This window comes from Aedes albopictus, chromosome 3 (genome assembly GCF_035046485.1).
Source record: "Aedes albopictus strain Foshan chromosome 3, AalbF5, whole genome shotgun sequence".
NCBI classification, from domain to species: Eukaryota; Metazoa; Arthropoda; class Insecta; order Diptera; family Culicidae; genus Aedes; species Aedes albopictus.
In genome coordinates, this window is record NC_085138.1 from 42,342,364 (window position 1) to 42,486,542 (window position 144,179).

At 40.6% G+C, this 144,179-nt stretch overlaps 4 protein-coding genes and 1 long non-coding RNA gene across 5 annotated transcripts; 1 reads left to right on the top strand and 4 right to left on the bottom strand.

Annotated features, from left to right (window-relative positions):
• Positions 1 to 12,405: 12,405 nt before the first annotated feature.
• LOC134284176 (uncharacterized) lies at positions 12,406 to 22,456 on the bottom strand. The gene is made up of 2 exons (XR_009995672.1): positions 21,667 to 22,456; positions 12,406 to 21,575 (listed from the first exon to the last, which is right to left on the bottom strand). It is a non-coding gene; the product is annotated as an uncharacterized LOC134284176 (long non-coding RNA).
• A 5,920-nt stretch (positions 22,457 to 28,376) lies between these two features.
• Positions 28,377 to 39,908, bottom strand: LOC109403006 (zinc finger protein 628). The gene is made up of 4 exons (XM_029868924.2): positions 38,572 to 39,908; positions 30,298 to 30,547; positions 30,033 to 30,230; positions 28,377 to 29,161 (listed from the first exon to the last, which is right to left on the bottom strand). The coding sequence occupies exons 1-4, from the start codon at positions 39,571 to 39,573 to the stop codon at positions 28,479 to 28,481; spliced, it is 2,133 nt and encodes a 710-aa protein (XP_029724784.1). The 5' UTR covers positions 39,574 to 39,908; the 3' UTR covers positions 28,377 to 28,478.
• A 12,722-nt stretch (positions 39,909 to 52,630) lies between these two features.
• LOC134292119 (uncharacterized) lies at positions 52,631 to 54,530 on the bottom strand. The gene is made up of 3 exons (XM_062860882.1): positions 53,004 to 54,530; positions 52,763 to 52,907; positions 52,631 to 52,706 (listed from the first exon to the last, which is right to left on the bottom strand). Exon 1 carries the CDS (start codon positions 54,138 to 54,140, stop codon positions 53,190 to 53,192), a length of 951 nt encoding a protein of 316 aa, XP_062716866.1. The 5' UTR covers positions 54,141 to 54,530; the 3' UTR covers positions 52,631 to 52,706; positions 52,763 to 52,907; positions 53,004 to 53,189.
• Positions 54,531 to 57,221: 2,691 nt separating this feature from the next.
• LOC109402996 (coiled-coil domain-containing protein 39) lies at positions 57,222 to 61,436 on the top strand. Its single transcript, XM_029868931.2, has 3 exons — positions 57,222 to 57,699; positions 58,245 to 60,590; positions 61,134 to 61,436. The coding sequence occupies exons 1-3, from the start codon at positions 57,327 to 57,329 to the stop codon at positions 61,307 to 61,309; spliced, it is 2,895 nt and encodes a 964-aa protein (XP_029724791.2). The 5' UTR covers positions 57,222 to 57,326; the 3' UTR covers positions 61,310 to 61,436.
• A 7,991-nt stretch (positions 61,437 to 69,427) lies between these two features.
• LOC109402985 (nucleolar and coiled-body phosphoprotein 1) lies at positions 69,428 to 87,227 on the bottom strand. The gene is made up of 4 exons (XM_019675708.3): positions 86,267 to 87,227; positions 75,924 to 76,374; positions 75,498 to 75,854; positions 69,428 to 71,240 (listed from the first exon to the last, which is right to left on the bottom strand). The coding sequence occupies exons 1-4, from the start codon at positions 86,709 to 86,711 to the stop codon at positions 70,217 to 70,219; spliced, it is 2,277 nt and encodes a 758-aa protein (XP_019531253.2). The 5' UTR covers positions 86,712 to 87,227; the 3' UTR covers positions 69,428 to 70,216.
• Positions 87,228 to 144,179: the final 56,952 nt, after the last annotated feature.

Here is a 144,179-nt window from a genome sequence, read left to right on the forward strand (position 1 = left end):
TCCGAAAGCCGAGTTATTCTTATTTAAGAAGTATTGTAAAACATATTCCAGGTATTCTAAAAGGATTAAACCACTGTTATTCAGGATTGCATTTGTCAAACATTCCTCAAAGAATGTTATCAGACTCATGCTGCCAGAATTTCTTCCATGAACTTCCAGAATATCATACGGAAGATCTTGCAAGAAATTCAGAAATAAGTACATATATTTATATTGCAGCAACACCAAAAACCTTGTGTCCTGCTGACTGAAAAATTTAATACGAACTCCGCCAAGAATTTCAGCAAGATTTCTAAAAATGCTTAAGAAATTTTACCAGCAGTTAAAAAACCTATTAATTTTTGTTATTGCCGAGAATGCCATCGCACATTTCTGTTTAAAGTGAAGTCACATGAATTAGACAACACTAATAGAATTTTGCATCGAAATTTAACTTCAATTTTCGCTCCGAGAGAGAAAAGAACGGCAACGAATGGGACTCAAAACAAACCACCGGAAAATGTCAAAATTCGCGTGAGAGGGAAAAGGAAGGGACGGACGAACGAGAATGAACCGAACGTTCATTCATGACGTCACCTTGCAGAATTCTATAATCAAAGTCAATCTTTGTACAAAGGTGATTGATGAATTTGTCAACAGACCTACTACATACTAGACATTTTATTGTCTCCAGCTTGATTTTTAACTATTTTCAATATCAACTCTTGTTTTACTTACTAGCTAGATTACAGGACATTGAAAATAGTTGAAAATAGTGACTTTTTAACAGAAAAAGTGACTTTAGTTGAAAAGTCCTGAAAATAGTGACTTTATAGTGACTTACACGAAAATAGTGACCAAGTCACTAAATAGTGACTCGCTACCAGGCCTGAGTATGTATGTAGGTGTATTGTGTCAAAATTTCATTCAATTTGATTTGACCTTTAAAAAGTTATAGCCATATATTGGGTTTTTCATCAATGTTTAGACTACTGTGATAATTTGAGAATCCATTGAATCATTATTTCCTAGCGACATTTCATACTAATCAAACTTATTTTGATGATGATTAACTTGGGCTTGTTAGGGGAATATTATCGTCGCACCACTAAATCGAAATCGTCGCTAGAAGCACATGCGAAGCTGCAGCTGCGAAGTAAATTTGAATCTATTTTTTCTGTTGCGCATCATTAAGCTAATTAAGAGCAACAATTTGCACTAATCCAAATTGAGTTGCGACATTTCTAAGTAGGTTAAAAATCAATTTTCGCATGTTCGGTCACTTTGTATTTCGACCAAAAGCATAATATCTGTAAGCAGGCTTGTCCGCACTGAGCGCGTGAAAATTCTGCTCTTTCGATTGACACCACCAAAACCATCATATTTATGCAATCTTCCTATCTTACCTGATAGAAGGATGTTTGAATATCCTAAATGTCATTTCAAACTGTCAAAAAATCGCACCACAGTGCCGCACTGAGCGCGCAAAGAGAAATTCACTGGGGTGAATTCACCCGGGTGAAATTCTCTTTGCACGCACAGTGTGGCACTGCGGTGCGATTTTTTGACAGTTTGAAATGACATTTAGGATATTCAAACATCCTTCTATCAGGTAAGATAGGAAGATTGCATAAATATGATGGTATTGGTGTAAATCAGAAGAGTAAAATTTTCATGCGCTCACTGCGGACAAGCCTGTCTGTAAGTAAACAGAAAATCGCGTTAAGTACTGTTCCTTTGAATTCCACTAAGAATTTGCATCCTTTGACAGATACGTATTTCGACCTCAACTGTAAGGTCGTCTTCAGTGTCTTGTACTTGACTCGACTCAGTCAAGTACAAGACACTGAAGACGACCTTACAGTTGAGGTCGAAATACGTATCTGTCAAAGGATGCAAATTCTTAGTGGAATTCAAAGGAACAGTACTTAACGCGATTTTCTTTTTACTTAAACTTATTTTGTTTACCTGTTGTGCCTCCGACGCCTCTGTTAGGGTAAAAGCACTAGATTTCGCCCCCTAAAGCATTGAACTATCCAAATTATATTTCCGATAATATCTATGTTTTTTTGGTGATTCTTGCTAGTTATCCTTCAATCAGTGATAATCCAGCTCAAAAGTATTATTAAATAAGGATTTTATTCATTAAAACAACAATTTTCAATACTGATTTGTGATTTATTTTTCGCCCCCCAAAATTCAATCTTCGCCCCACCTACGCTCTAATTTTCGCCCCCTGCAGTTGCCCATAAATTTTCCTCAATTCGATCATGGCTATCCTTAAAATTGTATTGAATACGAAGTATCCCGGCAAGCTTAGTACTGTCTTCTGCGTTTTGAGTTATCCAAAGCAAGCTCCCGTCTGGAAAATCAAGAAAAAAATATTTTCCTGTGTGCATATTATTCGCTTCCTTGAGTTTAAAAGAATGAAACAATACATACATAGATCAATAGATAGATTGTAAAGTAGAAAACATGGGCATCTAAAAATTACGAATTAATGGGGTACGTACACAAATTACGTCACGCTTTGTGGGGTGAAGTGGGTGGTCTGTTGACATCCCATACAAAAAATTAGAATGGAAGGAATGATTTTGAAATGGATTTTTTTGCATTACGTAACTTAAGGGCAACATCCATAAATTACGTCATGAAAAAAAAAAATATCTATTAGGGGCCCTTAGGGCTACTTATTTTGAAATCATACACTAGATATAACAATATTTGCGAATTCGGCTGTTCTCACACAGCTGCTAACTGTACAGCAAACTCACTGAGATAATAGTAAAAAGTAACGCTTGTCAGCTGATTCTCAGAAAATAACAATAGTCTATTTTACGAAACGACAACAGTGTTGATATTGATATTAACACTCGTGGGCTTGGGCGCAACCTCCTGTCAAATTTTCATTCATGAAATGAGCGATCAGCTGATCCGAAACGTTTCGTAAAATGGCTCATTGGTGAATTTGAGTAACAAACTGTCAAAGTTGCTGAGGGATCGGAATTATTGTTTTTTACTTAGTGCTTGGTTGCGTGGATCTTGGCGAAAGTTAAAAAATGCAGGGATTTTGTGAATCTAAAATTAGTGTGCCTAACAAATCTGGCGTTCTATTTGAATAAGTCCAATCTGTATAAGAATCTCAGCAAACTTACGAACGCCAGAAATATTCTTATAAATAAAATGCGACAAAAAGATTTTCTAATTTGAAGCACATGGAATTCAAGCTCAATTCCATAGCTGTTGCGAATAGTTGAATGAGAGTTGAATGGAAGTTCATTACTAGCCAAAGCGAAAAATGCCAGCGGACGTTTCGCCCCGTAAAGCTTTTCAACACCTAAAATTTAACACTTTTTTTTAATTCTGAGAGTTTGAACAATAGTGTTAGTGATAAACCCTCGTGAGTAAAAGAGGCGCGAAATTTATCACCAATTGGGTTGTTTAGTGAATAAAATATTGATATTTTCTATAGCCTAATCGAAAGAGCTCATTTTTCTGAGTATAACGTAAATTTATTGGATTCCAATACCTTTGTTTTAATGGTTAAATAAACAAAACAGTTTTAATTTTCGTTGATAGAATGACAGTTCAATCGATAAAGTGACAGTTCGACCCGAACAAAAAATTTTCCCCATGCAAACTTTAAATGCATTTTAAAAATAGTTTCCGAACTCCAAAAATTATGAAATTTTGGATTTAGAATAATTTTTGGGCGGAGAATCCGATTATGAAATAATCCGGATACCCCTAAAGAACCTAATTGTTCATCCCATGCAAAGTCTTTTAAATCAATTCTATTTTTTCTCTCATTTTTTGTATTTCTTCTCATCAACATGAACATAGTTTTAAACAGGTTAAGAAAAGTTTGACTTTTGGATTTTTTATATACGACAAAAAGGTCACTTACATCTAGACTCCTCAATTATATATTTGATTCGGTAAATTTGCGTCACGCGAACCAAAAATTAACGTCTTTTATACAGAACAGTAAACTATCCTCCAAAATAGATTGTGCGGGCATTTCCTTATAGAACCCAACGGTTTGGAACGTTCGTCCCACGAACAGTCCCAAAAGACGCCCGTTTTTGACAGTCAAATGTGTTAAAAGTGACAGATTGGTACGTGCTTTTCTGGTTGGCTCGCTCGCATTTCATTTTCGCTGTCTTCCATTTTTGCAACGATGGGCATAATAACGACTTTTTTGCAACGATGGCATGCAACGTCGCATAAAAAATGAAGTAGTTTGTGTGATAGCTAGGAGACTCAATTTGACGAGGATCGTTGAAAATTGCGTTTAAATTTGGGTGTCGAATCGACCTTCGAATTCAGTGGCCAAAAATCACAAAAGACACTCATGAAATATATTAGAAAGATCACGTTTGCATAAATGGTACATTTTGCCCCACTTTCCCCAACCTCACAAAGATCAACTTCACCTCATTCGATATCTCCACACCCGAGTTCAATACGAGAAAGAGAGGGGCGAAAACTGAAACACGCAATACGAATAGAACGGGACAAGGGATTTCGCCAGGGGCGAAAATTGGAAACTTAAAATTTTGTGCTCTAATTTTCGCCACCTATAAAAATAGCTAAAAATTGATAAGTTTTATCAATTTAGATGAATAATTAACCTGCTGTGTATTCCATAGACTTGAATGATTATCGATGTTTATTATTTTGGGTAGGAAGAGATGACTTTGTATGTCTTCCCTGGTTCTGATTATCGCTACTGTTTGCTTTGTGTTGAAAAAAACATACACCATTGCCATGACTATTTCACAATCGCTAATTCGATAGATTAAGTTATTGGTTTTGTGGAATATCATTAGTGTACAAGATTGATTTTTATTTGCTCTCTCAGATACGTTGAAAAGCAAACAACAATCTACCTAATTAATCACAAAAACTACGAATGTTTTATCAGGGGGGCGAAAATTAGGGAGGGGGCGAAGACTAGTGCATTTACCCTACGTACTCAACCGAACTTGTATACGCTAGCCGCTGCGAAGTCGTGTGCGAAGTTCGACTGTGATAATAATGAATTCGGGCCGAGTCTTAATGTGTGCAAATGTCGCAATATGTAGCACTATGTCACAATAAGCAACGATTTTACACTGTCAAAGTTTCAAAAAAAAATCGGGACAGTGTTGCCAATACTACAGTCAAACTAATGCACACTGATTTTAAAATGTTAAAAAGTGCCCAAAATTTGAAAAACCCCGTTTTTTGTTTGAATTGTTAAAAAAAGTACTGAACCGATTAAAATGAAGTTTTCACCACTCAAGGATGTTTTCGATCACTTGGCAATCGTTTGACTTATTTGTCCATAACTCAGTTCAGAAGCCCTATATTGGAATGTTGTATTCGGCAAAGTTGTACATTAGTGTTTTTCCTACAATTATTACCAAGGACGCCATATTCTAACTCTAATATTTACGTCGTAAAAGTGTTAGCTACTCATACTAAACGATCGAATTTTTCAATCGTTTAGTATAAGTAGGAGGTACTAGCGCTCTGGCGCCGTATACATAAAAGTTAGGATATGGCGTCCTTGGTGATAATTGTAGGAAAAACACTACTCTACAACTTTGCCGAACATCACATTTCAATATTAGGTTTCTGAACTGAGTTATGGACAAATGAGTCAAACGATTGCCAGGTGATCGAAAACATCCCTGTCACCACTTATTATGATTTACTTGAAGAACTTACAGTCAAATTTTCAGACGTTTTGATGAGCTAACAACTAACTTACAGTCAAATTTTCAGACGTTTTGATGAGCTAACAACCAAGTTATAGCCTAAACAATTTTTAAAATGGAAGCCCAAAATTTCGAAAATCACATTTTATTGTATCGACAATATTTGCGCCAATACTGAACCGATTTTGATGAAATTTTTAGGGCATTAACTACACATAACATACTATTCCTGGTTATAAAATCAGCTATTTTTGTGAACGCAATTAAAAATTATACATTCTTTCGAGTGTCTCATTTTTTTCGAATCCAGTCTTTAATTGATGAATTATGATGAATTATAAAACAGATGAATTATGGAAAGTGAGTAGAGCGAAGTCTATCTAAACCTGGGTTGGTAACCATCTGTTTCGTCACCGACCAACGAGCAAATTAAAAAAAAATCGTCCGCAAAGAAACCACGACGAGGATGATCCGAAAATAAAACAGCGAGCTATAGTTTTCGTCATTCTATTCTGTCTCCTTTTCCAACGACGAAAAACGAACAGGTTTTGTCACATGGCATCCGATTGCAGACGAAAGGCGAACCAGCCAAGCTTTTATTCAAAGTATCTAAATACCAAGATAAGAGATTCCCGCTAATATACATGGATTAGTGAGAAAAGGAAAAAAAGTAAAAAATAGTTATGAAGTTTGCGCTGATTTGTATGGGCACATCACTATTTAGCAAACTTTCTTAAGAAAAGCACTCTCATCTTATAAGCAATTATTTACTTGCATCTCACTGGATTAAAAGTGACCTCCATGCAATAAAACAGGAAATATAGCCATTTGAAAATCGGTGAGATTTTTTTTTAATTGGTTCTAAACATATTTTTTCAGCATTTAGAAACATCCAGACTAATAAAACTTCAAAAACTTTGCTGAAATAATGACATTTTAGAGTAAAAACATCAACTTTTCATAACTAACGCAGATGTGTTGGTGAGTTATTGATATTTGCGAGAATCTCTTACCTTGATATTTACATACGTTGGCTTTCATTGACGATTTAGCTTTGGTCTATCGGAGTTGTTGAAATAGCTCTGATGGTATGCTTGTTGTGCTGCCAATCTGAAGGTTTTTGGTTCGATTCCGAATGAAGGCGTGTTTCATTTTACATTTGAGGCTGATTATTCGTTCGCCTGCCCTGTTCGGTGCAAGCCACTCAACGAAAATGCCACTAAAGAGAACCGGCAAAACTTTTTCGTCGCGACCAGCAAACTGACTGGCGGTGTTTGAAGAAAAATATTCAAGAGCTGCTGACTCAGTGACGCAAACTTTTTATTACCCGTTGTCGTCAGTGATTATGCTTCAGCTACGATGACTATAATACTCATTCCACGCGTTACGTTTTGCGCGAGAATCAAACTTTTGCTTCTAAAAATCGTTATTTTGTTAAATGCAGAGGATAGGCAATGGGACAGGCAAAATTTTCACTTTTCAAAAAACGTTCAAGTAGCTGTAACTTTTCGAAAAATGTATCAAATATCTCAAATTTTCACTGTAAATTGATCAACTTGTTGTGTATCAGTGATCAAAATTTGGAAAAGATCGGGATATTCTGCACAAAGTTATAGAGTCTAGAAAAAGGTATACATAAGGGACCCGATTTTGTCAGCCCCTTTTCGGAACACATTTTTTGCTCTCCTCGAAAACCTAAACAACTTTTCAAACTTTTTATCTGTCCATGTTCTGCTCTTTAGCTGTAGCTTGATGATAAATATTAATGAATTGGTTAAAATTTGACCGTAAGGTAACGAGAGCAAAAAGTTTGTCGCAAAATGGGGCTGACAAAATCGGGTCCTTACTGTAATTATTCGCTAGCCAACTTTGAGCTGTTATATCTCCGGATTCAATGAACCGAATACAATGAAATTTTGACCATTTACGACTTATACAATGAGCTATGAAAGTGTTTTGACGTATCTTAAAATTTTTAACACGGAAGAAAATTATAATGATTAGACTCCTCCTCTCCTCTTCTTGGCGTAACGTCCTCCTGGGACAAAGCCTGCTTCTCAGCTTAGTGTTCTATGAGCACTTCCACAGTTATTAACTAAGAGCTTCCTCTGCCAATGACCATTTTGCATGTGTATATCGTGTGGCAGGCACGAAGATACTCTATGCCCAAGGAAGTCAAGGAAATTTCCTTTACGAAAAGATCCAGGACCGACCGGGAATCGAACCCGTCACCCTCAGCATGATCATGCTGAATACCCGTGCGTTTACCGCCTCGGCTATATGGGCCCATGATTAGACTATTTTTCTAATAAAACACCAAATTACTAATCATAGTGCAATAAAATTCCCTCCAATTGAATTACATATTAATGTTTTGATGGAAAGTAACAACATAACCAGCAATAAATTGAAAATGTAATGGGATGCTTATTAAAAATAGAACAATTTATAAAAAATGTAAAATAAATGAAAGCGCTATAACTTTTTTCACTTGGTCAAAATTTCATTGCATTGGGTTCATTGAGTTGAGTTTGTATGCAAAATTGCAATGGGATTTCTTGATGTTTCATACATTGATTTGGAAAATTGCTTTAACAATGAAGAAACATTCTAGTTCGTTTTTCAAACAGCATAGAGTTTGGGTAATAGCTGTGGACAGAGAGTAAAAAATTCGAAGATTGAAAGTGAAGATTGACGACATTCTCATTTTTTCATTCGTGTTTGACCACATTCATTGTCAACTGAATGCCTCTCTTTTTTCATTCAATTCTCTGTCACGAATATTTTTTTCGCACGTCGTAAAATGTCCGATTTCTGTTAGCAGACGCACAATCCGACTTAATGGACAAATAGAGAACATAATTAATATCTAGAGCTCGATTTGAATAGGTCGTATGTGCTTTCGTCGATATAAAAATCGATCAGTTTATTCTAGTTACTGTAGCAATATCAATTATTTTTCGAGGACTTTTAGTGATTGAACGGAAAGCCTGTTTTGTAAGGAATCGGCTGTATGTATAAGTTTTGTTTAATTTCAATAGCTTTCGCTTCAATAAGCGAATCCAACTGATCGAAATTTATATCGACGAAAGCACATACGACCTATTCTAATCGAGCTCCAGATATTCTTATTAACTACTATACACAAGTTTTGAGATGATTGGAAGTATAATCGGGAGTTACGGTTCAGTTATATTTTTCAGTGAAAATTGTCAGTGACAGAAAAATTAATGTATAGGTGAAGAAATTCATTCACCAAAATGAATTTTATTTTGATCCCTCAGTTGAGAATTATCAAAATTCACGTTGAATTTCACTCATTGAAAATGAAAATGTTAAACTCTGGTTGTGGACCCCCTAAGCCATCGAAATTTGCTTCTGCGGCTTTTTGGCAATGTTACCTCAATGGATGGTCCCAAAGTGAAATTTAATAACAAGTTTCATGTCCTCTCTTTGTGTTAAGACCGTCAAACATACAACATTAGGGTTCATTCAAATATTACGTAACGCCAAGGGGGGAGGGAGGGGATCTAGCGCTGTGTTACGCTTCTAATCTAATCTAATCTAATACAAACGCAGCCAGTACGAGAAAGCATCCTGGAAAGTAATTAGGTAAGATTACGCCTAATTACTTTTCTTGTCTATATTGAGGCTTGCAGCATATCAAAGATATGACACAAGCATCAAAACGGCCAGGCCTACTGCGTTGTATTTGCCGCAAAGATGATTATACGAAGTGCCTCGAGTTTGAAACATTTGTTCCTTCGTCGAAGCAATTCTCGAATCTACAGGGGAGGAAGGATGCGTGGACATACCGTACCAAACGCTCCAGATGTAATATGTATGTAATATAATAAGGTTGAAATATATTGAAAAGTGCTTTGGATGTTATACAATGTACACATAATGGAGAGGTCTCACCCATTTGCTCTGCAGTTCGAAGTGGAGCTTCCGTTGATTTCTGTTAAGTAATAGATGTGCTTCGTTTGATGTTGTTTTTCATTAACGATTCAACCACGCCAACAGATCTTGCAAGATTGAACACTAACAAACTGCATTCGAAAACACTCGATCAAACTTATCTTGTTTTTTTTTTCAGGAAAAATAAGCAAATCAAAACTCCTTTCTCCTATTTTGCAATGCACACGACACACGCGTGAAACAGCACTTCTGCAGCGGCTGATCTCAGCCCGAAAATTGAAATAAAAAGTTAATGCCATTTTTTCAACTGTATCTTTACGGGTCAGAAAATACGAACAAACGTTTCGCCACTGGATTCCACGACGGATGCCAAAAATTTTGGAGTTGGTCAGAACGGATTTCATGAAAAATTTTGACATTTTTCGCACTGCGCGCGACCGAACTTTATCAGACTGTGTAAAAAAACTTCTGTTAAACCTGTGGTTATGGTTACACCTTTTGTAGCACCAAACAAATTCACTAAATCACTACGAATTTCTTCTAATGTTAGCTTGAAAAGGATCGGAAAACCCCAAAATGGAAGGGTGCAATAAATGACAGCCGAAAATTTGCTTGCGTCCGCGCGCGCTCACAGACTGCTGCGATCCGGATCTAGCGCTGTGTTACGCTTCATACAAAATTTCGAAACCTCTCATACAAAATTAATTACGTGGGGGAGGGAGGGGGTCTAAAATTGCCAAATTTTGCGTTACGTAATATTTGAATGAACCTTTAATAAATTATTCCAGTGAAACACGCATTTGAAACTATGCATCAACGTTGCCTATAATGTGATATAATGGACACTGCCGGAGTCCACTATACACGCAGAAAAATGGCGCTTGTTTAAAACAATAAAACGCATGGTTGATTTTCAAACTGAGAATTTATTTATTCCAAAGTTATATTTAATTGTTTTCATTCAGAGTTTATTGATAAAAACAACCGATTACCGACATTTCATATAATGTCAAAAATTTCATTTGTTTCAACAAAATAAAAACCATAAACATGGTCCGAAAGCACTCACACATCTATAAAATGCTTACCCTAACATCGCCACAGCGAAGAAGGTGCAGCAAATCCATCACGCAAACTTCCAAGTGCAGCTTTGGCCGTGATGGATAACGCGCAGGTACTCACGACAGCATCCACAAAAAGTTAATCGGTTTCGCCTTTTTTGTCTTTTTCTAGTCGTTCTCCTCGCCATCCGCTTACCTACGATCTAAAAATAGATTTCCGAGCTGCCGCAGTTGCTGCCGTCACCAAAACAATCACATTCCGGGTTTGTTAGTGGCAAAAGTACAGTCGTTTGAATCAATCAATTATTTCATGTTGAAAAAACCATATCTCTGTTTGTTTTAACAAACTGTCAAAAATTTCGACAAATGAAAATATTTGTATTATCAAACAAATGGAACAGTTCAGTTTAAACTAGAAATCAGTTTGTCGCTATAGTAAACTGAAAAATTGGTTGATTTGAACTAGAATTTAATTGTGTTTACAATTTATTTTTCTGCGTGTAGGATTATTTACAAATATCTTGGTGCCTATAGTGGACCTTCCTGAATATGCGTATAGTGGACCCTTCTGAGTGTTTACATTCATAAAATTGTTAAAATACCCTATTTTTGTGGCCACTGGGCAATTCGTTTGCCAAGAACTCCTAGGTGGCAATGTAATTAATGTTCCCTTGGTGGAAGTTGCCTGACAACAGTTGATTTGGGCTTTAATTTTAGAGTTTTTCTGTAGAGGGTCCACTTCTAGCACACAACCCTAATCTAAAACCTTGTGACAAAATTTTTCGTTGAACGACCCCTTAGACTTAATCGTTTTCTCCCAAATCAAGGCTTGTGGGAGTCCAAAACGTTAGCCTATACTGGATTTTTAATTCAAGAATTCTCTCGCGGAGTACTACATCAATTGACATAGTAATACTTCCAGGAATCCTGTGGGGATTTGACTAGCAATTTCAAAAGGTAAAAAGAAAACAAGAAGTATTAGCACAAGTTTCCTTAATCTTTGTATTTATGTATTAACTATAAATTCTTAGAGAAAATTCTCTCTGCAAACTGCAGTTACCACATATTGATTGAACAGGCTCTAATGACATCTTAACAAGCTTAATACATTAGATTAGACAAATAAACAAACTAATGTTATCATCACTCGTTTATTACATACCTATTAAATAAAAACACAAACGCTATATTTACTTAAAACTTCTCTCCCGCACGTAGTGATTCTCCCATCCAATCAATATTCTGGAACCATATTTTCATGAAACCAGCGAGAATAATTCCAACACGACAGACAGCGAAAACTTTTTTTTTCGGAACCTTCTTTGGAACACCAGCGACAACAACAACCGAGAAAACCTACGGACGGCTCCCATCGAATCAAATCGAGCTGAGCTCAGAAAATAAAAAAAATATCGCTCCTCATATTGCGAGTACGTGTAGCACTAGCGCTCCGCCGTCCGTCTGTTCGCTGGCTGGCTGTGGCTGATGACGATAGTCTCACGGCCTGCTGTACAAAATGGCCATACTTTTTCGCACTCTTGGCAGCTTTTTCATTGGCTCGAAAAACACTTCCCCGTCCGAGGGTAATCCACTATCGATACCGAATCAACCCGATCAAACCCTAAACAATCGAAATACGCACCAAATTCGACGGAATTGATTGAAAAATATTAATTCCGTCGCAATTTTTCCCATCGCCTTCCACTACATTGGGAGGTTGGGGTTTTTTCCTCTCGACATCGGCCATTATGTGCTCTTTTCCGTCCGTGGCACTTTTTTCATCGTCGAAATTATATAATTCCGCACCGTTTCCCCACCGGATAGTATAGGAAATTGAACCGAATGGCTACTTACGGTTGTCCTTCCGGGCAGGGATAAATCCGCAGACGGCGAAAAAGTTGGAAAATTTTATCGATTTCGGGCCAGTCCACTTACTTTTCCATACACTGTGGTCTGAACAAAGGAACGAAAATGTCACTATGCGCGAGTACGGAGCGAACACTCACTCTTCGGCTGCCTTGCTACGACTGTGACTGGCCGTGGCTCGGGCTCGGGCTCGACTTGGACCGACGGTCGATGAGTGGCTCGCTGACTCACTCACACGCAGGCACACCGGAGTGACGTTTGCACATGAGCGCACAGTGGGCATGATGGGATAAATAGGTGACCAAAATTCAAAAATTCAAATAGAGTGTGAAGGGCTGTTTGCAGTTCAGAAGGAATTTCTCTTCTCAGCCTATATTGATACATGGGAAATAAATAAATCGCTCGAGAAACAGTTTTTTTCTTCGATCACACGAAAGTTTCAGTTGCGAAGAAATGACTTTTCAAATGGCAGTAACCGAAGAAAGTTTCTGCTAGGAATCGCTTAAGAAGTTTCTTGAGCGATCCCTTTCGAACTCAAAACTGTGCTTAATCGGTGGCCCCGTGGCCCTTTTGCACTTTAATCCAGCACTTGTCCAAACAAACTTACACCACAGACAAACAGACGTAACACTTCGAACATTTTTCGATTCAAATCATTGTCACGGAAACATATTCGCCCAATGCTAAAAGGACTAAGTTTGGCCGACCATCAACTAGGTGGCGGTAGTGAGCAAACGTCAAACTCGAACAAAAACGATGCGAGCGCCACGGGTGGGCAGTTGGCCAACTATCATATTTTGATAAATCTGTGTAAGATGGGAATTATCAGAGTGTTACGTCTGTCGCTAACCTGAAACTAGCCATCGATTGGGTCGATTCTACCCGGATTTGTGTGTTATTAGCAGCTGTCAAAATCTGGGTAACCAATCTCACACCAGAAGAGTAATACTTATGACACACATGTGATACAAGAATCACTGTACGATTGCGCTTGAAATGAGTGCCATACTGAAAATTCTCTCAGTTCAAGTCAGTCTTGTTAGCATTTTCTTGACACTGCGTACCGTTGTACAGGAATCATACTCGTATCACATGTCTGTCTGGGGTATAAGGTTTACTCTGATTGTGGGTAAAGGGGTCTTCGCGGAAATCTCGATACCCATTATTTCTTGTTGTTAGTAGATGTCAAAATCTGGGTAAATGGAACTTGGGACAAAATTTTTCGCATTGCCCGCGGCAACTGCAGTTTTGCTCGATCTGGGTCGCTTTGACATCAATCTGGGTAGCTGGGGGTTAGCGTGTAAGAAATTCATAAATATCTTTTGATTTCTTGCCATAATATTATCAATAATATCTTATGAAGATGAGTATTCATATGTTTGTTATTATTATGGCAAATTACAACCTAGATTACAACTATGGCAAAATATCATAAGATATTTATGAATTTCTTAAGTTTTATTGGTTGCATAAGCTTTAATGTACACAGGCTTGGGCAGCGTGGCTACTTGGAGGCCATTCATAAACCACGTAGACTTTGTGAGGGGAAGAGGGGGGAGGGGATGTGTGTTTTTTGTATGGATAGAAGTCTACGACGGGGGAGAGGGGTCTGAGATGGCCAAAATTTGGTCTACGTGGTTTATGAACAGCCACATGAATAAATGGGTAATAAGGTGTTTAAGAATTCCGTTAAATTTTTTGGTTGTAAATAAAAAGGCAGTGACTTCGAGAAAACTTAAAATGGGTTCTTCGGGTGGAATGGAATACTGCATCGAAAACACTAATAACCGTTAACGTACGAGCGGAGGTAAATGAGCGTTTGCGCTTTTAAATTTTCCGTGCGACGCAGAATAATATATCAGGCACAAAACTTCGAAAAATCGTAAATCGTGTAAAAGGAATTACTCTTAATAGTGGAGCGGACCTGGTGTGGTGGGTAGAACACAAGACTATCACGCCGAGGACCTGGGATCGAATCCCGCTCCCGACATACCCACAAAATGTGGGTTCTTCCTTCGGAAGGGAAGTAAAGCGTGGGTCTCGAGATGAACTTAGGGTTAAAAATCTCGTTAATACAGACAACAAAAAATACTCTTAATAATAATTTGAATAATTCAGAACAAGGGTAATAATAGATAAGGGTGAAAGTAACATGATTGATTTCTCTTCATCGACTTTCTCTTCTTCAAATTAAACAGACGTGATGCAAGTTTGATTTAACTATTAAAATATTATTGAAAAACGCGATTTTGCCCATCGAAAAACTTCAAATTCACACTGTGTGGCATCTGGCTTGTGTGAGTTCCACACACCGCGGGCCGCTCTCACGGCGACCACGAGTTTGCGTTCGTGTCGCAACCAGTGCCGAACGTGAACGAACTAGCAAAACAACAAAACACCACCAAGGCTGTGTTGGTGCGCCCCAAGCTGCGAAGGTTCGGATTTTTTGTTTTTTTTTATCGTTTGTCTTCGTGTGCGTGAGTCTTGTTTTCGATGTTGGTTCTTTCGATGCCCGCAAGCGAACGGTGAGATGGCACTGCGGTTGCCTCGGAGAAGAACGATTGGAGCACGTTCGCAGAATATTCGTCTTGTACGGCGCACTATGGGCATTCTTTACAGTTAATAAGTCATAACCCGTAATATTTAAAATAAATCAAAATGTTTTACAAAAGTTGAGAGTTTCTCAAATAAATACACAATTTAGGATTAATGTCTGATAGAATTGAAATAAATTGATTCACTCAAGAATTCTTTAAGATCTACTTCTTCCTGGCGTAACGTCCCACTGGGACAAAGCTCGCTTCTCAGCTTGATGATCGATGAGCAAATCCACAGTAAATGGATTACTTGCATTGAGTTGTCCAAAAAATATCTCACGAAACCTAATGCAAGCCTATTCATATACGTGAGAACAAAAGATGTTTACAAAGTTCTTACAGATAGATTAACACGGGAAATCTGAACACAAACCACTACCACACAGGAATTTGGATTGGTCAATGGGGCGCGTTCAAAGTTGTAATGGGTAGTACGCAGATCGCAAGAAATTTCTTGGCCTATCTTGATGCGTGGAAAATTCAGGCAAGGAATCGCTCAAGAAATAAGAAAGCGTCGCTTTATTCCGGATCCTAGTACGGAGCTGAAACGAAACGTCAAATCAAATCGGGCTTGCTGTGTTAAATTTCTTGACCATTCCGGTCACGGAAAAATAATGCACTGAACGAAAATTACTTGAGCGATTCCGTTTGAAGTGCATACCTCGCATTTCAAACGGATTTGACGTTTCGTTTCAGGTCCGTACTAAGATCTGGAATAAAGCGACACTTTATTATAGCGCATTTAGTTCACCACTGGACTATCGCACTAGTTTTCACGAGTGCGAAAACGCTAATAAAAGTGCGCGATTGCATCAAATCAACTCGGTGCCTTCAGAGCACTTGTTCTCCATAGATTGAAGAAATAGTGCGCCGAAGACATCAACCTGATTTGATGCAATCGCGCACTTTTATTTACGTTTTCGCACTTATAAAGTCGCAGTTCGCAGTCCAGTAGTGAACTAAATGCGGTATATTTATTTCTTGAGCGATTCCTCTCTCCTCTTCTTGGCGTAACGTCCTCATTGGGACAAAGCCTGCTTCTCAGCTTAGTGTTCTATGAGCACTTCCACAGTTATTAACTGAGAGCTTCCTCTGCCAATGACCATTTTGCATGCGTATATCGTGTGGCAGGCACGAAGATACTCTATGCCCAAGGAAGTCAAGGAAATTTTCTTTACGAAAAGATCCTGGACCGACCGGGAATCGAACCCGTCACCCTCAGCATGGTCATGCTGAATACCCGTGCGTTTACCGCCTCGGCTATATGGGCTTGAGCGATTCCTTGCCTGAATTTTCCACGCATCGAGATAGGCCAAGAAATTTCGTGCGATCAGCGTACTACCCATAAGGCAGCAAGCGAAGATAGACGTCTGTTCTCTGTGGTTCAATGTATTGCACAATTATTTTTTATTGTGGATAAAATTTTTATTTCGAGAAAATCGAGTTTAGATGCATTTCGACATACCAAATAAAATGATTTTACTCCTGCCAACAGGACCTGTCAAATTTGACATTTGTTGTTTTCAAATTTCCCGTAGGAGAGAAATAGAGCGATTTCATGATGACATCACCGTGCATTGGAGTATTGCATCATTCAGCAACATGTACACTGGCAAACGTCAAAGCGATCGAACACTACTGCCTCTGGTGGAAGGATCGCTAAATCTGATTGAATTTGAATTGATCGTCAAATGCATGTGCCAAGCCATTTTGAATAATGTTACGTCTGTTTGTCTGTGGAATAATCATTCAAAACTTGTGGTAATTGGGATGTTTAGTGAATAAAATACTGTTATTTTCTATAGCTTAATCGAAAGAGCTCATTTTTCTGAGTATAACGTGATTTTGTTGCGTTTCAATTCCTTTGTTGTGATGGTTAAATACCAAAAATCATTCTATCCACGGAAATTAAAACTGTTTTATTTAATTTTCGTGGATAGAATGACTTTTCAATCGATAAAATGACAATGCGCCCTAACAAAATTTCCCCAAGCAATCTTCTAAAGGGTTTTAAAAATAGTTCCCGGGCACCAAAAATGATTTTGGATTTCGACTAATTTTTGGACGGGAATTCCGATTATGAAATAATTTGCATACCCCTAAAGAACCTAATAGGCTCCTAAAGTCCTATCGGGATTCTTGTTTTAAACCACAATATATGGTTCAAGAGTTAAATATGTACTCTTGAACCAATTTTTGACGTTTTTATTAACCGTAGTTGAAAATATATTATTTTTATTTTTTTAGCCTTTTGTCTCGTCCCTAGCTTATAACACATACTTTGAGTGATTTTTTTTCACCGTGTCTATCAGATAGGAACATTTTTGAAATCCCAGTGCGAAAAATGTTGAGCTCAGTCACACAAGGTTGACCTCAAATGTCAAAGCAGAACTATTTACCATTTTACCTATTTCGAATTTTCTCATTATTCCTTTGTTTTTCAAGTTCGAGTAAAGTACAATTCCGATTAGAATACCATGCTTGATCGTAATATTCAATATAAGCGAGATTTCGTCTTTAATTTTAGGACCCTATTCTAAGAACCATCTTTGCGACAATTAATGCAGTAGGCCTGGCCACTTTGACGCTTGAGTCATATCTTGGAATGTTGTAATTCTCAATCGCATTTCGCCTTATGTAAAACTTTGTAACGGTCACATCAGAGTATTTTGTTATGCTCCCGTTGCTTGGCGCTAGCATCTCATCATTTCACGTCAAACGCAAAGAAAAAGGATGCCACAACTATGAAGACTTAAAATGATCGTTTAAGCGTGGTCGATGGACATTTCACATATCTCACATTTCAAGAGATCGGTCCACATGCAAGGCCTCCTATAGGGATTTATCTGTGAAACTATTCAGCAAATTCTCTCGACAATTCTCCAAAGTTTCTCCTAGGATTCCTACCAGAATTTTATTTTGTAGGTAGGTGTTCTGCTCGGAATTCTTCCTGAAATCCTTTCGAGTATTCTTCTAAGGATTGCTCCATGAATTCCTACTGGGATTCATTCAGGGGCTCTTCTCGGTATTCCCAAAGGGATGTCTCCCGAGATTCTTTAAGAAAATTCCTCCAGAATGCTTTCGAGGGTTCCTTGAGGAATTTCCCACGGTATTCCTTCAGGGACTAGTCCCGCGGGATTTCTTCCGGATTCTTTCATGAATAATTTCCGAGTTTCCATAAGGGTTTCTCCAGGATTCTTACAGGATTTTCTCTAGGAATTCCTCTCGCTTTTCCTTCAGATATTCCTTCCAGAATTTTTTCATTGATACCTTCCGAAATATCTTCATTGATTTTCCCGGGTTTTGTTTAAGTCATCATTCCGATTCATTTAGGATTTCTCTAAAGAATTCTTGCCAGGGTTCCTTTGAAGACTTCTTCCGAGATTTTTTTATTGATTTCTCCCGGCATTTGTTTAAAATTGAAAAAAAAAATCTGCATGGCTTCCGACAAGGGTTGTTTCAGAGATTTGTTCTGAGATATCTTCATTGATTTCTTAACGAAGCATTCAGTTAAGGATTTCTCTAGAAATACTTTCAAAATTTCCGTTAAGAATTCCTCGCAGGACTCCTTCTTTGATTTCACCCAGGACTCCTTTCGAGATTCCTTTCAAATCCATGGATTTTTGCCAATAAAAATGTGTGGAATTTTTGCAGTGTTCACGATTGCAGTGTACGGGATTCTGGCACGAGAAAGCCAGAATTCATTAAAAATTTAACCTAATGCAATGTCATTGATGGATTTGAGGTTTGTTAAGCCGTTAGTACACAGGGTCAAATATTTGTCCAAAAAGAAACAATGCTCAAACATCTTGTTTGACTCGATAGAATTCTCTTTAGTGTCAAACGTACTGATGTTGTTTCTTGAGTTTTTTCCCAGTCAAATATTTGACCCTGTGTACTTCAGGCCTTAGTTTATACATTCCCCGGCGCTCCAGTTCCAACCCAGGTTCAAAAAGAAAAACGGCATAAGTTTCCTCAAGTGTCATAATTGTTACATAAAAAAATCAGCGAGTGCCATATCAGGACAAACATTTCAATAGATCCTATCTGCACTTGAGAGGCTCTCTTTGTTCACATTCTCTTTCAATTATTGCAATGTAATGGTACTACTCTTTTCAACTATTTTTGCAGTACAAATCAAAAGACGATTGTTTTGATCATCGTTCTATGCAAGAAGACAATCATAATTCAAATAAACAGCTGAAATATTAACGTAAGAGAGGGAAACCTCGAGAAGGACCTACAAGCACTCGGAGTTTTCGAGCGACGCGTGCTAAGAACGATCTTCGGCGATGTGCAGGAGAACGGTGTGTGGCGGAGAAGGATGAACCACGAGCTCGCTGCACTTTACGGCGAACCCAGCATCCAGAAGGTGGCCAAAGCCGGAAGGATACGGTGGGCAGGGCATGTTGCAAGAATGTCGGACAACAACACTGCAAAGCTGGTGTTTGCAACTGATCCGGTTGGTACAAGATGGCGTGGAGCGCATAGAGCACGATGGGCGGACCAGGTGGAACGTGACCTGGCGAGCATTGGGCGCGACCGAGGATGGAGAGCGGCAGTCACAAACCGAGTATTGTGGCGTACTATTGTTGATTATGTCTTGTCTTAATGATGTTGAACAAATAAATGTATGTATGTAGGGAAACCAAAGAGAGCCTCTCTTCTGCAGATAGGACCTTTAGATATGTTTGGCCTGATATGTGTTAAGACTGGGATTCAAAATTTGTCCTAAGGGTCTGTGTCAATTGACGAATTAAAATTAATTTTTACTTAAATTTGACAGTTCAACACTTAAACTTGACAGTTCTCCTAAGGAAATAATTATCGAACTGTCAAGTTTAAGTGAAAATTAATTTTAATTCGCCAATAGGCTCCTAAAGTCCTATCTGGATTCTTGTTTTAAACCACAATATGTGGTACAAGAGTATATATTTACTCATTTTTTGACGTTTTTATTAACCGTAGTTGTAAATACATAATTTTCATTTTTTTAGTCTTTTGTCTCGTCCCTAGCTCATAACACATACATTGAGTGATTTTTTTCACCGTGTATGTCAGATAGGAACATTTTTGAATCCCCAGAGCGAAAAATGTCGAGCTCCGTCACACAAGGTTGACCTCAAGTGTCAAAGTAGAACTATTTACCATTTTACTTATTTCGAATTTTCTCATTATTTCTTTGTTTTTCAAGTTCGAGTAAAGTACAAATCCAATTAGAATACCATGCTTGATCGCATTATTCAATATTAGCGAGATTTCGTCTTTAATTTTAGGACCCTATTGACACAGGCCCCAAGATTGTTCCTATCTGAAGTACACGATAAAAAATATTATGGTGAAATCCGAAGTGACCGACGATGCGAAAATTGATTTTTAAACTACTTAGAAATGTCGCAACTCAATTTGAATTAGTGCATATTGTAGCTCTTATATAACTTTATGATGCGCAACAGAAAAAATAGATTCAAATTTACTTCGCAGCTGCAACTTCGCATGTGCTTCAAGCGACGACTTCGATTTGGTGCTGCGACGATAATAACGATTTGAAAGCTAGGGGCGAGACACAAGATCATAAAAATTCAAAACGTATATATTTTCAAGCACGGTCGATAAATACATAGAAACATGAGTAAATATGTACTTTTCAACAATGATTGTGGCTAGAACTGTAAACCGAAAAAGAAGTTTAATACATGTACGTTATTATCAAGCAGAAAGAATTAGAAAATGTAAGTGGCAATATGGTTGCCACTGTGTTGTGAAGGAATAATACACTCCACTTATACGTCGAATTTATTTTTTATGTGACATGATGGCTCTTCTGTGCCAAAAGAGAAAAGTATAAATGGTTCAACTGTACCTATTTGAGTTCTCTCATCGCTATCTTGCCACAGAGCGTTTCCTGTAAAATTATCGATAACTTTATGACGTGAAGCCTCAGTGAAGAGCAATATAAAGATAGTATCTCTTCCTAAGCAAAGATGACTTACCTCTTCTGTATATGTTGTTTATCACGATGACCGAGAAGCAATCTTTACTTTCTGCATACACAGCTGTTTTTGATTCATCACTGCCTGTTCGATTCACTCTTCGTTGATTCAAACTCACAATAACATAGTCTGGAGCAGCCTCACAACTACAGTAAATTGTTCGCCACTAATGTGTTTTCTTCTTCTTATTCCCCCCGAGCAACAGAATGGTTTATAATGCTGAGAGTTTCAATGAAAATCCGAACCACAAGGGAAAACACATCCATTTGGGTTGCACCGACACGGAGAGAACCCGCAGGAGGTACCACTTTCGGTAACCGAGATAACAGGGAAGAATGACACACTCGTCTTATCACCAATTAACTGTGCTTTCACTGTGCGATTTGCTTCGCTATTGCGTTGTTCGAGGTTTGAACAATTTCGAGTTTATATTTCATCACCATACGCATTATCCTAAGAAAAATGAATAAAATTAATATGAATTGAGCTCACCACTTCATCGCCATATGTCAAAGAAATTTCAAGTCTTGCACATAAATTATACCATCGAGAGAAAATGGAAAATCAATACTGGGCTTGGATCCAAAGTCCAGCTGAAGTTAATTACACTGTTCAAAACCACCACTTTCTTTGTCACTTTAACATACTTTTCACTGTTTTTTTATCTAACACACCATACTGGTTCGATAAAAGTCACAAAACACTTCAAATTCTTCCCAGAAAAGTAGAAAATGAAAATTTTCACGCCTCTAGCTTTTCAAAATGTCTGTTCATCCGCACATCCAATACATGAGAGAGAGTTGTACAGAAGGTAAAAAGGTAAGATTTCCTCGCAGCGCAGATAGCCGAGGAAGCGCGACGTATGCTTGCCTGGCTTGCCTGGTACACACGCCTATCGCCACTGAACTCTATTCACCGATTGACTGACTGACTACACTGCGTGAAACATCAGAGCTCTCGCTCGGACGGCGAAACTGTTCATCGAACCCATACACCCTATCAAAACAGCAAGTATACGACGACCAAGCGCACCCACAACTTTTCCGCACGGCCATGAATGACGAAACAAATAGAAAATAGGTTTTGTCGTAAAATTAGTTGAAATGACATGAACATTTAATTCTAAACTGAAATATCTAGTTGTGCCCACATTCCCCCTTTGTGACGGTGGTTATGGAAGCCACATGCACACGCTCACGGTTTAATAAATATCAGCTGATGAACCAAGAGCCCGTTCACGAGTTTATCGCGATGGCTGCGTACCACAGTGTTATTTAAAAATGTAAAACTATTAGGAATTCCCAATGTTTAACATTGTGATGAAATATTTGAACAAAACTTTAAATACCTAACTATTTCCAAAAATAATAGTTAACAAACACCAAAACTACCCAAAATTATTATAGCTCTTCTAGCACATTTGAATATGAATTGCATTTCCAATCATAGTATTATGTTTCCAGTTCAAAACCGAATTAGCGACATTTTTTCTTTTACTTCCGCTGCTTTTGCCTTGCGTTAAACACAATGTCGGAAGAGGGGCGCTGTATTGTATACCTGGTGCTCTATACAGCGCCCCACTTCCGACATAGTGTTTAACGCAAGGCAAAAGCAGCGGAAGTAAAAGAAAAAATGTCGCTAATTCGGTTTTGAACTAGAAACATAATAACCATGTGATTCAGTGGAATCCCAAACAAAGCGTAATCGTGAAACACGTGTTTCACACTGCCCGGGTACGACTTCAGCGTCGAGTTCGTATCGATCAACAAACAATTTTGGCTACGCAGATACTACAGATGTGCGGATATACTATCGCAGCTCATCAGTAATCACTTGAGTGCCCAGAGGAAGAACTCGTGGTAGCAAGCCTCAACGTTGAACCCGAACTTCAATGCGTACTGGATGGTAAACGCGAGGGTAAACGTGCTTGAGGTTCCTTGTTGGACCACGGTTGGACGATACATGATATTGTGCAAGATCAAGTTAGCCTTGGATTATGTTGTTTGACAAGTAGAGAGATAAATACATTTATTCCGTTTTGAATCTCCGAACAAGATAGTTTGATTTCCTGTGTTATCACGTATCTGCTCAACAGGTTATGGTACCCAGAGTAGCAGGGAATCGAAAATAGTGCTAGAGTGTTGAATCTGGTTGGTTAAAGGTTTTGAGTAGTAGTGTGATTTGATACAGCATTCAGAAGCATGTACTTCTTGAAAATGGGTTTCCAGAGCCTCGGCTACGATAACTACGAAACGTGAAAAATGCGTGCACGGCAAGTTTTGACGCGTGAAGGGCTATGGCAGTACGTGGAGGACTTTAGGTCATCGGAATTAAAAACGAAGAATGAACTGGCTCTGCAGACCATTGGTTTTCTGGTTGAAGACGCCCAGTTGCGGTAGATTCAGGACGTGGTAACTGCCAAGGATGCTTGGAGTAGGCTGCGGATCTATTACATCAAGAACTCATCGGTGGGCAAAGTTGTTCTGATCAAGAAATTATCGAAAACAGAACTTTCCTAAGCAGGTGATTTGCGTCAATATCTAATGAATTTGGAACAGCTTTTCGAGAAGATAGAGAACGCGGGGTATCGCATGGATGAGGATATGAAGGCTCCTTTTATACTTGCTAGTCTTCCGGAATCATACGAAAACACGGTTGCTGCGATACAGGGAAGAATGAAAGTTTTCACGATGAATTTTGTCAAGACGAAGATACTGGAAGAATATGATCGGCGTATTCGAAGATTCCAATGCGATGGTGGTGAAAGCAGTCTGGAAAATCGAGAACACACGATTGTGCTACGCATGTGGAAGCCCGGAGCATTTGATTCGTGACTGTGACAAACTGGAAAGTATGCGCGAGAAGACTTCGAGAAGCACGCTATCGGCCAGGATGGACAAGAGGATGGAGGAGATCTTTCAATTCGGCCCTCTGTACAACCACAGACAAACAGACGTAACTCTTAAAGGAAATTCATCAAAAGCTTTTGCCCGGTGTCATTTTCATGAGCACACTGCCAACTGTTGGTAGAACAGCGCGCGACACTGTCGGCCATGATGGATTTCGATTTGACGTTTTGCTGACACGCACACTACTACACAAATTGCCTGTAATTTTCGTTTGCATCATTCAGCAACGTGTACACTAGCAAACGTCAAAGCGATCAAACACTAGCGCATCTGGTGGAACGATCGCGCAAATCAAATGAAATTTGAATTGATCGTTAAATGCATGTGCCAGGCCGTTTTGAAGAGTGTTACGTCTGTTTGTCTGTGGTACAACTATGGGTGCTCAGGTAGTAGAAGCTAGGATAGGATGTGCCACCTGCAACTTCTCTGACTAATTTCACAGCTTGCTGTCTTGTTTTTCCGCGTTGCTAAGATTATTGGTCCCCAAATTGGTCTCTTTTGGGCTGACTAGTTGTCGTATCCTATCCTAGAGTAGAAGTAGCCGTATGGCATAATAAGCCACGATCTGAAGGAGAACTAAACATAGGAGTTTACTGAATGATGAGAAACGTCGCTGGGGAAATGTTCTGCCCTGTGGAACTGGAAACTCATGCGGCGGACATTGCGAAAGTCTGACAGTGACAGGGGTAGAAGCTGAACTACTCCATAGCCACCGGCAAGGATAACACCGTTCAACACTAAATGTTGTTATGGGATGAGAAAAAAAAGAACAGGGGTTTGGGACCCTAGAAGTGTCATAGCGATATAATGTTTGAAAAATATTGGACCGGTCCTTCACAGTTTATCCCAGGGATGCGTACCAGAAATTCCCTTCGGGGGTTTCTACCAAGAATTGCCTCTAAGTATTTCGTATTTCCTCAGGAGTTGCTTCTGAGAATTCCTCTTGTAGGTCTTCTTGTAACTAAATCCCTATGACGTAGAATCGATAACAGAAAATCCAAGATAAATCGCGCGAATGAACTTCAGGAGGAATGTAAATGTAAACAAAAACTAGGAATAATCCCTAGCAGGTATTTCTGGAGGAATCCCTAGACCGAACTTCTAAAGTGAGTCCTGGAAGAATCCCTAAAATGCAGTCCAATAGAAATCTCTGAAAAGAACTCCTGAGGCAATACCCATACGAAACTTTTGAAGAAATCTCCCGAGGGAACTCCCAAAAAGGAAAACCTGGGAAACCAAATGGGGAACTGTTGCAGAAATCTCGAGAAAAAGATGCTTCAGAAGGAATCCGCAAGTTACAACCCTGGGGGAATCCTCAAAACAAACTTTTGAAATAATCTAAACATGAATCTGAAGGAATTTCAAAAAGAAGATTCACTAGATGGAACACCTGGAGAATCCTCTGAACAAACTGCTGCAAAATTCCCGGTAGGGATTTTCTAGAAGAATTCTCAGAAAGATCTGCTGCCAGAGGGAACTTCAGAAGGAATTCCCGGAGGAATCCGGAAAGAAAACTCCCAGATAAATTCCCTGCATACATTTCCATTGACATCTTTAGACGTAACTCCTGGTGAAATTTCCAAAGGGATCACCTATGGATATCTACATAGGGAAATCCTAGAGGAACCTCAGGAGAAACACCTGGAGGAATCTCCAGAGAAAAATCCACTAGCGTGCGCAGCCTTTTCTTTGTTCTCGCTTATCCTCTTTGATAAACATAAGAAAGATCGAGATAAAAGAGGGGGCAAGTGCCCCAGATTTTTTCAAGAGTTCCCCCTGGGGATTCTTTCAGGAGTTCCTTCGGGGGATTCCTTCAAGAGTTCCCTCAGAAGTTTTCTCCAAGGCTTCTTGAGAATCCTTCAAAATTTTGCTGTGGAGATTGCTCCAAGAATTTTCTCTGGGAATCGCACCAAGAGTTCCTTCTATGGATTCCTTCAGGAGTGCTCCCAGGGATTTCCTGCAGGAGTTCCTTCTTGGGATTGTTCCAAAAGTTCCCTCTGGGAATTTCTCCAGGAGTTCCCTTTTGGAAATTCCTCCAGAAGTTTCCTCTGGGGATTCATCCAGTAGGTTTGTCTGAGGATTGCTTTAGGAGTTCCCTCTGAGGATTTCTCCCGGCATTCCCATTGGGGATTTCCCCAGGTGTTCCTTCCGGGGATTCCTCCGGAAGATTCCTCTGTAGGGTTTTTCAAGAGTTTGTTCGGAGGATTCCTTCAGGAGTTTCATCTGGGGATTTCTTCTGTAGTTCTTTTTAAGGGTTTCCTTCAGGAGTTCCCTCAGGGGATACCTGCAGGAGTTCCATCTATCAGGAATTCCCAATTTATTCTTGGGATTCCTCCAAAAATGCCCTCTGAAGATTTCTCCAGAAGTTCCATCTATCAGGAATTTATATTCTTACGAAGTTCCCTGTAAGGATTTCCTTCAGGAGTTCCCTCTGTGGATTTCTCGAAGAGTTCTTTCTGGGGATTTCTAATGAAGTTCCCTGTGGTGATATCTCCAAGAGTTCCACCTGAAGATTCTTTCATGAGTTCTCTCTGAGGATTTCTCCAGGAGTTCCATCTAAAGGGATTCCTCCTGGAGTCCCCTCTGGTGGTTCCTTCAGGCGTTTGATCTGGGGATTTATCCAGGAATTTCCTCTAGAGATTCTTCTAGGAACTCCTTTTGGAGATTCCTCCAAGGTTTCTCCTTAGCATTCCGTCAGCAGATCCTTCTAGGGATTGCTCCAGGAGTTCCCTTTGGAGATTCCTCCAGGGGTTCCCTCTAGAGATTGCACCAGGAGTTACCTGCGTGAATTCCAAAAGGAGCTCTCTGAAGATTACCCCAGGTACTTCCTTTGGGCATTCCTCCAGGAGTTCCATCTAGAGATTCCTCCGGTAGTTCCTTCTGAGAATTCGTCAAAGAGTTGCCTCTGAGTATTCCTCTGGAAGTTCCCTCAAGGAATTCTTCCAGAAGTTACCTCAAAAGATTTGTTTAAGAGTCCGCTCTGGGGATTCCTCTTAGGATTCGTCCAGTAGTGCGCTCAGGGTATTTCTTTGAAAGTTCCCTCTGGGATTCTTCTAGGAGTTCTCCCTGGGAATTTTTCTAAGAGTTCCCTCGGAGTATTCCTGCAGGAATATGTACCTTCGGGGAATTCCTTCAGCAGTTCCCTCGGGGGATTCCTCCAGAAGTTTCCTATGGAGATTTCTCTTGGAGTTGTCTCTGGACCAGGAGTTCACTCTAGGGGTTTTTACAGGAATTTTCCTACAGGATTCCAACAGTTCCCTCCAGAAGTTCTCTCTGGGGATTCTTCCAGTGGTTCCCTCAGGAGCTTCCTTTAAAGGTTTCCTCTGGGGGTTTTAACAAGAGTTTGATCTGGAGATTCTCCAGAAGTTCCCTCTGCCGATTTCTCCTGCAGTTCTCTCTAAGGATTTCTCCAAGAGCTCCACCTAGGTATTCCTCCAACGTTCTTTCTAGGAATTATTCTGGGAGATCCCTCCGTTGATTCTTCCAGATGTTCCCTGTAGAGATTTCTTCAAGAGTTTGCTCTGGGGATTCCTCCAGGAGTTTCAACTAGGGACTCCTCCAGGATTTCACTCATGGGATTTTTCGAAGAATTCTCTCGCGGGTTCCAACAGAAATTTTCTCTGGAAAGATATCCTAGAGTTCCATCGAGGGATTCCCCCTCGTTTGATTTCTCCAGGAGTTTCCACTGGGGATTCCTCTAGGAGTTCTCTGGGAATCCCTACGGGGTAGAATCGATTCTGCCAGCGATTCTTTCTGAGAATACCTCTGGAAAATCTCCACCGGAGATTTTTCAGACGTTTGTTCATAGGTATCCTCCAGTTGTTCTATCCAATGAATTTTCTCAGAATTTTCTTTTGAGGATTCCCCAGGATTGTCTCTTGCGGATTCCTTCTGGAGTTTTTTGTGTAACAGGCCTCTATCCTCCCTTCGGTGGATTCCTTCAGGAGTTCCCTCGTGGGATTTTCTTCTGGAGTTCTCACTGGGCATTCCCCTAGAATTTTTTATCGAGGAATTCTGCCAGCAGTTCTTTCTGAGAATTTCTCTAGAAACTCCCGAAGGAATCCTCCGAGGAAACTCCAGGAAACATTCCACTGAGTACTCCCGGAGGAATACTCAGAGAGAACTTTTGGAGAAATCCCGAACCTTTTCCGAGTGTCTTCTTTTCTTCAAATCATTTACTGTATTTTGACTGTAAAAGGATCTCCAAAATTTACCTAGAGTTGAGGATATCAGAAATAAAAGATTAGGCTGTGATATCTAGAGAGTTTTCGTGAACAATGCTGCTCATAGTTACAAAGGATTGTTGTTCTTTCACTACAAAAAAGGGTTGCCAGATATAGAACTGATTTGCATAAAAACCTATTTTACTTTGACATACCACAATAGCCACATTCACTCGCACTCATTGTACCTAATAAATAATAGCCTTAAGTTGTCCAATCTTACCTCAATTGTACAGCAAGTCCAGCTTGATCGAATCGATAACATCCATCGCTTCGCCGTCGAAGCCCATCATATCCCTCGGACTGGGAGACATCAGACACAAGTTCTCGATCCGCGGCTCGATCATACCAGTGTCGCCAGAACTGCTGGCACCGGCTTCCATGCTGTTATACTGATGCTGTTCCTGATGCTGGTGGTGAGCGATCGATGCGAACGGATTGTCTAGCGACTGTTGATGATCATGCTGATCATCCTGATAGCTCGTATGCTGTTCCCCAATGCCCATCTTGTCGTAGGACTCGTTCAACAGCTCGTCCAAGGTCCGGTTGATGTCGTCCTCGGATTTGATGTCATGCAGGTCTTCGTGATCTGGATGATCCAGCTGCTGCTGTTGCTGTTGATGATCGGGAGTTTCCAACGAAGGCGGTGGAGCCGGTGGTGGAGTTAGAACGGGCATGGGCGATCCTTCCGCCAGTGTCGGAAGGATCGCCGAAGATTGAAGGAGTTTTTGAAGAAGATCACCCGGCTGACGAATCACCATTCCGGGCGGCTGGGCTGGGCATTTGTGCGTCCGTTGCGATACCTTGTAGCGGAAGCTTTTGTTGCAGGCGGTGCACTTGTACGGCTGGGTGTTGGTGTGGATTCTTCGGTGAACCAGGTACGATACCCGTTGGCGGAAGCATTTGCCTGAGAGTTGGAGAATGAATTACTATGTTTAGATTTCACGAGATCCTGTCAATTTGTTTGCTACGTAGATGATTGCGGACACTGCCGGCAAAACTTGAATTTCAGGTAGGGTAAATCGGGGTAATTTGGCCACCTTAAGCAAAAGTCGATTGAAGATGCAGAAAACAACGTTTAATCTGTAGTACATCGTATGGTCAGAATGTTTCTGATATTACTATACTAGTTGCTTAAAAATATCATAGTCTAATCGTGTTTAAATGCCAAAAAATGATTTTTGAAAAAAGTGTTGTTTTTGGGTCGATTTTGAACCGTCGGGGTAATATGAGCACCCTATTTTCAATAAAGAATTTATATCGCCTAATGCAATACAAACTTAATATGCTTCGCTTGATGTTGAATCATATAGTATCAACTTAATGTGTACAGAAAACAAACTAATTTGAAAGTTATTTAAGGTATTTAAACAAGAGAAGTCTTATGAGATGTTTTTGTTCAGCCCTCGTCGGGGTAATTTGGCCAACAATTTTAAATTTTATTTTTCTAATTTACTATGAGACTAAATTACTTCGTTCTAATGTTTCAATCGTTTCAATATTAGGCCAGTATTGGAGCTCCTAGGTAGATTGTCAAAAAATACTAGATTTTAGGTGATTTTCCAGTGGTGCTCAAAGTGCCCCATTGGCCAAATTACCCCGACTACCCCTAGATCTGCAAAACATCAACTACCAAATCAAGTTTTCGAACTCTGTCGCCAGCAAGCATAAAGAAAACAAGATCCAGTCAATTTGTTTGCGTCGCGTACGAAATAATAGTAATCGTTATGGTTATGGTTCGCATTAATAAATCTCATGAGATTTCCTCATATACTTACCGCACGTTTCGCAGGAGAACGGCTTCTCTCCGCTGTGGATCCGCTCGTGGTTGTGCAACGTCGACAGCTCCTTGAAGGCCCGTCCACAAACCGTGCACGCGTGCGGCTTTTCGTCGCTATGGTAGAGCAAGTGCTTGTGGTACGACTGCTGGAACGTAAATGCTTTGCCACAAATTTGACACGAATAGGGCATTTCACCTGAAGGAAGAGATGGAACAATGCTTAAGAAAGCTGGGGTACTCTACCAGTTGACCATACACAGTACCTGTATGAAGCCGTTTATGCTTCTTGAGGAAGTACTTCGTGGTGAAGCTTTTCAGACAAACGTCGCACTCCCATTGTTTACCGTTGCAGTCTCGAGGGAAGGAATTTATGTTACTCAGCGATTTCGGTGTGGACGGTTGAGACGGTTGCGAAGGGGATGAGGCAGAGCTACCACCACTTCCTTCTCCGTATAAACCAACAGAGGCGCTATTGCTAGGACTAGGGGGAGTTGGTAATGGTACGGAACTTGGCTAGAAAAAAAATCACAAACAAATATAGTAGTAATGACTGCCCAAGTAACAAGAAAGGCTGAACAGTCAGAGTATTGGTTAATAATTGGTTGGCAAACGGTGTTAGTAGGTGAACATTCCTGGCATACAACAACTCCTTCAGCATGAACTTATGCAGACGCAGATGATTCAATCGATTCAACGGTCTGCCATTGAATGCATTGTTCTGCAACCTGACGTAGCAGACGCCATTCTCAACTAAAAATTGAAGGTCGCCAACACCCACACACTGAAGATGTCTGTTAGTCCCAAGCAGCTGTCTCATCGGTTCCTTGTTTAAATGTAGCTCATTTGGCGATAATGGAGAAACATCTACGAGTGGTCCATCAAACTCAAGCTCAACAAGGTCGGTATTTTGGTAAGAATTTTGGAAGACAAGAAAAGACAGGACAAGAAGTCTTGGAGTGCAGATAGCACAATGGGCGGACCAGGTGGAGCGTGACTTGGCGAGTGTGTCCGAGAATGGAGAGCGGCAGCCACAAACCGAGTATTGTGGCGTACTGTTCAATGTGATGTTGAGCAAATAAATGTATGTAGAATGTAAATAAAACATTTGTATCGGATGCCTGAAACCCTACTGTTGAAAACGCATGTTTAAGCTGGCTCATTCTAATGTAACAAATTTATCAGATTTTATTTTCATATTTCATGGGAGTATTAGAAGGGACTTGGAGGAGTTTTTGGGTTCCCGAGGGCTCCTGATGGCCTTCAAGACGGTTTCAGAGATGTTTCAGAGGAGTTTCAAGGATTTTCAGGAGAGTTCCGGAGGTTTAATGGAGAAATTACAGGGCTTTCGAGGAAGTTGCACGGATTTTCAGAGGGGTTTCAATGCACTTCAGGGTTTTTGACGATATCAGGGATAAACTCCGGGAATGCCCTTGAAACCATGTGAAAATCACCGGAACGCCATAAGACCACCGAAACGCTCCTGATACCCCTTGAAACAAGGGGACTGTTATAGTCTTCTTGTTTTCTTACCCAGCATTAAAACTATGCTGCTGTGTTAAAAGATAAGGTTGTCAGCATGAGCTTCACGCTTGAGCCACAGTTATGTTGGCTACGAAAACATTGTATTGGTAGGATAGGGATGGCAATTCCTTGCTTGAAACCCGCTAGGACACCCTGAAACGTCCCTGAGAACCCCTGAAATCCGCTGGAACACCCTGAAACCCCATGAAATCCCCCTGGAGCTCCCGTGACACTCCCCAAAAGGCTCTGAAACATTACTGAAATGCATGAGTCGTACTAATGGAAAGAATTTGTTTTCCCCATTGCAAAAACCTTGTACCGGACACATAGAAGGAATGCAGTTTTTTATCAGTGTACTTAACGCTCATAAAGCGCTATGGAACGCCCACGAAACTCCCTGAAACGCCCATGAAACCCCTTGAAGACCCTTGGAATGCTCATGAAACTCTCTAGAATGCCCCTGGAACCCTTCGAAAATCCCTGGAGAAATTCGTGGAGAAATCCCTTAAGCCAATCCTGAAGAAATTCCTTGAGGTATTCTTGTGGGAATTACTAAAGGGACTCCTGGAGGAATATCTAGAGGGATTCTTGAAACAATTGATCAATGAATTTCTGGAGGAATCTCTAGAGGAGCTCTGGGAAAAATATCTGAAAAAAAAAATCCTTGAGAAATTCTTGGAAGAATTTCTAGAGGTATTCCTGGGAAAATCCTTGAAGCAATTTCTGAAGCAATCCCTGAGAGAATCCTTGGAGAAATTCGTGAAGAAATCCCTGGAAAAATCAAAGAAAAAGTTCCTGGAGGAATTCTAAGCGATATTTATGGTGGAATTCCTGGAGGAATCCCTGGAAAAATTCCAGAGGATATTCCTAGAGAAAAGCCTGGAGGAATTTCTGAAGGAATCCCTGAAGGATTTCCTAGAGAAACTTTAGGATAAATTGCAGACATAATTATTGAAGAAATTCCTACATTAATTCCTGAACAAATTCCTGAGATAATTTTTGGAGGAATTCCTCGAGGAGACCTTGTTGAAATTCCTTGGAGGAATACCTGCATGAATTTCTGGAGGAATCCCAGGAAGAGTTCTTGAAGCAATCTCGGAAGAAACTCCTGGAAAAACTGCTGGGGCATTGCTTGAGGAATTCCTGAACGAGTCCCTGAAGCAATTCTTGGAGGAATATCTAGAAGAAATCCTGGAGGATTCGCTGAATGAATTCCTGGAGAAATCTCTGCAAGAATCCAAGGAGGTGTCGCTGGAAGAATGCTTAGATAAATTCCTGGAAGAATGCCTAGGAGAATGCATGATGGAATTCTTGGAGGAATCGCTGAAGTAATTCCTGGAGAAATCTTTGGAGGAATTCCTGGAGGAGTACTGGAGTCTCTAGGAAAGTTAATGGAGGAATCCCTTGAATAATTCCTGGATAAATTCCTAAAGGAATATCCCGGGAAATTCCTGGTAGAATTCTTGGAGAAATCCCTGAAGTAATTTCTGGAGGAATCTCTGGAGGAATGCCTGAAGGAAGTCCTGAAAGAATGCATGGAGGAAACCCAGGAGGAATTCTTCGAGGAATCCCTGAAAAAGATCCTGTGGGAATTCTTGGAGGAATCCATGGAGGATATCCTAGAGCAGGGGTTTTCAGACCTTTTGGTTCGCGGTGCACCTTTTGAAGATAAATTGTTTCGAGGTGCACCGATCAAAGCTAAAGCGAACAGCCACCCAGGATTGAAATCTTTTTCAGTGGCCATATGCACCCTCAGAGGTGCTCAGAATACATGACTGGCTGATCCGGAATGTTGAGGAAGATGTTGATCAAATTCATAGTAAAATACCAGCCAATGCAGAAGTAGTTTTTTAGAATATTTCTAATGAGAACTTTGACGAAGTCGAGAGATAAATCGTCGTGCATGGTTACATCGGCCATGGCTCTGGCTCTACCGAACTAAAATGGGATACCGGTAACGAAATCTGCCGAAAGTGTGCTTCGCAACCGCACGTCCGGGATGTGTTTCACAGTGATTCAACCATCCGTGACAAAATGAAGAGTGCTTCTGGACCAATTCTGGACATCCACTGCTCTTGGTCTACCTGTGTGCCTGAACGTTGCCCAACCGCATCCTTTGGAGTACCCTTCCACTAACTACACCTAGAACAACACCCATATCCTCTTGACACCTAGGCCTGAGAGGTCGTAGAACTTTCTACATCTTTCTTAGGTGTCTAACTAACCATCCTTCCATATTCCTCAGCAGTCGCAAGGACGAGGCCAGGACAACTCTCGACAGTTGGAGAATTGTGTCAGTCTTGTCGAGAAGTCAAATATAAGTCTCCAATCTTTGTTTTTTGGTATCCGACGGGAAGGAGGCAATCCTCATAACTATGGTCTAGGGCTGTACTGCCTACGAAACTTGTGCGACTTGCTTAATGCTAATGTTTACTTTTTCAGTGGTAACCAGGTAAATGATTAAACCATAACAATTTATTATACGCTTTTTCGCCAAGGAAAGCACCCCATTAAACCCTATCCAATTTCCAACTCCGGATATCTATGAAGTGGGCCCAGTTCTTGGACACATTCTGAGTAGATATCTAACCAACATTTCCTCCCCATCCCCGCTGATCGTAAGGACCTAGCCAGGTGTCGAGAGTTCGTTAAATGAAAGGTTTGTCAAGTCCCAGGCAACTTTTCTGGCGCATTAAACGTCTCTATCGACAGCCACTCCAGGATGTGTGCGGTCGGCTATGCTATGCTATGCTATGCTATTTCTAATGAGAACTTTGACGAAGTCCGGCGTTTACTGTTCGATGATTTATAGTATGATTTTTATAGTATTTATCCCAAGACTATTACTGAATTTCTGGACAGCAATCTATTCAAAATACTTGGAAGCATTATTTTAAAACATTGGCATATTGCTGACAAGTTTTTGGTAAACATGCTTCCTGATTTTCTAGCCAACTTATTACGAGGTCGCAGGTCGGTCAACTTTTCATCAGAGTTCCTTATAAGCTGATGTCGAAATCATGAATAGATCCCCCCTCAGGTCTTAAGTACAACCGTAGAAATACTAGATGGATTGCTTCTGAAATTTTGAGCAATGAACTTGAAGTACATTGCAGTTTCCTTGTACGATGGTTGGTACTTTGCATATCCATGACGAATACTTGAAGGAAATTCTCATTACTTGGAAAGCAGAGGCTGAATTTCTGAAGTGCCACGGTGCACTTCTAAAGTCTATGTGGTGCACCAAGTGCACCGCGGTGCACGATCTGAAAACCCCTGTCCTAGAGGAATGCCAGAGGAACTCTTGGAGAAATTTTTAGAAGAATTTCTGTCGAAATTTTTGGAGGAATCTCTAGATGAATTCCTGGGAAATTAAAAAAAAAAAACCTGCAGACATCCCCACAGGAATCCTTGGAGAACTTCCTGGAGGAATTCCTGAAGAAATTTCTGAAGGAATCTATTGCTGTGTGCGTTCAAGATGCAAATTGTGCCCAAATGCGCTTCAAATGCGGTAAGACAATGTTTCCAAGGGTAACTTAGCAACCATTGTCAATATCACCGCCAACCTGGGATCGAAAAACCTCCGTTGACATCGGGTTACTTGTTAGAAAATCTTACCGCATTTGGTATTCCCGCATTTGATATTTCCATTTCCAATACAGTAATATAAAGGCATTTGTACAGGAATGCCAGTAATAATACCTGAAGAGACCGCAGATGGTATTCTTGGAGAAATTCTGTAGGAAACCTAAGAATTCGTGGAGGAATCACTGTAGCAGTTCCTGAAGAAATTCCCAGAGGATTTTCTGAAGAAACTCCAGAAGGAATCTCGGAAGCAATTTCAAGAGAAATACCTGCAGCAATTCCCAGAGTAATCCCTAAAAGAATTCCTGGAGAAATTCGTGGAAGAATTGCTTGTGAAATTCCTGGTAGAATCCCAGGATGAATTCAAGAAGAAATCGCAGATAGAATTCTTGAAGAAATCCTGAAGGAATCCTAGAATCATTTCCAAGAGATATTTTTAAAGGAATCCCTAAACAGTCCCTGGAGGAAGTACTGGATTAGTTCCTGGAGGAGTTCTTGAAATAATTCCAAGAGGAACACCTTAATTCTAAACAGAGTTCCTGGGGACATCCTTGGAGGTTTTTAAAATGATCCCTGGAGTTGTTTCTGAAAGAATCAAAGAAGAAATTCCCTGGTGAAAATCTGGAGGAATTCATGGAGGAATCATAGGATGAATTCCTGAAGAAATCTCAGAAGGAATTTTGGAGAAATCCTTAAGGAATACTTAAGGAAGATCTCCTCTTTTATTTGGTGCTAAGAAAACATGTTCTATCGGGGGTCCAACACAATTTTTATTTAGTTCGTGATTTCTGGCACAAATTTTCAAGGAATACCCACAGACAAACAGACGTAACACCTTGAACGATTTTCATGGAAATCCATCGCCCATTTCACACTACCATCACCTGGTGGAAAAGTTACACGCATCACTGTGTTGTGCAATATCGTCAACAGAAGGCGCTAGTGTGAAACGTCAAACGCATAGAAAAACGATGCGCGCGCCTCCGGTTGTGAAAGCCACAACTATGAAAATTTAAAATGATCGTTAAAAGCGTGGTCGATGGAAATTTCGCAAGTGTTACGTCTGGTTGTCTGTGGAATACCCATTCAACATTTTACTTTTAGCACACAATGAAAGAATAGACGCTTAGCTTTTATTTGGGGGTGACTCACCGATACTGATTTCTATTCTAATTATTTTTTATGCAATTCAGTATCTTAACTTCTATTTTATACTACTCATTTCTGTATCATAATGATAAATTTTTCTGTACCGGTTTATTATGCAACTGGAATGAGTTGTGGTAATGAAAAAATCATTGCATAAAATTTTCTATGAAACTCGTTGCAAAACTCGATTTTATCAGCACTCTTCGTATTTATCCAACTCGGCAAGGCTCGTTGGCTAAATATACGAATCGTGCTGAAAAGATGCACTTTTTGCAATTCGTTACATAAATAACTAATTTACCATGTATGTATCTATATCTTGGGCTATAATGAAATTCCATTTTGGTAATGTAATGTGCGTAACTCAATAGAATTTACCTAATTGAAGGTCACAGTGAAAAAAGGTGATTAATTAATTTGAGTTGGTGATAGAATTCCAGGACTCATTCATGAAAAATTTTGAAGATGAATTTCTGGATTGAAGGACTTGGAGAACCTAACCTGGAAATCCGGACAAATGTCTAAAAAAATCTGAAAAAAATGTTCATGAGCTTGGCTAAAAAAAACTGCAGTAAGAATCCGAAAAAAGTTCAATTAAAAAATCAAACAGAGCTGCAACAACAACGTTTTTGATAGATTCTCGCAATTTGAGAACTTTGTCTATAAGAATATTGTAACAATTTGTGCATGATAAAGGGTGATACGGTCAAAACTTGGACACACAATTTTTTTCATAACTTTAGACTGCGTACACCAAAACAGCTGATTTTTGGACCGGTTGATGTATAGATAAAACCATCGACCTACCTTTTTAAAATTTTGTACAAAGGCGCTCCATAGTAAATTTTCGGAAATTAAAGGTTAGTAAAGCACAATTTTGATTAAAGACCGGTCCAGAAAGTATGGACGCAGTTAGAAAAAAACTGGGATTTCAAAACTAATTATGACTAGTTCTTTTTGAAAGCTACATCCTGTTGGTCAACCTATTCTCTCAATATTTGTATAGCGGTTTTTTCGATTCCAAAAGTTTGTTTCAAAATACATGAACTTTCAGCGGAACATCATCGAAAAAATGTGCACAAACGATGTACAAAGTTTGAAAGGTCACTTAGGAAATGAGCAAAATATGGTGAGAGTAAGTGAGAAAATCGTGCAAGCTGCAATCAACAACCACGGTGGGGATAACATGCTTAAGCATAGGCAGAAATTGGGTAAAAAATAAAGACCCTACTAACCCTCATTTGGATAAACAAATAATGAAAGTGTTTGAGCACAAGAAAAAACCTTCTAACTTACACAAAGCGTGGTATGGCCAAAAAAGTTACCATTTCGAATTCCAATGTTTATCGTGGCAAAGAACGTTTGAATTTTCGATCCTAAAGTATGCAGAAACAGCCAAAACGAAGCCCGAAGCAAGAACCATCGATTAGGCCCAGACAACTGAAGACTAGGTACAGACATTTTTTTTGATTGAAATTGGTTCAGTATTTCTGGCTCTGTAAATAAAAGAGTAAAAATGTGTTCTTATTTTTTAATCCTCTTTGTACAAAATTTTAAAATTACAGTTTTCAGGATTCACAATATCTCCGCAAATACTAAACCGATTTTGATGAAAATTTTATGGTATAAGCTACATATAATGTACCATTACTGGTTCAAAAATCAGCTGTTTTGGTGTACGCAGTCTCAAGTTATGAAACAAATTGTGTGACCAAATTTTGACCGTATCACCCTTTACAAATTTAAGAATTATTACAGTCTTATGATAAATAAAAAGTCATAGAAGGTGGAGCGGACTTGGTGTGATGGTTCGAACACTTGACTATCACGCCGAGGACCTGGGATCGAATCCCACTCCCGACAAACTCACAAAATATTTAGTGAGTTCTTCCTTCCGAAGGGAAGTAAAGCGTGGGTCCCGAGATGAACTAGCCAAGGGCTAAAAATCTCGTTAATACAGATAAAAAAAAGTCATGGAAGAATTTGCATAAGATTTATATAACAAATTCATAGTAAGGTGTTGATGCTATTTAATGTAATTTCTTAATTAATGCTTGTACAACGTACTTTTTGTTTGATCTTAGAAGATCTGGTAGATCAAATCATCTTAATTCCTTGAATTTTTGGTGAAAATTTAATGATTTTCACTTTAGGTTTAGATTAGATCAATTATAATAAGCTTTCATCATACAATCTGTTATTTGTTGGGTTAAGTTGACTAACATGATCAAAAGACTCAATATATATATACCAAAGACCAAACAATAGACATCTCATCTCACCTCTATCCGACACGCCACGCTTGGTGGAGTATTGTTAGCTGCGATCCGCTCGACAACAACTTGTTGCTGTGTCAACGAGGACAACGGCGGTGTTTGCTGAGGTGCTTGAAGTTGTTGATGTTGCAGTTGCTGCTGCTGCGGTTGTTGGCTCGTCACGTAGACGTATTCGGTTAACTGGCGCGGATCTAGGATCTTGATGATCTGGGGTTCACTGCTGTTCGGAGTGGTGATCGTGAGCGATGTCGCCGACTGCAGCGGTGAATGAGCTGTTGGAGATCGCTGCTGAATCATCGGCGGATGATGAAGCTGAATCGGCTGTAGCGGCGGAGGAGCATTGCTACGAAGTGCTTGATTGCACTGTATTACGTTACTGCTATGGTGAACAGGTATCGCAGTTGTGGTAGTGATCGTCGACGCACTACTACTACTACTACTGCTCGTACAGCTCGCATTGGACGGACTCTTTTTTGGACAACCTAGATGAACGACCCTCATATGAATTTTGAGCGATCCTTTCATCTTGAAAGTTTTTGAACACATGTTACACGGGAACCGAAGCTCCTCGGGACTTCCGGCGGTTCCGTTTGGAAACCCGTGTGACATACAGGAATGCATTCTGAGTAAACTCTCGTCCCGAAACGTATCTCCGCAAACCTCGCACCTGACTTTCATTTGCGTTGTCTGCTTCTGCTGGTTTCGTGAGACATTCTGCTGCTGCCCACTACTTTTTGGAGTAATCTCCTGATTGGGTTTACGTACATTCTTCAACGCACCCGTTTCGCCCTTTTTCCCAGCCACGTTCGACGTGCACTCCTCGTCCTTCCCCAGAATCGAATGCCCAAATAGGTGAATCGTCAGCTTATCCAATCCGAGCAGCTGGTCAGCGCAAATCGGACATTTTATTGGCCGCGAGGTAACTTTCAGCAGACTCAACCGCAGGGCATCGATATTCGGAAAGACGGAATGGCAGCACAGCGGACACGACAAATTCTTGGTGCACATTCTATTATATGACGTAATGGGTTCGATCGACACTGCAATTCGCGAACTCAAATCCCCAAAATTGGTCAAATTTCCACGATCACTTTTCACGACGACACATCACGACGATGATCGACCGTAGGTATTTTCACGTCTTCACCGTCGGACGAATGTGTTACGAATAGGCCTGTAGAAAGATTTTCTCTGCCGTCGTCGTTCCGTCATTTAGTTGTCGGACGAGGGCTGCGCCGAAAGGAACCGATTTTCCTAGATTTTTCCGAGGCGGTTGGCGCAACTCTCTCTTCCTCGAGCACGCGTCTGTCATCAAAACATGTGAGACGCGACTCCTAAAAATAGAACCACATAGGTATACGTGTTGATGTTGTTTCCTTTGGTTCTGATCTGCAGATTTGCACGATCGTGGCCATTGGGGTTTTTGGAAGCATAACGATCTAGAGATCGCTCCAGTTCTCCACGCGCAGCATCAACACGTGGTTGGGTGTGTTCGCTTGCGCGCACATACGCGCTGTTTGTTGTGCGTATGTGAAGCGCGTCAGAGGTGCGAGAGGTGCCTCTCGTGAGACTTTAGGTACTTTAGGATAACAGAAAGCTTTTCCAAGAAATTCGCAATTTTCTGTATATTATAGCGCAGAACTTTCTTGTAAATAGCAGAATTGGGTGACAAATATATTTTGTAGGGGTAGTCGGGGTAATTTGGCCAATGGGGCAATTGAGCACCACTGGGAAATCACCTAAAATCCAGTAATTTTAGCAAATTCACCTTACAGCTCTAATACTGATCTGATATTGGAGCGATTGAAACATTAAAACGATGTAAATTAATCCCATAGTAAATTAGAAAAATAAAATTTAAAATTGTTGGCCAAATTACCCCGATGAGGGCTGAACAAAAACACCACATAATACTTTTATTGTTTAAATACCTTAGATGACTTTCAAATTAGTTTGTTTTCCATATACTTCAAGTTGATACTATATGATTCAATATCATGTAAAACAAATTAAGTTTGTATTACGTTAGGCGATATAATTTTTTCATTGAAAATAGGGTGCTCATATTACCCCGACGGTTTAAAATTGACGCAAAAACAACACTTTTTTTCAAAAATCATTTTTTGGCATACAAACACGATTGGACTATGATATTTTTATGTAACTGGTGTAGTATTATTAGAATCATTCTGACCATACGGTGTGCCAGAGATTCAACGTTGTTTTCTGCATCTTCATTCGACTTTTGCTTAAGGTGGCCAAATTACCCCGATTTACCCTACATGTACACTCCCGATCAGAAGTTTGGGGTCACCCCCCTCAAAAACATGTCATATTATTAGGCCCATATCTCTGCCAATTTGCAACCGATTTAAAAACCCTAGCTCTTATTCAAACAATAATAAGTCAAAGTAACTTTAAACATGATTTGGGTGAAACTTACATAAATATTTGTATGTAAACTAATCCCAAAGTTGCCAAATTTTCTAAAAAATGAATTTAAACTTACGGAAGTGTCGCTGGAAATTGGGTCGACTAAATTTTAAGATGAGTGCGGCAATATAACCTATATTCTATTAGCTTTCAACTGCTTTCTATCGAACTTGGCTAAAAAATCTAGAAAAAAGTTACTATTCTCTCGGGGCGCGCGCCATCAAGAAATCGAAACTGCGCCGCGCTCGCACTGTATACGACGAGCGAGGTTTTTTGGTAGTGTTGAACTTTTTACAACAGCACGCGTCCTGAAGGGTTAACGTGAAACGTTAACGGGTTAGACGAGCTTAGTGGTCTAGTGGCTACCGCTTCTGATTCATATGCAGAAGGTCCTGGGTTCAATCCCTGGCTCGTCCCTTTCCTCCGACTTTGTATACATACATTTACTTGTTCAACATCATTAAGACAAGACATAATCTCAGTCGACAGTTCGCTCTCGTAGCAATCAGAAGTCTATTGTTTCGCTCCGCGTGCGTCTGTTTACCTTTTTTTCCAAGTGAATCCCACGGGATACTTTCTGGTATTGCACCAACCCCAGCACCAGTTTGGACCTAAAAGCTATAAGAAAGTGTGACTACAGTTCTCCACCGACCGCGGTCAATCGTTATTAGTGGCCTCAATCGACGCGAGTGCAAAAATCCTCGGTTAAATCGATCGCAAGCAGCGGCTATTGAAGCTGTGCAGTGTACACTGTGGTTTAGAAAGGCGTTAACGTGCGGCTGAAGTGAATGGTATAACCAAATACATCTATTTTGTCCAGTGCATTTCTTTACTCATTCGTGTGTGTGCAAAGCTTCAAGTGTCTGAAGTAGTTCCAACAGATCTACCCGGTGTGCCCACTATGGAGTGGGAACCGGATCCCTTCCCTCCCATCGGAGACCAAGGAGGCGGACATTCATCGAATTTTTTTGATGGCGAATTTGCTGGAGCGCTGGCAACATCTCGACAAAGATGGCACGAAGGGCCCTATTCAGGTGCTCCGTATGAAGGCAGTCCGGGGAGTGTTACCGCAAAACCCTTTCGTACTGCGTAAATCAGTGGAAAAATGCGTGGGTATGAAAATTGATGGCGCTTTTCCTGAAGGCAAGGAGGGAATCTCGTATGTGCTGAAGATCAGAAGTGCGAATCAAATCAGCAAACTAAAAAACCTGACAACGCTCACCGATGGAACCGGAGTCGAGGTTACCGAACACCCTACCCTTAACACCTGTCGATGCGTCGTGAACTGCAGAGCCGTAATTGATATGCCCGATGACGTTTTGGAGAATGAGCTGATGGACCAGGGTGTGAAAGGTATTCGTCGCATCACCAAACGCATAGGAAAGGACAACGTCAACACGCCTACTATCATTTTGACAATCGCAGGTACCATCAAGGATCGGTGAGTAATGCGGGGCAAAAGTTCGCACGGGGCAAAAGTTCGCAGTGGGTCTTTTTCTGAGCACAAGTTAAGAACCCAAACAAATCTGTATGGGTTCGACACATAATCAGGTCAGCTACTCGTCAATAAAATTTGGAACGATTTCGTTATGGTTTGGCAGAGTTATGCGAAAAAATGTGTTTCAAGGGGTTTTGATAGAATTTTTGGACCTTTTGGAATAAGAATTTGTAGTAACAGGAAGAAGAAGAATCTCATAACCTCTTTATGTCGGAGAATCGTTATTCCATAGTAGTTCGCAAGGTGCATTCGAATAAACAATAAACTACTAGTGCTTCTTGCAGAAAGGGACATTGTTAAAACCTCGACAGTGGGGCAAAAGTTCGCAGTAGCTGTGGGGCAAAAGTTCGCACTAGATTTCTGAGTCTAGTACATCAATATAATTACAGAATCTTTGAAGCAATGATAATTTCGTATAGAAACTACTATATATGCATAATATGAGTAGTATGCACCCCTTGATGCACCCTGAAATCGTTGCGGCAGAGGGTCTGAACTTAGTTTTGTAAGAAGATTGATTGTAACTCAAACATTATGTTCACGCATTTAAATCAATAAATGGAAAATGGCTAAAAAACATTCTAAAACATTTTCTTCGTCATCCTCGTAGTGTCTTTTCGTATGTTTCTGAAGGTCTTATGTTCATCTACTTTACCGGGGTCTTTCATAGCTTAGTTTGTAAATTCCCAGTTATAATTCATCACCATACTGACGGGGATAAGATTCGATAACGGTCCCGTTCAGCAGTTTTGCTGCATATTTGATTTTTTTCCATGTATTTTGTGCAACACGTATATCTATGATTACCCCACAATGTGTTTTGACAACTTCAGTAACGCTGTAAAGGACAGCTCTTAGTTAATAGTTGTGTAAATCTTCATAAAAGACACTCTATACAAAAGCTGAACACCAGGTCGTATTCCAGTTGGGCCGTAATGCTAAGAACAGAAAGAAACAGATTTCATTGCTAGAGTGAAAAGATGAACATGAATTAACATAAAATAAATGAACATCACACCAATAAACTACCCTGTACAAGGTGCGAACTTTTGCCCCGCATAATGCGAACTTTTGCCCCCACTATGGGGCAAAAGTTCGCATTGGAGTACTTGTTTTAAAAATTGTATTACTAAAACTACAAAAGGAATGCGAAAAAATCTAGTACTACGTTTTGAAGGCAACATGATAGGGACCCGTTTAACGAAGAAAAACTATATTGTTTTCTTTTCGTTCAATAGTTATTTTGTGAAGTCTGTTAGGTGCGAACTTTTGCCCCGCATTACTCTATATTCGCCTCATTCCATTCATGTTCACTCCTCTTTGCTGAAGCGAATCGAGAAAGATGCAGCAAACGGATCGTCGTGATCAAACACGCAACCTTATCACCAGTGGGAAGCGATGAGCCAGCTGCTTGACATGAATATTCGTTGCCATTCGTCGCAGTTTGGATCGCAAGCGAATGAATGAATGGTGAATGGTGAAGAATGCTGGTGAGCGATCGAAGCGGCTATTATCATAAGTAGAAGAGAATTTCCGCATGTAATGCATACATTTTTACTGTATTGTTGTTGAAATGCTAGATTAGCAAAGAAAATAATTCAAAAACATCAAAAATTCGTATGCACAATATCAATCGCATCACTCACGAATCGCATTCGCTTGCGATGCGAATGTGGACGAATGAGTAATTTCCAAGTTTGGCTTCCCACCGTTCGCCGGAGTTTACTGTCGTCGCTGACAAGCATTCACACGAACTAAAGCGACAACCTTTCGCTGCTGACTGCCTTCGAATGTGGAAGAAGATGAAAAGTGGAAATCAGGAACCCTGGGTACCATTATTCCTTCCCACGTTGACTTCGGTTATATTCGATGCAAAACACGCCTGTACTATCCAGCCCCTATGCAATGTTACAGTTGTTGGTGCTTTGGACATACCAGTAGGAGATGCCAACAAACACATCCAACCTGTGGTACATGTTCCAAAGATCACGCGATTGATAAAGAGAACCCCTGCCAAGCAGAAACATACTGCAAGCGTTGCGACAGACACTCTCACTCATTGTCTAGCCGAAAATGTCCGGTTTTTGTCAAAGAAAACGAGATTCAAAGGATTCGTGTCAATCGTGGCATTTCGTATCCAGCCGCAAGACGTGAATATGAGCAAGCCAATCACCAGAACACCTACTCTAGCATCGCAGTAGCAGGCAAAGATCAAGAAATCGCTAACCTTTCCTCTAAGGTGGACCAACTCCAACAGGAGATGGAGAGAAAAAACAAGCGAATTGAAATTCTTGAATCCAATCTTGAAAGCGGCACTCACTCCGAAAATAATCGCGGTATTGCCGAACTCCTACAGAAAGTGGATCTTCTCACCAAAGAAATGCACAAAAAGGATGAACGAATCCAAGCACTAGAGGCGACCCTGAAAAACAGCTCCCGCATGGAAATGGTACGAAAGCACGGCACAATTGAAGACCTCGTAGCGAAAGTCACCAACCTCGAAGATCAGCTCAAACAGAAGGAAAAGGAAGTTAACGCTTTCAAAGCCCTCCTCCAAAATCCCTCACAATCGACCCTGAAAACCACTCAGAAGCCGTCTACAAGCGCTCAGACCAAAACCCAGAAGGAAACACGTTCGACAAAATCTAAAAATAAGAAAGATAATCAAGCAGTAAAGGAATGGCAGCCGACACCTATGTATGAAAGTGACACAAGCCCTATCTCAGTATCCCCCGCCGAAAGAACTCCTAAGAGAGACCACTCCGTGACAGACTCCGACGACTCATCCGGACAACCTAAAACCAAGATAACAAACGCCAACGCCTCTACAGCTAGTGGAGACGACGGTATTTCGGAGTAAATCAAAAGCGCCATCCAGTACTCCCCTACATATCAGGTTCCAACTGATACTATCCAATCCACTACAAATCAATGGCCACGAAATCCACTAACAGCAGCTCTATCGTAGAAGAAAATACTGGACGCCTCACCTTTGCTACCGACCACACCACAGATCAAGACAACTACCGACCTGGAAACGCACGACAACCCAACACCAACACCTTACCAAAGGCACCCCCGGATCCTCCGTGGGACAGTCAAGGCCCCGTCGGTGCGGAAGTTACACCACCACCGGAACTGGCGGACAACCCTTGGCATCCCACGGACCCGGGAAGAGGGACGCACAAGGGCAGAAATGCTCGTTCCCCTGAGGACAACGTGGGAATCAAGGCACCTGCCACCATGGAGATCAAGATGTTCGAACCGAGACGCTCACCAAAGACAGCTAAAAGCTCCATACAGACTAACAATCAAAATGTAGATACTTTCCGTCGACAACCGAACTTCTCAAACGCCACCGACTACGACAGAATGTTGCTTCTTCAATACGGTCCCACAGCAGTCCCTGTGGCAAGCAGCTCCACTATTTCTCGTTCGAAAAAGACCTTGAAATCAGTCGTCTGCAACCAATCTACTGTAGAAGACGAGGCTTCTGGACTCTTCACCCTCTCCATCGATCACAACATTAATCAAGCCCACTCTCAACCTGAAAACGCAAGACAAACGAACATCTTACCAATGGCTCCCCCGGACCCTCCGTGGGACAGTCACAGCCCCGTCGGTTCTACATCACCACCGAAACTGGCAGACAACTCTTGGCATCCCACGGTCCCGGGAAGAGGGACGCACAAGGGCAGAAATGCTCGTACCCCTAAGGACAACGTGGGATTCAAGCAAGGATTCAAGAAACCTGACACAGATGAGATCAAGACGTTCGAACCGAGACGCTCGGCACGGATACAACATGGTCCCACAGCGGTTCCTGTAGCAAGCAGCTCAGATACTCCTCGTTCTAGTACTTCGACGATCCCAGCAGTTGGCATCGACTTTGGGGAACGCTCCATCTTCGCTCTACAGTGGAACATGAACGGGTTCCACAATAACCTCAACGACCTTGAATATCTAATCAAAGACAACACACCAGTCGTCCTTGCCATTCAAGAGGTGCATCGCAGCAACGTGAACAGCATGAACCGAACCCTAGGTGGACGATACTCTTGGGTCTACAAAAGCAACGCGAACATCTATCACTCTGTAGCTATCGGAATTCTGGAACCAATCGCCTTTTCAGTGATACAACTGGACACTGATCTACCCATCATTGCCGTCAGGATCGAATATCCGTTTCCAGTCTCAATTATAAGCATCTACCTCCCATGTCAAAAGATTCCAGACCTTAAAAACCGCCTGCTTTTAGCATTGGAGCCCATACAGGGTGCCAAACTGATCCTTGGGGACATCAACGGTCATCACACTTCATGGGGAAACTCCAAAGTAGATTCCCGTGGAGCCACTATTATGGAAGTTGCAGAGATGATTGACCTTGTCCTGCTTAATGACGGATCCATTACATTTACCAAAGGAGAACGTAGGTCATCAGTTGATATCTCTTTGGCAAGCTCCTGCATCGTCAACAGGCTGCTCTGGAACATAAGCGAGGATCCACTAGGAAGCGACCATCATCCAATATCGATATGTCTTCACGAACAACCACCAGAAACATCACGGCGTCCCCGATGGATTTACAATGAAGCTGATTGGACAGCTTTTCAAACAACGATAAACGAATCTCTAACAACTTCCGAACAAGAAAACCTCTCTGAGTTTTTAAGCATAGTTCATCAAGCAGCCACAACGTCGATTCCAAAGACTAGCTCAAAGCCAGGTCGAAAAGCTCTACCCTGGTGGTCACCGGAGACAAAAAGAGCAACTAAGGCTAGAAGGAAAGCCCTAAGGGCGATGTTACGTCTCCCCGATGGGCATCCAGAGAAGCTAACCGCCAAGGATCTTTACAAATCGAAGCGAAACGAATGCCGTCAAATCATACGTGATGCCAAACGACTAAGCTTTGAAAACTTTCTGGACGGCATAAATTCCAACCAATCCTCGAGCGAGCTTTGGGGAAGAGTGAATGCTCTCAGTGGGAAGCGAAAAGCCAGGGGCATGGCAATCCATCACAACGGTGCCCTTACCAGAGATCCGCAGGTCATAGCTGATGTACTTGGCGAATATTTTGCCTCTCTTTCTGCCTTTGACAAATATGATGAAGCCTTCAAACGACGAAATGATGCATCCACACTTGGCAAAATGGTCATCTCGGAGGTCACACCACCGCATCCCATCAACGTACCTTTCCGTCCCATTGAATTGGAACATGCCTTATCCAGCTGCAAAGGTAACTCCGCAGGAAACGATGAGATAGGTTATCCGATGTTGAAACATCTAACTCCCGCCGGCAAGGCATCCCTACTACGATTGCTGAACAAAGAATGGTCGAGAAATACGCTTCCTCAGGGGTGGAATCACAGTTTGGTCATCCCTATACCGAAACATGGTTCTGCGGTCTCCAAGCCTTCAGACTTTCGTCCAATATCGTTGACATGTTGTGTCAGCAAAGTGTTGGAGAAAATGGTTAACCGTCGTCTAATTCACTTTCTTGAGTCGAGCGGCCATCTCGACCACCGGCAACACGCTTTTCGTCCCGGACACGGAACAGGCACATATTTTGCTACGCTAGGGCAAGTATTACACGACGCAAAAACACAGGAGCAGCACGTGGAAGTTGCCACGTTAGACTTGGCAAAAGCGTACAACAGAGCCTGGACACCAGGCGTCATCTACCAACTGTGTAAATGGGGTCTATCAGGACACGTTCTGCACTTCATCCGGAATTTCCTTCACAACCGGACATTCCAAGTTTGTATTGGAAACCACCGTTCTAGAAGCTTCAAAGAAGAAACAGGCATACCGCAAGGTTCGGTTATTGCCGTTACTATTTTCTTAATCGCCATGAACGGAGTTTTCATCAGCCTTCCGAAGGAGATTTACATATTTGTATATGCAGACGATATAGTACTAGTGGTAGTCGGAACCACGGAAAAAGCTCTTAGACGGAAACTCCAAGCATCAGTGAACGCCGTCTCTAAATGGGCAAAGGAAGCCGGATTTGAGATATCAGCCGAAAAAAGTTCTATAACACATATATGTCCCCTCCGCCATCGTCCCATCCGTACTACAATAGTAGCTAACGGACAACCTATACCATTGAAACAACGTACTCGAATACTCGGTGTCCATCTGGATCGCCGCCTATCCTTCCAAGAGCATTTCAAAGAGGTCAAACGGAACTGCCAAACTCGTCTAAACCTTCTGCGCACCCTTTCCAAGAGACACCAGGGTAGTAATCGCGATGTTCGTCTACGTGTAGCGAGTGCAATAATTGATAGTAGATTACTCTATGGCATTGAACTAACCTGTACATCAACCGATGCAATGACCGCTTCACTCGCTCCTGTGTACCATCAGTCGATCCGAATAAGCTCCGGTCTACTACCCTCTACACCCTCCTACTCCGCTTGTGCTGAAAGTGGTAAACTACCTTTTGGGCATCTCGTTACAGAGGCTGTCTGCAAAAGAGCAATCAGTTTCTTGGAAATGACAACAGCTAGCAACGACAGAGTCCTTCTTCTCGATGAGGCGAATCGACTCCTACAGAGACACACCAACGAAGTGCTCCCCCCGGTGGCCGAGGTTCATTGGAACGGAGCCAGAAGTTGGGATTCACAGCGTATCAATCTCGAGACATCTATAAAAAGCAGATTTCGGGCGGGTGATAACTCTCCTACTCTTACCAGAACCGTAACAGAATTACTTCGCACCAAATACCACAACTATACGCATCGATACACAGATGGTTCCAAGGACCAGAATCGCGTCGGCATCGGCGTTACTGGTCCTGACATCAACCGCTCTCACCGCCTTCAAGATCCCTGCTCAGTTTTCTCTGCAGAGGCTGCAGCGGTCCTCATCGCTTCTACTACTCCGTCTCCAAAGCCAATTCTCGTCCTGACGGACTCAGCCAGCGTTATTGCAGCCTTATCGTCCGACGTAGCACGACACCCATGGATTCAAGCTATCCAGTTGCAAGCTCAGCCCGATACAGTATTCACATGGATCCCTGGACACTGCGGAATCCGCGGCAATGAAAAGGCTGACGAATTGGCAGCTAATGGAAGAACTGGAACTTTCTTTACAAACGATGTACCTGGGCGGGATTTGAAACATTGGGTCACCACGATGCTGAGAAATTCCTGGTCAATCGAATGGCTCAACTCGAGAGATCTCTTCTTACGAAAAATAAAAAATAGTACGACTCGCTGGGACGATCCTGAAACTCATCGGGAGCAGAAAATTCTTTCGAGGTTACGTACAGGCCACACAAAAGTATCCCATAATATGGCCAGTACAGGGGCTTTCCGCAAAATTTGTCCCGTTTGCAATGTACCCTACTCTGTGGAACATTTTATCATCAACTGTCCCCAACATGAACCAGCACGCGTTGCGCACTGTATCCCGGATAGCATACTATGTGCTCTAAATAATGACGCAAACAACATTGCACGATTGGTGAACTATCTGAAAGATATTGACCTATACCGAAACATTTGAACGACAACTCGCTGAAGACTAGACCACGCATTGTACCCGGACAACGAAAAGGATCAACGGAATAACACACAACCAAAATTGAAGGTAAAGACTCTGGCAAACGCATCCGGACTATCCAATGGAAACATCCCCGTTTATAATACGTCTACTCGATTTTCTGCCCAGGAGGGCTAGTGTAATGCCCTCTCTCGATACAGAGATGAACCAGCCGCCGGCTGAAAATCTCTTTAATAAAGATAAATAAATAAATAAATAAGACATAATCAACCATTGTACGCCACAATACTCGGTTTGTGGCTGCCGCTCTCCATCCTCGGTAGCGACCAATACTCGCCAGGTCACGCTCCACCTGGTCCGCCCATCGTGCTCTCTGCGCTCCACGCCTTCTTGTGCCAACCGGATCAGTTGCAGGGTTGTTGTCCGGCATTCTTGCAACATGCCCTGCCCACCGTATCCTTCCGGCTTTGGCCACCTTCTGGATGCTGGGTTCGCCGTAAAGTGCAGCGAGCTCGTGGTTCATCCTTCTCCGCCACACACCGTTCTCCTGCACACCGCCGAAGATCGTCCTTAGCACGCGTCGCTCGAAAACTCCGAATGCTTGCAGGTCCTCCTCGAGCATGGTCCATGTCTCATGTCCGTAGAGGACAACCGGTCTTATTAGCGTTTTGTACATGGTGCATTAGGGTGGGGCTAATTTTAAAAAATCTCTCCGAAATATGATTTCCTAAGTGGAAAGTGATCTACTAGTCGAAATAAGTGAGCTGTACAAAAATGAGCGATGTCGGTTGATATTTAGGGGTGGCGCAAAGGGTTTAAGTGAAATTTTTGCTAGAACAAACTTTCAAAAAACATTTCAAATTTAATTTTCAAACATAACATTTCTAGACTAAATTGGTGATTCTAGAACCCAATTGGGCCAAATTTGTGCTCAAAATTGCGATATCTCCACTGGTTTCCGAGATATTTGTATAAAATATATCACATTTTGGTATCCAATCCAAAAAATACCGAAATACGACTTTTTTTTCAAATATCTCAAAAACCAGTGGAGATATCGCAATTTTGAGCACAAATTTGGCCCAGTTGGGTTCTAGAATTACTGATTTAGTCTAGAAATGTTATGTTTGAAAATTAAATTTGAAATGTTTTTTGAAAGTTTGTTCTAGCAAAAATTTCACTTAAACCCTTTGCGCCACCCCTAAATATCAACCGAAATCGCTCATTTTTGTACAGCTCACTTATTTCGAATAGTAGATCACTTTCCACTTGGGAAATCATATTTCGGAGAGATTTTTTAAAATTAGCCCCACCCTAATGGTGCATTTGGTGCGTGGGTGAAACTTTTTCGACCGCAGTTTCTTCTGGAACCCGTAGTAGGCCTGACTTCCGCTGATGATGCGCCTCCGTATTTCACGGCTCACGTTGTTGTCAGCCGTCAGTAAGGATCCGAGGTAGAGGAATTCCTCCACCACCTCGAAAGTATTCCCGTCTATCGTAACATTACTACCCAGACGGATCCGGTCGTTTTCGGTTCCGCCTACCAGCATGTACTTTGTTTTTGAGTTTTGGTGGTGAATACCAGTCCAACCTTTGCTGCTTCGCGTTTCAGGCGGGTGTACAGCTCTGCCACCGTTCCAAATGTTCTGGCAATAATGTCCATGTCGTCCGCAAAGCACACAAATTGTCCGGATTTTGTGAAAATCGTTCCCCGGCTGTTGAGCCCGGCTCGTCGCATCACACCTTCCAGAGCGATGTTGAAGAGTAGGCATGAGAGTCCATCACCTTGTCGCAGTCCCCGGCGAGATTCAAATGAACTGGATAGTTCACCCGAAACCCTTACGCAGTTTTGCACACCGTCCATCGTTGCTTTAATCAGTCTAGTCAGCTTCCCAGGAAAGCCGTTTTCGTCCATGATTCTCCATAGCTCTGCGCGGTCGATACTGTCGTATGCCGCTTTGAAGTCGATGAACAGGTGATGCGTTGGGACCTGGTATTCACGGCATTTCTGGAGGATTTGCCGTACGGTAAAGATCTGGTCCGTTGTCGACCGGCCGTCGATGAAGCCGGCTTGATAACTTCCCACGAACTCATTTGTTTTAGGTGACAGACGACGGAAGATGAACTGGGATAGCACTTTGTAGGCAGCATTCAAAATAGTGATCGCCCTGAAGTTCTCACATTCCAAATGGTCGCCTTTCTTGTGAATGGGGCAGATTACCCCTTCCTTCCACTCCTCCGGTAGCTGTTCGGTTTCCCAGATCCTGACTATCAGCCGATGCAGACAGGTGACCAACTTTTCTGGGCCCATCTTGATGAGTTCAGCTGCGATACCATCCTTACCAGCTGCTTTGTTGGTTTTGTGCTGGTGAATGGCATCCTTAACTTCCCTCAGCGTGAGAGTTGGTTCATTTCCGTCCTCCGCTGCACTGGCGTCGTCGTTTCCTCCGTTGCCGCGGGCTCCCGTGCCTACGTTCTCCACGCCGTTCAGATGCTGATCAAAGTGCTGCTTCCACCTTTCGATCACCTCACGTCCATCTGTCAAGAGGCCTCCGTCTTTATCCCTGCATATTTCGGCTCGCGGCACGAAGCCGTTGCGGGATGCGTTGAGCTTCTGATAGAACTTCCGTTGTTGAAGGAGGTAGGACGAGAATAAAAGGCGAAACCGTTTCGATAGCAACTATATTGCGAAATAGGCTTCAAACTGAAAAAAGGCATTGGTTAACAAAAAATCCTTAAGAAAAACTTATAACGTCTTACAATTCGGTGTGCCTGGTATCTCTGTCACGTCCTACTAAACTGCGATTTCAACGTTTAACCGCTTTCAAATTTCTGCAGACGGATTTATAGGATTTGGCAGTCAAGACGGAATCTGTTCTGTGCGCCGCGGATATCGGTTTCCTAGCTGGAGGTACAAATGTAGACACTAGTTGAATTAACTGCACTTCTCGATTGTGGTTCTACGATCAGCTTAACTAACAAGAATCACTTCAGTACAAACCTTCCTATGAACTTAGAAACCTGCGGTCGAAAACACATCCGTATTTGGAAACGAAAGGTGATAAATTATTAGAAAATCACACTGAATATTTCTTCTACGAACGCTGCACTGCACTGTGTCTCGGAAAATGTGGAATGATCACCGGAAACGAATCGTTGACAGCTGGCTCACTGTTTGTGACGGCTGTCACTTGTTTTGCCGCGACGCTTCGCCTATTGGACGCGACGCTTCACTAACGCTGGATGACAGGGCTGCCAGCTGGACTACTTCTGCGGCAACAGTCTCCCCCGGGTGTAGTCCGGAGTTCTCCGGAACTTCACTCACTCCTTGTAGGTCCAGCAGTGTTAACCATGACATCGGAGAGACCTTTTCTCTTTGTATAGCGTCATTCTGCTGACGTTGATTGTCCGGATTGGAAATCTTGCGGTTGCGGTTGCTTCGTCCCGGATTCCTTCCGTCATGGCTCGTTGACTTTCTGTTTTCGCCTGACTGGCGCTGAAAAAGCTTCCAAGATCTTCCAAGGTTTGCTCGTCCAACCAATTTTCTAAACTGCAACTGAACTGCGGCAACGCTTTCTTCGTCATGGTTCAGTTCAAGCACCTTTGCCTGCTCCGCTATTAACGGTAAACACGTCAGAGGCCTTGAGTGTACTCCCATTTGCACCTCCACGACCAATCTCTGCCACCCCTCGCTGCGAAGCATTCCCTTGAAGTAGACATCTGTCCACCGTTTCCACATAGCATCTTTCGTCTGAGAATCGCCAGACGGTTTGCTTCTCAATTCAACTGTCTTTGCCGCTTGATCTTCTCCTGATGTTGAAGGCATTGCCACCGGTATTGTATAAACTGCTTCAATTTCGTTGAACTTCTTCGTTGGTCTGTAGATGGTTTCGTCGGCAACGCATTCACGGATATGGAAATTGTAAGATTCTTGTTTGTTGCTTTCTCCGGGACCGTAGACGCACCAACCTAATCTTGTTTTAACAGCTACCAGTGCTGTCGCAATGCCCTCACGAACTTCGAGCGGTAATGCCAGTCGCAAGTTATCCACTCCAATAAGGATCTTCGGGACTGCATTTCGGTAGCTGGTGATCGGAATGCCCTGAAGGTGCTTGTGTTTCTTAACTGCTTCTTCCATGACGAAGCTTTGACGGGGAAGACCGAGGCTACTGACTGTTCTAGCATTCAGCAACTTATACGATTTGCTTTGATCAATCCCAGCAATATCGACAGTAATTTGATGGCGAGTCCTCCTCAACGCGTGTCGTGTTTCCAGTCCAGCGTAGCCGTAGCGGTTGAGGAATTCCCTGTACGCCCAGCGAAGTTGCCAAATCGCTTTCTATCAAAGTCTGATCGGAACCTTCGTCAAGGAAAGCGAAAGTATCGATGGAACCATTTCTTCCGTGCAGAGTTACTGGAATAATTCGAAACAATGTCGATGAGGTCAACAGACGGTGAGTATGGTTTTCAGCCTCTTGAATCCCTGGGGCATACTGCTTAGGTTTCTCACGTATCGACTCTTCAGTGTAGGTATTAGGGGTCGCAGTACCGAGCACTTTTGGTGAGTACCGGTATTTCGGTACTGGGACTTACAGTACCGGTAGTACCGGTAAAATACCGGTACTGGAATTTTTTCACTAAAATGCAAAGTAATCTATTTTGCACATACAATCTACAATTTACCAGGCATTTTTAAATTTCAGTTTTTAGGAATGTTATAAAATCTAACCAGAACATACTGAATTGAATGAAAAAAAAATATGGATACATAAAAATATAAAAAAAAATATATATAGGGTAATTGTTCCTATCGTTGCGGTAGTACCTATTGTTGCGGTAATGGCAATTGAGCATTTTTTCGACTGAAATGTTACCAAAAGGTATTTTTAATAGATGTATGGTGCTTAAATTATGAGATTGCACCATTTGTTTGCTTAAGATTTGCCCAAAAACCTATTTTAAAAAAATATTTTCATAAATGTGTTTGCTGCTGTGTTCCTATTGTTGCGGTAGTGTTCCTAATGTTGCGGTATCCCATATGATTTCAATGGGATACCGCAACAATAGGAACAAAATACCGCAACATTAGGAACACATACCGCAACATTAGGAACACAATGATCTTTCAAATAAAGACGAATAAAATGCTCATAACAACATCAAAGTGGCAATATTTCGTTATTTTCCCGTAGATTAAGGATGGATTTCATTATTTTCAATTCAATCCATGTAAAAAGTTTGCTTGGGGCGATACAATTGTGGTTTAAACATGAACCCAGCGCTTAACTCCTCCATGATCGGATCAATTACCCTATTTGTGTGAAACTGTTTTTGGAACTATTGTTAAGCTTCTACGCAGTTTCATAGGCAGTATATTGATGAGTCTAAAATGAAACATGTACAAAAATCAGATAGATAGCTGCTAGACAACAGAAGAAGATTTAACTGATTTTTTTCCCTTCAATTTGAAGAGTAGGGTATTCTGCTTAGAGGGTTAGAAAAGTCGGTACAAGAAACACCGCAATCTAACAAGTTTTATTCGAAGCTTACAAATCCATTTCCAAATTTAACGTTCATTAAACCTATCATTGCTATGATATCCAGGATTTGCAGAAAGGTTTTATATATGAAATGTTTGTTTTAAATGTAGTATTTGGTTTTAAAGATTTTGGTTTATTTCTATTGCATATTGACTATACTAAAGATAGGATTTCATCACATCAGGAGAGATTTCACGGTACCGAAAGTACCGGTACCAAGGGTCAGTCAGTACCGGTATTTCGGTACCAAAAATTGGTCGGTAATACCGGTATTTTCGGTACCGGTACTACCGGTACTACATCCCTAGTAGCCGGCCCACATCATCCGTTGATCGGCGGGAAGTTTCGCTACGAGCTCCTGAAGCAGGGATGGGTTCGAAAGATGAGCGCGTTCATTCACCCAAGGAAGGTTTATGAGGCAAAAAACATGGAAAAATTGAGAGTTTTTGAAAATCGATCTTCCATACATATTGTGACCGGGGACTTGATCTTGGATAGAAATATGAAACGTCAAAAAACGCAGTAGGCAAGACAAAGTTTGCCGGGTACAGCTAGTAATTTATATAAAAATGCAGTGGCATACGTGGGACCGCCCGCTCATACCTCGCGAACGGAACGTCCGATTTGGATCGTCTTGGTTTTGTTTTGTTAGTTTTCACCAAAGGAAGGTTCATAAGGCAAAAAACATGGATAAATCGCGATTTTTTTGAAAATCGATTTTTCATACATTTTGAGCGGGGGCTCAACGGGGACCTGAACTTGAGGCGTCAAAAAACACAGTAGGCAAGACAAAGTTTGCCGGGGACAGCTAGTTATAATTTATACTTGCCGCTTCGATAAGGTAACGAACGGCGTACTTTTGCACACGATACCAAACAATTGCATTATGGTTCATAATGCAACTCATTTCGGTTACATTATGAATCATAATGCAATTATTAAATTGACAACATAATGCAATTGTCAAATTTCCACAGCTAGAGCTTGAAAAACTGTGACGGTAAATAATAGCACAGCTTGCTTGATCCAAACTTTGTGTCTAGCACGATGTTCGTTCCCATCGAGGTTCCCATTCAACCACTGCGAAGCACGATGGTATTGAAGGGAATGATCCAAGGAACGATCACATTCTTGTGAAAATTTCTCTTTCATTGCAAAAAAATTGTATGCAACTCGTTGCAAAACTCGATTTCTACAGCACTCGTCGTATGTATAACTCGTGCCGTAAAAATCATCATTTTGCAACTCGTTGCATAAACAACTATTATGTCTAAATTATTAGTTTTAGCTAAATCAAAATGTGACAGTGCTCTAGAGCACTAATCTGAGAAGCAGGCTTTGCTCCAGTGCGAACGTTTCGCCAAGAAAAAGAACATTGATCGAAATTTTGAAAAAATACTGGCAAATAAATAAACACTGGCAAGTAAATATTGTGTGGCGCCAATTTGAATGCTTACTAAGGGCACCGGGGAACGAACCGCCCAACGATTTTAGTCACAGTTCACGCATTCCGTACCCATTCATTTATTGCATCAGAGAATCAAAATCAACACGTGGCCGCGTGCATCGCCTGCGCGCGCCCTTTTCGAAATGTAAGGAGCTGGTTCCACGGCTGCTACACTCCACTGTGCATGCATTACATCGTAGCAACCGTCACCCAGGGCTTCTTCAAGATGCTATCGAACTTGTTTATGAGGTGAAATCGATTTTAGGCGTTGTTCCATCAGTGCGAATTTCAAGTGCAATATTTAATTACCTAGCTGGTCATAACTGGACTCGCAAAAATGTCCCAACCGTACGTGATCCGCGTGATGGAGGAGATGGGCTGGGGCTCGGACGGCGGTTTCATCCCGATAGCCAACGAGGAGAACAAGAAACTGCTGGACTATGTGAACCGGTTGGGCGATCGGAAAACGGACGGATCGTCCAAGGTGCAGGTCAGCGATCAGCGGTTGAACAATCTGCAGGCCCATCTGAAGAACGCCCAGGTGGAGTTTGATCAAAACCTGAAGCTGCTGGCGGAGGACAAGGGTCAGATCGATACGGAGCACGGGCTGCTGAAGCTGTCGGAGAACGATGGCGGCAAGATGCGAAAGATGGCCAAGGAGGTGCAGTACGAGCGGGAGGAACTGGAGCGGCACGACCAGCGGGCGCAAAGTGAGTGATTCGGATTTCCTTTTCTGTCGTTGAAGTTGATGGTATAATAACTGTGTCTCATATGATGGATCAATTACAAAAGGGTGAAATACGTAAGGCTGAAAATGTTAAACCATCTTGACTGATCTTGACCATCAAATTGAGGGGCCCAGAATCAAAAGGGTGTAAGTGACCATTTTGCGGAGCATTTTAAAAAAACTCGACAGATTTCCCAGATTTAAAGCTTTTAGGTACTTTTTTAAGATTATTTTTACGATGATTAGAAAAATAATAATAAATCGTAGAAATTTGGGTCGATTTTGAAACTCCATAAATTTTGTTTGGGATGAAAAATTGGTGAAAAACTTTATACCTCATTTACTCGAAAGTGGGTTTTTGTCACTTACACCCCTTTGCTTCTAACCTCCTCAATTAATTTCATGCATTTTTTTTTTATTTCAAGCCTTGTAAAATTCAGCTTTTTGTCATTTCATGCTATCATTCTCATAATGTTGTATTTGATAAATTAGCAAAAGTTGTTTAATCATTATTACACATCTTCACAGAGGATATGAAAAAGCTCACCTCCAACATGGAACGTTTCACGGAGCGCATCAAGTGGGCCAAAGCAGCACTAACCGAGTGGAAACAGGTGATGGGCAACGGCGAAGAAACGAACAAACTGATCGAAAAATACTGTAAGCTGGATGCGGGTCGAGCGGAAACCCTGGAAGCCAAACGGAAAATCCTCGAAGACAAGGTGTCCAAGCGGCGGACGACGCTGGTAACGCTGGCCGAAGAGTACCGCTCGTTGGAACAGGTACTGGAGAGAACATCTCAGCTGTACCGGCAGGCTCACTCCGAGCGTCGCCAGTTGGTACTGAAGTGGAAGGAGGCCGTCAAGCACATGAACCAACGCGAAGACGACATCAAGGAGGTCGAGGCAGAAATCGAGAAGGCGCGGGAGATCAGTGCAATGCTGAGCGACGACCTGCAAGCTCAGGTGGAGTTCTTGGAGGAACAGGAGCGCAACAACAAGGAAATAGAGCTGGGTATCGCCGAGTTGAACGTGGAGGTTTCGAAGTTGAGAAACCGCCTGAACGCGTTAACGGATAGTGTTCAGCTGAAAACGAACGAGTACCAGATAACACGCAAAGCGGTACAAAACGTGTCCAACAAGTTGACCGGAATGCGTAACAAGAATCGCCAGGCTTTGATGGAGGAGGCAGAGAAGGAAAGGCAGATCAACACCAACTTGAGCCAGCTGGAAGAACTGAGAGAAAAGTTTGAAAACTTCAGGAGTAAGACGTTGTGTGCTCAGGAGAGGTTGAGGCAGCTGAACGAAATCGTTGAGCAGGAAGAGAAGCAGATCAAGGTGCTCAGCGACGAAACGGCTCGACTGTCGACCGCACTGTATCGTGCGCAAACGCAACTCGTGTCCATGCGGGACGAGGATAAGCTCTTGAAGATAGAGATTCACTCGATGGATTCGGGAATAGTGAAGATCAAGGCAGCGATGAAGGTACAAGAGAAGGAAATTATCCGCCAAACTGAGATTTCGTACAGCGTTGATTACAATATGGAGAAAATCGAGAAGAGAATAGCAAACATGAAGGGCGAGAACAAGCAGGAGGGGACGAGTAGAGCGCACGCGAAATTAGTGCAGGCGGAAGCGATTTACTACGCGCGTATGCAGAATCACTCGTTGCTTCAGGCTCAGATTGCGAAAATTCAAATCGATTTCCGGAATTTGAACGCAATTTATCAGCAGGATTGTGTGGAGATTGAGAGAATGATCGGAAAGTTGAAGGAAAAGTCGTTGATGGTCGAAGGTGGTGAGAAGAAGATGAGGCAGTGTACGACGGAAAATCAGGAACGGTTGGTGGAGAAAAGTTTGCTGAAGATGCGTATCAACCAGATGGAGATGCTGGTAAATAAACAGAATGATAAGATGTACACGCTGGAGCGCCATCGAATGGAACTGGAAACGGCAATCAACGAGAGGTTGATCGATATCAAGTCACAGAAGGATATGCTGATGTTGAAGAAGAAGTATTTGCATGACGAACGGGCACAGTTGAAGGCGGATATTAGCGAGAGGACGTTGAAGATCGACCAGCTGAAGAACCGGTATGAGTTATCGTTGGATTTGTTAGGGAAGAACGATGACGGAAGCATTGTTACGGCAACACAGATTAAGATTCAAAACGCACAGGAAAAGTACATGCTGTTGAGAGAAGGTAGCGAGCTGAATGTGAAGATCTTAAAAGCGGAAGAGGATTTGAAAGCTCTAGAGAACACCTTGAAATTGATGAACTTTTCAAATGAGACGTACAAGCGTGGTTTTCAGAAAGTGGATGAAGACAATCCTGAAATTCAACAAATGAATAACGTTCAGAACGATTACTGTAAGGCATTGTCGGCGTTGAAAAGCGTGAGAACCGACTTGGCGTTTAACACGGAGAACTTGCACAACTTGAACGAGGAGAGGGAGGAAAGCGATAAAGCGTTGGAGGTTACAACGAAGGTTCGACTGGATAACAACGACATACTAATCAAGATTCAGAAGGAGTTGCTCGATCAGAAGACGAAGATTCAACGCGCGGAACGGGAACTTCGGTTGGCCATCAAGGCGGCCCGCGCAAAGACCCACGACGAAGACCTGCTGCATACCTTTCAGAAGGATCTGAACCTGAAGGAACTGGAAGAGCGCAACAACATGGCACTGCATCAGATGGCCGATTTGATTGAGATATTCCAGGAGCTGAATCCGACGGTGAACAAGTACTTCTACGACAAGGGTTTGCGGCTGCCGGTGGTACGGCGGGCCAAGAGCCAGATATCGTGGCGTAGCGAGAACTCTCCCGGATCGGACTACAGCGGACGGGACGAATCGGGATCATCGAAACAAGGTGAGTATGGGTAAAGGGGGAGCGGTGAATGTCTTAGTATCTCAAAAGCTATTCGGACACATTTTCAAGACTATTCAGGTCAACCAAACTAACCTGGAATTCATAAGTCCTGGTCTACGCTTGGAACAGTCGCCTTCAGACCTTCAAATTTCTGCTCCTTCAGTTTGGAAATGTCTACAGCAGGTGTTTTCGTTGCAAACTATGGCATTGCGTGATCCAATATGTTCCAAGTTTCCCTTAAAATCTTATCAGCTTTTCCAACATACTTTCGGGATATTCTAGATCAGCCAAACTACCATTGAGCTCAGAACTTCAGATATTCATAGTCTACCATATTTTCTGAATACTCTGGAAGGACAACCTATGACATCCAAACTGTCCTGCAATTCAGTCCAAGACATCTCTATAGCTATTACTGCAGCTGTTTGTTGATAAGTAACGTTGCAAAATCAAATAATATCTATGGCCGCTGTAGATCTCACGCTCAATACTCCTAGGATCCCACCCGATCTTTCTTTCTTTCTGAAATTTTCTTTCTTTTAGCATCCAAAATGTCCATGTGTTCGGCATCGACGCGTTCGTCCGACTCGTCCGAGAACATTGCCAAATCGTTCGACAACCGGATGAGCGCCGGGCTCTCGGTGATCCTGATCGACTTTCCCGGAGCCAGTGGTAGCAAAAAGTGCGGCCCCGGTGGAGGAAATCACAATAAGAAGTAACCCCCTATTTATCTGGATGTGTATGAATTGATGGCGACAATGACAACGGCAATGTTCTTTCACCTTCTATCCGTCATGTAAACCAAATATTTTTGTACATTTCAGTTGACCATCATTGTCAAATTTATTTTCATTGGCATTTTATATCATATGTACGGTTTTTGTGTGTGTGTTCGTAACTTCCATGCAATGTCGGAGTAATTTCGATAAAAAAAACTACTACAAGTACCTATTCCGTTAGCAATAGTTCGTTCGATATAAGTCTTGTCCGCGCAAGTCCCAACAGAAATCCAAAATCTAAGGAGGCTGAGTTTTTTAAGATGTTTTTTTGTGTGTGAATTTTACTGTAAGGAATATGACGGTTCTAAGCCGAACGTCATTCGGTGACGGTTTAATATCCTCTCAATGCCCACGTAGTAATAGTAGTACGTGTAAGGATGCAGTCCACGTTTTCAAAGTTTTTGAAAATTATTAGTTTTAATTTTTTTCTTAACATGGAAAAAAGAAATCTGTGAGTTTGAGGCTTTAAAATGTGAAATTCCTACCTACCTTTAAACCCAATGAACGTTTTATAAACAAAGGAAATGTGTTAAAAATATGAAAAAAAAAAAATCAGTTCAGAAAAAAAGTCTTATTTTAAAAATGTAAACAAAACAAAACATTGAAAAATTTCAAACTTTAACATCAAACTCCAAAGTTTTTGATTTGATTCCATGAAAAAAAAAAACACAAACTAAACTTTAGGACTTTTTTGAAAAGTAAGCCGCCCACTTGTGTACAGTCTGGAAACTCTAATGAATTCCAATTTGTTGGAATAATTTCATACAAATCCTAAAGAACAAAACCAAAATTCGAAACACATCCAGCGACGATTGCCAGATTTTCCCACCCTATATCATAACACTATCACTAACTTTGCTTGCATTGAATCACACCACGATTTACTGATTCGATGCCACCCCGATAGTTTGGCGCGGCATTTTACAACCCTAGGTTTATATGTACAGATACAATGACTACTTTTGATATCCTATTAAATGCAACATGCGTAAAAACGGTAGATACATATGTAGTTGGGTTTGATTGAATCCGAAAAGCATCTACTTTTACATTACATAGGTACAAGGTTTTTGAAATTGGTATTTTTTTTAGTGAAGAGTATACGGCTTTGCGATACACTGAAACGGGTTCTTTTTTTTTTCTCGGTTTGCCTCTCTGTCAACATCAAACTTTACCGTAGTAATCAGTATTCGTTTGTATCGTATTTTGCTTTGTTTTTGTTTATTGTTGGTAAGAAAGAATGCATTCCACTACTGATGCTGAGTGAGAGAATTTTTATTCGGGAAATATTCTACATAATTTTGTTCAATTATTGGCCATTGAGGTTGTGATAGAACATTTGTAATTTGGCTCTGTAATGCTTATAGAGCCTCTTGAGCTTCTTGAAAAAAAAATCTGAAAAAATGTGGAAGCAATCTGTGAGTATCAGGGGCTGTCCATAAACCACGTGGTCATTTTTTGGGACATTCTGAATCCCCCCTTCAACCCCCGCGTGTGGTCTTCCGTTCATGCATTTCTTTGTTTAACCACCAACATGATCACGTGGTTTAGGGATGGCCCTAACGGTAATGCTATTAAATTAACTGATTTTCAAATCATACGAACAATACGTACAAATTTATATGTAATAGAATTATGATTAGGTTAAGCAACATCACAACCTCAAGGGACAACGAAGGTAGGTAACACTGGGCTCGATTGCATTCGTTTTTGTTGTAATACTTTAGTTCTGGTTGAGTGCTCTCATACGGTCTGTAGGAGTTTTGGAAGATCTTTGTTGGATGATACCCAGACTCGTGTGTACTTGAATGAGTTAAGTTCTAATGTCTCCAATTGCTTAGCAGCTGTCAATAGGCTCCTAAAGCCCTTTCTAGATTTTAGGTTTAAATCACAAAATATAATCCAAGAGTGCATATTTACTCATTTTTTGACGTTTTTATTGGCCGTGGATGAAAATACATAATTTTATTTTTTAAATCTTCTGTTCCGCCTCTAGCTTATAACACATACTTTGAGTGATTTTTTTATCGTGTATGCCAGACAGGAACATTTTACGAAAAATGTCAAGTTCCAGCACGTCAAGGTCAACCTCAAATATCAAACTGGAGCTAGGGTAGCGAACCACTTGGCCAGCGGCCGATATTTTGGGCACTCTTCCTCATAACTCAGTCAATTCCAAACCAATTGACTTGAAATTTTGCACACGGCTAGATACTATACGTATCTCATCGCGTTCCAAAAACTGTGTCAATTGGTTCCAAATTGGCTGAATTATGGCAGAAAAGTGCCCAAAATAGGACCCCTGCCGAGATGGTTCCACTTCCCTGTTTACCATTAAATGGCAAAAAAACATTTATGCAATTCAGTATCATAATTTCTGTTTTATATAGCTCATTTCGGTATCATAAAGGTCAATTTTTCCGAACTGGTTCATTATGCAACTGTAATGAGTTGCATAATGAAAAATAGTTGCATAATGTCCATTATGCAACTCATTTGAGTTGCATTATGAACATTATGCAACTCAAATGAGTTGTATAATGAAAAAATCATTGCATAAAATGTTGTATGTTACTCGTTGCAAAATTCGATTTTCTCAGCACTCTTCGTATTTATCCAACTCGGCAAGCCTCGTTGGATAAATGTACGACTCGTGCTGAAAAAATCAACTTTTTGCAACTCGTCACATAAATAACTATTTTTTCTTTTTTTTTCATTATTCCTACGTTTTTCGAGTTTGAGTAAAGTACAATTCCGATTAGAATAACGTGCTTGATCGTATTATTCAATGAAAGCGTGATTTCGTCTTTAACTTTAGGACCCTTTTATTTGCTTTTCAAAGTTATAAAATATTGAAGGGCATATGCTTTTAAAACAAACGAAAACGATCATATTTTCGTAAATTTTCAACTGAATGAGCGTCTTTGTGATAGTTATGTATCAAAACATATTTCCAAATCGTTAAAAAAAAAAAGACACGGACACGTTCAATGCTTCCAGTGAGCTATTTGCTCTTTGAAGGAAGCACGACACTAGACAACGGACTAGCATGCAACGCCCAGTGGCACAGCCGAATACATTTCCTGACAGCTGCGGCGAGAATCGAACCCGCGCTCCTTAGCACGATGCGACTAAAGGTTTGGTGACCTTAGCTGCACGACCACGAAGCCACACTGGGTCTTGGGTCCCATTTGGTTATGCATCCCGTAATCCACTGGTTCTTCTTTTACGACAATGTTTTATCGAGTTTAGAAAGGCAATAATTTAGGTTTTTCATTATCAATGATTTTCATTGAGGCTTACGTCATTAAAAATATAAATTATTGCTAATGGAGTTGCCCATGGAGCTTCAAAAAGAATTTCCACCAAAATTTTCTGAAAGAACTTGCAAAGGTATTACCGGAGAAATTCCTAAAGATAGTGTCCAAAAATTATCTAAAGAAATTGTCGAAGGAATTTCCAAAGGAATTTCAAAAGCATTCCCAAATAATTTTTATGCAATTCAGTATCATAATTTCTATTTTATATAACTCATTTTGGTATCATAATGGTCAATTTTTCCGAACTGGTTCATTATGCAACTGAAATGAGTTGCATAATGAAAAATAGTTGCATAATGTTCATAATGCAACTCATTTGGGTTGCATTATGAATATTATGCAACTCAAATGAGTTGCATAATGAAAAAATCATTGCATAAAATGTTGTATGGAACTCGTTGCAAAACTCGATATTTTCAGCACTCTTCGTATTTATCCAACTCGGCAAGCCTCGTTGGATAAATGTACGACTCGTGCTGAAAAAATCAACTTTTTGCAACTCGTTACATAAATAACTATTATTGGAAACTTTCACTGAAGATGCTGAAGGAATTTCTAAAGGAATGCTGAAAGAAGTGTCAATGGAACAGCCGAAGGAATACTCGAAGAATAATATGCTCCAATGATATGCTGCGAAGCAATTTCCGAAAGAATCTCCAGAAGTTTTTCCGAAACAATCTATCAAGAAAATACTGAAAGAACATAACAACAAAAATAGTTTCTAAAATAATTTCCAAAGAAATTGCAGAACAAAAAACTTTAAAAGGAGATCTGGAATTCTCATAAAAATTGCCAATGGAATTTCCAAAGGAACTACTTGAATAATCTCCCAAGAAACTGTCGAAAAAATAAAAAAAAAATGCCGAAGGAACTCGTAAAATAATTAAATAAGGAATTCCCAAAGAAATTATCGAAATTGCCGAAAGGCATTCCGAAATAATTTGTCACAATTCTTATTGAAGTTCCTGACGCAGTTTTGATTGTATTTAGTGGCACAAATTTAGTGGCGTTGTGTATTTAAATTGACCCTCAAAATAGTAATTTCTACCGCAAGCCGTCTTTCAGTGTAGCTGGTCCCGACAACGGGCGTACTGCCGCCTGACTACTGTGATTCAGTACTTTTCGAATCCATAAAGGTCGGACCGGTCGGACAGACATACACACGGACGGATAGTCAGTTGTTGAATCGCGTGCCCGACAGATGAATATTGTACGTGCAGTTGGAAATCGGAATTCTTGGCACGCGAAAATCGATTTTCTCCCAAACCGAGCGTCGGGCGTACGTCGGGAAAAGTGCGCTGGATAGAGGGCCAGATCCGCTGCCCAGGGAACTACGTCCGACGTAAGGTTAAACGTATGGAGTTGGAGAAAACTCGATTGCCGCGTGTGGGGAAACTTCGGGTTTTAACCGCGACGACAATATGATCGCCTGTCATGCCTGTAACTCTGCAAGTAGGATTTCTACACTGAAAGACGGCTTGCGGTAATGACCAGCATAAAAATGTTTTCAAGCGCTTCTTGTGTGCGTTTCATGCCTCCCATATCAACCGGGTTGATAGCCGAGTGGAGCTCATCAAAAAAGCTTGTTTGCTTGTGATTCAATGGCTCCTTTATATGTATTCCAGAGGCTCCTCTAGATATGATCCAGATGCTTTTTGGATGTGATCTAGAGGGTTCTCTGAACATGATCCGGAGGCTCCTCCGGATATGATGTAAATAGAGGTTCCTCTGGGTATTTTTCGGAGACTCATCTGGACGTAATCCAGAGGTTCCTCCAGAAAGGATCCAAGGGCTTCTCTGAAGTTGATCCAGAGGCTCTTCAGGACGTGACCCAGAGACCGCAATTTTTTAACGCTAAGCAGTGGACAGATGTGCCGGACGATGTAGGGTACATCAGAACTGAAAAATTTGGGAAAAAGTTTTTAGTGTGGCAAGCCAAATGTTCATGTGGCTTAAAGAATTCTTCGTATTTCACAACGGGAACAATCAACGGTGAAAATAACAGAAAGAAATGCATCAAAAAACGACTCCTACTTATCTACCGAAAACATACGGATCCTTTTTTGTTTTAGGCGGATCTGGCATCCGCTTATTACGCTTCTTCTACACTAGAGATGCTCAAGACGAAAAAAGTCGATTTTGTCGAAAAATGACAAAATCCACAAAACTTTTCTGAACAGCGTCCTGTGGAAAGATATTGGACAATAATTAAGCAGCATCTTAAGAAAGATGGAAGAGAAGCAAGCTCTGTTGATTGATTCAAAAAAATTTGGCTTGCGGCACAACGAAAAGTTACGGAGAAAGTTGTGCAGAATCTAATGGAAGGTATCAAGAGAAAAGTCCGAGCGTTCTTCCGAAAAGCGAAGTAAATGTTCAAACTCACGTGAATTTGGCCACATGTATGTTGGTTGTCATTTATAAAAAAAAATAAACTTATGAATTTGTTCGAAAATACATATTTTCTATTGAAAAACAGGTGTCCACTTTCTTTAATGAACAGTCCTTAGAGGCTCCTCTAGACGTGATGAAGAGCCTCATCTGAACGATGTTTGCCGAGGTTCATTTAGACGTGATTCAGAGGCTTGTCTAGATATGATGCAATGGATTCTCTGAAGTTGATGTAGAGCTGTTTTGGACGTGATCCAGAGGCTCTTCTGGATGTCATACAGAGACTCCTGATGACGTGAACTAGGGGCTCATCGAAAATACTGCTAATGATCCAATGATTTTTCCAAACGTAATTCAGAAGCTCTTTTGGACGTTATCCAGAGGCTTCTTTGGAAGTGATCTAGATGCTTCCCTGGACATGATCTAGAGGGTTATCTAAGGCTGATTCGGAGGCTCCTCTGGATATGATCTGAAAAAAAAAAGATCTAGAGGCTCCCCAAGGCGTGATTTAGAGACTCGTCTGCACGTTTTTCCAATGCTCAGCTGCTCTGGACGAGATCCAGATACTGCTTTGGATATGGTTCCAAGGGTATTTGTATGTGATTGATCAAAATGCTTCACTGGACGTTTTTCAGGAGCTCTTCTGGACGTAGAGACTTCCTCATGGCGTGATCCAGAGTCAAATCTCTCAATTTTATCTTTTCTCGTCCGAATTCAACCCTAAAGTCAGAGTTTCTTGATTCTGTGTTAACGAATCATTTTGAATTTAATTAGTGTTCGTTTGTTTGTTGATAAAGATCGTATGGCAATCATCCAATTGTTATGAGTTTGCTATGATTTTATGATATTTACAACCTGTTTACGCTTCTAAAACCATCTGTAGCAACTTGCTCCGGGTCCCTCTACGACTGAAGTCACCATCCGTCCTGTTTTAGCAGGACATGCTCTGATTTTGGACTAATTTTGGAAAATATTTTTTAACAAATCTTGAGGACATCTTAATCTTAACAAATTAACTGAGGAATTTTGCGAAAATACATAAAATGTCCTGATTTTCTATGCTGACCAGATGGTGTAGCCTTACCTACGACCGGAAGGCTGATTCCATATAACTATCGAACGGATTCTGACAAAGTTCGGTACCGTCAAACGGGGTGACTTGCAACACTTTTCAGCTTCAACTAACAAAAAATGTTGATTAAACTTAATTTTAAAATTCAAATTATTTGTAATAGTTTTAATAGCCGGCCCCTCTATAAAATAGAGTGAACAAGTTATATAGATTGATTTATTTTTTCATCTTGAAAAAGCCAAATAAGGTCGTTTTTGATACAAGACGTCGTGCGGGGTGACTTGCAACACCCAATGTAAATCCCTTTTCAAACACGCATATATTATTTTTTAGTTTCAAGCATATTTGATAAGTATTCTTGCTACTATTGTGATATTGTTTGGGCTGACATACTTATTTTTACATTTGTTTTTACATAGGAAATTGAATTGTGAATTTTTATATGAAAATATTGGGCTCAAAAACACCAAGTTACTAATTGTTAATTTAACATAAGTTGTAATGTATTTTTCAGTTCATATGATGATCCTTTAGACTTTTACTAATGAATTATTAGTTAAACAACAATATTTCGTTTTTCTGGACTTTGAATTGTTAAGAAAATGAGTGTTGCAAGTCACCCCGTCTAGGTACAATATTTCAAAACATATGAATATAACAAAGATTTTGTAATATTTTTATAAAGTAAAATGGAAATTCATATAGCTCATTATGTATAGAATCCGCATATAGAATATTATTTTTGGGAAATATTGTTTTCATTCTTTTGCAGGTAACGATTCGAGGCTCACATTTTTGTTACTTTTTCAGACTAATGTTAAATTTATTAATATTTTATTGGAACTATTTTCATAAAAGTAAAAATCGTGGCTACTACTCAGATAGTATGTGCACTTTATAGTTCAACTGAGTTTTGGTATGTAAACGTCCGATTTTTATGTTTTGTTGATAAACATAGACAGAAGACATCAAGTGTTGCAAGTCACCCCGCCGTTGCAAGTCACCCCGTTTGACGGTACGTATTAAAATTCCGGAAGTTCAGTACACATTTCGATGTCAATAAAACCCAGCAGCGTCGAAAGTTCGAGATCGAAAATGAATGTGGGTCAGCCACACTCGGCACACGTAACAATCTGAATCAGAGACATTAGAACCACGTTCCATCCAAGTTTGAATCGGAATCAAGTCTTCAAAGGATGCACAAATTTGTCCTTGGCAATTTTTGAGTTGTCGTTTGCTATTTTTGTGATCTATTAATATGGGCTATTGTGCTATTGGTACTACACACATACATATATAATGACTACTACTAATATTTTTACAGCTACCGAACATCGGGAAATTTGTAGAACCACACACGTTTCGTTGCTATTGTTTGACCCCCCGCTTCGTTTCGACAGCGGCGATACTAGTCTAGTGTTCTTTTGCGGGAATGATTTTTCATATTTTTGCGATTTTTGCGAAAACTCTAGAAAACAGGATCCAAGCAGCATTGTGAATTGATTAGGTTTGAACCCTCGTTGTGAACAAAGGCGAAGGATTATTCACGTTGGTTGACAGTTTAAAACATCTATTTACACAACATCCGAATCGAGATTATTTCACGCACACTGTTGGCTTGAAGAACAAAAAGAAAATGTCCTTTTCCCTCTCGTTCGTTGAAAATTAAAAATGGTACAAAAGAAAACTGATTGCGTCGGCACAAATGTTGAATAATACTAATCGTAGCCTAAATTAATATAGTAGATATACCCTAGGATGATTATAATAAATATAAGTAGACCAAACACACTCGCGCGCTGTCCTTAGCTATAGAGCCGTGTCCCATCCATACGCACTAAAATACACCTACCTTGATCGGTTTAGTCATCTTCCATCCATCTGTCTACGTACTTTCATCGCTCACTTTCCCTCTCGCTCTCTCTCTAGGTCGGTGTGTTTGAGTCACTAAGATCACATTTACCTTAAATCCGATCGTCAACGCTTCCGTTCCGGGTGGCAACATTGACGACAACAGAAAAAAAAACATCACATTTTGAAGAGAATCAGATTTTTGTCGGGTCCTCTTTAGGATCTGATCCGGTTGGACCGTCGTAGGATTCTGCTCTCGCTGCTGCCTCCGGTTTCTGCCTCTGGTGGGTGGGTCTCTTGTACCATCATCGGTGGTTGTCGTCGCTTCTTCATCGCAGCAGGCTGCAACTTAGGCTTCTTGGCCTGCTTTGTCTCTGTGGCCGTCGTCGTCGTCGTCGCCGCCGACGTAGTAGACTCTGCAATCGGTTTCGGCGCTTCATCGACCTTGGCAGGGGCTCCTCTCTTACGGGAAGGCACTTCCCGGTGGCCTCTGTCACTTCTGATGGACGAAGTACTGCTACTCGGAGGATTCGGAGGCGGTAATTGCGCGATCATTGGTTGAACGGCTATCGTTTGCCGCCGTAGCGAGTAGTTACTGTTCTGTTTCCTAGCTATAATCTTCGATGCTTCCTTGGGAAGCGATTCCATCACCAGCAATGTAGCTCCCCTTGTGCGATTGAGCTTCTTCTGAAGTTTTTGTGCAAATTCAAAGTCTCGTCGTTCCTGTTCGATCATCGCTTCCCGTCGCTGCTGATCGCTAACGATGATGTTTTTCAGCCTACTGGGTTGCCTCGCTTGGCTTCTTCGGGTGGTTCTACTGTTACTACTGTTATCGCTTGCCTTCGCAACCTCCTCTTTCACCTTCGCTTTCGGAAGCGGCGAAAACTTCAACTTCCGTTTGCGACGGTCTGGTTCCGGGTTTGCTCCGTTTGATTTGCTGCTAGGCTGCTTTCTCGCCTTACCGGATGACTTTGTCGCTGTTTTCTGCTTTTTGCCAACAGACTCGCTAACTTTTCGCTTCTGCAGCTTGCCGGTCGATTTGTTGGCTGCTTCGGTGATGGTTACGGTTAGCGGAGTGAATAGGTTTACATTCACTACGGAGAATGCCGAGCGGCGAGGAGTCGTCGGATCGATTGGCTTAAACGGGCTTTTGCTCGGGCTGAAACACTCGGACTTTGGTGGTAGCGATCCGGTTTCCGGTCGTACCGAAGGAACTCGTACGATCGCCTTGGATGAGAAACTGGAAATAAAGGAATGGTGAGTTAGTCTTACTTTCATATCGGAGTTTTGGTTTGAGAAATGGCCAAGGGCGTAGCAAGCTGGGAAGAAATTCCTGGAGGAATCCTGGCAGGAATCCCTACATTTTTTTGAATAAATTTATTGAGGAATTCCCGTAGGAAATGTTAGAGAAATTTCTGAAGAAATCCTTTGAGGAATTCTTTGAAAAATCCCTGATTCCTGGAGAAATGCCTGGACGAACTTCTGGACAAATTCCTGGCGCAATCCCTGGAGGAATTTCAGGTAGAACTCTGGGATGAGACCCAGCAAGAACTCCTGGATGAATTTCTGGAGCTATCCTAGGAGGAATTCCTGGAGAAATCTCTAGAGGAATTCGTGGAGAAATTTCTGAATAAAATCCCTTGAGAAATTCCACGAGGAATTTCAGGAAGATTTTCTGGAGGAATCCCTGGGAAAATCTCTGGAGGAGAAATTCCTGCAGGAATCTCTGAAGGAATGTCTGGAGAAATTCCTGAAAAAAATCTGAAGGTATTCCTGCAGAACTTTTTTTCAGAATTTCTGAAGAAATTCCTAGAGGATTTCCTGTAGAAATTCCTGGAGGAATTGTTAACATAATTTCTGAATGATGTCCAGGAGCTTGGATCAATTCCTGACAAAAATTCTGGGGAAATTCCTGGAGGAATTCCCGGATGAGTTCCTTGAGAAATTCCTGGATAAAATCCAGGAGGAATGCCTTGATGAAATCCTAGAGGAATTCCTGTGGGAATTGCTGAAAGAATCCCTGAAGAAATTTCTGGAGGAATCTCTAGAGGAATTCTTGAAACAATTACTGGATGAATTTCTGAAGGAATCTCTAGAGTTCTGCAAGATTTCTAATTCTATTGTTTTTCTTTTTCTGAAAAAATCCGATGAAAAATTCCAGAAGGAATTTCTAAAGGAATTTTTGGAAGGATTTTTGGAGAAATCCTCGAAGGAATTCCGGAAGGAATCCCTAGGACAATCCTTGGAGAAATTTGTGCAGAAATCCCTGGAGGAATCCCTGAAGCCATTCCTGGAGAGATCTCTGGTGGAAGTTTTGGAGGACTTCATGAAAAATTTTTCAAGGTATTCCTGGAGAATTTCCTGGAAGAATTCCTGAAGAAATACCTACAGGATTTCTTGGAAGAATCATTGAAGAAATATATGGAATATTTCGTAGAGGAATCTTCGAAGGATTTCCTGGAGGAATCCCTGGAGAAATACGTCGAGCAATCTCTAAAGGAATCTCTGGAGAAATCTCTAGAAGAATTCTTGAAAGAAGCACTGGATGAATTTCTGTACGAGTCTTAAATGGAACTCTGGGAGAAATTTCTGAAAAAATCCCTCGAGAATCCCTTCAAGAGGAACTTCTGGAGGAATTCCTGAAAATATCCTCGAAGAAACTCCTGAAAGAATCATTGGGGGAATCCTTAAAGAAATTCGAGGAGAAATCCCTGGAAGAATCCCTGGCGAAGTTGCTGCAGGAATTCTTAGCGGAATTCCTGGTGGGAATTCTGGAGGAATCCCTGCAGTAATTCCTGGAGGAAAGTCCTAAGGAGAATCCTGGAAGTATTTTTGAAGGAATTCCAGAAGCATTTCCTGGAGAAATTCATGGATGAATTTCTGACAGACTTTATGAAGGAATTCCTAGATCAATTGCTGGTAAAATTCATGGAAGAATCCCTGAAGAAATTTCTGGGGAAATTTATGGAGGAATACCACGAGGAGACCTTGGAAAAGAAAAAAAACTCCTGAAGGCACTTCTGTGGAATTCCCGGAGGTTCCCTGAAGCAATTCCTAGAGGAAACGCTGAAAAAAAAATCCTGGAGAAATCTCTGCAAGAATCCAAGGAGACATTTCTGGAAGAATGCTTAGATAAATACCTGGAAGAATGCGTTGGAGATGCCCTAGTGGAATTCTTCGAGGAATCCCTGAAGCAATTTCTGGAGAAATCTTTGGAGGAATTCCTGTAGGAGTCTCTGGAAATATCCATGCAGGAATTTCTGGAAGCACTCCTGGATGAATTCCTGTAAGAATTCCTAAGGGATTCCCTGGTGAACATTTTGCAGGAATCCCCGAAGAAACTCCTGGAGGAACCTCTGGAAGAATGCCAGAAAGGATTCCTGTAGGAATTCTAGGAGGTATCCCTGGAGGATATCCTAGAGGAATGCCTGTAGAAATACCTGAAGGAATCTTTAGAAGAACTCCTGGAAAAATCTCCAGAGCAATTCCTAGAGCAATTTCTGGCGGAATTTCTAGAGGAATCTCTGGATGAATTCCTGGAGGGATATTTAGAGAAACCCCTGCTGGAATTCTCAGAGGAATCCCTGGAAGAATTCCTTGAAAGAATCCAGAAGAAATTTCTTGAGGAATCTCTCAAGGAATTCGTAGAGGAATGCCAGGAATAAATCCTGAAGGAATCGCAGATGAAATTCTTGTAGAAATGCTGAAGGAATCCTTCATAGTGTTCGTGGAGTAATCTCTGTAGCAGTTCCTGAAGAAATGCCTAGAGGAATTCCTGAAGAAACTCCAGACGGAAACTCGGAAGCAATTTCTAGAGGAATTCCTAAAGGAATTCTTAATTCCTGGAGGAGTTTCTTAAACAACACAAGGAAAGAGTTCCTGAAGGAATCGTAAGAACAGTTCTTGGGAGAATCTTTGGAGAAATTTTTAAAATAAAATGTTCCTGAAACAATCACAGAAGGAATTCTCGAGTGGTGCCATGGAGAAATTCTTGGGAGAATCCTTGAAATACCTGGAAGAATGCGTTGGAGATTCCCTAGTGGAATTCTTTGAGGAATCACTGGAGCAATTTCTGGGGAAATCTTTGGAGGAATTCCTGTAGGAGTCTTTGGAAATATCCATGAAGGATATCCTAGAGGAATACCTGTAGGAATACCTGAAGGAATCTCCAGAAGAACTCCTGGAAAAATCTGCAGGAATTCGTCAAAGTGCTCGTGGGGGAATCTCTGTAACAGTTCCTGAAGAAATGCCTAAAACAGTTCCTAAAGAAACTCCAGAAGGAATCTCGGAACCAATTTCTAGAGGAATTCCTAAAGGAATCCTTAATTCCTGGAGGAATTCCTTAAAGAATACAAGGAAGAATTCCTGAAGGAATCCTGAAAACAGTTCCTGGGAGAATCTTTGGAGAAATTTTTAAAACAAAATGTTCATGAAAGGATCACAGAAGGAATTCTCGAGTGGAGCCCTGGAGAAATTCTTGGAGGAATTCCTAGAGGAATCCCAGCAAGAATTCCTGAAGTAATCGTGGTGGAACTTCTTTAGGAATCTCTATAGCAGTTCCTGAAAAAATCCCTAAAAAGATTTCCAGGAGGAATCCTTGGAGGAATTTTTGAAATAATCCCTGGAGTTGTTTCTGAAAGAAGCACAGAAGAAACTCCCGTGTGAATATTTGGAGGATTTTTTGGAGGAATCGCAGATGGAGTTCTTGGAGAAATCCTGAGGGAATCCTAAGAAGAGTTCGTGGAGGAACTCCTTGAGGAATCGCTGTAGCAGTTCCTGAAGGAATCCCTGGAGGAATTCCTGAAGAAACTTCAGAAAGTAATCCCGGAAGCAATACAAAAGAGAATTTCTAAGGTGATCCCTAAAGATTTCCTGGAGGAAGTACTGGATTACCTGGAACATGAAAGAATTCCACTAGGAATTCCTGGAGGAATTCTAAAAAGAGTTCCTGGAAGAATCCTTGGAGGATTTTTAAAAATAATTCCTGCAGTTGTTCCTGAAGAATTACAGAAAAAAATCCCGCGTGAATCCCTAGAGGGATTGTTGAAGGAAAACCTGGAGTAATTTCCTTGAGGAATTCCTTAGGAAATCCCCGGAAAGCTTTCTTAACAAATTCTTGGAAGAGTTTCTGTAGGAATACCTAGAAAAAAATATAAAGGAAGTAGGTATCTGTAAAAAATCTGATGGAATCGTGGGCGGAATTCCTGAAACATTTCTTGGAACAAATGCTGAAACATTCACTATCGGAACTCTGCAAGATGTCCTTGGAAGAATTCACGAAGGAGAAATTCCTGGAGAAGTCACTTGATAAATTCCTGAAATAATTCCTGTAAAAGTTCCTGAATAAATGCCTGAAGGAATTTCTGAAGGTGTCTTTAAAAGAACATCTGCCCCCGCTCTGGCTACGCCCATGGAAAAGGCTGTTTGGCGGAAGTTCAACGTTGGTGCATGGATTGCCGCTTGTTGTACGCATTAAAAAGATACATCGAACACTTACCAACTCTTGGGCGTCGTGGAAAAGATGGGCTTGAAATGGTTCAGCTCCGATCGCAAACTGTCTCCATCGTCGTCGTCGTCATCGACCGCTTGACTAGAGTTTCGCCGGTGTAGCTTGGTCGGTTTCACGCACAGTTCATTCTGATTCAGTTCGGCCATCGTGAAAACCTTCTTGACCACCGGACCAACGGTGTGCTTACTTGTGGTTGCCGCCTCCTGTGAGCTTTGAGCTTTGCTCGAGGCCGGTTGTTGCTGCTGCTGCGGTTGCTGTTTGACTAAACTGTACCGACTGGAGGCGGACGAAATGCACGACGACGATGCTCCCGAGGCGGAGGAGGTCGATGAAATCGATATGACACTGAAACGAGATTTGAATTTAGTTATTCAGCCTTTTCCACGTAACAATTCAGCGCGTTGCGACCCTTACCTTCCATTAGACTGGGACTTGGGAGTCTCCTGACGACTAGTAGAATTCACGTTATTGCTACTGCTGGTGATCGCACTGTTCTGATTGGGAGCAACTGGTTTCGCCTGACTACAGTCCTTCTTCCCATTTCCGGATCCGGAAGGTCCAGCTTCTTCGTCATCTTCGACGACTTCGTGTGCTTTGGCCTCCTGATTGGAGCTTTGTGCTGGATTTCGGCTCTTATCCGGTGGTGGTTCCGGAGTGCTTGTCGTAGACGAAATTGACAGGTGATCGCTGCTGTCCACCAGATCGATAATTCCCTCCTGTTTGTAGAGGTTGATGATGTATTTTTCCGAGGCGGCTAGTTCTTTTTTCTTTTCTTCGATGAGCTCCTTGCGATATCGCTGCAGTTCATTCTCGTACTCTTTACGAATTTCACCCGGTTCGCTGAGGTGGATAACGCTTTCGCTTTCTGAAAAGAAACAGATCAAAATCAACATTAAATAATTAAACAAATATGGTAGGCATACTAGCTTGAAACTTATTTAGATTATGGGTGTTTCTTATTTCCCAATTATTAACCCTTTATAAGGCAGTGGCAACTATATTGCCACCTACTGTTTTTATTTTTTTCTGTTTTATAACAATTTATTTCGAACTTCTTTTTTGTGTTACGCAAAATTAGGATTACTAACAACGCCTGGTATTTTTTTGGTACTAAACAAAGCTGTAACAATAATTTGGGAGCCATTTGTAGTCTCAAAAATGGCTAAATTTGACCGTGCGAAGGAAATAAGCTCAAACTTATTGTAAAACTAAAGATTTGGTAAATATTTTAAGAAGTAATCAAATCATGGGTTGATATGAGCTGAACTACACAGTTTAAATTATGGGTTAAGCCCTAATCCACTCTAAGATCTCTTTTCGGCTTTTTGTCGAAGTCAAAAGAAGAAAAGTACCCTAAACGGGCAGTGGCAAGAATATTGCCACCAGCGTTGGTGGCCTAAACGGGCAGTGGTAACTATATTGCCACCTCAAAAGCTCGTTTTTGGGGTAAATGGGCAGTGGCAACTATGTTGCCACCAGTGTTTTTGGGCTGAACGGGCAGTGGCAACTATATTGCCACCTATATTTTTGAGAGTTTCTTTCAAACAAAAACTGTTTTGTACATGTAATCATGAGTATAATCATTTCCATAATAGTATGCGTTGATTACTCTTCTAGTTTTCTCGGCCTTATAAAGGGTTAAAATACAAACATGTGGATGGTGTCTCGCCAATATGACCTTTCGTAAATCCGAGTTAAACATTTATTGTTCTTTTCACGGAAGGGCGGTGGTTCTGAAATTGGTGTTGTGGTGATTCCGATCATACTTAGTAGGCCGATAGTTGAAGGGAGCAGCCTGACAGCGACTTCACTGGAGGACACACGCATTGGCTCCGATACGTATTGTCACTTTCCTGTGTCCAATAAAATAATCATCATATAATTGTTTAGTTCATAGTTCATTGTTTTATTAATCAATGTACAATACCACAAATGGCGACGAGATGAACCTGCAGCGTTTTGGAAAATATTCAGTAAGTAGATTCCAACAACATTGGACATTACTGGTGAAAAAAAGTCTAGCTGAACAAGTTGTTGCTTAGGCAACAAACTTCGGCTTCCAGTATTGAGCGACAAAAAAAAAAAATCAAGTTCCTTCGCAAGGGACTGCCCCAGGAACGGATTCCATCCGTTGAGTTGGGCGAAAAACTATTCAAGTTCCTTCACAAGGTACTGCCTCAGAAACGGATTCTATCCGTTGTGTTAGGCGACGGCGACGACATTTCCAAGTTCACCTGAAAGGTGAACTGCCTCAGGAACGGATTTCATCCGTTGAGCTAGGCGATAAAACTTCCAAGTTTACTCAAAAGTAAACTGCCTCAGGAACGGATTTTATCCGTTGAGATAGGCGAAAAGGTGAACTGCATCAGGAACGGTTATTTTCCGTTGAGCCAGACGATCATGGACTGCTCATAACACGAGTATGGATCGAAATGTTTCCAAAAATGAAACCCAGAGAGATGAATCCTGTTGGCAGTAAAATGAAGCCGGTACCTTGGCCGGTACAGCCATCACGCAATGAAGGTGAAACGGGAAAATGAATGGCGAAATCATGAGAGTAATTCTTTGATTCCGAAAGCAATCCACGAAGGAAACCTGGGAAAAGTCCCTGAAAGAATCCCGGGAGGCAACCCAGAAATCCGAAAGAATCTCTAAAAAAATCTTGGCGGAAATCCCAGAGGAATCCCTGAAGGTATCATAGTCAGTGCTGAAAAATTCATTTCGTCACATCTAAATTCAATCACCTACAGCTCATTTTAGAAACTGAACCTGAGAATATGGTATATGAAAAACTTGTGCGGCTAGCCCGGTTCTGCAAGAAAGTCACGAAAAAATCGCAACTTTTTGAATACCGTCGTGCGGGGCTACTTTTGAAACACGGGGCTACTTTGGGCACTTTTGAATATGGATTTTTTGAATTTGAAATATGGTTCAAATCTGTTTGATGTCTTTGGGACTATTATGACGCAATATTTTCCCCTTCATTTGGTTGAAATTGTTTTTCAAACAAACCCTTTATTGCTTGTCAGGAGGCGAAAAATCATCGAATGAATCATAAAAATATACATAACGTATCAGAACATTTGCTCTGTAAGCATTGTTTCTACAGTTCATAAATTTCAGAGGGTTGCTCAATTCGTGCAAAAAGTATCGACGTAGCATATACAATCGAATATTTGTATCGATACGCTTTATAAATGACCGTTTAACCTAAATAAAGGATTGATGGCCCCCAGACAGCCTTTAAGTCTCTATGAAAATATCGCGCTGCTCATAATACCAAAGGTAGCACAGAACCACCTAAAAACGCATATATTAATTGAAATCATGTATGATATAGTATACAACAGTACTGGTACAAAGTAGTATTTTAAATAAACCCGGAATTTTAACTTTGTTTTAATTATAAATGTCCAAAGTAGCCCCCCTTTGGTTCTATATGAGATGTCTCCGATTGGTGTATGGGCAACTTTTTTGTTTATTGATGGATTTAGTTCAAATTTTGCATGCATCCTACATACATACTCACAATTATTATGTGTAAAAATTGTGGAAATACATTCACTACTCTGGGAGTTATAATGTCATAAAATTGAAAAACCAATAAAAAGTGTATAAAGAAGCCCCGCACGACGGTATTTAAGGTAAATGTCACGGACTACCTTCAAAAAATCCCAATGATATTCACGGTGAATATCATTTGGCGTTTTTCAAAGGTAGTCCGTGACATCTATATATATAAAAATGCAGTGGCATACGTGGGACCGCGCATAACTAGCGAACGGAGGGTCCGATTTGGGTCGTCTTAGTTTTGTTCTGTTGGTTTTCACCCAAGGAAGGTTTATGAGCCATAAAACATGGGAAAATTGAGAGTTTTTGGAAATCCATTCTTCATATATTTTGAACGGGGACTTGGCCTTGGCTAAAGACTTGAAACGTCAAAAAAAACGCAGTAGGCAAGACAAAGTTTGCCGGGGACAGCTAGTTTACCATAAATATTCGAAAAATAGTGTTTTTTCCGTGACTTTCTTGCAGAACTGGTCTAGCTGCACAAGTTTTCCATATACCATATTCTCAGGTTCAGCTTCTGAAATGAGCTGTAGGTGGTTGAATTTAGATATGACGAAATGAAATTTTCAGCACTGATCCCAGTAGAAATCCCGAAACTCTCTGCCCGATCTTCCGGTGGTGGCTCATCGGGAAGTGGCCATGCCGGTGGAAGTGATACCGAAAAGCTGAAGCAAGAATCTCATCCTTCGTCTTCTTCGGCGCCTACAACTCCACTCTCCAATGGCACAGTCACCGACTGGTGGTAACAATTTCTCACTTCCATTCAACAAGCTGCCAGGGGATGTGTCCCCTCTGCATTCGGCCATGTTATCAAACGTGATGCAGAAGATGTTTCCCGGACATGACAGTTCGATGTTGATGAGGCGATCCCCGAATTTAGATCACCAGCCATCAGGCAACAGTCTCGATGGATTCTCCTCGATCTATGGGAAAGGTTCCACAACGTCCACGACCCCTGCCGGATCCGTTCCGCCTCCTTTCCTTTCGCCTGTCGGTAAGCAAAGCTACGCCATGGATTTCTCGAACAGCAGCGACTCGGCCGGACGGTGTACGGACCCCGCGGAAAGCTGTCCAAGAGCTTCCGCCACTTGGATATCTACAAGGTGTCAAAGAATAAGCTGATGGTCGAGAAGTGGTTCGGAGCGAAGAAGGAAATCATCGCCGTTCGCACTGTCTGCTCGCACATCGATCTATAAAATTAAGCTGGAATCTCCTTAGGACTGCCTAAATGAATTTTGGGAATAATAATTGAATCCCTGAATAAAATTTCTGGCGGAAGCCTGGGAGAAATCAATGAAGAAAATCTCATATCATCCAGAATAGTCACTCCGATATTTAAATAGAAATACATTAGAACTCCAATGGCGCTGTAGTCACATTTCGTATTTAATTATTTTAATAACTTTAATTGCAATAATTTACTATTTTCAAGTGTCCATCTTGTAGAGGACCTTTTGTTATTGTAAACAAAATTAACTTGACACTTCTAGTACCGCTGCTGACGCTGTAAGGGCGACATTGGACTTCTGTGGCTAGTTATTCTACTGATATTTAGCAATATATGAGCATGAACATGAGCATGAGATTCCCCGTAACGTGGGTAGATCACCTTAGAATGGTGCGTTGCGGTGTAAGATCTACCAAATCAAATTTTGATCTTGATATTTACCGTATTTATAAATATTCCAAGATCAAAGTTTGATTTACTTTTTTGTGTTTTGTATTTTATTTTGTTTTAGTGCACTACTAATTAATATTTTATTTCAGCAAGATTCAGGTAAATTTATCGTATGATATAAATCATATTATAAAAATATGTAACTGTGGCGAGCGTATCACTAATATGTAGCTTATTTGACGGACGATGTTAATATTATTTTACATTTCAGATTACCAACCGAAGAAGCTAGTAATCCAACCAAGATGACGAGGACACAGGATGAATTGGGCAAACAACTGATTCGAAGCAGTCTAACAATGGTGTGCCTGAACTTTGACCAAGCGTATCCTTTGGAGTTTACCCTTCCACTAACAACAACCTAACAATCCCGTGACACCTAGGCCTGAGAGATCGTAGAGTTGTCTACATTTTTCATAGGTGTCCAAAACTAACCATCCTTTCCCATCCCTCAGCAGTCGCAAGGACGTGGCCAGGACAGTGCTCGACCATTGGAGGATTGCGTCAGTCTTGTCTAAGAGTCAGAGATTAGTCCCACATCTTTGTGCTTTGGTACGGACGGGAAAGAGGCAACCCTCATAACAGCGGTCTAGGACTGTACCACCTACGAATTTGTGCGATTCGCTTAATGCTAATGCTAATGCTAATGCTAATGAGCATGAGCATGAGATGACCGTACAATTCGTAGTTGCTACTCCGTTACTGACCAGAATAGTCAACATTGCACAGGGAACCAAATGGATGGGGCCTGGGTGTAGCTTTCCATCCTCAATGTGCAATTTTGAAGGTTCAAAACTTTATATTGTCAGTACCGGCGCAGGCCACGTCCTTACGGTCATCGGGGAAGGGAAGGAATTTTGGTGTGACATCCGTTGCTACTAGAGACCGTGTGTACCTCCGCATCCCCACGGTTGTCACAGGAAGGAAGTTTGTTAGTGGGAAGGGAAGGGATAGAAAGTTACATAGATCTGAATTCACATTGGTAAGTGATGTGAGCTATGCAATCCTTGATATGATTTAGTCTTCCGCAAGCCGGCTGTCGGAAGAATACAATAATTTTATTGTATGTTTGTGTATTAAATTTAATTATATACCGGGTATGAATAATTTTTTAACAACGCTTATGTCGGATCAACTCGTAATACAGTCGACTCTCCAGGTCTCGATATTGAAGGGACCATCGAGATAGGGAGAGATCGAACTGAGGAACCAATTTGTAATGCATACTAGATTGAAAATATCTCCGTTGCTAGAAAAAACCGACAACAAACAAATGTCACTTCGCCTTCCCAGAATGTTTTGTACCTAGGAATCGAGGTCTAGTAACCTGTGAAAATGGGCATATCGACATGTAGAGAGGAAATCTAGAACAAAAACGAACGAGATCGCATCGACATAGGGAATATCGAGATAAGGAGATATCGAGATGTAGAGAGGAAAAAAGTATGCAGATTGAAGGGACCGATCAAATCATCGAGATAGAGAGAGATATCGAGATGTAGAACATCGAGACATAGAGAGTCGACTGTAACGCACGTTTTAAGCTTATCGTTTCTCAGTCAGAAAATAAACTGTATGCAATTCCGTTTAATGTTACTGCCAATGCTGAAAAACCGAAACCCGCGCCGTAGCTTTACGAGAAAACTGGACAACTAAACAACTAGAATCGTTGCTTTTGAGTTTCATCTATGTTCTTGTATTACTTTTTTTCTTTCACGTTCCCGTGTTAATAAGATTGCGTATAATAAAACCGTTGTACATATTTGCGTAATATAAGTTGAAGGTGAACAAAAATACATTATCGTAAATGTTCGAAAAAGAAATCGAAACTATGGAACTCGGTACGAATAAATCGACGCGGAAAACGTGGTCTACTTGTCACTGTATCGAACGGTAATCTTGACCTTTCTAAAGAAAGAGATACTTCGCCGTTTTGATCGCTAATTGCCTGCTTGTAAATCTGAAATATAAAAAAGTATTAAATTGTGATACGTTCTCCACTGTTATATTTTTGTAAATTGTTATTTATATATAGGTTTAATTTACCTCCATCCATCTGAAACAAACGGTATATTAGCAGTGAAAAATAATTAGAATAAAAAATAAATAAATAAATAGTGTAAAACAGTACACCAAATCTTGATCCTGGAATGTTCCTGCATTTAAATAAACCAGGCTGGAAAATAGCAAGATCAAAACTTGAAATGGTAGATCTTACACCGTAACGCACCATTCAAAGGTGATCTACCCACGTTACGGGTTGTTACAACTTTATTTACCTGAACAGCACTGAAACAAATCGTTATTTTATTAAAGTTGAAGTTAAAATCAAGCAAATAACACGGAAAAATTGTACATTAGTAGTGAAAAACAATATACAAAAATAAAACAAAACACAGAAAAGTAAACCAAATTTTGATCTTAGAATTTTCCTGCATTTAAACCAAGCTGGAAATTTACGAAATCAAAATTGGTTATGGTAGATCTTACGCCGTAACGCACCATTATAAGGTGATCTACCCACGTTACGGGTAAAAAATTGAGATCCGACCGAGAATTGAACTCAGATCCTTGGACTGTGAGTAGCACACCCAAGCTCTCTCGGCTATCTCAGCTTGTTGTCCTGTGAATCCTATCTCAGAGAGGACGACAAATGATTCAACTTCCAGTCTGGTTCAAGCCCTATTGGATGATGCTGGTGGTGACCAATCGATCCACTTTTCTGTGCATTTGGTTCTTCAGATTGGGAGCGGGACATTTGGCATAAGGTCTCTTTGCATAAAGACATTTGGCATAACGGTCATTTGGCATGATGAACATTTGGCATAACCGAAATGCACCCTTCTTTATTATACCAAGTGTCCATTATGCCAACTGACCGTTATGCCAAGTGATCTTATGCCAAATGGCCTTATGCCAAATGATTTTATGCCAAATGACATATACCCTTCAGATTTGAGCTCTTGAAAATTCGAGATGTAGCTTCGTCATATCTCATATCGCATAATGCTCTTCAAACGGAATCGCTCAAGTAATTTTCGTTCAGTGCATTATTTTTCCGTGACCCGAATGGTCAAGAAATTTAACACAGCAAGCCCCATTTGATTTGACGTTTCTTTTCAGCTCCGTACTACACGCAGGAAAAATGGCGCTTGTTTAAAACAATAAAACGCATGGTTGATTTTCAAACTGAGAATTTACTTATTCCAAAGTTATATTTAATTGTTTTCATTTAGAGTTTATCGATAAAAACAACCGATAACCATCATTTTATATAATGTCAAAAATTTCATTTGTTTAAACAAAATAAAAACCATAAACATGGTCCGAAAGCACACATCTATAAAATGCTTACCCCAACATCGTCACAACGAAGAAGGTGTAGCAAATCCATCACGCCAACTTCCAAGTGCACTTTGGTCGTGATGGATAACGCGCAAGTACTCACGACAGCATCCACAAAAAGTTGATCGGTTTCGCCTTTTTTGTCTTTTTTTAGTCGATCTCCTCCCCATCCGCTTACCGACGGTCTAAAAATAGATTTCCGAGCTGCCGCAGTCGCTGCCTTCACCAACACAATCACATTCCGGGTTTGTTAGTGGCAAAAGTGCAGTCGTTTAAATCAATCCATTATTTCATGTTGAAAATACCATATCTCTGTTTGTTTTAACAAACTGTCAAACATTTCGGCAAATGAAAATATTCGTATTATCAAACAATGGAACAGTTCAGTTTAAACTAGAAATCAGTTTGTCGCTATAGTAAACTGTAAAATCGGTTGATTTGAACTAGAATTTAATTGTGCGTACAATTTATTTTTCTGCGTGATAGGATCTGGAATAAAGCGACGCTTTCTCATTTCTTGAGCGATTCCTTGCCTGAATTTTCCACGCATCGAGATAGGCCAAGAAATTTCCAAGACCCCTTTGCAACATTTTGGGTAGTACGCAGATCGCAAGAAATTTCTTGGCTTGTCTAGCTGCGTGGAAAATTCAGGCTAGGAAACGCTCGAGAAATTAGCAAGCGTCGCTTTATATTCCGCATATTACGGAGCTGAAACGAAACGTCAAATCAAATGGGGCTTGCTGTGCATTTTCATCCAAATCCGTTAAACGGTTCTAAAAAACGGTGCTCTAGAAAATTTGAGCTATGTACTCCAAATACCTTGTCCTTAAATTTAGGTCACGGAAAAATAATGCACTGAACGAAAATTACTTGGGCGATTCCGTTTAAAGTGCATACCTCGCTTCTTCGTGAAAAACTTAAATTATTCGATTGAGGTGGGGTGCTGAAGCAAGCAATCATGATTATGTGACAGCTTTAAATAAAATTTGTTCATTCGTCACTGAACCTCCAACTACAAAGGACGTGTTAAATTCAACTCTAAGTTTATCATTTATTTCCTCGTGATAGCTTCAATTGGCAAATGGAAGTTCATGCGACCAAATTCATGACATCGAGAGCAACAATTAAACTGCTGAATCAAACCTTCGCAACATACGTTGTTCCAGAAACAGAATGATGCCTTCAATAAGAGACACGGTGCAGTCCGAAGGAGTTTCAAGCCCGGCGATTTTGCGTATGACAAGGTCCATTCAATGATTTCTTAGAGATGGAAATCAACAACCGTAATCGAGAAAATTGGAAACGTAAACTACAATGTGTTCCTGAATAAGCATAAAGCAAATACTATTTAAGGACTACAAGAAAGGTTTTTGCGAAAGTTACCGGACATATTATGGAGGAACATGGTTCTATGAAATATGGTTTTGTACCATTTGGGTAGGTGAACCTATTTTAGGCACTTACCGCTATAACTAAGTCAATTTCATAACAATTAATTTTTAATTTTTGTATAGGATTAGATACTGTACGTATCTCAGCGTATGATAAATATAAAGTTTATTATATAAAATTTACTAAGTTGTGTTCAAAATAGGAACACCTGCCCAACGGTACAAGATCCTACTGAAAAATTTCGTTGCTTTTTACAGTTTTGTAATAAACTTGTTATGTGATTCTGGTCGGATGTTTCAGATATTTTAGGGATGACAATTATTTAACTTGGATAAGACATAAAATACGCTAAAAAACTCAGCACTATTTGCTATAAGAGTCCCAATTGCATACCATAACAGTATTATTTGCTATCTATTATACCGAACATAACATAACATGATAACATCATCATTTAGAAGAATTTTGTTCATAACTTCTTTGAACAAAGGACAGCGCTTCAATTTATTTTCATTCCAATTTAAAAGAATGGAAAAACTGAAGAAGTAATCAACTGGTGCCGCAACCGTATTCTACTAGGTTGGATATGAGAACTAAGCACTTTGACCGTACATTTTCCGATTTTAATAATATTAAACCGACTTGTCATTTGACATCCCAAATCGTTTTTCATCTCGCATCTGCAAACATTGTGCAATGTAATGGCAGTAAATTCTCGATCAATAAATCGAAAAAAAAAACACAACCCCAACTAAATCAACAATTTACTTACGCGGTACAAAGCAGCTACCAACGCTTCCGTTCCCATTGCACCGCCCGGCACCGTCCTCGTCCAGATAGTCCCGAAACTGGCTCTGGATCGCATTCCACAGCTTCTCGTGAACCAACTTGTTCATTCGGGAAGCGTTCCGGTACCACGTCCCGAACCGTTTCCGACAGCACGGACAGTTGAGGTTGTTCTTCTCGATCGTTCCGCTGAGACAGTTCCGGCAGAACCGGTGCTGGCACGGAAGAAACACCGGCTCAACCAGAACCGATTGGCAAACGGTGCACAGGATGTCATCCAGTTGGAGATTCTCCAAATTCAACAAGGAGGAACCGTGGCCGATGGTGGTGCCATTTCGGTTCGCAGTCGACGACCCCGCCGAACTGCCACCACCGGCACCCAGATGCGGATTCGCTCCGGCCGATGGGTAGTTGAGCAGCTTCGAAGACATCTTTCGAGAACTTACAAATTTCGCACACAAAAAATCACACACAGAATCGTTCTTCGTTCGCCCCGCCCGCGAACCCCAACCAGCCCCGCACCGACGAAATGGGCTGCTGGCTGCTGCTGCTGCCAATCGAACAAAAAGGGAAACACCGGCAGGAAGAAATTTTTCTCAAGGACTTTACACAGTTCGTTCGCGCACACACAGAGTTTCAAATCCGGGGAGCGATTATCACATCTTGACGGACGAAATCGATACTTTTCACTGCCTAAACGGAACGCCGGATACTAGCGGAACCGAACGGTGCTAACACAAGCCGGCCACAAAGCCGGAATACCGCACTAAATTGTCGATTTTCAACGCCACTACACAACCGAAAAATGGCAGCTTTTACGCGAGATGGACAAAGTTTAGTTTTTTTGGTTTACACACTCGCGAGTTTACACTCTTCGCTTCATTCATTTCGCAATGTTTGGTTGTGTGCGTTGGGACGAATGTCAAAAATTTATGCTTTTTGCAATGTTTTGACATTTGTCGTGACAGCATATCGAACGAATGTTTTAGTGTTTTATGCGCGGACAAGGGCCGCACTCGGGATTTTTTCGTTAAAAAATGTTCATGATTCCGATGAACTCGTTTGACAATCAATAATTGAAATTCGAAATCCAATAGTTGAGCCAATCTGAATTTATTCTAAATCCAAACAACATCCAATCCAAATCCAATCCAAATCCAATCCAAATCCAATCCAAATCCAATCCAAATCCAATCCAAATCCAATCCAAATCCAATCCAAATCCAATCCAAATCCAATTCAAATCCAATCCAAATCCAATCCAAATCCAATCCAAATCCAATCCAAATCCAATCCAAATCCAATCCAAATCCAATCCAAATCCAATCCAAATCCAATCCAAATCCAATCCAAATCCAATCCAAATCCAATCCAAATCCAATCCAAATCCAATCCAAATCCAATCCAAATCCAATCCAAATCCAATCCAAATCCAATCCAAATCCAATCCAAATCCAATCCAAATCCAATCCAAATCCAATCCAAATCCAATCCAAATCCAATCCAAATCCAATCCAAATCCAATCCAAATCCAATCCAAATCCAATCCAAATCCAATCCAAATCCAATCCAAATCCAATCCAAATCCAATCCAAATCCAATCCAAATCCAATCCAAATCCAATCCAAATCCAATCCAAATCCAATCCAAATCCAATCCAAATCCAATCCAAATCCAATCCAAATCCAATCCAAATCCAATCCAAATCCAATCCAAATCCAATCCAAATCCAATCCAAATCCAATCCAAATCCAATCCAAATCCAATCCAAATCCAATCCAAATCCAATCCAAATCCAATCCAAATCCAATCCAAATCCAATCCAAATCCAATCCAAATCCAATCCAAATCCAATCCAAATCCAATCCAAATCCAATCCAAATCCAATCCAAATCCAATCCAAATCCAATCCAAATCCAATCCAAATCCAATCCAAATCCAATCCAAATCCAATCCAAATCCAATCCAAATCCAATCCAAATCCAATCCAAATCCAATCCAAATCCAATCCAAATCCAATCCAAATCCAATCCAAATCCAATCCAAATCCAATCCAAATCCAATCCAAATCCAATCCAAATCCAATCCAAATCCAATCCAAATCCAATCCAAATCCAATCCAAATCCAATCCAAATCCAATCCAAATCCAATCCAAATCCAATCCAAATCCAATCCAAATCCAATCCAAATCCAATCCATATCCAATCTAAATCCAATCTAAATCCAATCTAAATCCAAGCCAAATCCAATCCAAATCCAATCCAAATCCAATCCAAATCCAATCCAAATCCAATCCAAATCCAATCCAAATCCAATCCAAATCCAATCCAAATCCAATCCAAATCCAATCCAAATCCAATCCAAATCCAATCCAAATCCAATCCAAATCCAATCCAAATCCAATCCAATCCAAATCCAATCCAAATCCAATCCAAATCTAATCCAAATCCAATCCAAATCCAATCCAAATCCAATCCAAATCCAATCCAAATCCAATCCAAATCCAATCCAAATCCAATCCAAATCCAATCCAAATCTAATCCAAATCCAATCCAAATCCAATCCAAATCCAATCCAAATCCAATCCAAATCCAATCCAAATCCAATCCAAATCCAATCCAAATCCCATCCAAATCCAATCCAAATCCAATCCAAATCCAATCCAAATCCAATCCAAATCCAATCCAAATTCAAATCCAATCCAAATCCAATCCAAATCCAATCCAAATCCAATCCAAATCCAATCCAAATCCAATCAAAATCCAATCCAAATCCAATCCAAATCCAATCCAAATCCAATCCAAATCCAATCCAAATCCAATCCAAATCCAATCCAAGTCCAATCCAAATCCAATCCAAATCCAATCCAAATCCAATCCAAATCCAATCCAAATCCAATCCAAATCCAATCCAAATCCAATCCAAATCCAATCCAAATCCAATCCAAATCCAATCCAAATCCAATCCAAATCTAATCCAAATCCAATCCAAATCCAATCCAAATCCAATCCAAATCCAATCCAAATCCAATCCAAATCCAATCCAAATCCAATCCAAATCCAATCCAAATCCAATCCAAATCCAATCCAAATCCAATCCAAATCCAATCCAAATCCAATCCAAATCCAATCCAAATCCAATCCAAATCCAATCCATATCCAATCCAAATCCAATCCAAATCCAATCCAAATCCAATCCAAATCCAATCCAAATCCAATCCAAATCCAATCCAAATCCAATCCAAATCCAATCCAAATCCAATCCAAATCCAATCCAAATCCAATCCAAATCCAATCCAAATCCAATCCAAATCCAATCCAAATCCAATCCAAATCCAATCCAAATCCAATCCAAATCCAATCCAAATCCAATCCAAATCCAATCCAAATCCAATCCAAATCCAATCCAATCCAAATCCAATCCAAATCCAATCCAAATCCAATCCAAATCCAAACCAAATCCAAACCAAATCCAATCCAAATCCAATCCAAATCCAATCCAAATCCAATCCAAATCCAATCCAAATCCAATCCAAATCCAATCCAAATCCAATCCAATCCAAATCCAATCCAAATCCAATCCAAATCCAATCCAAATCCAATCCAAATCCAATCCAAATCCAATCCAAATCCAATCCAAATCCAATCCAAATCCAATCCAAATCCAATCCAAATCCAATCCAAATCCAATCCAAATCCAATTCAAATCCAATCCAAATCCAAATCCAAATCCAATCCAAATCCAATCCAAATCCAATCCAAATCCAATCCAAATCCAATCCAAATCCAATCCAAATCCAATCCAAATCCAATCCAAATCCAATCCAATCCAATCCAAATCCAATCCAAATCCAATCCAAATCCAATCCAAATCCAATCCAAATCCAATCCAAATCCAATCCAAATCCAATCCAAATCCAATCCAAATCCAATCCAAATCCAATCCAAATCCAATCCAAATCCAATCCAAATCCAATCCAAATCCAATCCAAATCCAACCCAAATCCAATCCAAATCCAATCCAAATCCAATCCAAATCCAATCCAAATCCAATCCAAATCCAATCCAAATCCAATCCAAATCCAATCCAAATCCAATCCAAATCCAATCCAAATCCAATCCAAATCCAATCCAAATCCAATCCAAATCCAATCCAAATCCAATCCAAATCCAATCCAAATCCAATCCAAATCCAATCCAAATCCAATCCAAATCCAATCCAAATCCAATCCAAATCCAATCCAAATCCAATCCAAATCCAATCCAAATCCAATCCAAATCCAATCCAAATCCAATCCAAATCCAATCCAAATCCAATCCAAATCCAATCCAAATCCAATTCGAATCCAGTTCAAATCCAATCCAAATCCAATCCAAATCCAATCCAATCCAAATCCAATCCAAATCCAATCCAAATCCAATCCAAATCCAATCCAAATCCAATCCAAATCAAATCCAAATCCAATCCAAATCCAATCCAATCCAAATCCAATCCAAATCCTAATTCTAATGTGATTGGATCCTAAACATTTCGAACTTATTTTCTGGCAAGAAACGAATACAATATTTTGAGCGTGCAACTTGCATTCGAACTTGTCTGATAGCGTGATTGCGTGCAACTTATTTTGCATGGAAAGTTTTATTAGCAAAATTGTGTGCAAGTAGTTCCATACACTCTGATGATTTTTTCTTAACAAGTTAACTAACTTACTCTATTTTTGGTAATTATTTGAAAACTTATGTAGATATTGTAAAACAATATTATTTTTTAAACTTGAGTTTGATTTTTGACGAAAAAAATGTTCCTTAACATGCATTCAAAATAAAACACGGAAAAAAGATGTTTTTAAAAATAAGTTTTTAAACGGATAAAATAACATAACCTTGAACATAGCATGGAAACAATCTTCACTTTCAAAACAAGTAAAAATTGAAACAGAGCTTTGGAGTCTGTAGTGCATTCGTCTCAGTGATTCTTCTGGTTAGTTTGTCTCGTCTTATCAAGTAAAAAGAAGCAGAAACAAGTTTGTATTAGTTTGCATTTATTTCTCGGATGATTGCAAATTCATGTTAAAAATATAAGAGAAAAAGCAAGGGAGAAAAAGGATTCCTCAAGATAAAACAGAGCAACCCGCGTGGTTATGTATCAACCTAAGAATTTTTCAGTCCACGCAAAAGCGACGCATGCCCTGATGGACGCATGAACACGCGGGCATGCCAGCCAGAGGGCAAGCATTATAATGCTCCGCCCTAATCGCGCCAATGGGGAGAGAGGATCCAATCGTTCGGCGTGCCTGATGCTCATTCGGGAGGATAAAGGAGGAAACAGCAGATAATAATACCTATATATGGATACAATGTTGCGCAAAAAGCAAAGGAATGTTTCGATTGGCGATAATGTGTGCTGGAATGGTCATAAATAACGCTGGAGTAAATGCTGGGTTCGTTGCTGTACGGTTGGTGTTATTGCAATGGCGGATGCCAAAACAAATGTCCATTTACGTTTAACGAGGATGTAGTTTTCTGCAAGGTCGATCGAATATCCGGTCAATTATTAAGTGGACTTTTGAATACGAGCAAAGAATCCTAATAAAAAATTTCAATACACATAAAATACATTTTATGGCAATAAAAACAATAAACTAACCATTTCGTTTATAGTTATACACCATACGATGTATCGTAACTGTTACAATAGTTTCTTAAACATCGTATCAATTGGAAAATTGATTTTTTTTTTCGAATAAATAACATTTTATATTAACCGATGTTATTTGAGGTGGTACACGGAAAAATACTCTTTAAAGGGGTACGACACATCATAAAAAAAAACTATTCCCAACAACTAATACTTATATTTCTGACGAACTTTGCAAAAAATCAACTCTGAAGTGGATGAGTGGCTGTTTCGAAAAAGTGTTAAGTCTCCTCATCAAAAGAATACAATGATCGTTATACAATTGTTACAATGTGAATATCGGAAGAGCGTTGTGAATAAGGCATACAATGCCTATTTATAATTGCTGCTACAACTCTTTTATTTAAGAAGGATCATAGAATCAGAAGAATAATCGAAGGCAAATTCAGGTAGGCCTACCTATATGGACATATCACACACACGGAATGAATGAGCGATCTCACGCCGGCATTCGAGCATCACTTGACAAAATACCGTTCTCTGGAACAATGTGCTCCGATTATTATGATTGGCGGCAACCTGGTCCTCTTCAGCCAGAACCAGCAACGGAACGGGTTGAACGGTTTGAAAGAGATTTGCGAGACTGAGTTGGCATTAATTGTGTCTTTGAACGCAGGGAGTCCTGTTTTGACGCATGGAGTGCGACTTTGAATGGTAATATTTTAACGGATTAACTGTTGACTGCTTTTCTTGGATAATCGATGCGAATCCTGCTGGTTGGTGAAGTGGTTCTGAAAAAAGGGGTTTGTGCAAAATTCCGGCGTTTCGGATGATTGGAATAGAGGCTATTCTTTTTGTATTTTTGTTTAATTCTCTTCTATTCCAATATGGATACATTATGTTGTATTGTACTCACTTCTCTCTATTACGGGTATTATATTCCCACTGTCACAGAGCCGGTTAGCATTCTTGGGTCCGAATTGATTCAAGCATTACCATACGGCGAATATTAAAAAGATTATGCGTATAAAAATGTTACATATCATAGTGTTATCAACTACCTACTACAAAGGCTATAGTAAATCTCAAGCACTGAAATCCAGAACAGTTTGAAAAATCCAGAACGTCCCAAAAATATATAAAATGTAATGGAATACCCTAAAAGCATCATGGAATCATTTGTGAAATTCTTCGCATTTGATAATGTAAGGATACTTTTTGTAGTGCAAACAGCCACTGTGACTGCTGTAGAAGTCAAGGGTTTCAGAACAGTTTGAACTCTGCAGATCCAGAATGGTCTTCATGGAGGTTCAGCAATAAATAACATGATTGATAATTCTTCGTTACTCAGCGAAGGGAAAATGGCTACTGTTACGGAAACGTTATATTTTTCGGACTTTCAAGTCTTTCAGAGCAGCAAGAACAATATTGCTTCAGTTTCCGACGGTTTCGGTAATATATTTTACCATTTTCAAGGAATTGAATGGACAATCGAATACAGAGCACTAACTTCCGTACAAGAGAATACAATTACTATCACTTGAAAATGGTAAAATATATTACCAAAACCATTGGAAAGTGAAGCAATGTTGTTCTTGTCGCTCTGAAAGACTGCAAAGGCCGGAAATTTAAAGTTTCCATAGCTGCAAAATTCAGTCGCTAAGCAATCCTTCCGTTACAAGTTTAGACCCGGAGTTTAGTTTGACTGACCTGTAGTAAATAGCCGAAATCCCATAACGCTCACCCTCTGTCCGCTTAATAGGAGTTCTTTATATAGAAATTCGTTTAGTAAGAGACTACTATATTCTGAGGAATTCTTAATTGTCATTAGGGTGGCCCACACTTATATGAAAAACAAAAATTTCGAAAAATACCAAGTCTTACCTCCTAAATCAGTTGTTTTGGATTCCCAGAAGCTACGTTCAAAATTTGAGCAAAATCGGTTGAGCCTAAGGGGGCGCTCAAAACGCTTGAAGTTTGTATGGGAAAACTTGGCCAAATGTATGCAGAAAATTTAAGTTTTCGAATTTTGGGGCTAGGTGGCGCTGTAAGCGTTCAATAATCAAACCCTTTGGTATTATTATAGGTGACTATATGCCAGAGAACTTTGTCGAAGACCGCGAAGTGATCCGACGGCTGTGAAAAAAGTTATACCCTAGGCAAAGTGAGACAAAGTATTGAGATTTCATTATTGATATTATTCCTTTACATGTATTGGAAAAATAACAATAAAGTTTATCCTCACTTTTCCTAGGGTATAACTTTTTTCACAGCCGTCGGATCACTTCGCGGTCTTCGACAAAGTTGTTTGGCATATAGTCACCTACAATAATACCAAAGGGTTTAATACCAAAGGGCAAAATTCGAAAACTTAAAATTTCTGCATACATTTGGCCAAGTTTTCCCATACAAACTTCAAGCGTTTTGAGCGCCCCCTTAGGCTCAACTGATTTTGCTCAAATTTTGAACGTAGCTTCTGGAAGTCCAAAACAACTGATTTAAGAGGTAAGACTTGGCATTTCTCGAAATTTTTGTTTTTCATATAAGTGTGGGCCACCCTACTGCGTAGCCACTAAAATTCTCCAGTTAATGATTTAGTTTGTTTTGGTTAAATTTTTAGCAATAGAGAGAGTCGACGAAGAGAAATAGATCAAGTCAATTAGGCTCTTATAAAAAATCATTGTCGAAATATTAATGACACTAAAGCATTTTCATAGATTTTCAGCGATTTTATAAGTAGGCTCCTAAAACGGAAGTGGTACATACACTAAGGTCTTTTTTTACACGGGTAGTTTTTCTGCTTTAACTCGGTCAATATTGAACCTACCTATCTGATTTTCCGTACACAGGTTGTACTAACCGTGTCTACCTGTGTACAAATTTTCATGTGAATTGGCTCAAAATTGACTGAGTTAAAGCAGAAAAACTACCCGTGTAAAAAAAGACCTTAGACTCACACTTACAGATCATCCCCACCCCCCTAAACGATGACCGTAATATTTGAATGACCCTTGACGTGGATAACGTAGACATCAACAACCATGCGCCTCCATGTGTTTCTCAATATTTTTGGAAACACTTGGCTGATAATAAAATCACCAGAAAACCTTAATTGCAAGCAACAAAAAAATAAAGGAAGTTGATCATTTTCATTGGGAAATATTTTCTGTGGGTTTGGCTGCCTGGCTTTTAGAAGGATGATTTATGCAAACATATCTTGACATTCTTTGCCTATAAGTAATGATCAAATCACATTCAGGAATGATTTTATTAGTTGGACCATTTTACTCCACCTGGGCTTTTCGGGCTCTGTTTTTGTATTGATCGGCGTCATCTATAACAAAGCCCCACTTACCAATAAAAATGACATCGTAAACCATTCAAAGGCACGCATATAATAGTAGTTTACGCAACAAGGTGCAGAATGACGATTTTTACAGCACGAGTCGTACATTTATCCAACGAGGCTTGCCGAGTTGGATAATTACGACGAGTGCTGGAAAAATGGAGTTCTGCACCGAGTTGCGTACAACGTTTTTTGCAATTTCATAAATTACCCTTGAGGATAGTTTTCAACAAAACTTTTCCATCAAACTGCACACTGATGTTCATAGCCAATGTTTAAGAAAATCTGATCATAATAGGTTATACTGTGCAGTTGTCACAATTTTTCAAAACTGCGTCCAGATAGCATCATGAAGTTGACCAAAACTAAAAACAGTGCTGTAATGGTTCATTACGCAACGCAAATCAGTGCTGTAATAAACCATTACAGCACTGTTTATTTGGTGTGGGAAAGTAGGCCTTTTCCTGTCAGATTTGCGTGAGGTAAAACAGCCTATTACGATGAGAAATTGCAAAAATAATAATGCAAGCCCGTAGGAAAATGCACGCCCACTGATTTACTCGTGATCAAATCGACAAACCTAAACACCGTGACAGCAAATTACCGCACCAAAATTTAAACATCAACCAAATCGCTTGAAAATTGGTCGTAAAGTATCGACGGTGGGTCGGCTATGTAAGTATTTGATTGCAGCGCACCCTGGTCTGAGTCTGAGTGGTCACCCACCATGCGGCGGAGGGTCACACCAACCACCGAACAAAAGAGGTGTGAAAAGCTGCACGATACGGGGTGATACAGTTTTATTTGCCATCATTTTTGGCTGTTTGTTGGTGATGCTGCTGCGCCATGTGTGGACGAATATGGATTGTGACTTGGGCTGTTATGGGCCTACGCCCTTTTTAACGACGAACGACGATGCGACACATTCAGAGAAATATATGTGATTGCTGTCTAAGATCATAAAAAGAACTCCCCATGGATTTACGCATTTCTGTGAATTTTGAATCAGTTGGTTCAAGTGTAAGTGTAAATCCATATTAAGTGGATTCAAATTTGTTGGATAATTGCTGCACTGTTCATGGTTTCGGAGTTTCGTAATAGGGCAGCCCCTATGAGATAAACTTGTGAAAAAAATATGTTCTGATGGGACTTGAACCCATGACTCCGCATACGCTAGACCAGCGCTTTAACCAACCAAGCTACAAAACAGTTTGATATTCTGCGGAATAATAAGCCAAACTGACTCCTATCCCATTCCAAGAGTACTCTTATTTTCGCCATTTTATCTCTTTTCCGGCTTTCTAAAAGTTTACCATAAGTGAATTTCTTTCTATTTATTCATTTTTTAAAGCTGAAATATAATTAGACAATACGAGTAATTGTCTCTCAACTCAAAGTTATCATTGACAAAACAACCAATCACGTCATGATATTCCAAATCAGTTGTCTCAAATCTAATTACGTTTGGAATTGAAAGGCCCACCATTGATTAGCCCAGAATCCAATAAACCATGAACGTATATATGTAGTCGATTGTACCGCGCTCCATTGTTGGCCATCATATTAGATTATTCCCACAATAGAAGCCGCGTTCGATATGGTCAACAATGTCTGAATGGCAATGGGTGAAAGAAAGAGCACAAGAGCGAGAGAGATCTATCGCAATATACGACCAATCGGCTCCAAACAATTACTCATTATGAAACGGCAAGCCGCAGCAGTACTGAATACAACAATGTACAAAATTTCCACACCTATCGGACGGCGACGACGGACGAGCATAGAGATCGAACAGATCGGCGGCAGATGAAAAGAGTTAACGAAACATTCAAATCCCGTAATGATATCGATCTCCTGCGGTGGGGCTTTGTGGCCTTCCTTCTGTATTTTGAAGGCAGCAAAAGAGGGCTTTCATCAAATGCCGAATCGGTTGTATTGGCTTCGCGGCGAGTACGCGAAGACGGACGCAACAACTGAGATGCTGCTACTCCTGGCGGGATTGGTTAGCTTCTTCATGTTGGATGACCCACAACAGAAAGTGTTGTGTTGGCCCCTGATGCTATTAGAGAATATCATTGTTACTTAGGAAAACGTTGGGCAGGGCCGGTTGCAATGGATTTTTCTTGTCCTTGTTAGTTCATTTAGACTTCTAAGGCTTCTAAATCTTCTTAATCCTTTTAGTCTCCTAAGTTTCTTTAATCTTCTGAATGAGTCTTCTGAGTCTTCCGAGTGTTCTGAGTTTTCTGAGTCTCTTAGTCTCCTTAGCCGTCTTAGACTTCTGAGTCTTTTGAGTCTTCTGAGTCTTCTAAGTCTTCTGAATCTTCTGAGTCTTCGGAGTCTTCTGAGTCTTCTGAGTCGTCTAATTTGTCTGAGTCTTCCGAGTCTTCCGAGTCTTCCGAGTCTTCCTAGTCTTCTGAGTCTTCTGGGTCTTCTTAGTCTTCTGAGTCTTATGAGTCTTCTGAGTTGTCTGAGTCTTTAGGTCTTCTGAGTCCTCTTAATCTTCTTAATCTCTCTAGTCATCTTATTCTTCTTAGTCTTCTGAGTCTTCTGAGGCGTCTCAGTCTTCTGAGTCTTCTTAGTCTTCTAAGTCTACTGAGTCTTGTGAGTCTTGTGAGTCTTGTGAGTCTTGTGAGTCTTGTGAGTCTTGTGAGTCTTGTGAGTCTTGTGAGTCTTGTGAGTCTTGTGAGCCTTGTGAGTCTTGTGAGTCTTGTGAGTCTTGTGAGTCTTGTGAGGCTTGTGAGTCTTGTGAGTCTTGTGAGTCTTGTGAGTCTTGTGAGTTTTCTAAGTCTTCTGAGTCTTCCGAGTATTCTGAGCCTTTTGCGTCCAAGTCTTCTTAATCTTCTGATCCTATTGAGCCTTCCAAGCCCCTTGAGTGTTTTGAGTATTCTGAGTCTTCTGAGCCTTCCGACTTCTCTGAGTCTTCTGAGTCTTCTAAGGCTTGTGAGTCTTCTGAGTCTTCTTAGTCTTCTGAGTCTTCTGAGTCTTCTCAGTCTTCCCAGTCTTCCAAGTCTTCCCAGTCTTCTTAGTTTTTGAGTCTTCTGAGTCTTCTAAGTCTTCTTAGTCTTCTGAGTCTTCTGAGTCTTTTGAGTCTTCTGAGTCTTTTAAGTCTTCTGAATCTTCTAAGTCTTCTGAGTCTTCTGAGTCTTCTGAGTCTTCTGAGTCTTCTGAGTCTTCTGAGTCTTCTGAGTCTTCTGAGTCTTCTGAGTTTTCTGAGTCTTCTAAGTCTCCTTAGCCTTCTTAGTCTTCTGAGTCTTTTGAGTCTTCTGAGTCTTCTAAGTCCGAGTCTTCTGAATCTTATGAGCCTTATGAGTTTTCTGAGTCTCTAAGTCTTCTTAGTCTTCTTAGTCTTCTGAGTCTTTTGAGACTTTTGAGTCTTCTGAGTCTTCTGAGTCTTCGGAGTCTTCTGAGTCTTCTGAGTCGTCTGATTCGTCTGAGTCTTCCGAGTCTTCCGAGTCTTCTGAGTCTTCCTAGTCTTCTGAGTCTTCTGAGTCTTTTTAGTCTTCTTAGTCTTCTTTGTCTTCTTAGTCTTCTGAGTCTTATGAGTCTTCTGAATCTTCTGAGTCTGTAAGTCTTCTGAGTCCTCTTAGTCTTCTTAGTCTCTCTAGTCATCTTATTCTTCTTAGTCTTCTGAGGCTTCTCAGTCTTCTGAGTCTTCTGAGTTTACTTAGTCTTCTAAGTCTTCTGAGTCTTGTGAGTCTTGTGAGTCTTGTGAGTCTTGTGAGTCTTGTGAGTCTTGTGAGTCTTGTGAGTCTTGTGAGTCTTGTGAGTCTTGTGAATCTTGTGAGTCTTGTGAGTCTGGTGAGTCTTGTGAGTCTTGTGAGTCTTGTGAGTCTTGTGAGTCTTGTGAGTCTTGTGAGTCTTTGGAGTCTTGTGAGTCTTGTGAGTCTTGTGAGTCTTGTGAGTCTTGTGAGTCTTGTGAGTCTTGTGAGTCTTGTGAGTCTTGTGAGTCTTGTGAGTCTTGTGAGTCTTGTGAGTCTTGTGAGTCTTGTGAGTCTTGTGAGTCTTGTGAGTCTTGTGAGTCTTGTGAGTCTTGTGAGTCTTGTGAGTCTTGTGAGTCTTGTGAGTCTTGTGAGTCTTGTGAGTCTTGTGAGTCTTGTGAGTCTTGTGAGTCTTGTGAGTCTTGTGAGTCTTGTGAGTCTTGTGAGTCTTGTGAGTCTTGTGAGTCTTGTGAGTCTTGTGAGTCTTGTGAGTCTTGTGAGTCTTGTGAGTCTTGTGAGTCTTGTGAGTCTTGTGAGTCTTGTGAGTCTTGTGAGTCTTGTGAGTCTTGTGAGTCTTGTGAGTCTTGTGAATCTTGTGAGTCTTGTGAGTCTTGTGAGTCTTCTGAGTCTTCTGAGTCTTCTGAGTCTTCAGACTCTTCCGAGTATTCTGAGCCTTTTGCGTCCAAGTCTTCTTAACCTTCTGGTCCTACCGAGCATTCCGAGCCCCTTGAGTCTTTTGAGTATTCTGAGTCTTCTGAGCCTTCTGACTTCTCTGAGTCTTCTGAGTCTTCTAAAGCTTGTGAGTCTTCTGAGTCTTCTAAGTCTTCTGAGTCTTCTAAGTCTTCTGAGTCTTCTAAGTCTTCTGAGTCTTCTTAGTCTTCTCAGTCTTCCCAGTCTTTCAAGTCTTCCCAGTCTTCTGAGTCTATTGAGTCTTTTGAGTCTTCTTAGTCTTCTTAGTCTTCTTAGTCTACTTAGTCTTCTTAGTCTTCTGAGTCTTCTGAGTCTTCTGAGTCTTCTGAGTCTTCTGAGTCTTCTGAGACTTTTGAGTCTTCTGAGTCTTCTGAGTCTTCTGAGTCTTCTGAGTCTTCTGAGTCTTTTGAGACTTTTGAGTCTTCTGAGTCTTTTGAGTCTGCTGAGTCTTCTAAGTTAGAGTCTTCTGAGTCTTCTAAGTCAGAGTCTTCTGAGTCTTTTGAGTCTTCTGAGTCTTCTGTCTTCTGTCTTCTGAGTCTTCTGTCTTCTGAGTCTTCTGAGTCTTCTGAGTCTTCTGAGTCTTCTGAGTCTTCTGAGTCTTCTGAGTATTCTGAATCTTCTGATTCTTCTGAGTCTTCTGAGTCTTCTGAGTCTTCTGAGTCCTCTTAGTCTTCTTAGTCTCTCTAGTCATCTTAGTCTTCTTAGTCTTCTGAGTCTTCTGAGGCTTCTAAGTCTTCTGAGTCTTCTTAGTCTTCTAAGTCTTTTGAGTTTTCTGAGTCCTATAAGTCAGAGTCTTCCAAGTCTTTTGAGTCTTCGTAGTCTTCTTAGTCTTCTGAGTCTTCTCAGCATTCTGAGTCTTCTGAGTCTTCTGAATTTTCTGAGTTTTCTTAGTCTCCTTAGTCTTCTTGTTCTTTTGAGTCTTCTGAGTCTTATAAATCAGAGTCTTCTGAGTCTTTTGAGTCTTCTGAGTCTTCTTAGTCTCCTTAGTCTTCTGAGTCTTTTGAGTCTTCTGAGTCCTATAAGTCAGAGTCTTGTGAGTCTTTTGAGTCTTCTGAGTCTTCTTAGTCTTCTTAGTTTTCTGAGTCTTTTGAGTCTTCTGAGTCTTCTAAGTCAGAGTTTTCTGAGTCTTCTTAGTCTTCTGTGTCTTCTTAGTCTTTTGAGTCTTCTGAGTCTTCTGAATCTTCTGAGTCTTCTGAGTCTTTTGAGTCTTCTGAGTCCTCTGAGTCTTCTGAGTCTTCTGAGTCTTCTGAGTCTTCTGAGTCTTCTGAGTCTTCTGAGTCTTCTGAGTCTTCTGAGTCTTCTGAGTCTTCTGAGTCTTCTGAGTCTTCTGAGTCTTCTGAGTCTTCTGAGTCTTCTGAGTCTTCTGAGTCTTCTGAGTCTTCTGAGTCTTCTGAGTCTTCTGAGTCTTCTGAGTCTTCTGAGTCTTCTGAGTCTTCTGAGTCTTCTGAGTCTTCTGAGTCTTCTGAGTCTTCTGAGTCTTCTGAGTCTTCTGAGTCTTCTGAGTCTTCTGAGTCTTCTGAGTCTTCTGAGTCTTCTGAGTCTTCTGAGTCTTGTGAGTCTTGTGAGTCTTCTGAGTCTTCTGAGTCTTCTGAGTCTTCTGAGTCTTCTGAGTCTTCTGAGTCTTCTGAGTCTTGTGAGTCTTGTGAGTCTTGTGAGTCTTGTGAGTCTTGTGAGTCTTCTGAGTCTTCTGAGTCTTCTGAGTCTTGTGAGTCTTGTGAGTCTTGTGAGTCTTGTGAGTCTTCTGAGTCTTCTGAGTCTTCTGAGTCTTCTGAGTCTTCTGAGTCTTCTGAGTCTTCTGAGTCTTCTGAGTCTTGTGAGTCTTGTGAGTCTTGTGAGTCTTGTGAGTCTTCTGAGTCTTCTGAGTCTTCTGAGTCTTCTGAGTCTTCTGAGTCTTCTGAGTCTTCTGAGTCATCTGAGCCTTCTGTGTCTTCTGAGTCTTCTTAGTCTTCTTAGTATTCTTAGTCTTCTTAGTCTTCTTAGTCTTCTTAGTCTTCTTAGTCTTCTTAGTCTTCTTAGTCTTCTTAGTCTTCTTAGTCTTCTTAGTCTTCTTAGTCTTCTTAGTCTTCTTAGTCTTCTTAGTCTTCTTAGTCTTCTTAGTCTTCTTAGTCTTCTTAGTCTTCTTAGTCTTCTTAGTTTTCTTAGTCTTCTTAGTCTTCTTAGTCTTCTTAGTCTTCTTAGTCTTCTTAGTCTTCTTAGTCTTCTTAGTCTTCTTAGTCTTCTTAGTCTTCTTAGTCTTCTTAGTCTTCTTAGTCTTCTTAGTCTTCTTAGTCTTCTTAGTCTTCTTAGTCTTCTTAGTCTTCTTAGTCTTCTTAGTCTTCTTAGTCTTCTTAGTCTTCTTAGTCTTCTTAGTCTTCTTAGTCTTCTTAGTCTTCTTAGTCTTCTTAGTCTTCTTAGTCTTCTTAGTCTTCTTAGTCTTCTTAGTCTTCTTAGTCTTCTTAGTCTTCTTAGTCTTCTTAGTCTTCTTAGTCTTCTTAGTCTTCTTAGTCTTCTTAGTCTTCTTAGTCTTCTTAGTCTTCTTAGTCTTCTTAGTCTTCTTAGTCTTCTTAGTCTTCTTAGTCTTCTTAGTCTTCTTAGTCTTCTTAGTCTTCTTAGTCTTCTTAGTCTTCTTAGTCTTCTTAGTCTTCTTAGTCTTCTTAGACTTCTTAGTCTTCTTAGTCTTCTTAGTCTTCTTAGTCTTCTTAGTCTTCTTAGTCTTCTTAGTCTTCTTAGTCTTCTTAGTCTTCTTAGTCTTCTTAGTCTTCTTAGTCGTCTTAGTCTTCTTAGTCTTCTTATTATTTCAAGTTTTCTTTGTCTTAGTTGTCATGTTTTTTTGTTGTTGTACTTCTTGTTATTATTTCTGTTACTCTTACAATTCTTATTATTATATTTATAGTTATTTTTCCCATTCTTTTTTAATTAATGTGTGCACCCTGAGACCAGCCCTGGACTTTCCTCTACAGAAAAGGTGAGGTATTGTATTCACAATGGCAACAATTATGACGACGAAGATGATATTCAAGAGTCATTCGTTTCTATAATTATCACTCGCCGCCGTCAATGGTCACGTCGCGGCGTGAGATGGGGTCGAGGGCGCTTCGGCACTCTATTAAATTATTACCGCAATGACGTCAATAGCCGTAAAAGACTCAAAAGCAAGAATGAAAAAATCTGGAATTAATGGTAATCCTTTTCAGTGTAATGGAGATCGTGAAAATCATTGTCCACAGAAAATTAGGAGAAGTTTAGATGAATCTCTCTAGGAACGCTCTTAAAAACACTTTAATCTCCTCTAATGCCACCATGATAGCACCTGAAACCCCCTAAAGTTCTTTTAAATCCAACATAGCCATGCATAAGCATGTGCAATTATTCAACGGAATGCAGCAACACCCGCTAAACCGTGCCAAAAATATCAAAGCCCTCTGGAAAAATAGCTCAAAGCAACTTTGGAATCACAATCAAATTGTATTGGGGAACTCTTCACAAAAAGAAACTCATCGCGCTCTTTCTCACCTATTCCTAATACGGCTCGCCACCACCGCAGGCACAGTGATGGCCTACTACTCCTGCTGGGGTGCGAATGCCGCTGAACTCTTTTGTACAGCTCCTCGCCTCTCGGCTGATGGGTCCTGCTCCTGCCCGGTTGCTGCGATTGAACGTGCTGACCATGCACGCACCCGGATCGAAGAGCCTCGCCGGCCGCCATCTATCGATTGATTGTATTATTGGCTGTAATTAAATTGGTAGCCACACTCCCATGCTGTTATTACATCGTGTAGCCTCCCACCGAGGGGTGATTCGCTCTGGTATGGTGGTGGAACGGACAATCGTTGCGTTGTGGGAAGGACGCGACCGACGCGGTGGACCAAAGTGGCGGTAGCAAGGTTTTTGGGGTTGGATGTTTGAATCTCGTGGTCTGTTTCTGTTTCGGTTGTTTTTGATTAGTGATGGATGGATATGCGGAGTTCACATTGTGAACTGTTTTTTTCTTGAGTGCGTTGATGAAAGTGAGGCAGCTTGTCATTATCTAATTTATGTTGCTACTTTTCAATGTGAAGAAACTTCTAGTTAGTTGAAAGCAATTTGGAATAACTTTCACAAAGTTAAATGGTTTTGTATAAGGATAATAAAAAAAAAATCTCAAAATCGTATATATGAAGACAAGCAGGGTATTAAAACTAATTAGGGACCCCTTAGTAACTGAAAATTGCTCTGGTCATACAAACAGTATGATACCCAAATTTAATTGTCTTTATCAACGATTGCGCAACAAATTATATGTCTACAACATATTGCAAAGCAAAGTAAAGATAACCCTACACATCGTAGTTGCTACACACTTTCAATGTGCACAATTCGAGAGTTCAATATTTTAAAGTCAATAACGGCGCCGGCCACGTCCTTACGGTCATCGGGAAAGGGAAGGAATATTAGTTCGACAACCGTTGTTACTAGAAACCGTGGAATCCACAGCATCCCCACAGTTGTCTCGGGAAGGAGTATTTGTTAGTAGGATAGGGTAAGGTGTGGATCTTGGCGTCACCCTTGGTAGGTGATTCGATTCACTAGGTATATAAATATTCACGTCGCGGTCTTCATCACGATTACGATTCATTTATGTACGCATCAGCGCATTGATCGTTTACCTTCTTAACCTTCGTTCGTGAGTTCTGTTGCCGCAAAGGAACTTCAAACTCATTTTTATAGATATAGATATTCTCAATGATTATTGTGAGCTGCATCACTTTCTTCTAAAATTTTTATCGCTTCCATATTAGTTCAGCACCAGAGTTACAAGATTAATTTGCAGAAATTACCAGACTTCAGGAATCCTCATGAAAACGCATGGGCAAAATTACCCCAGCTAGGATATAAAGAAAAAATCGGAATGATCTCACCCAGTTCCCTTGACTGCTTCAATTTTCTGCAATATCGTTGGCTACCAAGTGTGCATACATTTTCATCATTTTACGACAATGTATCCCTGCCCCAAACAAGCCTCACTTTTCACTTTTTTCCGCAGAACGATGCAACGCGATCGAGATCCCCATGGAAACTGCCCCAAACACGCGTCACTTTTCGCCGAACAGGTTTTCGGGAGCATTTGAGGAAGTTTAAGAGGATTTCAAAGGTTTGGAGAGGTTTCGGAGGGTCTCACGTTTGTTACATGGGATACGAGGAAGTTTCAGAGGATTTGCGAAGGATTTCAGGAAGCATCAGATAATTTTCAGCGGAATTCGGAGGCGTTACAAGGGTGTTTTCGAGGGGTTCGTAGGATTGCTGCTGCTGCTCAGCGTGTTCTTTGAGAACTTCCACAGTTATTAAATGAGAGCTTCCTTTACCAATGACCATTTTGCATGTGTAGGGGGGTTAGGGGCATAATGGACACCCGGGGTGAAATGGACACCCCTGTTTTTGCCGAAACCGTTGACTTTTATGTAAAACTTTTAATGCATAAATGTAAAGGAACAAGTCATGGTTCTATTTTTCAAAAGTACCATATATTTTGCTCCAAAATAATCAAAATATCATTGAAATTGAAATGTGTTTTTCATATGGTGAAATTCTTATAATTTCGAAGCAGCATCAAATAAGGTATTAAGAGTGTTGGAGTGTGTCTACCATAAAAACAAGTGAATTGTTCCCTTATCTACATGTATACGGAGGAGATTTATCAATGGATGAAGTATTTTATTTTTGATCAGAATTTACCTAAAATAACAATTTTAATGTTGTAGTCGATTCGGGGAGAAATGAACACTGGCAATTGGCGATCAAATGTGAGGTTAGGTAACACAAAATTTTCAACTTTGGAAGCAAAAATAACATATTTCTGGTCAATACATTGCATATAAGTTATGAGAATCTGCAATAATTTCACTTTTCTTCCATTTGTATCATTAGCAATTCAGACTAGGATTCGTAATTCACTGTTTTAGAAAAGCGCCACCTGCGCAATTTAGCTTTGCGTTTGATAGTCAATTACACTGAAATAAATTTTGTTGTGGAAGCTACCGATTCCATAGTAAAATTACTAACCGTACCTATGATTCTCAACCGACAACAATTTCCAGTTAATTCCACTAAAACACTGTCAACTTAACTAGCAGTGCAGTTAATATTACCAAAAATAATCTTAATTTAACAAATGAGCATTGTATTTTTAACCATACTGTGTTGTAAAATGCGTGTCCTGGAAAAATTAACAATGTTTTGTTGTTGAGACGACTATGCTTTTAGTTGAATTAACTACAATGCATTGTAATTTCAAGCATATTTTAGTTACCTTAACAGATTTTGTTGTCGGTTGAGAATCATAGGTACGGTTAGTAATTTTACTATGGAATCGGTACTTTCAACAACAAAATTTATTTCAGTGTACGAATGGATGTACGCGCATTGCATACTGTTAGGCGTTTATGAGAGTTTGGAAAAAATCAATCCGATTATTTTAGCCTAACGTTTATTTAATAAACTTTGATGTTGTGTAAACTCGTCTAAGATGGAGCATTATATTTGTGGTATTGATCTCCGTAGCCAAATTACTTAACTGGTTGATGTAATAAAAAAAATAGCATAAAATATGCAGAGGTGTCCATTATGCCCCGATGGGTGTCCATTTCGCCCCGTACCTTTCCTGCCAGCCCTAAAAAACACGGTTTACAGTTCATTATTTCTTCACAATAAAGACATTTCACGTGCTGTAAATGATTGAAATACGTAGGAAGCAAGTTAAAGTTGCAAGCCAACTGATAATATGTTAAGTTTTTGTCTGTTATACAGGCCTAATGTACTCATTTGCTTAGGGTGTCCATTATGCCCCTAATCCCCCTATATCATGTTTTCAGTTCAAAACCAAATTAGCGACATTTCTTCTCTTACTTCCGCTGCTTCGCCTTGCGTTGAACAAAATGTCGGAAGTGGTGCGCTGTATAGAGTACCAGGTGTACGGGTTTGAACTTCCACAGTTATTAATTAAACTTTGGTCTCCAGTTAGCCTAGTGGTTAAGGCTATGGATCGCCAATCCGGAGACGGCGGGTTCGATTCCCGTTCCGGTCGAGAAAATTTTCTCGACTCCCTGGGCATAGTGTGTGTTATTGTGCTTGCCTCACAATATACAAATTCATGCAATGGCAGGCAAAGAACTGTGGAAGTGCTCAAAGAACACAAAATTGAAGCGAGGCAGGCCAAGTCCCGGTGGGGGCGTAGAGCCATTGAGAAAAAGAAGAAGAAGTTATTAACTGAGACTTTCCTCTGTCAGTGACTATTTTGAATATGTATAACGAATGGCAGGCACGAATATACTTTATGCCCAAGAAAGTCAGTGAAATTTCCTTTATGAAAAGCGCTTGACCCGACTGGGAATCGAACACCGTCACAGCAACATGGACCCGTTGAGTATCAGGTGCGTTACAGAGGGCGGACGGTTTTACAGGGCAGGGAGTCTACCTTTTGGACCACTAATCTCAGCTACAGGAGAATTTCAGAAACGTTTTAAAGCGTTTCATAAGTGTTTCAGGCGGTTTCACAAGTGATTCAATACATTCCAGACTGATAACGCTTATAGATCCGATGACTAATACACACAAGGGAGTTCTTGGAGATTCTTAAACAAACATTGGACTCATGACATAATAGCATATAGTTGCAGGAGGATGTGTAATAGACTGGCCCAAATACAAAAAATGTCGAAAAATTCCACGGGACACTCTCTAGAATCGTGCCTTTGGATGAGAAGAAAAATCTGTGAAAGATTGAGCTCAATCGGTTGAAAGCTGAGCTGGCGCAGATGAGTTGAAGGTTTGTATGGGATGTTCAGTCCAAATATATGGAAAATTGGATGACCCCCAGTCTCTCATTCAGCACGCCGGTTTGGTGAGTTCGCTTTGGTTCAGAATTGAATGAATAGTAGTTGATGCCCTAATGAACAATTGTGTAGAAGACCATATCATGATGAAACTTAATTTAGTTATGGTTTCAGCCAACGAAAGCAGGATGGGGACATCTTCCCCCGTTTACTCTCGATTGTTATATGTTTGTCGGTCATATCTTGCGCGCTACATCATAGGCAGCTATGTATGTAATATTCTGCATTATCTCGATACCTAATCACGAGCGTGAGCAACGGAAATGAAGTACAACATAGCCGCCTATGATGAAGTGCGCAAGTTTCGAACGGCAAACACGTGTTGCATGCAACAACCGAGAATAAACGGGGGAATACGCCCTCATCCAGCTTGCGCTGAAACCACAACTAAATTAAGTTTTATCATGATATAGTCTTCTACAAAGTTGTTCACTAGGGTACCAACTACTATTCTTTCAATTCTGAGTCGAATCGAACTAGCTAAACCGGCGTGCTGTATGATAGACTGGAGGTCATCCAATTTCCCATATATGTATTTGGGCTGAACATCCCATACAAACCTTCAACGATTCTAGAGGGTGCCCCATGAATTTTGTAAACTTCTATTTTGAGTCATACAAATGTGGGCCGGCCTACTGTATAAGCATTAATTTCATTCAAACACACAAGTTATGCATGTAAATCCGACAACATAGGCTCAAAAAAGGTTGTAGAAAATTTAAATAGACCCGACGCACAAAAAATAAGTAAATGCCCTAGGTCATTAAACAAAAGTCGGGCATAATTGAGATAATTCTAAACCTTCACACTGACTCTCCATTACCGCCATGCATATTCTTCAACTTCTCTTACGGAATCCGCTTTGATTTTGGCCGCCACGAAAAATTAGGATCATTCAGCACAATTTGAAACGTACCTCTCGCGAATAGCGGCAATTGGCTACCTCACGATACAGAAAAAAAACTCCGAAATCATCAAAGAAGCAATCGCCATCGCCAAAGGGTTTCGGCATCGATTGCTTACTTGTTCGTATACGAAACAGACGTATGAGGTTAGACACCACGGACACCGCAGAGCGAAATCAAATTATCTAATCTAATGCAATTATCGAAGCTTCTTCGGTAGCGGTAAATCTCATTTCCTGAATCATGCTGCGTCTCGGCAAGGGGTGTAAGATGCGGTCGATGGTGGTACCTTCTCGAAGCAGCAAAAGGTCGACACGTGGAAATAACGCGTTCCGTCCGTCGGTCCGACACGGAATCGCATTTTCCTAACCGAGCTACCAATGCAATGTACCTACTAAGTGCAAAGTGGCCATCATGGTAGTGAGGTTGCATTTGGAGCAACTTGCTCTCGCCCCTTCATTTGCCAAATCCGGAACGAGTAAGCTACTCCACGTCACGAGCGAGCGGCGGGAGAAAAATCACAGCAAACCATGGCGCGGGCATCCATATACCTAACAAGAAAATAAAGTGGCAGGAAAAAGCTTTCAAAATAATTCAATTACGCCTCCTTCGATGATACACGTCGCCCCGTTGAAGTGAGGGCGAATATGTCGAGCTGAAGTGTGTGCACAAACATAAAACTCGCTTGTCATGGGCCCTCCTGAGAGAGAGTAGCCTTGTTCGCCCACGGGTTTCCCGAAGGGCTGAAAACAAAAATGCCAGAACTCATACACAGCGCAGAGTAGTCGCATATGGGAAGAAATATGCTTTTCTCCTGTTCCGAATTATGTTTATCGCATGTTTGCCAAGAATATCGTTTCCCATAACTCATGGCGCCCGAGGATTGCCATCCCTCCACGGCTTCCTCTTTGTTGCAGACTCGTGGAACTACTACCGCTACCGCTGCTGCTGCTACTCATTCTCTCACTTATTGGGGGATTATGCTTGGGGAGGTGAAAAGAGGACCATCTCAAATTGGGGGGTGCAAGCTAAAATGTGCAAAAATGTCGGAGATACCTAGGCTCTGTCGCCCTCATGTTTTTATGGAGCCACCCTAATGTGACTCATGGTCTCGTGGTTTTCTGGTCTTCTGGTCGTCTGGTCTTCTGGTCGTCTGTCCTTCTGGTCTTCTGATCGTCTGGTCTGCTGGTCTTCTGGACTTCTGGTCTTCTGGTCTTCTGGTCTTCTGGTCTTGTGGTCTCCTGGTCTTCTGGTCTTCTGGTCTTCTGGTCTTCTGGTCTTCTGGTCTTCTGATCTTCTGGTCTTCGGTCTTCTGGTGTTCTGAGTCTTCTGGTCTTCTGATCTTCTGGTCTTCTGGTCTTCTGGTCTTCTGGTCTTCTTGTCTTCTGGTCTTCTGGTCTTCTGGTATTCTGGTCTTCTGGTCTTCTGGTCTTCTGGTCTTCTGGTATTCTGGTCTTCTGGTCTTCTGGTCTTCTGGTCTTCTGATCTTCTGATTTTCTTCTGGTTTTCTGGGCTCCTGGTTTTCTGGTCTTCTGGTGTTCTGAGTCTTTTGGTCTTCTGATCTTCCGGTCTTCGGTGTTCTGGTGTTCTGAGTCTTCTGGTGTTCTGATCTTCTGGTCTTCTGGTGTTCTGAGTCTTCTGGTCTTCTGGTTTTCTGGTCTACTAGTCTTCTAGTCTTCTGGTTTTCTGGTCATCTGGTCTTCAGGTCTTCTGGTCTTCTGGTCTTCTGGCCTTCTGGTCTTCTGGTCTTCTGGTCTTCTGGTCTTCTTGTCTTCTGGTCTTCTGGTCTTCTGGTCTTCTGATCTTCTTGTCTTCTGGTCTTATGGTCTTCTGGTCTTCTGGTCTTCTGGTCTTCTGGTCTTCTGGTCTTCTGGTCTTTTGGTCTTCTGGTCTTCTGGCATTCTGGTCTTCTGGTCTTCTGGTCTTCTGCCCAAGTAACAGAAGTACCTGAATAGTAATTTCTTAAGCTAAAGTTTGCTTAAGAGTGGTTTGTTCCACTCTTATACAGCAAAAATGTTTGTTGGGTGGTCTACTGATCTTCTGGTCTTCTTGTCTTCTTGTCTTCTTGTCTTCTTGTCTTCTTGTCTTCTTGTCTTCTTGTCTTCTTGTCTTCTTGTCTTCTTGTCTTCTTGTCTTCTTGTCTTCTTGTCTTCTTGTCTTCTTGTCTTCTTGTCTTCTTGTCTTCTTGTCTTCTTGTCTTCTTGTCTTCTTGTCTTCTTGTCTTCTTGTCTTCTTGTCTTCTTGTCTTCTTGTCTTCTTGTCTTCTTGTCTTCTTGTCTTCTTGTCTTCTTGTCTTCTTGTCTTCTTGTCTTCTTGTCTTCTTGTCTTCTTGTCTTCTTGTCTTCTTGTCTTCTTGTCTTCTTGTCTTCTTGTCTTCTTGTCTTCTTGTCTTCTTGTCTTCTTGTCTTCTTGTCTTCTTGTCTTCTTGTCTTCTTGTCTTCTTGTCTTCTTGTCTTCTTGTCTTCTTGTCTTCTTGTCTTCTTGTCTTCTTGTCTTCTTGTCTTCTTGTCTTCTTGTCTTCTTGTCTTCTTGTCTTCTTGTCTTCTTGTCTTCTTGTCTTCTTGTCTTCTTGTCTTCTTGTCTTCTTGTCTTCTTGTCTTCTTGTCTTCTTGTCTTCTTGTCTTCTTGTCTTCTTGTCTTCTTGTCTTCTTGTCTTCTTGTCTTCTTGTCTTCTTGTCTTCTTGTCTTCTTGTCTTCTTGTCTTCTTGTCTTCTTGTCTTCTTGTCTTCTTGTCTTCTTGTCTTCTTGTCTTCTTGTCTTCTTGTCTTCTTGTCTTCTTGTCTTCTTGTCTTCTTGTCTTCTGGTCTTCTGGTCTTCTGGTCTTCTGATCTTCTTGTCTTCTGGTCTTATGGTCTTCTGGTCTTCTGGTCTTCTGGTCTTCTGGTCTTCTGGTCTTCTGGTCTTTTGGTCTTCTGGTCTTCTGGCATTCTGGTCTTCTGGTCTTCTGGTCTTCTGCCCAAGTAACAGAAGTACCTGAATAGTAATTTCTTAAGCTAAAGTTTGCTTAAGAGTGGTTTGTTCCACTCTTATACAGCAAAAATGTTTGTTGGGTGGTCTACTGATCTTCTGGTCTTCTTGTTTTCTTGTCTTCTTGTCTTCTTGTCTTCTTGTCTTCTTGTCTTCTTGTCTTCTTGTCTTCTTGTCTTCTTGTCTTCTTGTCTTCTTGTCTTCTTGTCTTCTTGTCTTCTTGTCTTCTTGTCTTCTTGTCTTCTTGTCTTCTTGTCTTCTTGTCTTCTTGTCTTCTTGTCTTCTTGTCTTCTTGTCTTCTTGTCTTCTTGTCTTCTTGTCTTCTTGTCTTCTTGTCTTCTTGTCTTCTTGTCTTCTTGTCTTCTTGTCTTCTTGTCTTCTTGTCTTCTTGTCTTCTTGTCTTCTTGTCTTCTTGTCTTCTTGTCTTCTTGTCTTCTTGTCTTCTTGTCTTCTTGTCTTCTTGTCTTCTTGTCTTCTTGTCTTCTTGTCTTCTTGTCTTCTTGTCTTCTTGTCTTCTTGTCTTCTTGTCTTCTTGTCTTCTTGTCTTCTTGTCTTCTTGTCTTCTTGTCTTCTTGTCTTCTTGTCTTGTCTTCTTGTCTTCTTGTCTTCTTGTCTTCTTGTCTTCTTGTCTTCTTGTCTTCTTGTCTTCTTGTCTTCTTGTCTTCTTGTCTTCTTGTCTTCTTGTCTTCTTGTCTTCTTGTCTTCTTGTCTTCTTGTCTTCTTGTCTTCTTGTCTTCTTGTCTTCTTGTCTTCTTGTCTTCTTGTCTTCTTGTCTTCTTGTCTTCTTGTCTTCTTGTCTTCTTGTCTTCTTGTCTTCTTGTCTTCTTGTCTTCTTGTCTTCTTGTCTTCTTGTCTTCTTGTCTTCTTGTCTTCTTGTCTTCTTGTCTTCTTGTCTTCTTGTCTTCTTGTCTTCTTGTCTTCTTGTCTTCTTGTCTTCTTGTCTTCTTGTCTTCTTGTCTTCTTGTCTTCTTGTCTTCTTGTCTTCTTGTCTTCTTGTCTTCTTGTCTTCTTGTCTTCTTGTCTTCTTGTCTTCTTGTCTTCTTGTCTTCTTGTCTTCTTGTCTTCTTGTCTTCTTGTCTTCTTGTCTTCTTGTCTTCTTGTCTTCTTGTCTTCTTGTCTTCTTGTCTTCTTGTCTTCTTGTCTTCTTGTCTTCTTGTCTCCTTGTCTTCTTGTCTTCTTGTCTCCTTGTCTTCTTGTCTTCTTGTCTTCTTGTCTTCTTGTCTTCTTGTCTTCTTGTCTTCTTGTCTTCTTGTCTTCTTGTCTTCTTGTCTTCTTGTCTTCTTGTCTTCTTGTCTTCTTGTCTTCTTGTCTTCTTGTCTTCTTGTCTTCTTGTCTTCTTGTCTTCTTGTCTTCTTGTCTTCTTGTCTTCTTGTCTTCTTGTCTTCTTGTCTTCTTGTCTTCTTGTCTTCTTGTCTTCTTGTCTTCTTGTCTTCTTGTCTTCTTGTCTTCTTGTCTTCTTGTCTTCTTGTCTTCTTGTCTTCTTGTCTTCTTGTCTTCTTGTCTTCTTGTCTTCTTGTCTTCTTGTCTTCTTGTCTTCTTGTCTTCTTGTCTTCTTGTCTTCTTGTCTTCTTGTCTTCTTGTCTTCTTGTCTTCTTGTCTTCTTGTCTTCTTGTCTTCTTGTCTTCTTGTCTTCTTGTCTTCTTGTCTTCTTGTCTTCTTGTCTTCTTGTCTTCTTGTCTTCTTGTCTTCTTGTCTTCTTGTCTTCTTGTCTTCTTGTCTTCTTGTCTTCTTGTCTTCTTGTCTTCTTGTCTTCTTGTCTTCTTGTCTTCTTGTCTTCTTGTCTTCTTGTCTTCTTGTCTTCTTGTCTTCTTGTCTTCTTGTCTTCTTGTCTTCTTGTCTTCTTGTCTTCTTGTCTTGTCTTCTTGTCTTCTTGTCTTCTTGTCTTCTTGTCTTCTTGTCTTCTTGTCTTGTCTTCTTGTCTTCTTGTCTTCTTGTCTTCTTGTCTTCTTGTCTTCTTGTCTTCTTGTCTTCTTGTCTTCTTGTCTTCTTGTCTTCTTGTCTTCTTGTCTTCTTGTCTTCTTGTCTTCTTGTCTTCTTGTCTTCTTGTCTTCTTGTCTTCTTGTCTTCTTGTCTTCTTGTCTTCTTGTCTTCTTGTCTTCTTGTCTTCTTGTCTTCTTGTCTTCTTGTCTTCTTGTCTTCTTGTCTTCTTGTCTTCTTGTCTTCTTGTCTTCTTGTCTTCTTGTCTTCTTGTCTTCTTGTCTTCTTGTCTTCTTGTCTTCTTGTCTTCTTGTCTTCTTGTCTTCTTGTCTTCTTGTCTTCTTGTCTTCTTGTCTTCTTGTCTTCTTGTCTTCTTGTCTTCTTGTCTTCTTGTCTTCTTGTCTTCTTGTCTTCTTTTCTTCTTGTCTTCTTGTCTTCTTGTATTCTTCCCTTCTTGTCTTCTTGTCTTCTTGTATTCTTCCCTTCTTGTCTTCTTGTCTGTAAGAGTTTCGTAATATTCCAACAAAAAACGCATTTTATGTCGACTCCCCGTATGTGTGGCTACCGAACAAGGGAGTCGCACTTGACGACGCCACATCGGCTTGGTGCCCGAAGAACGGAACGAAACGACAAAGCTGCAGCACGAGGCATACACAACCAACACTCGAAATTGAGCGTATTTCATATAGATTGTTATAAATAATATTATCAGAATCTTGCATTAAATAAAAGCAAATTCACGCTGTGTGCGAAATTGATCAGGCATCCCTGCAGTTTGAACTATGATACATCATGTTGTCGTCGTCATCCATATCGGTATACGGAGCTTCTCGTGGCTCTTCGTCGCACCGTCGTGGCAGCGAACAAGGCGAGTAGTAGCAGGAACAGCAGGAGCAGAAGCAGAGTGTGTATGCTCCTTGTAGTCGCTCCTGCCGTTTGGGAAGCTGGACTTTTATGTGAACGAGTGCTGGCAAACGTGTGATTCGTCGTTGCATTAGGAGAAATAAACACAGAATTCGAACAGATTAAGTTGTCAATAAATTTGATGAGTAATTCTATTGAATATTATATATGTAGTAATAAAGAGGTTTCGAACATATGAGTGCGAGGTTTGTAACATTTGTCACTACTTAGAGCAAATCGAAGCATTAAATTTAAATTCTGCATGTGCTCGTAAAACGCTATACTATTTTTTTAATGACATAATAGAGTAAAACGAACTCACCTATTTATACAATACTTGCAATAAATGCTCTCGAATAACCCGTTAAAGTAATCTTATTAAGAAATGTTACTAACACCGTTTGAAGTTTATCTGGAAAAGTTTTTGACAATAGGTGAGCAATAGGTGAATTCATAAAAAAGGAAACAAATAAAAAAGAAAATGGCTTTTTTGTCAGTTTTTTTCTAGAAACACATCTAATTCACATCTGTGCCATTTATGAACTCGTTTCCATCGATGTAGCTCCAACCCATAAGTGAAACGGAGTACTTTTCCCATAAGTGGAAAACTTTTAACCCCTACCACCACCATAGTCATCTTGGGAGCTTCCGTTCATAAAACAACACTTTCTTTCTTTCTTTGCTTTTGCGCCTCTTCTGGGGGATAAGAGTTTACTCACAGAGGAATATGAACTCCCCGGTGAAAAGATGAAGACCATGGAATCATGGAAACATCTCGAGCGTGATGCAACCTTTTCCCTAGATGATGGGACGACGACGAGGGATGGTATCGGACTAGGGGCAGAACGGAAGCCGAACCCGAGTGCATCGTTTTCTTTTGCGAAGAATATTTCATTTTTATTTATCATAACGTGTGTGTATGCACGACTCGGCTCCAGTTTTTTTTTTGGTTTCTCGAGTATACACATTGTCTTAAGGGGGCATAGTGGAGCATGGTTCGGGAAATTTATAGAAGAGCCTCTTGGAGTAAGAATTGCTACCGTTTGTGCTATTAATCATCTCGCCGGATTCGCAAGTCGGGCAGTTTGTTGTAAGCAAGTGGTAATAAATCTGTTAGATAGAAGGTACGATAGGATGGCGTCGAAGTAGGCTGATGATGGAAACCGATGCCTACTGCCATCAACAGTGTTGATTCAACACCACAACAATATTGCACGATAAATTAGGCGTGAACTTTTACCTAAATACTAGATCACTAAATGAATGTTTGGTTTTATGTTTATGCATTCTCAGTTCTGACGAAATGGAAAAAATCAGCATGATTTCACAAACCGGTACACTTATTTTTATAAATTTCAAAGTTCTGTTTGTTTTCTGTTTCGTTATCCTTTAGGAATTCTACTAGAACGTGCTAGTTCCTTCGGGAATTCCTCAGACAAATTTATCAAATTGTTATGACCAAGGGCGTAGCCAGATTTTCGATCAGGAAGGGGGGCGAGCACCATTAGCAAATTTGTACCTGCTAGCTTTCATAACTTAGGCGATGTCCATAAACTACGTAGACTCATTTTTGGTCATCTCAGAACCACCCCCTCCCCCCTCGTAGACTCTTGTCCATACGAAGCTTTCGAAATGTGTATGGAGCATAGACTTTGCCCGAGCAGAGAAGAATATCAAATTCATAACAACAGAATCGCATAGCCTGCTTTTATATCATAATTTGTTATTAATAACTTAACAAAGCATCACTTTTTTATAACATGTTTTGTGAGCAATCTCAAGTTATTGAGATTCATCCACTTGATAACATTTCAATAATATACTTTGTTATAGACCAAGTTTTGTTATTATTCTACTATTGAAAATGTACAAATATGTGATGAACTATAACACAACAATAACAAGTTTTCAAATGCATTGCAAAATTCATTGTTATTTAGTTGTTATTGAATCTAACAAAACATGTTATTAAATTGGTCTTTGAGGAACATTTTTTTGTTATGATTTTTGTTATTTTGCCGCTTTTGACAGACAAGTTTATAACATAATAAGTTATGTTAATAACACAAAAAATACTGATTCCATTATAAAGTTATTATGCCAAAATAACATATTCTATTATGCTGTTGATATTCTCTTCTGCTCGGGTGGCCAGACCCCTCGTCCCCCCCTAAGAGTATACGTAGTTTAAGGACAGGCCCTTAATGCGATATGACGAATTTGAATATAATAACATTTAACCCTTCAGCAGTCATTTTGATAATACGTTGAAAAAGCTCGCCTGTTCTACACAAATCAACGTACTGGTAGCGGTGACCAATTTCTGGAAGACTTTGGATTTTTATTATCTCGTGCATTATTTCTTCTGGAACTCAGATTTTTTCTTGTTAATATCTGTCGTATCTGGTAGGTTATTACGCAATGCGATGGTCCAAGTCAAAGCTCCGACGGACCGAAGCAATATTTCCTTACCTTCCTCCATATTTTCCTTATATTTTTTGACTCAATATCTTTCCATCTGCATTTTTTGCCTCCACTTTTTTGGCTTCGTTTGATTTTCTTTTTTTGTTTCCAGTCTCATCTCGTCTTTTTTTCGCCTCCACTTTTTTTGGCTTTTTTGTTCATTGTTTTGTCTTATTTATCTTTTTGTTTTCTCCTTTTTGCCTTATTTCATCTTTCTCTTTTTCGTCTCTCTTTTTTTATTTCCACCAACTTTGTCTTTTTTACTTTCTCTGTCTATTGTGCTTTCTTCATTTTAATACTTACTCCAGCTACCGACTACGCCAATGTCGTATCTGGTAGACCATTACGCAATGCTATGGTCCAAGTCGAAGCTCCGACGGACTGAAGCAATATTAACTGCTGTCTAATCTGTCGGAGTGAATCTTCAACGCGTCCAACTCTATCGACTATATCCGATTGACTGCCGAAATATTCGATTGCTGCAATACGTGTTCCCGATTGGGGATACCTGGCTTTTACGCACACTCTCTTACTATTTATAGCATTTTCTTCGGATGCACCAAACTGACAGCAAAAGTCTACACAGTTTTTCTGTTTCCTTTACCAAGGTTTATACAAAGTATGGAATTTATCGAGTCTATTATTTGATTTGGTCCTAATTTGTAAATGTCTGTTGTATGATAATTTGACTTAATCCTTTGGAGCCGGAGGGGTCATATATGACCCCAACAAAGAAATGGCTGTATAAATTCACCCATTCGATAAAACAGAATACTGTCTTCGGCAAAGTTGTTGCAAATTGAACCCTTTATTAGCGAAAAATGAGAATATTTGTATTTGTGACTTCATTGATAACCTAGAACATCCTGAACACCATGAAATTGGGAAAAACGAAATAATTGACATATCAGTTGTTCTAAAAGCTGAACTTGGATGTTGGTTACGTTTATATGTATTCATTTAGCCTTCGTCAAGAATATCAAAAGGTGTTTTATATTCTGGGATGTTCTAGGTGTTCCAAACTGTCCTATAGGGAAGTCCTTCAAATCTACATGAGTAATTATATGTATTTTCGCCACGAATAATAGCATTGCATAACCTACTGGGATCCGTGAAGCTCCTGATATCTACAATGTCATTTATAGTTACTATAGAGATATTCCAGGTCAGCTGTTACACTCGTAACAGTACAGTAGCCATATCTGTTTTACTGAGTGACGTTGCATAATCAACCGCAGTTACTGGAACAATCTGAAGTTTACTAACTTATTATAAACCTTTGGGACATTCAAGGTCGTCCAAACTGTTCTATAATGAAGTCCATAGTTCTATAATGAAGTTCTAAATCTACAAGAATAACTATATGTGCTTTCACCATAACTAATATTGTATAATTTGCGGGGATCCGCTAAGCTCTTGAAATCTTGAATGTCATTTAGAGACACTACAAAGATATTCCAGGTCAACCAAACTACCTTGGAGTTCAGGACTTCAGGTCTACACTCGTAACAGTATCCATATCTGTTATACTGAGTACCGCTGCATAACCAACCGCAGTAACTGGAGCAATCTGAAGTCTACTAGCTTATTATAAACCTTTAGGACATTCAGGGTCGTCCGAACTGTTCTATAATGAAGTCCTTCAAAGCTACAAGAATAACTTTATGTATTTCGCACTAAATAAATGCATAGCATAGTCTGCTGAGATCCGTGAAAATCAAAACAATAGATGCGCGGGTGTTTAGTATTCAGTATTGTGTTGTTCTTTGCTGTGCATGCATCACTCCTGTAAGGGGTGAGTATGGCTGCATAATCGATCGCGTTCGCTATTGTCTCGAGTGAAAATCAAAACAATAGATGCGCGGGTGTTTAGTGTTCAGTATTGTGTTGTTCTTTGCTGAGTATTGTGCTGTTCTTTACAGAGAAGAACATTAATCAAGACAATTAGATGGTGAGATATTTCCAATATTATTTATTTATTTATAAATAATTCTTCTTTAGTATACTTATTTTATAACTGCATATAAGTTGAAAATTCGCTATTTTCAACATCCTTTCATCTATTGGAAGATGCTTCAGTTCTGGGCTCTTTCTAAGTTGATGAAGGGATTTATAAATGCTTGCAAGGACTTGGCCAGGTGTGTGGAGCTGAGTGAATCTATGACATTGTAGATAGTAGCGACATCAGCAATGTCAATGGAAATTCAACTTTGCAACTCCATCCAAGATTTGTGCAAGTATTCATGCTATGCTATGCTATGCTATGCTATGCTAAGCATAGTCTGCTGAGATCCGTGAAGCTCTTGAAACCTCAAATTTCATTTAGAAACACATTTTTGAGTTCAAAAATTCAGGTCTACACTTGTAATATCAGCTATATCTGACATACTGAGTAACGTTTCATAATCAATCGCGGTGACTGGACCAATCTGAAGTTCACTATATATTATAATGAACCTTTGCTTTGGGACATTGAGGGTCGTCCAAACTACCCTGAAGCTTAGCTCTTCATAGTAACAGTAGTTATTCCCACAAAGAACTTTAAACTGTAATTTGTAACCCCCCTGGCATATCATAAGTCATTTCAAGATAGTGTTGAGATATTGCAGATCAACAACACTACTCCGAAGACCATAGCTTTAGGTCTACTTTTGTGAAAATAGTTTTTGCCACTACGTTAAGTAATATTACATAATCCACTGTACTTGCCAAAGCAGTTAGAGGAGCAATAAGCGTTGTTATGCATTTTTGGGATATTATGGTCTTCCTTATTGTTATGAAGCTTAGTTGATGAAAACAACCACTGTAACATTCAGAAGACTTTCTGGACATGATAGATTACAAATCGTAGCTTTGTATAATGAAAAAAAAAAATACCGTTGCACTTGTAGACTTTAGGATCTAAACTCAACAACAGTATGGATGACCTGGGATATCTCTACTGATCTGATATTGTCTATTAACCTTTCAGAAGACTTACTGGACATGATAGATTACAAATCGTAGCTTTGTATAATGAAAGAAGTCATCATTACACCCGTAGTCTTCAGGATGTTAACACAAAAACAGTTTGGATGACCTAGGATATCCCGACTGATCTGATATTGTCTATTAACCTTTCTGAAGACTTACTGGACATGATAGATTACAAATCGTAGCTTTGTATAATGAAAGAAGTTACCGTTACACCCATAGACTTAAGAAACTAAACTCAAGAATAGTTTGGATGACCTAGGATATCCAGAAAAAATATTCTTCATAATATTCTACCGTTTTGTGCTATTGACCACCAAAACTACAGAAAAACTTTGAAAAAACTCCATAATAACGCTTGGAAAAATTCCGGCTTCAAAGGGTTAAATCAATTTGGAGTCAAAATGACACAACTCAAATCATGTCACTCTAGAAAAGTTATCAGTCAATATCAAAATCTAATGGCTCCTATCTCCACAATATCTACAAAAAAATCCTAAGATATTATGGCTGAACTCTTTCGGAAATTTCTTTGACGAAGAATCTTTTCATGATTTCTTCAACAGAAGAATTTCTATTGGAGTCTATGAGTAAACTTCTGAAGAAACTGCTGGAGAGATTCCTTAAAGAATTCCTGGATAATTCCTTGGTTCCTGTTTGCCTCCTTTTAAACTATCTTCCAATGCATATTATTCTCTGGAAGAATTCCTCCAGAAATTCTTGAAGTAATTTAAAAATCATCAGGTAATTCTGGAGAAATTCTTGGGTACATCCCTGGAAAAGATGATTGAAGGATTTCTGAAAATTCTGAAGGAACTGCTGAATGAATTTTTAAAGCGAACCTGAGAGGAATTTCCGAAGAAATAACCTGAAGAATTCTGGAGCTTTCTTTGGAAGATTTCCTGAAGAAATATCTGGAAGAATTCCCGGAGGAATTCCCGGGGGAATCGCTGGAGGTATTTCTGGATGGATTCTAGAAGAAAAGCTTAGAGAAATTTCTGAAGAAATTTTTTGAGGAATTCCTAGAATAAACCCTAGATAAATTTCAGGAGGATTCATTGGAGAAATTTCTGAGGAAATTCCTGGAGGAACTCTGGGAGGAATCCCTAGAAACTATTTTGAAGAAATCTCCTGAAGAATTCCTGTAGGAAATATTCGAGAAATTTCTGAAGAAATCCTTCAATGAATTCTTTGAGAAATCCCTGAATCCTGGGAAATGCCTAGAGGAACTTCTGGATAAATTCCTGGCGTAATCCCTGGACGAATTCCAGGAGGAATTCTGGGATGAAACCCAGCAGGAATTCTTGGATAAATTCCTGGAACAATCCCTGCAAGAATTCCTGCAGAAATCCCTGGAGAAATCTCCAGAGAAATTCGAAGAGGAATTCCTGGAGAAATTTCTGAAAAAAATCCCCTGAGAAATTCCTGGAGGAATTTCGGGAGGAGTTCCTGGAGGAATTCCTAGAGATATTCCTGTGCGAATTGCTTGAAGAATCCCTGAAGAAATTTCTGGAGAAATCTCTAGAGGAGTTCTTGAAAGAATTACTGGACTCTAGATGAATTCGTGGAGGAATTTTTGTTGGAAATCCCAGAGTAATCCCTGGAAAAATTTCTTAAGAAATTCCTGATGAAATTTCTGGAGGAATCTCTTAAGGAGTTCGTAGAGGAATACCAGGAAAAAATCCTGAAGAAATCGCAGATGAAATTCTTGGAAAAATCCTGAAGGAATCCTTAAAAGTTTTCGTGGAGGAAACCCTGTAGCAGTTCTTGAAGAAATCCCTAGAGAAATTCCTGAAGAAACTCCAGAAGGAATCCCGGGAGCAATTTCTGAATTGAATGATGAATTCCTAATGGAATCCTTAAACAGTTCCTGGAGGAATTACTGGAATTCCTAGATTGATTGATTTGTGTTTAATATTGAATCTTTCAGGAATTTTTAAAATAAATTGTTCTTGAAAGAATCACAGAAGAAATTCTCGAGTGGAGCCCTGGAGAAGTTCTTGGAGGAATCCTTGAATCCCAGGAAGATTTTCTGAAGAAATCGTGGAGGAACTTCTGTAGCAGTTCCTGAAGAAACCCTAGGAGGAATCCCGGAAACAATTCCAAGAGGCATTCCTATGGGAATCCCTAAACAGTCCCAGGAGGAAGTACTGGATTAATTACTGAAGGAGTTCCTGGAAGAATTCCAAGAGGAACTCCTGACGGAAGTCTCACAAGAGTTCCTGGAGGAATCCTTGCAGGAATTTTTAAAATAATGCCTGGAGTTGTTCCTGAAAGAATCACAGAAGAAATTTCCGTGTGAATCCCTGGAGGAATTCCTGAAGATAGCTTTCTTGATAGTACGAGTTATAACAATATCATGCTGATTGCTCGATACATATATCTTATCTAGTCATCCACGTGCATCTTCAACCTCCATAGCAATTGAAGATGATCTTTTATCAATAGCGAACGACTGTTCCGTTCAAGTGATAACACGTGTCGTGTATTTCGTCATGCCGCATCGCACTGTTAATAGCGCAAATTTAAATGGCTCATTGCGAGCCCTAGAGTGGGTGCCAAATTCAAATGCCTGCCGTACGCCCTTTTTCGATTGCCAGTTCCAAGCCGGATAACGCGCCGCCCGTACGTAGCAACCGACGACGCTCATTTGAATTTTTCACGTGATTTTTCCAACTGAAATTCCCAGGCTCTAGAGCCCTTCAAAAACTCTGTTTTCTATCAAAAGAAAAGAAATCCCTCTCGGCTTTCCTTTCAAAAGTCACCGAGCAAAAGGGCATTTAAATACGGGCCCGTCAATCGCAGTGCACAAACTACCCATTCATTAGGAGTCACTGCAGTCATCAGTCGTAATAATAGCCCGTCGTCGCAGAACTGAAAAGATTGCAACTATTTTGGCTCGATAATTGCTGGGTAATGGAGCGATCCATTGAAAAATCGGAAAAAAGAACAATACCCGGGCGACAGATTTTCCCTCCGTTCTTAGAACGGAACGCAACGCAACGGAGAAACCAAGGCAAGGCCGACTTGACTAAATACCTTCGCCGCCGCACCACGCCGTCTTCGTTCGCGCTAAGTCAAAAGTCTACGCTAACTACGATCCTGGTGATACACAACAATAAACGACGGGAATCCCCTTCCTGACTGCGGTGGTTGCTTGGATTTTTTTTCTTCCTGGCACCGAACGAGACGAAATCAAAGAAATTCGACACCGGATGTTGAAACAATGGTCCATGCAAAGAGTCCTGCCGGCGGCGGCGACGACGGGTCCTTGCGAGCGAGCCTTAGACGCCGTCATCGTCGTCACCTTCCAACGGAGAAGTGCGGTACCGTTTTACCTTGAGGGCCATGCAGCTTTTGTTTGTTTGTTCGCCGAAGGAGAAGGTCCTTCCGAGTGCTCGGAGTGAAAAGTGTAATGAGTGTATAATTTTCCTTTGACAATGATTTCCCAAATCAAGTAGGGTCCACCATGGCACGGTAGGGAGATTGCGATTTGGATGCTGGGAACTTGAAGCATTCTCAACGTCAACGGCTATTTTTCAAGAGGCCTAAATATTTGCTGACAAATTGAGATCGTATAAGGGCACCTACTTGGCTCGGGGTTGTATGAGGAAGGCATTTCATTGATTGATTTTCGGTGGTTTTCATTTCGATCAGTGCGCAGTTAATTGAATACTGCGGTCAACAGCAGCGCTGGCTGATAATGATGAGCACTGGGCATTACCCTTTGCTTGATGTGGTTGAAATGGAATGAATTGCTCATTAAATGAAAGCAACATCAAACGTGGTTTTTCGAATCGTACTTTGTGATTTACAAATTGATGAGCTGATTTGATTCATCCTGTCTGAATCCGAAACGCATCTACAAAGATGAAACGACCAGTTGGACATGATGCGGTTTGAGGATTTTATCACTACTTATTTCTATTTGATATCGAATCATGAAGTTTCAAAATAGCTTTAGAAAGATCTATTGAAGAAACATATTATCAACCAACAAATTAGCTATTTTCTCCCCTGTTCCGAGCATAACCACTGCAACAAATATTTGATCTGTTGTGGTATATACCGTGTCCTTTGTATAGTGCATGTTGTATTACTTTATCACTATTAGAAGAAGTTTTCGGTTTAGTTACAGTAGTCATCTTCAACTAAATCGCATGGAAGGATTCTGATTGATAGGTTCCGCTTTTAACACGCTCCTTTTTCAGTCAAAATCAGATCCATTGACGAAAAATTCAAGAAATGAAGCCGATATTCACCATGCATCGGAACCCTAGTCCTTACTGTTGCCGGCAGCTACACGGGCAACAAGTTAACATACTAAATATTCGATCAACTTAATCAATTACTTACTAACTTACTCACTTACTTACTTACTTACTTACCTACTTACTAATTTACTTACTTACATACTTACTTACTCACTTACTTACTTACTTTCTTACTTACTTACTTACATACTTACTTACTTAGTTACTTACTTACTTACTTACTTACTTACTTACTTACTTACTAACCAACTTACTTACTTACTCTTCTACAAATAATCCTCTAATCCACGAATCATTTAGGCGTCTACATTAATTTTCATTTTTTTAATCCCGAGAAATTCTCACCTCACCAGAATTCATACCGAAATTTGGCAGACACCCCCAGGATTTTCTTTTTTTACATTTCCGTCATGCAATTTTACGGAAAATTTAGAAAAAAAAATCAAGACTAAATAGCTAATCAACTCTCCAAGAAAATGTTCAAAAAACACATTGAGATTTTTGAGTTTTTCTCATTTGTTTTTGGGATCTCTGTACAAAAAGTCACATAGAAAGTTTAACTATAAAATCCAAGAAAAAATACTGCCGACAGTTCCTTCCAGAACTGATGACGAATTTCTGCATAGATCTACAGAAAAATAACAGCAAATTCGTCAAAAATTGTTCATTGAAAACGAGATTTCACTAAAACTCTACAATAAATTCTCTCGCAATATTCACTACAAACAGTTCAAAAGATTGCGTATGTAACACTGCCACAAGTAAAACTTCAATTGATAAATTCTTTCTTTACGTACAGGAAGTGGCCAAAATGTTTGGGATAGGCAGCTTTTTTTTTCTGTCACAAAAAAGTTCAACATGCTGTAACTTTTCATAGAGTGCATCAAAAATTCTCAAATTTTGGCTGTTTGTCAACCTATTATATGTGCATCATTGGTACAAATTTGAGCTCGATTGGTTAACCTTTCATGAAGTTAGAACCCTTCTCGTAAAACGCTATTTTTTCAAACAACTAATTTTTGAGCTGTCATATCTCGGAAACCAGTGAAACGAATTGAATGAAATTTTTAACGTTTATTAACAATATTTTGATGCTTCACAAGTAATTAAAACTTAGGTACTTTTTGAACGGTGAAAAAAGTTATCATGAATTGATCTTTCTTTCTCGAAAAAATGCAAATTTTTTACATCAATGTTCGAATGACTATAATAAGTTTCGTACCTTTTAATTCCGCCCTATGTTGCTTATCCTTTGACAGATACGCGTATTTCGACTACCACTTGTAATCTTCCTCAGTGTCAGTTATTAAGTGACATGGGTTTCCCGTGATGGCGTCACGGAAAATCAATTCGACCACATCTGCATCAGCCAAGAATGGAAACGCAGCCTTCTTGATGTGCGGAACAAACGTAGCGCCGACATTACGTCCGACCATCATCTTCTAATCGGCGAGATCCGACTGCGCATTGCCAGGATCCAGCGACAGGAGGAGAAAATCGGGCGCCGGTTCAACACATGCTGACTGGAAGACGCTGCGTTGAAAAGGTCCTTCGTCGAGGAGCTAGAGAACCGTGCTGCGAATATTCCAGAAGGTGGAAGCGTAGAAGATCAAGCGCCATTAAGAACGCCTTAATCGCCACAGGCGAGAATAATTTGGGTGAGCTACGCACCCGAAGAAAGCAGTGGATCACAGATGATACCTGGAGGAAGATAGAGGAGCGAACGAACGCCAAAGCCGCGATAGAGCGAGTGAAAACACGAGGAGCCAAAGCCGTAGCCCTTCGAGAAGTGAAACGCTCCTGCAGATGGGACAGAAGAGCGTGGGCCGCAAACACAGGCGACATCCGTCTCCTCTACGATGTCTCACGTCGCCTTAGTGGGACCAAGATGAATGCTACGATGCCCGAGACACGTCTGGACAGTTACTGACCGACCCGGCTGACCAGTTGAAACACTGGTTCGAGCACTTTGGATACTTTTTTCAAGTGTCGGTCACGCCATCAACACCTCAGCATGATCCACCAAGGGTTCGACGCAACATCGAAGCTCCATCTGTGCAGGAGATAGAAACAGCCACACGGTGTCAAAATTTCGATTATTATCGAACATTCATGTACCTCGTATTTTTCTTCGAAAATGAGTAGTATTTCGGCTATATATTCATAATCGGAAAACTAGAAAATATTTCATCGGCGAAAATTTTTCCATACATTTTGTATGGGACGTTTTTTGGGCTAAAATAGTAATTATTGATTTTTAGTATGGAAAATACCCAAAAACTCATCTAACTCAAATTTTCCCCGATAGAATATTTTCAAATTTTGCATTTACACATTATGGCCGAAATTCTAACATTCTATGAAGAAAAATCCGAGGTACATGAAAGTTCGATAATAACCGAAATTTTGACACCGTGAGCCATCCGTAGCATGAAATCGAACAGAGCCCCAGGGGTCGATCGCATATCAGCTGAGATGCTCAAAGCTGACCCCGTAGTATCCGCACAATTACGGCAAAAGGTTATTGCAACCATAACAAATTGCAAATGGTCCATAGAAAATCATAAAGCGCTCCATAAAGAATGGTCAAATGTTCCAAGAAAATGTGCAATATTACCCATAAATAATTGAAAACGTTCCATACTTTATAAAAAATGTACCGGTAAAACATAAAATTTTCTCATTAAAAGTGAAATTTTGCATTAATAAATAATACTGAAATGCTCCATAATAAAATACAAATGCTCCATATAAAAATGCAAATGCTCCATAAAAAAATAAAATTTTACCCATAGAAAATTGATTATTGCTCCATAGAAAAATTAAATTGCACCATAAAAAATTGAAATTGCACCATAGAAAATAGACAAATGCTCCATAAGTATTATCAAACTGCATCACATAAAGTACAATTTGCTCCATAAAAAATGAAAATTCACCATGACTTTAAACATTTGCACCACTAAAGCAGGGCAATGTAAAGCAATTCAGCCCAGTCGAATTAAATTATGAAAATATGCTATCTATGGAGGATTTTCAATTTTTCATGGAGCAATTCATATTTTCTGTGGTGCAGTTTGATAATACTTATGGAGAATTCATCTATTTTCTATGGTGCATTTCAATTTTTTATGGAGCAATATTCAATTTTCTATGGGTATAATTTTATTTTTTTATGGAGCAATTTCATTTTGCTATGGAGCATTTGTATTTTATAATGGAGCATTTCAGTACTATTTATTGGTGCAAAATTTCACTTTTAATGAGAAAATTTTATGTTTTACCGATACATTTTTTATAAGGTATGGAACGTTTTCAATTATTTATGCGTAACATTGCACATTTTCATGGAACATATGTTCATTCTTTATGGAGCGCTTTTCGATTTTCTATGGAACGTTTCTATTTGTTTATGGGTGCATTAAATAGGCTGCCCACAATTACTGCATCAATTGTTCTGTAATATATGGGAAACCGCGACATTTCCGGCCGACTGGATGCAAGGCGTCTTAGTAAAGGTACTTGTTCGGATTAGTGTAAATCAGTTCCTGTAGCAATCTAGGTGTAGACAGCTCAAACTGCAAATGATCTTTAATTAGCATACATAATTAGCCAATACAATCGCATACTTACAAAATACTGATTCCTATTTCGCCAATCCGAATGTACCGAATAGCCAACCAACAAATCTTCCTTATTCCTACTAAATTAAGCATTAGAATCCCATTTTGACACAATTCAATCTGATTGGGGACTTACTAATTATGAGCAATCGCGTAATCGTATGTCGCTCAACAAGAACCTCCTATCACACCTCCGCGATGTACACTACAAAAACATACATATAGGTAAGTACTCAACAGTTTGTGTATTCAATCCATTCACCCTCTTCTTTCTCAGAAATCTAATAATCTAATCATTCAATCTACACAATAGTCCAATAATAATCTGAAGTTCAATATTTCCAATAATTTGCCAGCTAGCATTCAATCACTTTCACCATGAATCATCACATTTCTCTTCGTTGTCATCTCCAACGTTGACGTTGACAACAGTCCTCGCAGCAGTCATCGCTGTACCTCGTAACGCCGTGTTGCCAAATAAATCGAAGTATTGGAACACGGAGCGAACAGTACCCAAAAAGGGTGACCTGACTGTATGCGATAATTGGCGGGGCATCATGTTACTGTGTATCGTTCTCAAAGTCCTCTGCAAATTTATCCTTAACCGGATACAAGAGAAGATTGACGCAACTTTCCGACGGCAGCAAGCAGGATTCCGTGCCGGACGGTCCTGTTATTATTATTACTATTTATTAACGACACTTTACCATTATTGTGGCATTCGTGTCAAGGACGGTCCTGTGTGGACCATTGTTACGCTCCGTATCATTCTGGAGCAAATCAATGAACTCCAAGAGTCTCTCTACCTGGTGTTCATTGATTACGAAAAAGCTTTCGACCGTCTCAATCACGGAAACATGTGGGAAGCCCTTAGGCTCAAGGGGTATCCCTGAGAAAATCATCGGCCTCATTGAAGCACAGTACAGGACATTTTCGTGCAGAATACTGCACAACGGTGTTTTGTCCGATCCCATCCGGGTCGTTGCAGGAATGAGGATGTATACTATGACCGCTACTGTTCCTCATCGTAATCGACGAGATCCTGGTTGGTGCGATTGACCGTTAGCCAAATCGTGGATTTCTGTGGCAACCCATTACCATAGAGCACCTAAATGACTTCGAACTTGCTGATGAAGTTGCTCTCCTAGCTCAACGGCGCTCTGATATGCAGAACAATCTCGATGATCTTGCCAATCGCTGCTCAGCGGCAGGTCTTACCATCAACGTCAACAAGACCAAATCGTTGGATGTAAACACGATCAACCCTTCCAGTTTTACGGTAACTGGGCAATCAGTGGAGATATTGAAAGCTACCAATATTTATCTTGGTAGCCAAATGGCGGCACCAAGATCGATTTAGGTGCAAGATTGCGAGGGTTGCCTTTGACGCACCAAAATCCAAATTGTCAACTCGAACGTGAAATCTGTACTGCTGTACGCCAGTGAAACTTGGTGTGTATTATGCTTTAGCAACTAATGCCTTCTCACAACCAGTGTTGCGAAACTCATGCTCACGAGTAAAAAATACTCACTCACCTTACTGTTCTGTGAGTAATGCTCACGCTGTGAGTTACTCACGTATGAGTATACTCATTTGTGAGTAAGACCTCATTACTCACTTGCGAGTTTTACTCACTTGTGAGTAATACTCACACGAGAGTATGACGACATTACTCACGCGTGAGTTACTCATTTTACTCACGGTGAGTTTAGTGAGTAAGTTATGTTTGTTGGTTTGGAATAAAGTTTTCATTAGTTCCATACGACAATCGTGATTATTTATATACTAGGCAAAGTTTTCTAGGAAAGGTGGGTCTGCTCGAGAGCTTTGGCACCATAGGCTAAAAATTCTTATTGTTTACCTACGCATGCAAAGGAATAACATCAATAAGGAAATTTCTATGTTTCGCCTTACTTTGTCAAGGGTAGGTATAACTTTTTTCGCATACGTCGGTCCCTTTGCGGTCTTCAACAAAGTTGTTTGGCAAATAGTTACCTACCTTCAAATAAAAAATGGTAGGTTCGTTCAATTACAGCATCTCCCAGCTTCAAATATTTAAAACTTTTCTTTTCGGCATACATTTTTTTGTTTTTTTTTTTTATTTTTCCATATGGATTTTTTCTATTACATTGCAAAAAGATAGGACAAGTGATGGCCAAGAAGTAGTTTCGCTTCAAAATTACTTGAGCAGGCAAGTAAGGAAAAAGTTTAACACTGGTAAGGCCTCCCTTGCAAATCTAATAGAACTGTCACTTTTCTGCGCGGAGAAATAGTCCGTTCTTTTATTCCGTAAGGAAAAGTAACGTTCTCCTCATACTGGATACTTGATCAATTGTGTAGTTAAAAATTTATTAAAATTATTTGAATTTTACTTGAGTACACTACAAAACGCATCCAACAAAGCAAACACCAGCAAAACAAATTGCTGAATTTTTAGCAATATTTTGCTGGAATCCGGCACAACTTTGTGCCGCATCAGCACAAATTGCTGGATGTTCAAGAAAAGGGCTTATGTGTGACAAAAAAAAAAACAAATTCTGATGGAATCCCATGAGCTATTTCAAGTCATAGTTTGTTTTTTCAATTAAAGTTGGACCACCCTAATTATATGAACTAAAAAGAAGAAAAAAAACTGCCGAGCGAAATTACTGCCAGCAACATGGCCAGTAATTACATAGTTGTCTCACACCAATGTGATGTAATGAAGGTGAAGAGATGATTTTGTGTAATACACAACCGTTTACATGTATTAGTGCGCCGTTCACGTTTCTACATAGCAACCCAAACCACCCTATCAACCGCCGACGTCATACAGTTTGTTTTGAAATTTAGCTAGAGGGCACTGCACTGTTTTGATTTTGCATGGGATTTTGACGTTTCGTGGCCTTGTTGTTTACAAAATTTCTGTGAGAGTGAAAGAGAAGGAGATAATTTCATGCACTGCCCTAGAAAGTTTCCGTGGCTCACGGTCAAACATATTCACACAAAATAAATCACGATAAACAAGAAAAGCTCACGTGCTAATAAAAGAACATTGTTTTTGCATGTGAATCGATGCCCCGAAAAACAATTTTCAATAATGCTTTCACTTAACGATGTTGTGAGCAACTTGGCGAGCAATACTGCATTCCATAATATGAAATTGGAGTCGAAGCGCGACTGGTGGCTGCAAAATCGCATTCAACTTTATGTGCATTATGCTAAGCGTGTAGCACCGATGCTGTTTAGCGTCTTAGAGACTTAGAAGTTGTTAGGCAATCGTAAATAAACATGAAAAAAATCATTGGCTTGGCAGAGTACTGAACTTTCACCTAATTTACTTGAAATATTTAACTAATTTTCTCTATTTTAGGATAACGTTGGCTTAGAGGTTTAACGCATAGATGCCCTGTGGATATCCAAAACGATCAAATATTATGAAATGCGTGTATAACCAGACATCAAACGCTGAAACTACCAAAACGAACATGGATATTTTAGCGCCGAGTACCGGTGGCACCAGCGGAACTTTGGCATTACATATTTGTTCCAAATTTGCGATAAATAGAACTTGGATTGGGATAATGAGCATGAAGAAGAATCCACTCTCTGTGCAGATGCGACAGAACCATTTTTGCCATTATATCATTAAACTCCAGTGCTTTGGTTTGCTAACCTCCTTCAGGCATAAACAAAAACCATTGCTCTTGAAACTGTATGACGTCAGCAACTTCCCCTCCAAGATTGTTTACATTTTCTACTCTACTAACACAGTCAAAGGGCGACTTCCTCCACACCTTATATAAATCACATTGGTCCCACACGAATTGGAAATCACCGACGGTTGAATATGATGTCATGCTCGTTTGGATACATATTTTGACTGTTTGTTTCATCTCCGTAGATCTATGTTTACTCTACTGTCTATATTGCCAATATCTCAGTTCAGAAGCATGCTACCAAAAAACGGTGTATGAGGGACTATTACATTGTATTTTTATCTTTAACTTCGCCGAATAAAGTAAAGATCACATACGCATACCGAAGTCTTGAAAAAATGTGAGTGAGGTGTGAGCATAATTTATACTCACCTTGTGGAGAGTAGCCTTCACATCTCTCTCACGACTTTGGTAGATGTGTGCGAGTCTTACCATAGACTTATTTCAAGACCTCGATGTACCAAAGAAAACGATCAAATTTTCGGTGACCAGTCCGGTACCCAATAAATATTCATAACCGTGTATTTTTTTCCGTGTAAATTGCCTTTTGTGTAAATTTTATTTAGCGTGTTACACTGATCTGACAGCTCTGACAGTAAGGGACTAAACATAAATTACGTAAAGTGAGTACCGAGGATATTTCACAATCTGCGAACTTGACTGCGGAAAAAATTGCGACCATGACGCCGCTGGTCTTACTTTATTCGGCAAAATTTTAGATTAAACTATAATGTAGATGTCTTTCATACAACGTTTATTGATAGAATGCTTCGGAGCTGAGATAATAGCAAGTGAGTATTCTCAGCACTGGTTGTAAGTCCCAACTCTTCGCCTATTCCGGTCACTGACACCGATACCGGAAGGAATCGTCAGACCATGTTGATAATAAACAAAACCGATTATCCAACTTCAAACAGCAAAAACATCCAACCAGCCTCCTAGGGTGCATGTACCAATTATTGCAATTCCTAAGGAAAGCTATTTATACAAAAATAACGAGAAGATCAACGAATGTCATCAATAAGTTAAAAGACAGCTTAGTTTCCATACTTTACAGGAAAAATAAAGAAACGGAGCCAAAGCTGCTTCAAGTATTTATTACAGCGTGTGCCAATGATAGGAACCCTGTACCAGTTATGGTTACATTTTTTAACTTCGGTTCCTTTTCGCACTATTTGCATGCCTTCCTTATGGGGTTTGGCATAACTGGTACACTATGGCGAAAAAAGGTGCAAGGAAGCCGAAATTTTAAGGAAAATGATTTATTCCTACCATGATTTGAGAAAAATGTGGAGTTTAAATGAGTACGACTATCTTTTGTGAACGTGATCTGTTGTTCACAAAATTTTTCTTGTTGATTTACATCGTTAAAGGGTGAAAATCAACTATGGCGAATAATTGGTACTATAGCCATAATTGGTACACTTACCCTAGTTGCGGTTTGGTCTGTTTATACCAGGCCTGCCCAACCTTTTACGACCGCGTGCCACAGGCGTCACTTCATACCAGTTGACGGGCCAGAAATTGAAATTTGACGATAACATACTTTTTTCAAAAACTTTTCTGAGCTATGCTGTTCAAGCAAATGATTTCAAACCGAAATTTTAGAATTCTAAAGATGAGAAAGATACTTTTGTTTCAACACTTTTCAGTTTCCAATAAAATATTGGTGCTTACTAAATATATGAAAATTCTTGCAGAATATTGGACTCGTGTTAGTATTTATTAAGAAATAAAATAATATTCATAAAGCAGAATTCTACTCTGGATTCTGATAACATTACTATATAGTTTGTATTAGAGCTAGCTGAAACCTCACGACAAAATTAAAATCCTCAAATTCTAAGGCTTTTGATTTAAATAATTTTGACGTGGTGATTTTAACACATTATCGAATAGCATCAATAAAAAATGGTTGCTATTTCGATACACTAAGTCTAGGGTACAACTTTTTTTTAGCAAGCATCGGATCACTTAGCGGTCTTCAACAAAGATGTTCCGCATAGAATTCCCTATAATAATACTAAAAATAAGGGTTATTGAACGCTTCCAGTGCCATCTAGTGGCAGATAACTAAAACTATGCCATTCCTGCACATATTTGTACCAGTTTTACCATATAAACTTCAGACTAGTAGAGCAATACCTAAGACCTTATCAATTCAGCTCAAATTTGTGCTGTAGCTTATGGGAGTCTAAAACAGCAAATTGAGGTGGTCAGACTTAGGATATTTTAGTTTTAAATTTTCTCATAAATGTTTGAGCAGCCCTAGTAGAATACCGTTGCTCAAATTAGAATTTCCGACTTCTTCCAGTTATTTCTCCGCTATCTTCCATTCCAGCGATGTTGTTTTTTAAAGGTAACAAGCCTATGGAATCCCCCAACTACACTGAAAAAATCAGCGTCATAGCGTTCTTGACAGCTGAGAAAATGCAGATACAGGTCGGACTCGATTATCCGGAGTCGGGTTCTGAAGCATCCCAAAATAATACCTCACAAACGGAATGCTGTAAGTAGCTGTAATTTTGACTGATCACTTATCAAAGTTGGCTTGACATAATGTCAAAATTTCAGCTTTATAGGGCATTCCATTCCCCAGATATATGTTTGAGAAGCATACAAATCCGACTCCGGATAATCGAGTCCGACCTGTAGTATGCAGCTGCTCCATATGTTTATACTTAAGTTGTTCGCATTTTCGTCTTCTAGAAACCTCTTTTTCAAATTTATGGGATATTTTTTGAACGGCACACATAACGATGATACCATTGGAGCTCCTCGTACAACAAATATTCTAGTTTTACCTTAAATAACACAATTGTTGATCAAAATATAGAGAACAACACTAAAACAGACTTGCAGCGGTTCTCAGGATCGTTCAAAAAAGGTTATCGATATTAGGACCACTTTTTTCTTCCTAAATCATTGAAATTATCACAATTGTTCGTGAAAACATCATTTAGTATAGAATAGATCTATTGTCGAATTATTTTTAAAACGTGTTTTATGATTACGATATGATTTAGTGCAAAAATATCGCACGACGCACGCACCCTGTATTACTGCTCTTACTGCTCGGGCCAAGTTCTATTATTTTTCTTCATTCGTGCCGCGGGCCGCACAAAATGTCCATGCGGGCCGGATCCGGCCCGCGGGCCGTACGTTGGGCAGCCCTGGTTTATACAACAGTCCGGCAAAGAGTGAAACCGAATCTGCCTATCGAAATGTCAAATCGGCTACCTATCGAGCACGCCACACGCTTCCGTAAAGTTACCATTTTTTAATTGCAATCTCTGTCAACCCCCTGAAGAAAGCGTTAGTTCTTGAATCCACCGCCTTTGATGGGGCGCCACGGGTTTGTTTACAAAATTTCAGTCTGCTGTCCAATCTGCTACGTGCGCAAGCGAACTTCATCGTACGAAGATAAATTTGTGCACTTGAGAAACGATCGTTTCCACATTTGCTCAATGCGTTTAGTGTTCTTTGTTAAATTTACAAGACGTACAGGTATGAAAATACATTTAGTCCGACAACGCTGAAGTCAATTATATGTCAATGTCACGCCTGCTCTAACAGAAAAGTCACTCATTTCAGCTTAATGCAACCGCCCATTCGAATCAGCCCCACGTCCAGCACCATTTTTTTTGGGTTCACGCCAGTTGTGTGGATGACAGCCGTTTCAGGGGCTGATCTCTGTCACTATACAATAGGTTTATGTTCAAACAAAAGCACTCAGGTTAGGCTGTTGGCTCAAAGGGGACCTATTCAGGGCCGCCCTTAGGGAACGTTCAAAAATTACGTCCAACATTTGGGGGAGGGGGGGGGTCTACAAAAGTGTGACACTACGTGTATTAGGTATAGGGAAAATGCGTGACAGAGGGGGGAGGGGGGTCAAGAAATCCCAAAAATTTATGGACGTAATATTTGAATCATCCCTTAACGAAGCATTAAGAACTAGCAGTAAGTTACAATTCACAAGATTAAAAAAAATAACAATAGAATTATTGGCAAGCAACCTTGTCTGCTGAGTCAATACATTCGCCCCAATAAAACATACCATTTTAAGCCTCAGGCAAATTTAAGAATACCGTATGAATATGAGTAAAGCATACTCGTGAGTGAGTATGTGCACGTCAATACTCACGAGTGAGTGTGAGTTGTACAGTGCTTACTCAAACGTGAGTAATACTCACGGTGAGTTTAAGGTGTACTGCTCATACTCATGAGCGAGTTTGACTAGTTTTGTGAGTACTCGCTCATTTCGCAACACTTTTTTTTTATTTTTGTGTATTTTAACTTATGCTAATTCTACACTTTTTCGCAACACTGCTCACAACGCTGTGGATCGTATTTCATTCATCACACGCAATCCACATCCATTAATCGAAAGATAATTTTATTTTTGAGATATGTACGATTAACAGCTTAGTGAGGAGGCATATTGGTTGCAAAAGCAGTTACGCACTTTTGAAATGTTGGTGCCGATATGAGTTACATAACTCCATTTGGGCTAAAATATCTCCATTATTTTACCAAGTAGGTGGAAGTGAACAGACCTACGATATAACTCAGGATCTTCTACCTACAAATCAGAAGCAGAAGCCATCCTGCCCAGTTATACTACCAATCCCATCAACAAAGAAGCACGATTTTCAAATGCTAGTCTCGACGTGAAATCATAGCCTACTTTGTGCTCGTCGGTAATGAAAATGCACTGCGTTTCGATCGCACTACTGGACTTCGGCTTGATTGATTTCAAGACAGTAGTGTTGACGATGATGGGAAGATGCAACGCGCAGCAACTTTCCATTGGTCCCGGCCCGGAAGCTACGCGTTTTCGATTTCGCACCATGAGGTCCTTCTGGCGTGGCAGCCACCGAAAATAGTAGCGATGCGCTGTGCGCAGCGCATAGACACGGACGGTGGTGTCGATCGCAATTAGTTATAGATTTCTCCACCCCACGCCGTGCGATCATTGAATGGGTTATTTTCTCCATCACGTCCCCGTCGTTGGCTGATCGGGGAAAAAACGGGTTGCCCGCCGGTCTTTCATTTGCCTAATTTGTATCGTACTGCGTAACTTATAAGGTTTTTCCCCCGCTGGCTCAAGACCGGGTGCGTGCTTCAATGCCTTTGGCGCGGAGATGGAGGTTTTTCTTCAAATATTGATGATGATGGTTGAACAGTTTTATCGCCGCGCGGAGAACAAAAAGTAGAAAAGCTGCGAAAGGCCTAGAAAGGCGTGCACAGAAGGTATTGAAAGCAGTTGATTTCGGCACTTTTACCCATTTTGTCCGTTGTTGTTACGCTGACTGATGGATGAATTTTCTTTGAGCCTGAATGGCTGCGGACCGCACCGGAGAATGCGACGCGCCGCTTCTTGGTATAGGCGTAGAGGTAGGTAGAGGTACAACAATGGTGGAACAGAAAGGGTCAAAAGAATTGGAAAAGAATCATTGTTGCAAGAATGGGTAGACGCTTTTCAATGGCTCTTGAAGTTACATTGAAAGCTATTTTCAATAACTTATTGAGGTACCACCCCCTGTGCGGAATAGCGATAGATCAAGCATCGAATTGGAATAGTTGTGCTCGGTTCATTGAAATCTGGAGTAATTTATTACATCATTTTCACTTGAAATAACTCGTTTGGAAATCCAGTTCAATGTGCAATCATTAGTCAAGTATGAAATTGTTACATTAAATTTTCAATGCTCGTTCATCAAGATGTGATATTAGCTAGTCACATAAAATAATACGTTTCTGATTTTCACTTTTCAAATACAGTGGTGGCTCGATTTTGTCAGAGTTTTTGGGAAAAATGGGGAACTGGCAAGTTGCTTTTTTGATGAGTCAAGAATTTTTTTTAAGGTTACTGACCAGTGCATAAAGCCATGTGAGTCTTCCGTTATGGACATAATGAAAACCAAATTGATCACATCTGTTTTTAACGAAGTAGGGAGTTGATAGTGTTCTAGTTGTACTTTAATGAGGAAATCGGTAGTGCTACAAATCAAACACAGTCACTATTTGTACAACAACTTTATTCCACGTTCCGAACCGCGACGCGGCGATCAACTCACTGGCCCTCCAGTCCAGTACACACTTAAATCTATTTCGATTAAACAGGGCAATTCATTGAAAGGGAGGGACACTTTTATAATAATACAACATCTTCCCTTTTTCATATATAGAAAAAACAATGATAATTATTTCGAATTCACAACATAATCTTTGAGTCTCTCTGGCAATCGAGACTCTCGTTTAGGGCGACTTGTTCTTCCGGATGCTTCCATTTTAGGTGTTGTTGCTTTCGAAGGTTCGGTTTCTTCACGTTGAGTGTTCCGCGGCATCGTTCCACCGACAGATGCTTGATTGTCCGCTTCCGTACAAATCACCAGCGTTGGTTGCAAGGCTTCTTCCTGTTCTTCTGGATAGGTATTCTTTGACGGTTCCGTCACTTGTTCCGGAGTGGCAACTGGTAGACTACGTGCTTTAACATTCACGGCATCGCGACGATAATTGCTTCCATCTACGTTCACTACGTAGGATCGATCCGAGAGCTTATCACCAATGATACCGGGTGTCCAAGTTTTGGAAGACTCTGGCCGTAGCTGGACGTATACTGGCGATCCTATCTCCAAGCTGGGCAGTTGCTTCGAATGTCTGTCGTAATAGTATTTCACTTTTTGTCGGTTCTTCACGATAGATTCTGGAACGTTTTCCACCACTCGCTGCATCAAATTGGTAACCGGAATAGGGACACCACAACGGATACTACGCGAGAACAGTCTGGAGGCTGGACTGCTTCCGATGTTGTTTGGGATATTACGCCACTGCTGCAACACGAACCACAAGTCCTGACCGGATTCCTTAGCCTTCTTTATTAATCGCTTAGCGATCTTCACACTAGCTTCTGCTTTGCCGTTTCCTTGTTGGTGGTAGGGCGCCGATGTAGAGTGTTTAAAACCCCACGCTTTCGCAAACTCGTTCATCTCCTCGCATACGAAATTTGTTGCATTGTCCGTAATCAACAACTGTGGAGTTCCATGGCATGCAAAGTTGCGCTTGCACACCTTTATTACTGAGGCAGGAGTCAGGTCATCCAAAATATCGAGCTCGAAGTAATCTGAATAATGGTCAACCGTTACTAAAAACTTTCTCTGTTTTCCTCGGTACTCTTGGAAAAACACATCCATGGAGACAAGTTGAAAAGGATGTATCGGAACAGCATGACTCTTCATGGTAGGGGTAGGCTGAGATGCTCCAAATTTTGCACAAATGGTGCACTCTTGCACGTTGTCCTTTATCTGCCGATTCATTCCAGGCCAAAATATGTTCTGTCTAGCTAGTCTGAGGGTTGATTCGATTCCGGAGTGAGTAGCATGTAACTTCTCGATCATGATGCGATGTAGCGACGAAGGAATCACAATTCTATCTCCTCGGAAAACCAATCCCGATTGTGAAGAGAGTTCATGACGATGTTTGAAGTACGGCTTCACTTGAGCTGGGACTGCAGCAATTCTATCAGGCCAACCTTGCCTGATGTAGCTGATGACGGTTTGCAGTGCTTGATCGATGACAGTGTGTTCGATAATCTGATTGATTCGGTCGTCTGAAACACTCAGGAAGTCTCGCAGATGAATATCTTCTACCTCTCCAAATACTCTGCAGATGTTCTCTTTTCGATAGTTGAATGAATCGGTAGTTAATTCTTCTAGTGCCCGGGAAATGGCGTCAGCCAAAACATTGTCCTTTCCTGTCACAAACTGCAGCTGGAAGTTATATCTTTGCAAATTTAAAAGCATATGCTGAAGCCGTCTTGGGGCCTTCACCAGCGGTTTCTTGAAAACGTTTATCAATGGTTTGTGGTCTGTTTTGATAACTGTTCTGGGATTCCCGATAATGATCTGATCGAACCGTTGACATGCGAAAAGGACCGCCAGCAGCTCTTTTTCAATTTGTGCATAATTCTTTTCCGTTTGGGACAAAGTTCGAGACGCATAGCCAATAATCCCGTTCTGTTGATAAACGGCAACCCCAAGACCAAACGAACTGGCATCGCATTCAATTGTCAAGGGACTTTTGACATCGTAGTACTGCAAGGTTTTGACATTGGACAGGAGTAGTTTTACATTGTCGAACTCGGCTTGTTCAGTCGCCCCCCAACACCATTCAACTTTGTCTGAAACCAGTCGACGAAGCACATGGAGTCTTGTGCTCAGGTTTGGCACAAAACGGCTAAGGTAGTTGATCATTCCTATGAAGCGAAGCAAATCTTTACGATTGGAAGGGGTAGGATAGTTCTTAATAGCCGTCACCTTTGCTTCATCCACTTGGAGACCCTGATCCGTGAGAACGTGGCCAAAAAATTTTACCGATGGTTGACACAGTACCAACTTCGACCGGTTCAATTTTACATTACGTTGATGAAGTCTTGCCAGCAGCTTTTCTAGATTCCGATTGTGATCCGACAACGCATCGTCCAAAGTATCCCCTCGTCCAAAAATTAACAGATCGTCGGCGAGACATTCTACTCCGTCCAATCCCTCGATTACTTCCCGCATCTTTGCTTGGAAAATTTCCGGAGCCGACGAAATGCCAAATTGCAGCCTAGTCCAGCGATATCTGCCGAATGGCGTCCAGAACGTAGTTAGCAGACTGCTGGATTCGTCAAGAACAACTTGCCAAAACCCCTTACGAGCATCCATGGTAGAGAATACTCGTGCCCTGCCCAACTCAGGCAAAATTTCTTCGAGAGTGGGAAATTGAAGATTCGGTCGCTTGATAGCTTTGTTCAATGGTATGGGATCCAGACAGATTCTGAAAGACTCACCTGAAGAAGATCGTTTCACTAGCAGAATGTTGCTCACCCAAGCGGTGTGGTGTGGCTCTTTTACTACAATGCCATCCTTTTCCAGTTGGTCCAGCTCCTGCTTCAGGGTTTCTCGGAGCGCAATTGGGATGCGCCTCGGCTGCTGAATTTCGGCGGGGATCGCAGAATCGATTTCCAGCGTCACTTCACCCTCTATTTTCCCGTAACCATCAAAAACACTCCCATAACGTTGCACTATTTGCGATGCTTCGACTTTGTGAATCTTCCACGGATCGGAAGACGGGGTGGCTTCGGAGGGTGTGTATGACACTGAATTACAGAACTTCACCAATCCAAGGACGTTGCAGACGTTTGCTGAGAGCAGTGGGCGGTGATCGACATTTACCACCTGAAGGACCAGTACATATTTCTTCTTCTTGTGTCGGCAGGGAATTTTGATTTCACCCAACACTGGAATCGACCCACCGCCAAAGCTCTGAAGCTTTAGCTTCGATGGCAACAGAACAGGATCACTAATTCCCAGTACTTGTTTCAACCAGCTATAACCCACCAGGCTGGTATTGGCCCCGGTGTCTAGCTCGCATTTAACTTTCTGCCAACGACCTTTGATCTTCAACTTCACATCAGCCAACACATGACCACCACGCGACGCATTATTGTAAATTTTCCCGATTTCACGTTCTACGTCTGATTCATCCGATTCACTGCTCATGTCTGATGCACTACTGTCACTGTTACTGTCGTTTGAAACTTCCTTCACTTTTCTGGTTTTCTTCATTTTATTCATAGGGCACATCCTCTCAAAGTGGTTCTTAGCTTTGCATTTTCGGCATTTCTGTCCCAGCGCCGGGCATGAACCCTTTTCAAAGACGTGACGTCCTCCGCAAAATTTGCATTTCTTCTCTTTTCTTTCACTTTTTGTATCAATCTTCATCACTTCACTTATGCCATCAGCACCCAGGTCCACCATTCTCTTCGCAGCCACTTCTTCTAGTCGACAGTCATTCACTGCTCTATCGAGAGTGATCTCACTGTTCGTTGTTAATCTTTTCCGCATATGCGGCCACTTATTGGCGGTTACAATTTTATACGTTATGAATCGATCTTCTAAATCACCAAGTTGGCATGGTTTTGCCAGCATTTTCAACCGAGTATGAAATTCGTCTATCGATTCCGTTTCTTGCTTTGCCGATAAAAACTCGAGGAGGTCAAGGTTCATATTTCGCGCACGCACAACCCTCACTTTGATGGCAGCCAATGCTGCCTCTGGCGACTGCCTCTGCTCATCCGTTAGTTGGAAATTGAAGTATTTCTTCAGGGCCTCGAATCCAATTACAGACAACAGGTACCCTACTTTTTTAGGGTTGTCGGTAGCAGGCCAACGATCCATACCGAGAGCACTAGCATAATTTTCCCAGTTTCGAGAGAAAAAATCGAAATTTTGTTCCATGTCTCCATCGAGGCACAACGGAGGCGGCTGAGGCACCGGCTGTGACGAACGATCATTTTGCGCCGCCGCCTGAGCATTAGGAGCGGCAATCTTCTCCACCATCACACTGAACAACTGATTTTGCTGCTGCAGCAGCGCTCGGATTTCTTCCATGTTTACGTGATCACACTTCACTACTACAGATACAAGGACAACAGCACTCGTATGCGTGCGTCAAAACACACGTCGACAGACAATCTTCTTGTCTCAGTGAACTTTCACACCAGCTACGGCAACTACTACGAACGACGCCATTTTGCCGCAACAGAATAAAACGTCCCGCGGGGACCAGCCAAACTTCCAAACACCGAATATCGAAGGAATTTGCACTTAAAACGTGAATTGAATAACCGGAATTTCTGACACCATGTTCTAGTTGTACTTTAATGAGGAAATCGGTAGTGCTACAAATCAAACACAGTCACTATTTGTACAACAACTTTATTCCACGTTCCGAACCGCGACGCGGCGATCAACTCACTGGCCCTCCAGTCCAGTACACACTTAAATCTATTTTGATTAAACAGGGCAATTCATTGAAAGGGAGGGACACTTTTATAATAATACAACAATAGTAGTTATAAAATAATGGGTAGTTGATTTACTGTGGTGTTCCGATACATATGCATGTGTTAGGGGCAACGAGAAAAAATGGTCATAGTAGTCGGGAACCATCTAGGAAGGGAGAATCGGCTAACAACCTCGTCTCGTATACTGCGATCTACATATAAACAATGCCATCACAAAGTTAAAAAAATTAAAAAAAGACGTAAAAACTTAAAAAAATCGTAACTTGTTCTGTAGCTTAGCTGGTTAAAGCGCCGGACTAGCGATAACGGAATCGTGGGTTCGAATCTCACCAAAACAAGTTGTAATTTTTTCACAAATTTATCTCTCAATTTGCCAATTAAACGTGCTTTGCCTAAAAATACTTCAAATTTATACGCCCACTGCCAAGTTTTCCCACTATTCCGCGACCGGTAATGGCGGAGGTGGACACAAGCGAGCGGTTGCGATTTTGACGGTGCGATGCAACGGTAGGCACCATCGAGCGGTTAGCGAAGGAAGGTTAACCGAACCGCTTTGATTTTCCTCCAAGAAACGTCAATATTCGCCATTATCGCTCGTGGATAAGTGGGTTGAATCCCAGGATGATTACCGATCTAGGTATTCCTGCCATAATTATTGGGTGGGACCAGGTTCATACGATCTAATCTAGGCCTCTAAAACAACTTGAATGCAATTCGGTTTTTACTGACAGATAGGTATCTCAATGAGATGAGTCTCACGAGACGTCTCATTGAGGCACGTACACTACATTTTTCATGAGCATGCTATGATCTCAAATCTCACAAATTTTCTTAAAACGCATTTCCAGCGCATGGCACACTGTCTCATTCATGTATACATGAGCTTTCAGACACTCTTGGCCTATCTCGATGCGTGGAAAAATCAGGCAAGGAATCGCTCAAGAAATAATAAAGCGTCGCTTTACTCCGGATCCTAGTACGGAGCTGAAACGAAACGTCAAATCAAATGGGGCTTGCTGTGTTAAATTTCTTGACCATTTCGGTCACGGAAAAATAATGCACTGAACGAAAATTACTTGAGCGATTCCGTTTGAAGTGCATACCTCGCATCAGACACCAATATCAACATGAACTCGAGAACGCAAAAGGAGCTGGGTCGGTCACATACTACGACGATCAGAGACAAAATCTGCAAGCGTTGCGCTAAATTAGAATCAGGCAGGACATCGCAGCTGAGACATTCCCAGAGGATCGTGGCGCCGAAGCCTCGACAAGGAAATCGAGGAGGTCAATAGAATCTGACCTGGGGCCAGGTCAACGCTGAAGCGAGTATTCACCAACGATGGATGTCCCCCAGGCGTACACAAAGTTCACGACTATTAAATGCAGGCCAGAAAACAATAAACTGTCAAGCGACGATCAAAGTAGGCCGGAGCTGTCACTTATTTAACGGAGTACCGAAGCAACCCTTTATAGCAAAACCTTTTTTCTTTCGATTTCCGCGTAAATTCTTCGCTTTTATAAATTTTATGCACCGCGTTCGGGTGTAAAAGTTAAATGCGCACCATTAGCAATTCAGCCCTTTCGTGAACATTTCCCTACAACGTTCCGCAATAAAAGGTCGCACCGGGGGGACGACACGACACATCAAATCAATTCGAGAGGCAAATAGAGTAGTGAGTGGTACAACCATGTCATCTTCGTCCTCAGCCATGTCAAAATGCCCCATAATTAGTGCACATACCGACCTATCCCGCTGAGACATTCCTGAAAGAGAGCGAACCTACTAGTTTCGTACAAAAGGAACAACGGGCTTCCATTGATTCGTGCCGTATTCGCGCGCGGTTCGGATTCAATAAATTCATGTAGGTACGTATGATGTTGGCTGGTACAAGCAAAGGTAGAGCATTGATCATGCAAGGAAACATCTATATACAGGGGATGGCCAAAATGTTTGGCATAGGCAACTTTTTTTCTCTCACAAAAAAAAATCAACATGCTGTAACTTTTCATAGAGTGCATCAAAAAATCTCAAATTTTGACTGTTTATCAACCTGTTATATATGCATCATTGGTACAAATTTGGGCTCGATTGAATAGTTTT

Excerpts from the sequence above, each read along its gene's own strand:
- LOC109403006 (XM_029868924.2), bottom strand. The coding sequence starts at position 39,573 with ATGTGCACCAAGAATTTGTCGTGTCCGCTGTGCTGCCATTCCGTCTTT. Across the intron at positions 30,548-38,571 it reads GCGTGGCGTGTCGGATAGAG|CCAAGTTCCGTACCATTACC; the intron begins GTGAGATGAGAT and ends TTTTTTTTCTAG. Across the intron at positions 29,162-30,032 it reads GTTCTCCTGCGAAACGTGCG|GCAAATGCTTCCGCCAACGG; the intron begins GTAAGTATATGA and ends TCCAACTCTCAG.
- LOC134292119 (XM_062860882.1), bottom strand. The coding sequence starts at position 54,140 with ATGGAAGAAGCAGTTAAGAAACACAAGCACCTTCAGGGCATTCCGATC.
- LOC109402996 (XM_029868931.2), top strand. The coding sequence starts at position 57,327 with ATGTCCCAACCGTACGTGATCCGCGTGATGGAGGAGATGGGCTGGGGC. Across the intron at positions 57,700-58,244 it reads GCACGACCAGCGGGCGCAAA|AGGATATGAAAAAGCTCACC; the intron begins GTGAGTGATTCG and ends ACATCTTCACAG. Across the intron at positions 60,591-61,133 it reads ATCGGGATCATCGAAACAAG|CATCCAAAATGTCCATGTGT; the intron begins GTGAGTATGGGT and ends TCTTTCTTTTAG.
- LOC109402985 (XM_019675708.3), bottom strand. The coding sequence starts at position 86,711 with ATGTCTTCGAAGCTGCTCAACTACCCATCGGCCGGAGCGAATCCGCAT. Across the intron at positions 76,375-86,266 it reads TGGTAGCTGCTTTGTACCGC|AAAGCGAAAGCGTTATCCAC; the intron begins GTAAGTAAATTG and ends GTTTCTTTTCAG. Across the intron at positions 71,241-75,497 it reads TCCACGACGCCCAAGAGTTG|TTTCTCATCCAAGGCGATCG; the intron begins GTAAGTGTTCGA and ends CTTTATTTCCAG.